At 46.6% G+C, this 141,429-nt stretch overlaps 16 protein-coding genes across 16 annotated transcripts; 6 read left to right on the forward strand and 10 right to left on the reverse strand.

The window, feature by feature from the left end:
- Positions 1 to 1,169: 1,169 nt before the first annotated feature.
- Positions 1,170 to 2,315, reverse strand: PtA15_2A54 (uncharacterized protein; the record flags this gene model as incomplete). The annotated part of the gene is made up of 1 exon (XM_053166580.1): positions 1,170 to 2,315. The coding sequence occupies one exon, from the start codon at positions 2,313 to 2,315 to the stop codon at positions 1,170 to 1,172; it is 1,146 nt and encodes a 381-aa protein (XP_053017298.1).
- Positions 2,316 to 3,010: 695 nt separating this feature from the next.
- PtA15_2A55 (uncharacterized protein) lies at positions 3,011 to 4,103 on the reverse strand (the record flags this gene model as incomplete). Its single annotated transcript, XM_053166591.1, has 8 exons — positions 3,011 to 3,018; positions 3,097 to 3,162; positions 3,211 to 3,262; positions 3,333 to 3,488; positions 3,565 to 3,710; positions 3,785 to 3,896; positions 3,960 to 3,985; positions 4,043 to 4,103. 8 exons carry the CDS (start codon positions 4,101 to 4,103, stop codon positions 3,011 to 3,013), a joined length of 627 nt encoding a protein of 208 aa, XP_053017299.1.
- Positions 4,104 to 13,617: 9,514 nt separating this feature from the next.
- On the reverse strand, positions 13,618 to 14,902 carry PtA15_2A56 (uncharacterized protein; the record flags this gene model as incomplete). Its single annotated transcript, XM_053166602.1, has 5 exons — positions 13,618 to 13,865; positions 13,946 to 13,985; positions 14,097 to 14,118; positions 14,183 to 14,310; positions 14,735 to 14,902. 5 exons carry the CDS (start codon positions 14,900 to 14,902, stop codon positions 13,618 to 13,620), a joined length of 606 nt encoding a protein of 201 aa, XP_053017300.1.
- Positions 14,903 to 38,952: 24,050 nt separating this feature from the next.
- PtA15_2A57 (uncharacterized protein) lies at positions 38,953 to 43,806 on the reverse strand (the record flags this gene model as incomplete). The annotated part of the gene is made up of 16 exons (XM_053166613.1): positions 38,953 to 39,216; positions 39,315 to 39,587; positions 39,669 to 39,995; positions 40,081 to 40,631; positions 40,725 to 40,923; positions 41,002 to 41,157; positions 41,220 to 41,460; positions 41,543 to 41,681; positions 41,744 to 42,131; positions 42,193 to 42,586; positions 42,657 to 42,950; positions 43,020 to 43,088; positions 43,160 to 43,335; positions 43,428 to 43,501; positions 43,567 to 43,708; positions 43,789 to 43,806. 16 exons carry the CDS (start codon positions 43,804 to 43,806, stop codon positions 38,953 to 38,955), a joined length of 3,705 nt encoding a protein of 1,234 aa, XP_053017301.1.
- A 344-nt stretch (positions 43,807 to 44,150) lies between these two features.
- Positions 44,151 to 47,203, forward strand: PtA15_2A58 (uncharacterized protein; the record flags this gene model as incomplete). Its single annotated transcript, XM_053166624.1, has 6 exons — positions 44,151 to 44,197; positions 44,279 to 44,519; positions 44,608 to 44,792; positions 44,879 to 46,523; positions 46,604 to 47,017; positions 47,105 to 47,203. 6 exons carry the CDS (start codon positions 44,151 to 44,153, stop codon positions 47,201 to 47,203), a joined length of 2,631 nt encoding a protein of 876 aa, XP_053017302.1.
- A 1,587-nt stretch (positions 47,204 to 48,790) lies between these two features.
- Positions 48,791 to 49,468, forward strand: PtA15_2A59 (uncharacterized protein; the record flags this gene model as incomplete). Its single annotated transcript, XM_053166635.1, has 1 exon — positions 48,791 to 49,468. One exon carries the CDS (start codon positions 48,791 to 48,793, stop codon positions 49,466 to 49,468), a length of 678 nt encoding a protein of 225 aa, XP_053017303.1.
- Positions 49,469 to 54,140: 4,672 nt separating this feature from the next.
- PtA15_2A60 (uncharacterized protein) lies at positions 54,141 to 56,964 on the forward strand (the record flags this gene model as incomplete). Its single annotated transcript, XM_053166647.1, has 12 exons — positions 54,141 to 54,440; positions 54,505 to 54,662; positions 54,788 to 54,904; positions 54,975 to 55,109; positions 55,175 to 55,297; positions 55,336 to 55,410; positions 55,491 to 55,666; positions 55,749 to 55,859; positions 55,977 to 56,061; positions 56,168 to 56,321; positions 56,422 to 56,496; positions 56,584 to 56,964. The coding sequence occupies 12 exons, from the start codon at positions 54,141 to 54,143 to the stop codon at positions 56,962 to 56,964; spliced, it is 1,890 nt and encodes a 629-aa protein (XP_053017304.1).
- Positions 56,965 to 60,915: 3,951 nt separating this feature from the next.
- On the reverse strand, positions 60,916 to 62,084 carry PtA15_2A61 (uncharacterized protein; the record flags this gene model as incomplete). The annotated part of the gene is made up of 5 exons (XM_053166658.1): positions 60,916 to 61,043; positions 61,122 to 61,199; positions 61,277 to 61,495; positions 61,580 to 61,832; positions 61,911 to 62,084. 5 exons carry the CDS (start codon positions 62,082 to 62,084, stop codon positions 60,916 to 60,918), a joined length of 852 nt encoding a protein of 283 aa, XP_053017305.1.
- A 6,472-nt stretch (positions 62,085 to 68,556) lies between these two features.
- On the reverse strand, positions 68,557 to 69,670 carry PtA15_2A62 (uncharacterized protein; the record flags this gene model as incomplete). Its single annotated transcript, XM_053166669.1, has 6 exons — positions 68,557 to 68,621; positions 68,737 to 68,843; positions 68,927 to 69,054; positions 69,134 to 69,389; positions 69,489 to 69,554; positions 69,657 to 69,670. The coding sequence occupies 6 exons, from the start codon at positions 69,668 to 69,670 to the stop codon at positions 68,557 to 68,559; spliced, it is 636 nt and encodes a 211-aa protein (XP_053017306.1).
- Positions 69,671 to 71,066: 1,396 nt separating this feature from the next.
- PtA15_2A63 (uncharacterized protein) lies at positions 71,067 to 73,895 on the reverse strand (the record flags this gene model as incomplete). The annotated part of the gene is made up of 12 exons (XM_053166680.1): positions 71,067 to 71,444; positions 71,547 to 71,621; positions 71,708 to 71,906; positions 71,979 to 72,063; positions 72,174 to 72,284; positions 72,375 to 72,550; positions 72,648 to 72,727; positions 72,812 to 72,875; positions 72,931 to 73,065; positions 73,155 to 73,250; positions 73,351 to 73,508; positions 73,596 to 73,895. The coding sequence occupies 12 exons, from the start codon at positions 73,893 to 73,895 to the stop codon at positions 71,067 to 71,069; spliced, it is 1,857 nt and encodes a 618-aa protein (XP_053017307.1).
- Positions 73,896 to 74,161: 266 nt separating this feature from the next.
- Positions 74,162 to 74,964, forward strand: PtA15_2A64 (uncharacterized protein; the record flags this gene model as incomplete). The annotated part of the gene is made up of 2 exons (XM_053166691.1): positions 74,162 to 74,420; positions 74,492 to 74,964. 2 exons carry the CDS (start codon positions 74,162 to 74,164, stop codon positions 74,962 to 74,964), a joined length of 732 nt encoding a protein of 243 aa, XP_053017308.1.
- A 246-nt stretch (positions 74,965 to 75,210) lies between these two features.
- Positions 75,211 to 78,588, forward strand: PtA15_2A65 (uncharacterized protein; the record flags this gene model as incomplete). The annotated part of the gene is made up of 15 exons (XM_053166702.1): positions 75,211 to 75,258; positions 75,382 to 75,575; positions 75,640 to 75,924; positions 76,007 to 76,030; positions 76,095 to 76,118; positions 76,183 to 76,272; positions 76,347 to 76,395; positions 76,464 to 76,559; positions 76,722 to 76,802; positions 76,882 to 77,077; positions 77,167 to 77,548; positions 77,633 to 77,782; positions 77,874 to 77,916; positions 78,006 to 78,345; positions 78,494 to 78,588. The coding sequence occupies 15 exons, from the start codon at positions 75,211 to 75,213 to the stop codon at positions 78,586 to 78,588; spliced, it is 2,097 nt and encodes a 698-aa protein (XP_053017309.1).
- Positions 78,589 to 81,515: 2,927 nt separating this feature from the next.
- PtA15_2A66 (uncharacterized protein) lies at positions 81,516 to 83,085 on the reverse strand (the record flags this gene model as incomplete). Its single annotated transcript, XM_053166713.1, has 2 exons — positions 81,516 to 81,538; positions 82,926 to 83,085. The coding sequence occupies 2 exons, from the start codon at positions 83,083 to 83,085 to the stop codon at positions 81,516 to 81,518; spliced, it is 183 nt and encodes a 60-aa protein (XP_053017310.1).
- A 23,533-nt stretch (positions 83,086 to 106,618) lies between these two features.
- PtA15_2A67 (uncharacterized protein) lies at positions 106,619 to 108,387 on the reverse strand (the record flags this gene model as incomplete). Its single annotated transcript, XM_053166724.1, has 3 exons — positions 106,619 to 106,783; positions 107,931 to 108,044; positions 108,373 to 108,387. The coding sequence occupies 3 exons, from the start codon at positions 108,385 to 108,387 to the stop codon at positions 106,619 to 106,621; spliced, it is 294 nt and encodes a 97-aa protein (XP_053017311.1).
- Positions 108,388 to 109,837: 1,450 nt separating this feature from the next.
- PtA15_2A68 (uncharacterized protein) lies at positions 109,838 to 110,083 on the forward strand (the record flags this gene model as incomplete). Its single annotated transcript, XM_053166735.1, has 1 exon — positions 109,838 to 110,083. One exon carries the CDS (start codon positions 109,838 to 109,840, stop codon positions 110,081 to 110,083), a length of 246 nt encoding a protein of 81 aa, XP_053017312.1.
- Positions 110,084 to 118,558: 8,475 nt separating this feature from the next.
- PtA15_2A69 (uncharacterized protein) lies at positions 118,559 to 119,185 on the reverse strand (the record flags this gene model as incomplete). The annotated part of the gene is made up of 3 exons (XM_053166746.1): positions 118,559 to 118,717; positions 118,845 to 118,942; positions 119,017 to 119,185. 3 exons carry the CDS (start codon positions 119,183 to 119,185, stop codon positions 118,559 to 118,561), a joined length of 426 nt encoding a protein of 141 aa, XP_053017313.1.
- Between the last annotated feature and the right edge of the window lie 22,244 nt (positions 119,186 to 141,429).

The raw sequence follows: 141,429 nt of genomic DNA on the forward strand, positions 1-141,429 counted from the left end.
ATGCCAAATAACAGGCAAAATATTTTAAAAAGAAGCCCATTTCTGCCAGCTCACAGTGAAATAACAGAAATACCACTTGGAAAAGTTAAAATTCCAGCTTTGTCAGCTCATCATACCTTGCAAGCAGCTCACTTATCTTGACTACCTTTAAAAAAAATACAGCTCTTTCAGCTCACTTAACAAAAGTAATCACCTCAGTCAACTGTATGCACCTAACTCAAATCAAAACAAGCTCCATCATCTCACCACATGTCACCATATATCTCAGCTCACTCTGCTACAACCAAAGATATAGCTCTGTTTGTTTACTTTGCATCAATAAGATTATTAGATCACCAATTCAGCCCTTCACACTGACAGTTATCATGGTTAACTGGAATTTTCAGCTCACTCAGCTCACCCAACTAAAATGGATTCCAGCTCCTTCAGCTCACTATATTTCCAAAAAAAATCAGCTCACTCAGTTCATCAGTTGCACTCAGAGCCAGATCTGCTACACTCCCCCAAGTTCCAGCTCTATCAGCTCTGTCAGCTCACTCAAGGGTCAGCTCTGTCAGCTCACCCAAGGTTCAGCTCTGTCAGCTCACCCAAGGTTCAGCTCTGCCAGCTCACCTCAGCGGCCAACTTTATGTCAGCTCACTACATCCCACTCATAGCACCAAACTAATCTAACCAATCAACTACAATGAAATCCAGCTCTATCAGCCCTTGTCATTTGAATAGATATGCTAGCACATTCAACTTTGTTTTCTCAGTCAGACATTCACATGTTCACAATGCAACAAATGTATGAAAAAAGCGGATTTGAGGCAGGAGAGAAGTAGGCAAGGAGGTCGGCTTTCATAGCTGTTGAGGAGCATGGTTTGAGCATCTGAGGACGGCCGGCTTGTGGTTGAGGAGATCGAGTTTGTTTCATGATTTGAGGATCAAACTGTCAAAGTGGCTGAGATCGGAAACACTTGAGGACCGAGTACTGGAAGAGAGAAGAAGAGAGGACAGAAGCAGGAGACAGACAGGGAGCAGGGATCAAGGGTAGAGCAGGTTTGTGGAGTGCGCAGGAGTGCGGAGGGCGCAGATGAGAATTCCAACACTAAAGAAACAAATCAGTAATCCAACTTAGCTGATGATCAACATTAGTAAAACTAAAAGAAAGAAGGTGCTGACTGGTTTTATGTGCTACGTTTTCCCATGTAGTTTTGGTGCCCGCCAAAGTAGAGGTTTTTCTTATAACGATAGGTTTTTCTGAGATAGATTATTCCAGTCTTGATTGCACTGCAAATGTTTAGAGCAGTTTGAGTAATTTGTAGCGACATTCCCATACGTGTGAATCCTTTAGGCTCGAATCCAGGAAGAGTACAATGTTCGCAGCTCTTTGCCGCCCATAGTAGCTTAACCACCGTTTGTGGCTGAAATTCAATATAGCATTTGTAATCCGGGAAGACGAATCGACCGCCAGAAGCATTCGATTCAGTTTCAGCATCAGCAAGTGTGCCATCCGATGATTTTGTTGGCACAAAGAGTGCAAAAGCAAATTCAGAAGCATCGCCGGTGTCGCGGTGAGGGCGATTGTAAAATCCGTTGGTTGTGAATGTGATGTGAGGTGAACAGTCGAACTCAGAAAGGCGATCATTGAACTCTCCAGATGCAAGCGATAGAATTCCATGTTCCTCCATCAGCTTCCGATTAGACTCGAATGGGATATCACCCAAACTCTTGAACATTTGTCCAAGAATTCGGGAAACAGATAGCCCTTGGACAGCAAGTTTGAGGTATTCCCCACGCCAGGTGTGCGCAACACGGAGCTTGATGTATCGTCCGAATAATTCAAGTGCTTTCATACACTTACGCCATCCAACACCCCACATTCCACCCCCCCATACTCGACCAGGTGCAATCCTGTTTACAAACTTCTTTGATTTGTGGAGGAACGTCGTAACTCGATTGATGTCGCGTTTCTCTTTGGCTGAGAGTTCTGAAATCGGTATGAACTTGATCACAGCTACAACTTTGGCGTGAGTTTTGTCGATCAATATCACTTTACCATGTGTGAACGGAACAAAGCTGTCGACAATAGATTGAGCGCGAGCTAGCTCCTCGTGTGTAGGCTTGCGCCACGGGCTCTTATTTTCCGCGTGAATTTCCGGATAGATGTGACGTGGTATATAATCTTGTAACGACCATATGATTTTCTCCCCTTTGAAGTGGGAACTGGTGATTTGATTCGAGACTGGCGACTTCCGGTTGTTCAACCGGCGCTTTTTGCGTGCACGAGACTTCATAAAGTTCTTCGGTGGAACCCTCTTATTATCCTCCATTATCAAGTGTCCCAACCTAGTTCTTAATCGGGATCACTTGACAATAGTAAATATCTGTTGAAACTCGACGTCAAATCCCCAACACTTGCATGTAACACTCCGTGAAATCTCAAGCTGCGGACTGCCCAAAACGCAAATTATCATCAACTCAAACCTAGATGATTCAAATCAAAAGCTCAACCGGTAGTCATCTCATCTGGCAGGACTCAGTCATCCCTTCTCTCTCAACCCGCCGACAAAACTCACTTTCCCCTTTCCGTTCCCCTTCCTAAAAAACTTCCTCGACTCTCTCTCAGCGATACTCATTGCCTTAAGACTCCCGTCTTCTTCGACATCGTCGACTCTCTCATCGGTAACTCAAAACCGATCTTTCTTCTCTTGGACGTCTCGTCCTAGCTCCAACTTGGTGAGAAGAAAACATCGACCGGCTTTCGGCAATCTCCTTCTTCCTCCTTTTCATATCAATCACTTGCTAACCCATGTTCCTGTTTATTATCAGTCCACTCTTGCTTCCGTGTCCTGTCCTTTGTCTCTATTGTCTAGTTGTTTGCTGCACCTTAATCCTCATCATCGGGTATGATCTCTCTTCTACATCCTAATTGCTGTCGCTCTTCTCATCACCTATTCTAACCTCTTGTTGTCATTAGATTTGGCTTTTGTTTCTTATCAATAAAAATAATCAGGGTTCTTTAGTATCAATAAGCTGGAACCGTTGAGGATCAATATGAAGCCGTTGGCCTGAACTAGCGAAGACAAGCAAAGACAAATCGGCGGATCGGACTGGCAAAGACAAGCAAAGAATGATTGGTGGGGCCTGTGGGGGCAACAGCGAAGCCGTTGGCCTGATCTAGCAAAGACACACAAAGACCGATCAGCGCATTGGTCTGTCAAAGACGAGCAAAGGGTGGAAGAGTGATCGGTGGGGCCTCTGGGGGCAACTGGCAGGTCTGGAAAGCAAAGAGCAATCGGTGGAGCCTGCGGATGGGCAGGGCTGGTGATGGCAGAGGGGCAACTCACCTGTGAGGAAAGAGGCGACCTAGCGAAGACGGGAAAAGAGCTATCAGCGTATTGGTCTTGCAAAGACGAGCGAAGACTGAACGGCGGGGCCTGTGGGGGCAACTGGTAGGGCTGGAGACGGCAGAGGGGAAACTCAACTGTGAGGAAATAGACGACCTAACAAAGAGGCGCAAAGAGAAATCAGCGTGTTGGCCTGTCAAAAATGAGCGAAGATTGCAGAGGGGCAACTCACCGGTGAGGAAATGAGTGACCTAACAGAGGTGCGCAAGGAGCGATCGGCGTATTGGTCTATCAAAGGCAAGCAAAGAGCGATTGGCAGGGCCTGTGGGGGCAACGGGCAGGGCTGGATAACGTTGAGTGTGGTGGAATTGGTAGGGCCTGTAGAATCGGCCGCAGGTGTGAAAAGTATTGGCCGGTCAAAAACGAGCAAATATCGCAGATGGGCAACTCACTGGGGAGGAAATGGTGACCTAACGAAGACGCGCAAGGAGTAATGGGTGGCGCAAGGAGCGATTGGTGGCGCAGGGAGCAATCAGCGGCGCAAGGAGCGATTGGTGTATTGGTCTGTCAAGGCAAGCAAAGACTGAACGGCGGGGCCTGTGGGGGCAACAGGCAGGGCTGGATAACTTTGAGTGTGGTGGAATTGGTAGGGCCTGTAGAATCGGCCGCAGGTGAGAAAAAAAAATTTGGGGCCGGAACAAACCCCAGACCTTGTTCAGCGTGTAAACCCGAGACGTCAGGTGGGGGGGTCATCAAACAAAATAGGCCCATGGGAAACACATACAACACACATGATCTGGACTATAGAAAATCAAAAAAATAAAACCTTGACAAGAATGTTTTCACACAATTTCTCTACTGCTCCATTGATCCAGAGCCAGGAAATGTTGAGTAATTTTGTTGGAAGTTAGGCACTTCCTAGACAGTATGGCCAAAACTAGTCTGCCTTACAATGAAATTCTTCAATTTGTAACCCAGAAGAAATTACCTCAATCTCATCAAAGCTGATTCACATGTTGAAGTTTAAAATATGATCATCAGAAATCATGCTGAGTTTGAATGCCAGTATTGAGTCTGTGCTGAACCAAGAACTCATGAATGTGCCATTTTTATTAGCAATATTGGCAAAACATCTGTTGTATTTTCAGCCTTAAATAATAAGTGATTCAGATTCCACATAAATCACCTCACATCATTCTCAGAATCTGGACCAGGTACAATGATCTCAAAATTTCTACAATATTCCATGCCAGACTAAGGATTTATAAGATGTTTCATATATCCCCACCACATGAAAACCCCCTGATATTTCTAACAGATAACTTGGAATTGAAGTGCTCTGTTTTTTACCTGCTTGATGGTAGCAGTGGTGAGGAAATGAAAAAATTTGGCATTGCTCATAGAAAAGAATTGGCATGATTTCTTGAAAGATTTCCTGTGTGTGATGTCAAGTATCCAGGTCAGTTCAAAGATCATTTCTAACAAAATTTTGTGATTAGTCTTTGGAGAATGTCAAAATTATAGAACCATAAGCCAGACAGTATCATCACACAAATATGGTAAAAATAATCTTTGAACTGGGCTGCAAATTTCACATCCCAAACAGGAATTCTTTCAAAACATCATGTTCACTCATTTCTATTTCAAACTAAACATTCAAGACATTTTTATCTGTCTCAAATGGTGTGAGCATGTGTCATTGGGAACATCCAGATCAGCTGTCTGAGTCTTCTTTCAAGTTTTGCCTTTTATGCACAGTTTTCATAACATGGAACTTGTTTTTTAGTTCCATGCCATAAGAACATTTTGACCTCAACTGGAAACCTAGGATGTTCTCCTAACTCATGAAATTGTTCCAGTGGGATGAGCCACTTTGGGCCCCGAGGAAGCGGGGGGAAAAACTTCTTGGGGAAGGGGGGAGCGGTGGGAATATGGAGATTCCAAGTTTGACAACTGTGACCTTAAAAGTGTTTTGGGAAATCTCAAGCATTCTTGCAATAGCTGTAAGTTATCTGTTTTTTTGGTGTTACCTTTCCTTCATTGATGAAATTAAATTATAATCCCTGTAGTTAATATGCGAGGATTTGAAGGTGAAGGTGGAAAGCGGCAGCGGAGGCGTAGGAATCCAACAACCACTGAAGGAGTCGCTTTTCTTCAAGAAATTGAACGTGGATCTCAGCAAATTTCTCAAACGCTTCAGCCTTTGTCAGCCCCTGCTTCTCGAAACCACACCCAAATTGATCAGATTCATGGGTTAGAAGATATCAGTTACGAAATGGGTTTAGATGCCCATAATCCACCCGCTCCCGAATCAACAAACCGACGTGTTCAACAATTGATCACATATCTCCAAGGCAAGGACTACATTCAAAGGAAAATACTGGAGGAGGAACATTGGGAAGAAGTATACGAACAGATGTTTTTGCATTTCTACGAGTGTTCCAATAAAACATCGGCACAGGGAAATACTTCCAACTGGAATTACGACTGGAAAGCAGCTTGCGAATGTAATCAGACCCGACAGAGACCTGTGGTCCTGATTGATATCCTGAGTTAGGTGTCTGGTTAATATACATTTCTCCATGAAATTTCTGACATCTCCCTTCTATCCTTCAAGCACGTAAACAGGAAATGGTCACGTTTTGCAATTGCACGAATGACCAAGTCAGGCTCATACAAATGGGTTATATTGGTGGTTCACCCAAGTATCCCCGGACTGCTTTTTCAATTCGACTGCTACGATTTCACCATATCCTCTGGAAACACAGTGCTGTACCAATGTCTCCTTTTTCAAAAGCTATAGACAAATTCCTTGATTCACACAACCCATTGATATTAGTTCCCAACAAATCCAACATTATCAATGGCAATAGTTCCTACACTGTAAGAGATAATTTTTGACATTTGAGCGGCATCAAATTAATGTTAAAGTGTTCTTTTTTTTTTTACCAAAGACACGCGAATGGAGAAAGACATTATCATCTGCTGTCGATGCCTTCCGAGAAATGAACCAACAAGAAAAATTAATAACAGATAAAATGCTCAATGCAAGTGCTATGGATCGTTTGGCTGAAATTTGCCCAAAGAGCTATGGCCCACACGTACCTGGAAAGCGACATGATGAGCCCGATTATATTGTCTGCATGGATGGTAACTTCCAACATCGAAGACACCTGAAAGCAAGTGTTGAGATACCAAACAGCGTCAAAACACCAAGCATATTTGTTGAACCTCATGAGGTTGAGCGTATGGAAAGAAGGTTGAATAGAGAAATGGATCAACAGACGGGTATAGATTCTGTGGTGAGCACCAATTCCAACTACAATACACAATTACTCAAACTAAAATTATTTTAAATATATGCAAATCCAAGGACCGATGCACTCAGCAGCACACAGCTGCCAATGATTCTTGTACTGCAGCCACATGGAGAGAGTGTGACGAAACAGGACTTTTTGGAATGGCATGTCGGCATGACCAAATTTTGAACCTTATCAATATTGTCCAAAGTGGTGAGAAGTGTGTATTTTTTCAATTTGGCCAAATTCAACCCAATCATTCTTAAGCCCAATCAAATCACTCATTTGATTTCACCCAAAGGTACCACTTCCCATTGACTATGATAAATAGGATGTTTGAAAACACAAAAGATGGCGAAAGTTATACAAAAAGCCTCGCCTTTTTGTATGATATTGGATGTAATATTGAAAAAGGTATCATCCGTGTATGTACTTTCCTATTCTAATGTTTATCACACACTCTTTGTATCTAATTCAGCTGTTATTTAAATTTTTTATTCAAGCGAAACCAATTCATGCAGCCCCAAGATAACAATCTTCTCAAGTTTGGTACCAGTGTATTCCATGCATATGTGCATCAGTGGTCCTGTCAACTCCGGTACAACCCCAGATTGAATGAAGGGTGGGGTATGTCAGACGCAACACTGGGTAGTTACGATAATAGTAACGGCATCGTAACGGTACCGTATCGGTTTTTGGTGCGTTACCGTTGCCGTTACTGGTAACGGCTTTGCGCTACCGCTAATTTAATATTTTTACGTTATTTTTTTGGGCACGATACAATATTTTTTTGCGTCAGAGGTTAGAATTTTATTCAATACGATATCGGGAGATGTGTTTATGAATCGTTACTGGTAACGAAATCTATGTACAAAAGAAGGATTTGGCATTCAAGCGCCCACATTCTTCTTGGGTGCAGGAACCAGAGCTGCCAATGCTCTTCCCGCCTCCTCAAAGTCACCGGTGAGAGGGACTTGCTCCCTCAACCACATCAAGCTGCTGACGCAGCGAGACATGGTTGAAGGGAGTAGGCCACCTCGCCTACTGCTGCAAACATCAGAAGCAGCCGAAAATAATCGCTCGACTGCGCATGAACTGCCCAAGCAACCGAGGTATGCGCGGGCCATGCGAGAGAGTGCCGGATAGGTGGTGTAGTTGGCCTTCCACCACCTCAACGGAGTGGATTTGTTGTGTATTTCCTTGCTGGTGAAGGTCAGATCTGCTTTGAGGAATGTCTCGACCTTGTTTTCGTGCGGAGTTGCTGGCTTCTGAGCCATAGAAGATGCCAGGCGAGCCATGAGTGAGGACGGCTCTGTCTCCGAGTCCCGTGGTTCTTCAATGAGGGTGACCTCTGCTTCGGGGGTGTCCAATGTTGAGACTGGTTTTTCCTTGTAATCCTTGAATCTGCAATTGAGGAGTTCAACGCACTCCTTGACCTCGGCACTGTCTGGTCCAAACACAAGTTTGAAGATATGTATCCGGTAGCACGGATGCAGAATAGTCGCCAGTTGGAGTGTCTCACACGCCATGGCTTCGGCCAAGTACTTTTCCACACGCACCAGCATTGAGCAGTACATTGGATACAGCATGTCGGACTCTTTTGACCGGTCCACTTTTCCGGAGAGCTGCTCCTTAAGCTCTAGATATTTCGGTATCACATGCGCGCCGGTCCCCTGATTTCCTTCCATGTGTAAGGTTAGTTTGACAAAGACCTGTGGATGTTTTTTGTGTCAGTATAATAGCAGAGCAATTATGTTTAGCATGAAACCCACATACCTCAAGCTCGCGATTCAAGTCGTCAATCTTTTTCCAATCTCAAGGAGAAAACAGTACATCATTGAATATTCCAGCTTTGTTCTGCTGTTGATCTTCCTTAAGAAGTTGGTCAATTACTTCTCTGGCATCAATGGCTTTGCGGTGGCTTTCGTATTTTATGTTCCATCGGATGCCATAACCGGCAATCAATGGCGCTACCTTTACGCCTAATTTTGCTGCCATACGATCAAAACTGCCTCGCTGAGCGGCAGATTGGGTGATCTGTTTGATCACCGTATCAAGCTTGTTGATGAGTACTTGAATCTCGCTAGTCTTATTGTGCTTTGCCGTAGCTGCTGCAGCGGCAGGTTGATTGCCATTTAGAGCATCGCGAGAGTTGCCGGTATCCGTATCAGAGAGTTCATCATCGGCATTTCCGTAGTCGCTTTCAGAAGCACAATCATCTATGAGGGAAGGTGCGAGGGCCGGTGATTCTGAAGGAGCCGCTAATCCAGCCGCGCCATTGAGATCTTCCTCAGCCTCCTCGGAGATTCTCCCCAGAATGGGGAAGAATCCTAAGACAGACTCCTTCGTTTTTTCTGGAGGAAGAGTTTTTAGTGATAACGCATTGAGGCCGGCATTAACTATTAAGGCCAGCTTGTGACAGAAGCACCGGATGTGCATAGTCATTGGATCCCATGAGTCTGTGTTTGGCGGCTCATTTGCATATAACAAGCTATACATTTCGTCGGCCATGGTGTTGTTGTTGGAGCCAGAGTCGGTAGTCTGCGCCAACATCTTTTGAAACAACTTCTTCTTGTTGAGGAGGCTTGCGATGGGCCGCGCAAGCAAATGACCATAATGTTTCCATGGAATCATTTTCAGAGTCAAATGTTGGACTGTATACTCCCAGTCTGAATTGACGTAAGCCACTGAGGCACCAATGAAGGCAAACCGGTTCCCCTTTGTTGTCCATACATCATGGATCAGGGTGAACTTGGTGTCGAGGTTCTTCATCAAAAAACAACAGTATCAGTTATACACTCATATTCACAAGAAGGAAGTGTAGAAAATTTACATTCAACTCGTCAAAAACTGTCTTCTTGAGCATTGAGTACAACTTTTTGGACTCATCAGCCGACCACCTTCGACCGTATAGAAAAGCCTTTGGATTTGTGTACTGAAAGGCCGCACGAAGTGTTGGGTCTTCAATCCGAGACCATGGCAGTGCCTGTCGGATCTGCCAGATCATTATCAATTGGTTTAGAACCCGATTGACAAAGATCTGCTTGTTCTGAAGAAAACCGCTGATGGCGGGCTGCTTAGGATCACCCCCGCCATTGGCTTGGGCAAGATTGCGCTCAGCCACTGAGAGAGGTAATTTTGCACCTCTCTTCTTTGCTTCATCTCGCCTTGCGCAGCCGTGGCTCTTCTTTTCGGACTGATTGGAACCATCACGATGTACCTTCAAGTTCCCTCTAGAAGTCGCATGCGCACGATAAATTTCTCCGCACCATTTACATTTATAATTTATCGGAGTGTTTATCTTGTCGTTTTTCTTCCGAAACGGCTCTTCAAAGTAATCCAAGATATCGTCATACTCTTTTTCTATTTTTTTTTTAGCTTCCCTCGGACCAATCTCAATCGACGCATCTGTATCCTGACTGAAGTCATGGGCTTCGCCGTTTGAGTTCAACTAACAAACACGCAAGAAATATTGTCAACATAATTTTTAATGTAAGATCACCCTTCTACACGCACCTTGTCCTGCCCCGCTGAGCTCTTTGTGGTTGTCTTCTTCGGCTTTGTTTTTTTTTTGACAATAATAGCAGGGGAGGCTTCCGTCGCAGACGACTCCTCTTCAATTACCCTTTTTTTCTTCGGCCTAACCCTGGGGCCCGGGGCTGTTGAAGCGCCAGATTCCGAAGAAGGGGCCGCCACCTTTCTAGCTGGTTTGGTCAGTTTGAGCCGGGAGTCGGAGCCAGTTGGGACCATGCCTGGTTCGACAGTCACAGAAGAAGCTCGATTGGAGCGACGGAGTTGAGACTGGTCCGTCGCGTATCCGCTGGCATTCGCGTCTTTGGTACTATTAGTTTGATTGTTCGATTTTGGTGGCATTGTTGATGAGTTTGATTATAATGGACAATGGCAACAATGAAGTTTGAACAGCAAATACGAGGCTTCTTGAGAATCAAATGACTACAGACTGCTTTGAGAGATCCTGTCGGGTAATGGACTTTATCCTGGACAGTTATTCACGATGCATTCCATTAAACTGCAGGGGTGACACTGAAACTCAGGGGGGTACAGGGGTCAAACGCGTTACAGGGCGCTACCACGCGTTGCAGCGCGTTTCGTTACCGCATCCTCAGCCCAAAAAAAATTCCGCCCTCGTTACGCTACCCCCCGGCCACAGAAACAGCCGTTACTGCTAACGGTAACGGTCCGTTTAGATAACGGGGATCGATTCAATACGAAATTGGGCTCAATATCGTATCAAATCGTATCGACCCGGTGTTGTCAGACGGAGAAGCAACGGTGGGTAGTTACGATAACCATGAATCCTCTTCTTTGGTCTTCAATTTAAAATTAGGAACCAAATAAAATGTTCTGTCAGCTAGATCAAGAAGTCAGAGCTCTCCTCTAAAAATTGGTGAAAGAATTTTCCATTTTTGTCAAAAGAATAAATTGATATCCCTTATTCCGTGTCAAATTTTGCAGTTACTAGTAACTAAAACCAGTAACTAAAAACTGGAAGTGTAATCAAGGATATCCAGGCAGTCTTTTTACAAAAATGCAAAATTATTTCACCAATTATTAGAGGAGAGCTATGACTTCTTGATCTAGCTGATAAAAATCATTAGGTGGTTTTGAATATTCAATTAAAGGCTGAAGGAGAAAAAAAACTGATAGTAACTGTTATTGTAACTACCCACCGTTGGGAGAAGGAATGGAGCAGATATGGTCTTTCTATTCTCCAGTGATCCGACAATTGCGATATGCAACCAAAAATCACCGTCTCCAGGCATTGGATATTCAATCATCCCACCACAATGATGTGGGTAGGATCTATGCACGTGCGTATTTTTCCAGATAATTTGTATTGAAGCTGCTCATTACTGAGTCAACACCATAATTAAAGTTCATTTAATTTACAAGCAAGGCACCAATATTGAAGAAGTTAAGGACAAATTGGCTGAAGTCCTGCGTCATCTTGAGCAAGAGTTTGGCCATACGTTAGATCTCTTCAAAGAACAATGGGACCGCCAACAAAATTTGCAACTTTCTGTTATTGAAACAAGTAGTGAAAGAGAAATACTTAATCACATTGAATTCCTGATTGAATTGGAGGACAAATACCGCGAGACCAAGTATGTGATCATTAAATCTCTTTTGTAGATATCTTAACTGAGATATATCAACATATTTCAAGCGAGGAGTTGGATGAGATTCAACAAACAAGACAACGAAATCGGACTCCAGCTCAGACCCACCAGCTTCGGATACTCCCTGATACACTACGCTCTCTTGAAGGGGAAATTGAAAGCATTATTTCAGATCTTGGATTGGAAAACTTTTGCAATCTGCCTGGAGCGTCAGGTGCGTACTGTCCTGTCATCTGTACTACTTACGCATTTACTAATGCACTTTAATCTCAGATGCTGAATCAAAAGCATTGATAAAACTGAAAGTCAGCAAATCCAAACTCTATGAAGCAAAAGTCGGTGTAATGGAGATGCAAAAGAAATGGGATCGTGGAGGTTCAGGTCAAGTCACTGTCATCTTGCCATGTCTTTTGTTTATATTTTGTGCATTGATTGAAATGAATATACAGGAACCCGAGTTCAAGAGAGGTACAAAAAGCAAATGACGTTAAAGGTAGCCTTATTAAAGAGAAAATGGAAGGCATATATTGTTTGAGCTGAAGATTATAACTTGGAATTTTCCCCAAGGATTGCTTTATCCACCCCAACTCTGGATGAAGTCAAAGTGTTTGATGTTGAAGACAGTTTTTGGAACATGGGTCAACTGACCCATCCTAATGAACTCTGGGCAATTGATCCAAACATTCAAAAAGGCATTGAGGCGTACCTGACATTAACACACTGCCAAGACGAACTAAACCGAATTGCTTGTGAAGCAAGACAGGCTGTGAAGTGGGCTATAAAACAGGCTGAGAAACTGAATCAGATTTCAACTGCCTTGAGTGTTGGTGAGAGAAAATGGTTCTTTTTGTATAATCAAGCCAATAAATGTTAAATTGTTTCTTCAAATAAAACTAGATCTTCAACCAACCGATGTTCTCACAAAGAGCCAACAAATCATTACCCAAATATGCCAAGAAAACCGTTTGCCAGTTTCTGTTTTGCGGTCAATATTTGGTAACTTAGCCAAAACCCGGTGCCGTATATGGATGGTATGGAATTTGAAGTGCAACGACCTGTTGAGCTGGAGCAGGAAGTATTTTAATCATCAATCTAATCAAAATAATGAAATTCGGCATGAATGGGATGCACTCATCATCAACTGTCAAGAGATGTGGGAGAGGCTTGTAACCGGGCAAACAATTATCATGGATATTGGGGACCAAGCAGACCATGAAGAAGAGCTAATTTTAGATCAAGAAGCCCTTGATCGACATGAGGCAAATCTGGGGTATGAATGCTCCAAATAAGTAGTAACAAACAAAATTCAACTCTAGATTATACTTCTTATCAAACTGTTTCATGTTTCTTATTTGTTTGTTTCTCTGATTTTTGCAAGCACCTCATCACCAAATTTGCATGAGGTAAATGATGCTTGGAAATTGGTGCTAAGTAATAAGCAGGGTCCCCGCTTAGAAGCCCTGTTATGTGTGAAAAATGGGCAAGTTTTAAATTTTAACGCACAACACACGGGGTTTTGAGGCATTGGTAGAGATTAATCACAAGAGGGAACCCATTTTAAATGATTTATGACATATATAAATGCGTTCAAAAGGGCCTAAGCAGAAATGCTTCCTGTCATTGTATATCATGTTGACAACTGTTTCAAGGCAAACAATCAATGTGAAATTGATATCTTGATTAACACATTTCTTTATTCAAACCGAAACGAACCACATGATTATTTTTTCACAACATATAAAAAGGGGGCAGAAGCGTCAATCAAAGAGAGAAGAAGATGATGGGGGTGGGGGAAGGTCACAAGAGGAAAGAGAGCGGATGGGTACAAGAGGCGGGGGAGAGAAACTATTGTATGAGGATGTAACCAGAGACGGCGAAGCCAAGGCCCATGACAACATTCTTTATGGTTGCAGCGCAGTCGTTCCAGAGAGGACCATTGGCGTCGCTCTTGGCAGCAGCCTGAGTAGAGGTAGAGGCACCGGTAGGCATGGCGCCCAATTGGCCAGAGGAATTGGTTGTGTGGGCCGTTGGATTGCGGAATTGGTTGTGTTGGCCGTTGGATTGCGGAATCGGTTGTGTTGGCCGTTGGATTGCTGTGGACATCAGTAGCATTGTGGGGGAAGGTAGCAGACCTCGATCCGAAGCCCAAACAGTCACTCAGTACGAGCCCGACCAAGGATGAGCTGGAAAAGAACAGTCTGGTTATCAAACAGCTGGTCGAAGAAAAATTCAGATCCAATAGTGAGGAGATTGGCCGGATGGTGGAAGAAAAAGTGAAATCAAACAGAGTTTCTCTTGAAGCAAATGCTTCAAGAGCAACTCACCTCTAACTGCACGAAGATTGGTCTAGATTTTGAGGAAAAAATTACAGCGATCAACCAGACGATCGAACAATATCTTGGAGAAAAACTGAGGCCAATTGGTGAGCAGACTGAACGGATTGGTAGCCTGAGTGATCGGACTTAGCCTTTCTTCGATGTGATCTTCAATCTTCTGACTAGCCGATGAAAGCTTCTCCTCGATTGTTCGTTCAGACTCCTTTCGGGGTGATTCAAGTTTTTCTTTGATTTCTTGCTCGCTCTTCTGACTATTTGAGATGAGTTTTTCTTTGACCAGCAAATGGTTCAAGAGAAGCTGCAATTGTATCAGGAAGCACTTGAGAAATAGGCGGTCGAATATCGCAAAGGGATCCGGAGCGACATCATTCAGTGCAGAGAAGAGAACTCGAAGGATTTGGACGATTTGATCAGACAGATACAAAGATTATTCGTGACAGAGAAGCATAAACTGTCACTATTGCAGAAGGCCATTTCTGATTACGATCAAAGGCGGAGAGAGAAGATAGTCAAATGGACAGCCAAATGATCGTACGGAAGCAGGAGGAATAAAAGACGTACTCAACGGTGAAGAAGCTGGCAGCAACCAAGTCACCAAGCCCTCTGCTGGCCACATATTTGCTCACATACCGATGCCCTGGGGCAGTCCCAGCGGCAGAGAGGTTTGCGGGTGTGGCAAACTTTGACGACTGAGCGAACAGCATCCAAGCGTACCTGTGTTTGCTTGTGTTCAGAAGCGGACCCGGGCCAGCGTAGTTGGTCACCACCGTCCCTGAACCCACGTTCATCGCCATCCCGCCATCAGCTCCAGCGTTGCCGAAGGTCGCTCCGTTCTCCAGGAAGTGTCAGTAGTTACCTCTAAATAGTTGAGCAGCATCTCATCAACTCCTTAATTGTGTGATCTTAAGCAAGAAATATTTGGTGCATACTTCTTGTCTGGGTTTCCCAAGGCTTTGGCGTTGGCTAACATCAGTGTAAAGGCGTTGGGAGCTTTGAAGGCAGTAGTGTCAATAGGAACAACGGTGATAGTAGGAAGAGTCTTGACATCTGTTGTTCGGAAACTGGAAAAATGGTTTATGAGTGGCCCAACAACAGCAGAAAAGATCAAATTGTATGTACCTTCTGAGGAGTAGGATTTGCTGAGGGTGATGGGACCGGTGGGGTATGCCACCTGAAGGACTGCTTGTGCCTGAAATCAAGTAAGCCAAGAAATGAGTCGAGGATCAATGTGAGGTCTTCAGAGTACTGAAATTTTGCGCACCTTCAGCGGGATCCCAAAGCCATCGGGACAAGGTGCTGAGAGAAACTAAGCGATGCAGGGATAGCCAGAGGCAAAACAGGGTCAGCGCAAAGTTGGGAAGAAGGCTGATGGGCAAACGTGGAGACTCACGAGATTATCATATTGGGTAACCGGGTTGGATACCTGGTCGGGGGTGGCATAATTTGATCCATTGGCTAGAAGATTATTGATTGGTTGGTCTGTGCCTCTGGGTCGGAGATTTTGGGCTTAAGATTGCTGGATTTGTCCAAGTGAGAGGTTGGAAGCTTACTTTTCCTTGCAGGATGAGTCGGACTGGCCTGACTGGGGGTTGAGCAAGTTGGCCAAACCCAGGTGGTGAGTTCAGAGCTGACTGAGCTGAGGGAGCTGGCCTAACTGGGGTGGTGAGGTTGGAGCTGTATTCGCACAGAGGTGATGGAGCTGGGTTGGAGCTGAAGGAGCTGAGTGGTGGGAGCTGACTGAGCTGAGCGGTGGGAGCTGATGGAGCTGGCTGAAATGAGGGGTTCAGGTCAGCGGTTTGGATTTTTCAAGAGTTTCCCGAGCTGACAGAGCTGGGTAGCCTCACACCCAGCTATCTGTTAGTCAGCTATGGCTATAAGAGCTGGCGCGGCCAGCTCTACATTGTATCGGCTCCTAACCGATGATGAGTACAAATTATCATCGGCCAGGGGCCGCAGAATTATAGGGACACAGGTGTCTTTGTGTTCAGATTGAAATTCATTTTAAACAATAGATGAATCAGGAATTTTGCCAAAGAGTTTCTCTTTTCCAAGCTCACATATCAAGTTTATCTACAGCTTTATTTCTTATGAAATGACTCTCTGTAAGCTTCAAGGATTCATCTTGAGCGTCTTCTAAACCTCAGAAGGGTGAATTTCACTCTTTCACAAGAAGTTGAGGAATATCTCCTGGACATTTGGGAATTCAAGTTGACAAGATCTTCTCATGGAATTTTTTTTTTTTATCCTCACGAGAGCCTTAGAATTCAGTCTCAAGCCAGATTGAACCCATCTCAAACTTGCCTTGAGCTAAATTCAGCATTGATTCAACATTAATTCAGCATTGATTGACCAAAAGTTAATTGAGTGGAAATTGAGTGTAACTTGCTGATAGAGTTTGGTAAGTAAGTTTAAAAGGTTAAAAAAATTATTGAATGATTGGAATTGCATGCAAGTGCTGAGAAAGCTCCCCTGGTATAACCCCATGATTAATCAAAATATATTATTTAGTAGTAATATGAGAAACTATTGTTTCTGCCAAGCAGTTGACAATTACTTGCTGTGTGGTTGTACATATGTTTTTAAAGAGTTAAATTAATGTACACGGTCAAGTTGCAGTTGGTATCAATATGATATCAGACCCTTTCCAACAAACATTCAGCATAACTTCAGCAAAAATTCAGCACAAAATTACACATCACTTGGAGCCAAGTCCTTAAAGAGATATTAAAGGGTTCCTAAAGAGAGGGGTGAACACTTCAAGGATAATTAAATTTCCCAAAAAAAATACTCAAAGTTTGAGGTTGGGAAAATCATTGAAAAAAAATCACTCTGTACTGAAAAAAAATGCAAACTGAGCGTGCTCAGCCAAAAAAATAAAAATGTGTCAGACTGAGTAAAAAACAATGGGGCCCATTTTTGGGTTGATTTGTTGGACAGGCCTGCACAAGGCCCACATGGGCCCCTAACAGGCCCGTTGGGCCCATTGAAAAAGTAGTATTTGTTTGGAATTCCCATGCTCTGCTAAAATGTGAAATGGGTTGAAATGAATGAAAAATGAGGGGGTACATTTTTGGGGAACTGTTTTGGACGGGCCTGAATGAGGCCCACATGGCCCCCACAAAGCCCACTGGGCCCATTGAAAGAGTAGCCTTGGTCAAGAATGCCTATGCTCAGCTAAGAAACAAAAATGTGTCAACCTGAGTAAAAAACATGGGGCCACACTTTTGGGGAGGGCTTATTGACAGACCTGCATCAGGCCCGTCAGGGACCACCCAAAGCTGGTTCGGCCAACCCAGAAGTAGTATTGCTTAAGAATGCCCATATGATGTTTGAGAACAGCACCAATTGACCACTAATCAACAGAAGATATTGAAGGGCTTCTGACATCTGTGCGACATTTGTGCACTCACAGAATGTATGTCCAGGCCCTTTCCTTCCCTTGGAAATCTGTTGGCCCATACGGGCCTGATGCAGGCCCGTCCAAAAAGCCTCCCCAACAATGTGCCCCTAGGGTTTTTACTCAGTCTGACACATTTTTATTTCTTAGCTGAGCATATGCTTTCTTAACCAGGGCTACTCTTTCAATGGGCCCAGTGGGCTTTGTGGGGCCCATGTGGGCCTCATTCAGGCCTGTCCAAAAAATCTCCCCAAAAATGTATCCCCATGTTTTTTATTCAGTTTGACCCATTTCACATTTTAGCAGAGCATTGGAATTCCAAACAATTACTACTTTTCCAATGGGCCCAACAGGCCTGTTAGGGGCCTATGCGGGCCTTGTAAAGGCCCGTCCAACAAATCACCCTAAAAATGTGCCCCATTGTTTTTTACTCAGTCTGACACATTTTTATTTTTTTGGCTGAGCACGCTCAGTTTGCATTTTTTTTCAGTACGGAGTGATTTTTTTTCAATGATTTTCCCAACCTCAAACTTTGAGTATTTTTTTTGGGAAATTTAATTATCCTTGAAGTGGAAGGCACTTGCACGCAAGTGCTGAGCAAACATCCGTGGTGCTTGGCGCTACAGTAGCGGAAAAAACCCTACTTTAGCAATTTTGCGGCGCTACTGTAGTGTCATTGAAAATTGAATCCTCGACATCACAAAGTGATGGAGGATTGCTGATTTATTGCCACTTTTAGCATTTTATACAGAAAAGCGGACTCTCCCGCTACGCTTTTGGCATGATTTTGGGCTCATTCGCTATGCTTTTGGCGCTACAGAGCGCTTATAGCGCTGAAAAGCACCAATTCAGTTGCTACGCTCAGCTTTGGCAAAATTGGTGTGGTAAGCCAATCCTGAATATGGCACCAAAATCAAAGTCTTTTTCCCTCAATATAACCCTCTCTGGAACACTCAAGGCCCCACCTCCTCAAGAATCAATGCCAGGACAACTCATACCCATCAACAGGCCCCCCATCCTCTCTTCACCCTTTTTTCTCCACCTCCTGGATACCCACCTACACCAACTTGACACTCCTCAGGCTCCCAGCTAGGCACAAGTGGGAGAAAGTCACCCATCAGACAGAGCCAGACTATTAGGAAATACCCTGGATATTTATCATCTTTTCCTCCCTTCCCAATCCAGCATAACAACCCCATTTTGGAATTAGCCACACATGCAATAACCATAGAGATCCCATCTTGGTTAAACCCTTGTCTCCTTTGGTTTCAGCCCTTCCCTTTTCAGCCACTCATATGATATGTAATCCCTTTCTTCTCATGTTTCATTGTCTCTCCACATTCCAGCCTCATTCCAGAACTTTCCATCCCCATAGCATTTTTAGCCTCAGCCCCTTGATTGAGAATTTTCACTGTTTCATATTAGCATTTTTAGCCTCAGCCCCTTGATTGAGAATTTTCACTGTTTCATATTTTTTTCCAAACACAACTCAGCCCCATAAAATTTTGTCTATAGTCTGCCCTATTTGGCCCTACCTTTTGTTCCCCATCAGATTCTGTCCCAGCAATCCAGATCACTGGTCACCATTCACTAGCCTAGCTTATGCAATTAAATCAGAGTGGACGAGCATGATAAGTCTATGCCAAATATATCAGGTTGGAAAGACTTGATATTATCCTTGACTCCTACTATTAGATTAGTATACCCATTAAAGTAAACCCTACAGACATACCTCAAGAATCTCCATAGCCACACCTTTCCTTAAGAGTCCATACTCTTATATTCTTTTTCTTGTTCCCCTGAGAGGCAGCCCTTCAAGCAACAAATTCCTCTCAAGCTCTATTCTTCCCTCAGAGTAGTTCCACAGCAGAAAAAACCCCGCTTTGCTACGCAGTTCAGATTTGTAGTAGCGGTGCCAGCGCTTCGCTACCGCTCAGTAGCGGTGCCGGCGCTTCGCTACCGCTCAGTAGCGGTTTTCCGCTATCAATATTGCTAATCTGGATCTAGAGTAGCGGGTTTTGCTTTGCTACGCTGTGGTGGCCCATTTGGTTTACTGCTAGTCAGAAGAATTTTTGCTGCTGCCGCCAGCAAGATCAGCAAGTCTCAGATTCCTTCTCACCTTTCAAAATTTTCAATATTCAAGACTTCACGCCTCAAGATACAAGATCCTCATTCATTCCCCAAGATCCTCAAAGTTTCATCTTCAAGAACCTCAAGATGTCCTCAAAAACCTCAAGCTTCAAGATTCAAGAATCCACACCTCAAGCTTTCAATCATGAAGACCTCAAGATCCTCAGCCTCTCAAGCTCTCAGTTTATTCCTCCCAATCATTCTCATCTTCTTCCCCAGTTTTATTTCCCCCTCTGGTCCACTCCCTTCAAATTCTTGGTCCCAACACAGCATGAGCTGTGGGTTTGTCTCTTGTTTTGTCTGTGGTTTTGATTCTTCTTCTCTCTTTCTTCTCTTTCCACTGGTGGTTGATTGTTTTGTCTATCTGTCTGCCTCGTCTCTCTGGTTTCTCCTTTTTGTCTTGTGTTTTTGTTTTCTTTTCTTTTCCCCCTGTTTTCTGTTTTGTTGTGCGCGCATGTGGCGCGCAAGGAGATGATGAAATGTATGTGACAGGTCACCTCCCTGAGTCCAAGTTCGCCGAAATTGGATGATGGGAGAGGCATGGCATTCTGATCCAAGAAACAAGGCCATCACTTTTTCTGAATCATCATCAAGAGTCCCTTCCAAGAGTTGACCCCCCTCCCATCAAGAATCCCTTCCTAGATCCTTTCCCAAGAAACCAAACTGCTGCCAAGGATCTGAACCCCGGCGAAACAACTCAAAACCACTTCCACAGCTATCGATTTGTTATGAGCCGCGAGGACGCACCATAGCTTACCTCAGGGACATGTTACATTGTACTCACATGTCACAGCTCCCATAATCATAAGGGAGCCGGGGAGAGATCATTTATGGTACTCAAAATTGCATATGCCACTGTTTACATAAAATCATAAAGCCCATTTTGACTGGGAGATGTCAACGTGCATAAAACTTACGGACTTACTTCGCGCACTGCAAGAAACTCTTTGCGCACTGTGGGGGTCGTTGTCTCGACGTCCCGCCCCCAGTGCGCGCTTTCGCCACAGCTCTTTGCGCACTGTGCATTCCCCCCAAAAAACGGCTTGCATTTCTTGAGATATTTTTTGATGAATCAATAGAATGACTTTTTATGATCCCCCTAAAAAATAATCAAGTCATTTAGGGGTCTCCTTGAGCCTAGAGAAAATTGACATGAAAAAATCATATTTTAACGCGGCAGGGACCTGTAATACCGCTTCCTGCGCCCCAGTAGCCCCAAAAATTTCACAGTATCATGGTACATGTGCAAATTCATGACCTGATAATTTTCAGAATTTTCACCAGCTTTCCTTTAGCCCAAATAGGTATTGCGTTTATTATTTTGCGTATATGTATAACTTTTTTGTTACACACAACAAAGGTACAAAATTTTGAGAGCACAGAGAAATATGCTTCAAATTAATTCCCTGAAATTCCTAGCAATATTGTGTCATTATAAAATGAGATATAAGGGGTGCGCAGCAGGCTTAGTAGGAAAATTACTGCTAACTGTATAGCTTTTTTGTTACACACCCAAACAGTTCCAAAATTTCAGAAATGTTTTCATTATGGATATTCTCCGCGCCATAAATTTCTTGGCAATAGTGTGTCATGATAACATGAGATATAAGGGGTGCACGGCGGGCTTAGTAGGAAAATGGCGGCTACATGTATAGATTTTTTGTTACACGCTGAAACAGTCTGAAATTTTCAGGAATGTTTCAATTTTGCATATTCTCCGCGCCATAAAGCTCTTAGCAATAGTGTGTCATTAAAACATGAGATAAGTTAGCAGTCATTTTCCAACTAAGCCCGCCGCACTACATCTCATGTTATCATGACACACTATTGCGAAGAAATTTATGGCGCGGAGAATATCCACAATGAAAACATTTCTGAAATTTTGGGACTGTTTGGGTGTGTAACAAAAAAGCTATACAGTTAGCAGTAATTTTCCTACTAAGCCTGCCGCGCACCCCTTATATCTCTGGGAAAAATTCCGAAAATTATCAGGTCATGAATTTGCACATGTGCCATGATACTGTGAAATTTTTGGGGCTACTGGGGCACAGGAAGCGATATTACAGGTCCCTGCCGCGTTAAAATATGATTTTTTCATGTCAATTTTCTCTAGGCTCAAGGAGACCCCTAAATGACTTGATTATTTTTTAGGGGGATCATAAAAAGCCATTCTATTGATTCATCAAAAAATATCTCAAGAAATGCAAGCCGTTTTTTTGGCGGAAAATGCAGTGCGCAAAGAGCCGTGGCAGAAGCGCGCACTGGGGGCTGGACGTCAAGACGACGACCCCCACAGTGCGCGAAGAGTTTTCCGCAGTGCGCGAAGTAAGTCCAAAAACTTAAAGTGACATCTCCCAGCCAAAATCGCAGTTTATGATTTTATGTAAAAAAATCTTATGCAATTTTGAATACCATAACTAGCCTTTCCCCATTCAGCAATCTACATAATCATTGCACAAGACCCAGACAGCGCCTCCTTCCCCACCACGACCATTACATATTGCTGAATCACTATACAGGGGACAAGGCTAGAACCAAACAGACCAGACAGAATCAGAAACCGATAAACCAACCGAACCAGAACAACACCAATCCCATGGCCGACAAAGTCAAAGCACTACGCCTCAGGGTCGATCAACTTGCGACCACAATCCAAGAAGAAAGAGCTCTGCAACAGCGAGCCAAAGGCGAGCTGGACTAGCCGCCCCCGTCGCCGTACCCATTGTCCCACCTATGGCCCCGGAGCAACAACAAGGCTCACTACCAAACCCAGCCGGAGCCCCAGCAAAAGGACCCAAAGTCGGAGTCCCAGAAAATTTTGACGGCACGCGCGGCGCGAAGGCTGAGTTCTACGTGACGCTATGGAGCTCCGTCCGGTGCTAGGCCGACGGCAGCGCTGGGAGGGGAAAAAGTGCCTGGTGGCTGCCCTCACGGATGGTCCAGTAGAAAAGCCGTAGAGATTCGAATGGATAGCATAGTGGAAGTGGTTTTGAAGTTGTTTCGCCGGGGTTTTGATCCTCGGCGGCGGTTGTGTTGGTTTGCAAAAAGGATTCTGGGAAAGGACTCTGGGGATTCTTTGGACTCGGATTCAGGAAAAGATTGATGAATTGATAACCCCTGACTTGGATCAGAGCAGGTGCTATGGCCTCCTATCCTCCAAGTTTGCTGGGAGCTTGGATTCCTGGAGGCCTGTCACAGACATGTCATCATCTCCTCGCGCGCCGTGCGCGCGCACACACCACAGACAACAACACAAAGAAAGAAAAGAAAACACAAAACAAAAGAGGCACAGGCCAGACACCCAGGTGAAACAAAAGACAATCAACAGATGAGAATAAATAAGACAACAGGAAGAGAACCAAAAAAATAGAGGAAAACATAAGAAAATAAGAATAAACCCACAAAAGCAAGAACTGTGTGTTAGGACCAAGAAATGAGAAGATTGACTTGATAGGAAAGAGAGACTATCAAGAAAAGAAGATGGGGGGAAAAAAAAAGGAAAAGGTGAGGGAACAGAGCAGGAAAGGAGGCTGGGAATAAGAATCTGAAGTCATGGGGATTGAAGCTTGGAGGTCCTGAAACTGAAACTTGACGTCTGATGCCGGTGAGAGCGGAAACTGAGAACTGATATTGACCACCGTATTGGTCACCACAACGCAGGTAGGCCTCTACGTCCTTTCAAACCCTCAAATGTTTCCAGACAATCGTAGCCAGGTCATATTTTCCATATCCTATTTGACCAGCCAAGCGAGTACGTGGGCCCAACCCTTCACAACAAGGATCTTTGCAGGCCAGCCAGTCACTTACATGGAGTTCGCCACGGCCTTCCAAATGATGTTCTACAGCACCAAACAACGGCCAAGGGCGGAGAAGGCGCTACGGGCGTTGAAGCAAACAAAATCCGTGGCCCATTACACGTTTCAATTCAACAAGCACGCTACCAACACAGGGTGGGAGAAGTCGACCTTGATGAGCCAGTATTAAAAGGGGCTCAAGAAGGATATCCGCCTTGCGCTAGTCCTTGCTCGCGTTCAGTTCCGAGAGCTCGTTGACCTCAGTAACCTAGCGTTGAAGATTGATAACGAGATAAACAGCGCCGACCCAACCTACCCCGGCCCATCCACTTCCACAACCGCCAACCCAAACACCATGGATCTCTCAGCGCTGCAGGGACACTTTTTGGGGAAGGATAAGGCTGAGATGATGAGGGCGGGACTATGCTTCCACTGCGGCAAACAAGGCCACATCGCGAGGGAATGCCCGAAGAAAGCAAAGGGAAAAGGCAAAGCGGCGGCCCAAATTGCGGAATTGGAGGAGGAGGTTCGACGTTTGACGGCGGACACGGGAACAAGCGGTAGTGCAGGCCGGGCGGAGGGCTCAAAAAATGGTGCTGCTCAGGAGTGAAGGTTGTGCCTCCCCCGAGCAGCAGGGATCTTGTAGTAGCTGAGTTTGGAACAAGTAGCATTATCACATCTAATACTACCAACCCCCGGATGTTTCTCTCTTTAGTAATCAAACCACTACATTTTCTCCTAGCCACAACCCCCCGCGCCACATTCCTTGTCAACTCAGGAGCCACACACAATGTCGTGAGCAACAACTTCATTTGTAAGACAGAGCTGCAGTGCAGGCCCTCGTCAACCGTGAGAACGATATCGGGGTTTGATGGATCAACCAGCCAAACCTTGCGTGAAATCAATCTGGTCATTGATACCGACCTAACACCGACTACATTTATTGTTGCCAAATTGAAAGACTCATACGATGGAATCCTAGGAATACCCTGGATCCGGCGGTTCGGACACCTCAGCAACTGGAGGGATTGTTGTATCCGCACACCAACCCCAACCACCAAGGGCCTCATCGCAACCGCAGAAGCGGTTTTGTCTTATCCAAAAAACACCTCCACCGACGGGGAGGAGCCCGTAGGGAGGCAAGCGAGGATAATTGACAAGGGGGTGCGCACTACGTGCGGGATAACACCACCGCGATGTGAGTCCACTTCCCTCCACTCTATAATCCCGTTGTTAAGTACAACTGGCAAGCGGATACATATGTTAGAACCCCAGACCAAAGGAACGCCATCCTCTACGCCACCGCCGGGCCTTATCGCGACCGCTGGGCCTCATTGCGACCGCCGACGCGGTTTTTTCTTTTCCAGAAAAATCCTCCAGCGACGGGGAGGAGCCTGTAGGGAGGCAAGCAAGGACAATTGACGAGGGGGTGCGCACTTTGTGCGGTATGACACCCCCACGATGTGAGTCCCCTAACCCCCACCCTCCAGTCGTCTTGTTAAGTACAACTGGAAAGCGGATAAATCTGTTAGAACCCCAGATCAATGGAACGCCAACTCCTACAACACCACCGGGCCTCATCACAACCGCCGACGCGGTTTTGTCTTATCCAAAAAAAACCTCCAACAACGTGGAGGAGCCCGTAGGGAGGCAAGCAAGGATAATTGACGAGGGGGTGCGCACTTTGTGCGGGATAACACCCCCGCAATGTGAGTCCATCACCCTTCCCTACCCATATGAGATGTTAGGGACAACTGGCAAGCGGGTACCTCTCCTAGAACCCCTGAATACGGACGATGTTTGCGCAGCCAAGACTTCCTGGTCCAAATCAGCGCATCTAGCGGCCCAGGCAAAGAAGACGGCAGACAAGCTAGTACCATGCTGTTACCACCGGTACCTTGAGATGTTCCGTAAGAAGGATGCCCAAAGACTCCCACCTCAACGCAAGTACAATTTTAGGGTTGATCTTGTACTGGACGCGGTTCCCCAAGCCAGTCAAATTATCCTGTTATCCCCAGCGGAGAATGAGGCCCTAGACACGTTGATTAGAGAGGGACTAGAGCACGGCACCATTCGGCGGACGACCTTGCCTTGGGCGGCCCCTGTCCTATTTACGGGAAAGAAGGACGGCAACTTACGGCCATGCTTTGACTACAGGAAGTTGAATGCCGTCACCGTGAAAAATAAATATCCACTACCACTCACCATGGACCTAGTTGATAGCCTCCTTGACGCGGATACTTTCACAAAGCTGGCTCTGCGGAAAGCCTACGGGAACTTGAGAGTAGCCAAAGGGGATGAGGATAAACTTGCCTTTATCTGTAAGGCAGGCAAATTTGCACCGCTGACAATGCCTTTTGGCCCGACTGGAGCTCCAGGTTTTTTTCAATATTTTATTCAAGATATACTGCTTGGGCGCATTCGGGTAGACACCGCGGTGTAAAGCTCAAAAGTGTTCCTGAGAACCTTTTGCTGAGTGCGGAAAGGGATGTATGAGGAAACCTCTGCCTTTCCTGGTTCACTAGACACTAAAACAAGCCCACCAATCTCAGATTGGCAGGTTTAATGTAGTGATAGTGGAGTGTTATCAAAAGATAACTGTTTTTATAAAGTGGGTGTGATGAAGTTGCTAAAATGTGTTATGAGTGGGGAGTCTGGATTTAAAACAGGTGATAGATGGTCAAAGAGGACCCCTCAGAGGTTTGTGTTATGTAATGTGAGTGTTGTGTAGAGTTGTTATTTCGTGTGTAAGCGTTTTGTAATGTGTGTAAAACCAAAATATAGGGTGACTGGTATATTGTGGAGTGAGCAGTTGTGTACTTTGTTATAGGGGAAACTGAGTGCAGGTAGTCTGCTGGGGGAAAGTTACAACAGGGGAGGAGAGCCTCCTTTTATAGACAACAGTGAGGGATTTTCAGCTCCAGAGGAGCTCCACATGAGATATTTTAGCTAGGTACATGAGGGTTTTTGGCTAGTACACATACTGAATGGGTGAATGTGATTGGTCAGGACATTACAGGTGATTATGGGTTATGACATGCAGGCTGAATCAGGGGGTGTGATTGGTCAGGACAGGATGTTAGTGTAGTCATGCTGTAACCAGGTCACCTGCTGTTGTTATGCAACAAAAATCCACTAGTGCATGCAGCTAGTGCATGCAGCTATCACATGCAGCTAGCACCTGCATGAGTGCCTGCATGTGTAGACTGTATGTATGTAAGTGATGATGCAGCTATGTGTAAATATGTATGTAGCTATGTATGTAACCGTGTGTGTAACTAAGTGTTGTAAATGTGGATTGTGTAACTGTTTGAGGTTGTAAGGGGTATTGTGAGTGTGTAAGAGTATGTAACTTCTGAGTGAGTGCCCTTATGAGTGTTCTGTAAGGCAAGACTAGGGGTGAATTTGTCCCTAGAAACTGAATCTTGAGGAATATTATCTTGAGGAATATTAAGTGATTGATAAGAGGAAAAGGGAGATTAGGAGTAAAACTAATAGAAATAAGAAAGAAAAGCAGAAAATTTTTATTTTGGTATATGGGATACCATAAAGCATACCACAGCGGCCTATTTGGACAACATTATGATTTACACGCAGAAGGGGTCCGACCACAAGGAAGCAGTCAGTAGTATCCTGGAAATACTGAGCAAGCACACTCTCTGGTTGAAACCAGAAAAATGCAAATTCTCACGGACCGAAGTGGAATATCTGGGGCTGCTGATCTTGTGTAACCGTCTACGTATGGATCCCACAAAGGTCCAAGCCGTGACTGATTTGCCGAGGCCCGTTAATGTGACCAAGATGCAACGCTTCATTGGGTTTGCAAACTTCTATAGGAGGTTCATTGACCACTTCTCAAGCACCACCCAACCCCTCCACGACTTGACCAAGGCAAGAACCCGATTCACGTGGGACAAGAGGTTTCAGATGGTGTTTGACTCACTGGAAACGGCTTTCACCACAGCACCCGTTCTGAAAATCGCCAATCCATACCAACCATTTATACTGGAGTGCAATTGTTCCGACTTCGCACTAGGGGCGGTGCTGTCGCAAGTATGTGACAAAGACCACAAACTTCACCCAGTTGCTTATTTGTCCCAATCCCTCATTCAGGCCAAACGTAATTATGAAATATTTGATAAGGAACTTCTGGCAATAGTGGCTTCATTTAAGGAATGGTGTCATTACCTGGAAGGCAACCCCAACAGACTCAAGGCAATCGTCTACACCAATCACCGCAACTTAGAGAGCTTTATGACGACTAAGAATCTGACGCGCCGGCAAGCACAATGGGCGGAGATAATGGGATGTTTTGATTTCAACATTGTGTTCAGGCCCGGCGGACAAACAACAAAACCTGACGCACTATTGCGCCGACATGGGAGGATAAGCTCACATTTGGGCAGCTGCTCCGGCCGGATAACATCACACTGCAGACATTCGCGGAGGTGGCCAAGATAGACAAGTGGTTCCTCGATGAGGCCATTGAACTGGACAACGCCAGCCGTTGATTTGAGATCAACATCCTGGGAATCTCCGAGGTAGAGGGGGACGGGCATGTCATGTCAGACACAGAGCTGATAAGTCTTATCCGTAAGGCTACACAAACCAACAGGAGACTGACCAAAATGATCGATGCATGTCGACATGAACCGGCCAACCAGAAGCGGGGATCTTCCAGATTGTTGGAGCACAACGGTGTCCTGTATAACAAAGGGGTCGTCCAAGTTCCGGCGGATGACTTCATCAAAACCAAGATTCTACGCAGCCGTCACGACTGTAGGTTGGCAGGCCACCCGGGGAGATTCAAGACCCTATCTCTAGTCCGGCGCTGCTTCAACTGGCCAGGGGCAAAGAAATTTGTTAACAACTACGTCGATGGATGCGAGTCGTGCCAAAGAGTCAAGCCGTTGACGCAGAAGCCTTTTGGAACACTTACACCGTTACCAATACCGGCGGGCCCATGGACCAATATCACATACAATCTGATCACCAACCTACCATTGTCAAACAACTGCAACAGTATACTGACAGTGGTAGACCAACTAACTAAAATGTGCCATTTTGTGGCCTGTCGGAAGGACATGATGGCGGACGGCTTAGCAGATCTAATGCTCAGGAAAATATAGCGGCTACATGGCACACCCAAAACCATCGTATCAGACAGGGGCAGTATTTTTGTTTCACAAGTGACATGGGAGCTGAGCAAACAACTAGGAATCCAACTATGTCCGTTGACTGCGTATCACCCTTGCACTGACGGCCAATCAGAAATTTTTAACAAAGCGTTCAAGCAGTTCTTACAACACTTTGTTGGGTACCAGCAAGACGATTGGGAATCTCTATTGGTGATGGCGGAATTTTCCTACAATAACAACACTCATATTTTGACCGGCATGTCACCTTTCCGGGCGAATTCCGGGTTTGACTTGACTTACGGCAGAATACCTTCAGAGGATCAGTGCGTGCCAATCATGGAGGAGCGGATGAGGAAGTTGAATCAGGTCCAGGAAGAATTGAAGGCAGCCCTTGAGGAAGCGCAGACCACCATGAAAGCCCAGTTCGACAAAGGCGTCAGGGAAACACCGTACTGGAAGCCAGGGGACGCGGTTTGGCTAAACAGCAAGCACATTTCCACAACACGACCCAGCCCAAAATTGTGCCACAAATGGCTAGGACCATTTTCTATTTCTGACCAGATTTCACCGTTGGTGTATAAGCTGAAACTCCCTCTTTCAATGCGGGGAGTACACCCTGTATTCCATGTATCAGTCCTTAGAAAGCATAAACCAGATACAATAACTGGACGTGGCGCGGAAAAGCCAACGCCGGTCATGGTGGAAGGGGAAGAGGAATGGGAGGCGGAAGAAATACTGGATTGCAGGCAGAGGGGGATTAAGACCAAATATCTCATTGCGTGGAAGGGCTACGGTCCGGAGGACAACTCTTGGGAGCCGGAGAGCAATCTTGGCCATTGCAAGGAACTACTCAAGGGATTTTTGCGGAGGTTCCCGGAGGCGGCGCAACAACACAAGAGGAAAAGGAGGTTTAAATGATGGGTCAAGCTTTTTTACCCACGTGGTTTTTTTAATGCTACCCAGGGGAGGACGCAGAGCCGGGGGCTTGGGCGTTAAGGGCGGGGTAATGTTATGAGCCGCGAGGACGCGCCATAGCTTACCTCAGGGACATGTTACATTGTACTCACATGTCACAGCTCCCATAATCATAAGGGAGCCGGGGAGAGATCATTAGCCTTTCCCCATTCAGAAATCTACATAATCATTGCACAAGACCCAGACAGCGCCTCCTTCCCCACCACGACCATTACACAATTCAAATCCATACAACTCTTTCTGGACCAATCTGTGAGGGCAGTAACCCCAACACTTTTTCCCCTCCCAGCGCTGCCACCAGCCTAGCACCAAGCGGAGCTCCATAACACAAAAGCACCGCTTTTTGTAGAGAAGCTTAGCTCTTGCGGTGTTGCCAAGAGGAATCCACTCAGCAAGCTGGATGTGTCCAGCCAGCCAGCTCAATACATATGTATACATGTATCCAGCTCCGCAGGATGACTCTTTCCAGGGAGCTGGATGCATAAAGATGTATTTAGCTTGCAAAGACAAGGGACTGCCCCCAAAGGGCTCCTCTCAGACTAACAGGCCAGCATGATGCCTCCTTCCAAGCTGAATGCATATGCATCCAGCTCACTGAGAGGCGTCATCCCGGCCAGCTGGGCAAATCCAGCTGGCTCACCCCAATAGACTGTGAATTGACTATTCAATAGCCTGCCAAGGGGCCCCCCGGGGGCTATCCAATAGCAGTTTGGCTCGTCTCACTTTTTGTCTCAGTCTTGCTTTTCAATTCCTGGTTTTACATACACATGCAAACCGCACTTGTAAATGTTTTTCAACACCCCTTACCTGAACCGCTCCATCAGCACCCAACCCGACCTGTCCAGCATCCCGTATCAAGCAACAACACCCCAATCTGCTGACACCTAGGCCCCCATCATTGGACTGTAGATGGTGTCCCAGGTCCCCGGCATCCACTCAATTCACCAGGGGAGATTTTGACACACTCTCCAGAGAGTGCCATACTGTACCCTTTTTCCCTAACTGTGCTGGATGCCTTTGATGAAATTAGTGCAAGAATTAATGAAAAATTCTGGAACTGATCCTGGATTCATGCATAAAACATTGAGAAGTCATGCAGAAGTCAACTGGAAAACAACTGAAATGGGTTTGAAAACACTATGACATAATGGCCACAATAAAAGCATAGTTCAATTTGAAGTGTTTGGTAATTAAGATGAATTATTGGGTTTCAATTCATATTATTTATATGCGCATGAAGGTGGTAATTGTTTTCACTTTGCCAATGTAACTGTCATGTGTGCGTGTGCAAGTTTGTTACAAATTGCAGGTTGGGCCTCCTGCAGATCAACAACATGTACATCCCTGTTAGAATTATGTGAAAGGCCCATCTGAATTGGCATATTTCCCTAAAGAAGGCCAGTATCATCTAGAATTGAGCCAAAAAAAGGATAAAAGTAGGGTGAAAATATGAGTCAAGTCAAGCTTGGAGGTGTGTGGTCCCAGATTTCAGATAGACATCTTGGCTTCTTAACATATATAAGCTTGTGAGTTGTTTTTGTGTTTGTTTGTTTTCCAATGTCTCCATGTACATGCATGTGAGTTTTTTTTCACTTTGCCAATTATGGTGTTCAAAGTTGGTTTGCATAATTTTAGGGTCAGCCTAAATGCACTCCAAAAAAATTCCAAAAGCACTCCAAAAGTGAGTGTATGGAGTGTGCACTCCAATGATTGTTGGAGTACAGACTAGAGTACTCCAAGTCAATTGGAGTGCAGAACCAGGGACTCAAGACTCTTTGGAGTGCACCACAAAGAACTCCAGTGGCCAGGAAATGTAATGAGTGCCCATGAGTCTCACTCCATCAGATTGGAGTGCATTCCCCCAGCACTCCATTCCTGATATTTCTCCTCCTCAAAAGGGGAGTGCAGTACTGTGCACTCCAGCCAGAGCTGGAGTGCCTACAACTTCAACTGGGCTATGTACAAACACACCCCACTTGATCCTCCTGATATCCATGACCGGTACAGACCGGCATTGAGCGGATTAACATCTCCTCTCAATGACCAGTCTGTACCGGACCGCCGGTCATTGAGGGAAATCACAGAAATCACACCTCTTGATGACCGGTCTGTGCCGGTCATCAAGGGGAGTAACATCTCCTCTCAATGACCGGTCTCTGCCGGTCACCGAGGGGACTCACACCTCTCGATTACCGGCGCGGACCGGTCACACCTCCCGATGACCGGCACAGACCGGTCATCAAGGGGACTCACACCTCGATAATCGGTCACACCGGTCATTGAGGCTAATAACACCTCCTCTTGATGACCGGTCATCACCGGTCATCGAGGTGAGTCACATCTCTCGATGACCGGTCAGACCGGTCATCGAGGGGAATAACACCTCCTCTGGATGACCGGTGTGTACCAGTCATCGAGGGGAGGTGCTACTCTCAATGACCGGTCGGTCTGACCAGTCATTGAGAGGAGGTGCTGCTCCCCTTGGTGACCGGCACAGACCGGTCATTGAAGGGACTCACACCTCTCGATGCTCCCGATGACCGGTCGGTCATCGAGAGGGCTCACACCGCTGTGGTGCGCCAAATGGTACAGGCGGTGATTCAGATCAAATCAGCAGTGTGCGGAGTGTATCCAGTCCTCAAGGTATTCAGCTTTCATCCTCCAGTCTCAAGAACTCAATTCTCAAGGCGTTTCAGGATCTCCTCCCCCCCTCTTTCCCTTCTTTTTGTCTGTTTTGTCTCTTCCTTCTCTTTCTTGGTTTGTTTTGTTTGTCTTTTCTTTTTTTTCTTATATGCTGGCTTTTGGATGGAGAGCTATGTGGTGGGTTGGTGTGTTGTTTTGTGTTTTCTTTGGTTGTGTTCTGTTCTCTTTTCCTTCTTGTTGTTGCGCGCGCAGAGGCGCGCAGGTGTGTGATGACCTGTCCACAACATTTCACAGCTCCCAGAGTCTGAGTTCAGTTTGAACTCAGATGATGGGGCGGCATGGACTTTGTCTGAACCCTTTTCTTTTGGCTTTTCACACTGCAAGAAAAACTCTAGAAACTGCTTGCAGTTGAGATGCAGCAAGCTTCAACCAAGCTCCAGCTCAAGCTGGAGTCAAGCACACAAATTCCGTGCTGGTGCACCTTGAGTGTGTACCTTGTTCAGCATCTCAATGTTGAACATGCTGTAGTGCTCATGCAGTAGGCTGAGGCAAATGAGCACCCCTGAGCACCCTTTTATTTAATTTTATTAAACAATCCATGCACCATTGAATCCAGCCAGAATGACATAAACAGGGTATGTACACATGAAAGGGATATGTACAGATGAAAGAAATATGTACACATGAAAGGGGAATGTGAGGAGGTGTATTAAAACATAAAAGGGATATGTACACATGATGAAAGGGGTATGTATGCATGAAAGGGGTATTTATGCATGAAAGGGGTATGTGCAGTAAGGGGTATTTGCACACATGAAAGGGGTATGTACAACTGAATGATAAAAGGGAATTGAAAGGGATCTAAAAAACTCAAAGGGGACATGTAAACATGAAAGGGTCATGAACACATGATGAAAGGGGTATGTACACATTTTGAAAGGGATACATGCACAACAAAGGGATATACACACATGAAAGGGGTATGTGTACATAAAGGGCCATGTACACATTATGAAAGGGGTGAATGTATACAAAAGGGATATATGCACATGAAAGGGGTATGTGCACATGAAAGGGGTATGTGCACATGAAAGGGGTATGTGCACATGAAAGGGGTATGTGCACATGAAAGGGGTATGTGCACATGAAAGGGGTATGTGCACATGAAAGGGGAATTTGAACTTGAAAGGGGGATTTGCACAGGTATCAACTCCTGTACTTAGTTTTTTGTACCTTAGACTCACTCTTGCATAAATTAGACAATGTGCATGGAATCAACCAGTGCTTGATTCTTGCATGAGGCACAGCTTGCCTTGAGATCTTGCGTCTCAACTGCAAGCAGTTTCTAGAGTTTTTCTTGCAGTGTCAGATCATCCATCCAGAATCTTAATCTTATTGATCCCTCTCTGAGTCCGTGTGTCTTCTGAGTTCAAACTCTCAGCACCTTGAGTCACATTTCCCCGAATCCCTTCTTTAGATCACATCCTCCGGCCCTCTTCGCCGGACTCCTTTCCTCTTCAGATCCTCAACAACAAACTACCGCCGACGGGAATCTACACCTTGTCGTCTCTCAACAAATCCCCCTCCAACTTCCGCTATCCTCAATTCCTCATCTCTTTTCCGGACCACCGCGAAGGCAGCGCACAGCGCAACTCTCCCTTCCAGTAACTGCCGACGGCCCAGAACCGGTCGGAGTTCCACACCACTCACACCACTCGATGACCGGTCAGACCGGTCATCAAGGGTAATAACACTCGATGACCGGTGATGACCGGTCATCAAGGTGAGTCACATCTCTCGATGACCGGTCTGTGCTGGTCATTGAGGGGAGTAACATCTCCTCTCGATGACCGGTCAGACCAACCGGTCATCGAGAGTAGCACCTCCCCTCGATGACTGGTACACACCGGTCATCGAGAGGTGTTATTACCCTGGATGACCGGTCTGACCGGTCATCGAGAAATGTGACTCACCTCGATGACCGGTCAGACCGATCATCGAGAGGTGTGAGTCCTCTCGATGACCGGTCAGACCAATCATCGAGAGGTGTGAGTCCTCTCGATGACCGGTCTGTGCTGGTCATTGGGAGGTGTGACTGATGACCGGTCCGCGCCGGTCATCGAGAGGTGGAAGTCCCCTCGATGACCGGTAAAGACCGGTCATCGAGAGTAGCACCTCCCCTCGTTGACCGGTACACACCGGTCATCGAGAGGTGTGACTGATGACCGGTCCGCGCCGGTCATCGAGAGGTATGAGTCCTCTGGATGACCGGTCGTGTGAGTCCCCTCAATGCATCGAGAGGTGTGATTGCTGTGGGCACTCCAAAAAAAAGGAGACTTGGAGTGCACCCCAATGCACTCCATTTGGCATTTGCTAGCTGGAGTGCAAAGCCAAAATCCTTCACTGAAAAGGTGGAGTGCTTGGGCTTGCACTCCATTTTTTTTGGAGTGCATCTAGCCGCACTGCCCTATTTTGGTCAATTTTGGAGTACCCAGTTGTGTACTCCAAGAAACATGGAGTGCCCATCTGGGGACTCCATGTTTTGGGAGTACAAAATCAAGGTACTCCAACTTTTTTGGAGTGCTGGCCCCCCAAAGCCAAAAATGTGGAGTGCATGAAGTAAAAGTTTGGAGTGCATTTAGGCTGACCCTAAAATTATGCAATCCAACTTTGAACACCATAAATATCACCTTTGTGTACGCGCGTAAATTAGGGTGACAGATCACTGAAGGCGCCTTTCACAGCTCCATTACAAGTAAAAACTGGTCAGAAAGCCATGAAAGCCCCCGCAGGTCACATTTACATTGTTTGGAACCCCTTTGACATAGAGAAATTGATCAACAGAAATTCGCCATAAATGAGTAATAGTTGGGCATTGATTAACTATGGTTTCATGACAGATTGTAATTAAGTTATACATAGAAAATTAAATGGTTCTCTACAACATTGCACAAGGTCCTGTGATAATTCTGCATCACTTCTGACACACTTCCCATTGACTTCTGAAGAATTTATCAATGATTTCCTAATCCACATCTGACTCACATCAGACCCAGAACAACATAAAATTAGACTCTGGCACTCTCTGGAGAGTGCGTAATGTTGAAGTTTCACTTGAGGACTGAGGGATTGAGAGGCGAGGAGGAGGGGTTGAAAGAGGAGCTTTGCTGAAGGTTGGTGGCTCAGGTGGGGCTAGAGTTGTTTTGGCTCAGACTCAATGCTGTTATTTCATACTCGAGGAGCGGACACGTATACACAACTAGAGAGCCCCCTGCACAAGATCCAGAGGGGGCCTAACAGCATGTAACATACAAGACAAACTAAACTAACATCTGTAAGAAGTCAGTGACAGGGACAGAACAGGAACTGGGACAGAGGACAGGAACAGGAACAGGGAACGGGTACTGGGACTGGGACAGGAACAGGGAACGGGTACTGGGACTGAGACAGGAACAGGGAACTGGAACAGGTACTGGAACAGGAACAGGAACAGGAACAGGAGCAGGAACAGGGAAGATAGAAAGTGAGCGGACTGAAGAGCTCAGATTCTGACACGTAAAAGTCTCCCCTGGTGATTCCAACCCGCACCTGTGCTTGCGGCGTCCACTTGATTCTGACCTGCAGCAACCCCGCCCAAGGCGACACCGCCGGACAAACACTCTCCACCGGACCTTGAACACTGGGACCTCTTGGTGCAGCCGGACCGTAAGGCACAACTCATACCAGGGTGATGTTGAGCGCCGTCATTATGCTCAATCAGTACAGCTGGCAGGAAGAATTCACCATCCTGTTGCAGGCTGAGGACCGTGGTCAACAACTCACCAAAGGAGACAAGAAGAATCACCGCCAAGGGTGGAACCCTTGTTAGGAAGCTTCCCTGATTACAGCCATGGAGACCACAATCACAATGGTGATAACCCAATTGCTGCTCATGCAGAATATTTCTGCCTTCGCCGCTACGCCAAAAGAAAAGAGCGCATAATTCATCAATGGGGTCTGATTGATACCCAAGCTCTGGCCACCTACCTCCTCTGCCAGAAAACCACGCTCAACTGGATGCGCCCCACCATTGACTTTGAAGCACCCCTGCCATCATGCACATGTGAACCGGATCAGATTCACACACACAGAGTTGACTTTGTGGATCTCCTTGGTAAACATTGTCTTATTTTCCATACCATCTGAAGGATCATATTGCTAATTCTCAATTGATACCTCAGCCCTCTATCCAATACAGCTCATCTTGTTCTGCAAATGTACACCATCTAGACCCTATCCAATTGATCCATCACGGCTACTTTGCTTGCTCAGCTGAAATGCCTCAAACAGCCTTTTAAATTTGGCTTGTCCAATAACACCATCTCCTATGGCAAGCCTTGGCAGTATCTGGTTCCGCGTTCATACAATCACTCTCAGCTTTTCTAGATACTCGCTGTGACAGCCTGTTATTCAACCGTGGATCAAATCACAAGCGGAGAGAACTAGTCCCCTTTACTCACTGCATTGATCTGTATCATCGCATCCTGGACGGGCAAAGACAACTTTTTGAAGATGGCCTGCAACTAAAAATTGACAAATGGGAAAGCAAGTGCCCTTGTTACTTTGGGCCAAGCAAAGACGAAACCAAAGAACATGCAGCAGAACCTGATGTGATGATTGCAAATTGCAATGGGCCACTGCACTACACTAACGTTATTGGAAAATAACTGTTAGTGTAGCCATTTTATTGACTCCCAAATTCATGTCATTTGTTATCTCAGATACAAGTATCCATACTAACAATAACAGGAAATAACAGCAATAACAACAATAATAGGCATTTTATTGCTACTAACAGGATACAATAACAGTTATTGCTGTTATCCATCACTATTTCCTGGGCAAGTTCCTGTATTGTTAGCAACACAAAAAACGAGATAACAGAAAATGTTGTTATTGTTAGCTGGTTTTGGCTAGAATACACTACACTAACAAATAATGTTAGTGTATTGGCCCACCGTTGTTGCAATGGATGGTAACTTCCAGCAGTGTCATTACGCATATGCCAGCAAAGATGAGCCTTGCAAAGACCAGTACCCCCATAGTTTTGTTCCACCCTCAAAGATACTTTTGGATATTGTAGCGCTTGAAAAGACTGAACAGTCTGCTTTAGGAATCAATGTGAGAGATTATTGTCTCTTTTTCTTGACAGACAGATTTATACACCACCTGATATGGCACATCCTTTATTTCAACTATTAGCCACCATGCTCTGATCAGCACAAAGCAGCGGATGATAATTGCAACAATTTGACCTGGGATAAGTGTGATGACTACGGACTCTTTGCAAGTACCTGTTGACACAATGTCCCACTGATGAATCTTAACATCCATAAGACTGGTGAGAATTTATACTATCCAATCTCTCTCCTATGGAACATTTTGCTCAACTTTCCAAATCATAAGTTTGGTATCCTGGACGACATCGGATGCCACCTTGAAACTCACATCCAAAAGGTTTGCACCAAATCCAATCTGCTCTGAATCCAAATGCAAGCGGCTTAATCATCCTGATCTGATATTCCCTTTGTCAGCAAGGGCTCTTGAGTAACCAAATCACCAATCTCCGCTTTGGGACCTCAGTGTTTCATGCTTATGTGCATGAATAGTTGTGCCAGGTGAAATATAACCATTGGGTCAACAATTGATGGGGTTTAACTGATGGTGAGGGTCTTGGGAGATACTGGTCCTTCCCGTCACCTCTGATATCAACCCTTTGAGTATCAACCCGGTTATATTGATTTACTTCACTTCAATTTCATTCTGACTACTTTGCTGAAGGATTGCTTGAATCATCAGCAGATTGGCTCCTCAAAAAGCTAGAAAATGCTGAAGAAACTATTCAGCAAGATGATGAAGACCTTTGACAAATCCACGCTTGTCCCAATCCATACTTGCCCGGTACCTGCTACACCAATTCTTTCTTTGAGGCTCCATGGTCACTTGAACAGAAATACAATTAAGGTGTTCAAAGTTGACTTGCATAAAATCATGAAATTCTGAGGTGAAAAAAATATGTACACCCAAACACTCAAATTAGAGCAACATTTCTAAAATGGTGCATATAAAATCATCATTTGAAAGTTTTATGATTTTATGATTTTATGCAATGAAAATTTTATGATTTCAACTTTTATGGTGTTCAAAGTTGGTTTGCATAATTTTATGCATGCATAAATCATAAAATCATAAAATCATTTTTGCAGGCAATATGACTGTCTGATTATGTAATACAAAATTTCCTCACCAAAACATTTTTATGATTTTATGATTTATGCATGCATAAAATTATGCAAACCAACTTTGAACACCATATTTGAACACCTTAAATACAAGCTCTCGTTATGTATGCACGTATATATTTAGATCTAAAATTGATAATCTCCAGACCAAGCCAAACCAAACCAAATAAAAACAACAAAAAAGATGATAGGAGATGGTGATCATGAGGAGTAGAGAGAGCAATAAGGACACAATGAAGTAAGAAAAGGAAATGTTTTGGTTGAAGAATTGAGAGGGACAGCACTAAACAAAGGAAAAAAGAAAACAAAACAAAACTGCGTTCTGTTAGTTGAAGGCAAGAGGAATGAGTATACGAGTATTTAACAATGCAATTCTTGGTAGATTACGTGATAAAACCAGAAGAAAAGAAAATCATCATCTTTTGTTTTTGATCATTTTACTCTAAGAGGGTTCGGATCTCCAACAGCAAAAAACAGATTGGAGAATCAAACCCTAGATCTTAACCCAGCGGCCTTCTTACCGACCTGGGTGACGCCAGAGACCTTACAAACCGAGCCGGCAAACTTGGGCTTATATCTAGCCCCGGTGAACGGGTCCTCGACGAAGCCAGCTCCGCCAGTGCTTCCTTCCTGTTGTCGATAGATCGGCGTAAGCGATCCAGCACAGATATCGAACGACGAGAATTGGTCGTAATCAATCTCGATCGCATCCCTGGGCGTACGATCTCCTGCCGAAAGTACTTGCTTGGCCTGAAGGGTGTTATTATTCGATCAAGTCAGTAGTCAGTTAATTAGAAAGAAGCCACTGCACCCGGACAAAACATTGAAAGAATCTCTCTCGGACTCACCTGAGTAGCAACATTAGCAGCTGGGTTTAATTCTAACAACCGTTTAGCAAACGTGGCCGCAGTGACGAAGTTTTTAGATTTCGAGAAGGTGGTCATAGCCAATCTGAGAGCAAGAACTAAATGAACTGATTGCAATTTGCAATGCGTAAAGTAGGCGGCCAATTCGAGCTGTCGTTTAAGATTTTCAGGCTCGGAACTGGCCACTCGTCGACGCTCAATCTCGAGTGAGAGTCCAATCAGATATTCTCGACAGGTGATTATCAGTTCCGATAACTATCACGATGCAAGAAGATTGTCAGCTAAGGATTTTCAAAACAATTGCCAACCCAATGAATTGGTAAGTGATCTCCATACCTCGTTTTGCTCAGCTTCATCTTTCGTAACGACCAGCAAGAGAGATTGCAAGATTGATCTGAATTTGGCCGAAGCCTCGTTAAATTCAGCTTTTCGGAAATGGGCGTAGGCAGCTTTGAGCTCGGTCTGAGTGATAGATTGCAAACTGCGTGCAATGGCCGGAAGAACGTTTCGTGGGTTGACATCTTCGGGATCTCGACGCAAGTATACTTCCAATGGTGGCAGACATGCACTTGCTGGGAGGTAAGCTCTCGAAGCTTGGTAGGTCGACAGAAACAATGGTTTAAGAGGTGCAAACTCAATTGCTCCCACTTGTCGATTGAGTAGCTAAATAGGGCGAAGAGTATTTTAGGTTAAGCTTGAGAGGTTCGTATTGGTCAGTTAATTGAGGTAAGTCTGGAAACAGGCTTACCTGCATAGCAGTTTCAAACGATCCAGCGGCCACATGATCTGCGGCCAGCGGTGAATTCTTGACCCACAGCTCACTTTCCTGGACACCTTCCTTAACTTCTCCATCAGCCCCATCTTCTTCGACACCCATGGTTTCCGATTCTCCCGCTTCAGCATCAAGCGCTCCCCCAGGGATTTCAGAACCGCCAATGTCCCAAGCTTCTTCCGCCTCCTCGCCTGCATCTCCTTCGACATCCATCCCATCCCCGTCATCAGCTGCCCATTCATCCAATGGATCGCCACGACCGGCACCTCCAAGCGAATCGATCGGGTTGGCGTTGGCATCCATTCCGGAAGCTTGAGTAAGAGCACGGTCAAAGAAGCTTTCACTAGTGCCCACGCATGGCCAGTTGAAATCATGGCTCGCCGTCACGATTCCAGGTGGTGTGAGACGGCTGCTCTTGAGCGGTGGCAATGGGGGAAGCTCCTCTTCAGTCAATCCAGCCACTTCCAAGACTTCGTTAGCTTCATCGTCCAATCCGTTTGATTTGGCAGTCAAGTACGCCAAGGGATCTACCCGAATTATGAAATCATGAATTTTGAGTTAAACTCTTCTTTTTTTGTAAAAAGAAACAAGAGTGAGTAGTCGTCAAATTGGTCACTTACACAGACCAACATCCTTTAGCACTGAGATTCGTGTCTTGACGTTTCCAAGGTACAAAGCGTTGTGAAACCTTGACATATGATCGGCTCTCATTTCGGCAATCTTGGCCATTTTATTCAATTTTTCGGTATTCCCCGTCAAGAGGTAAAGAAACGAGAGGCGGTCGAAATTTTTGGTTCGTTGATAACAGGTTTCAACGATCTGGAGGATGAGTTTTAGGACATTAGGTGAATACGAGTGGCGATTGGTCATCTTGGGGACTCAGATGTTTAGGCTTACTTTTTGGTTGCCTTGCTTTAAGGCTTGTTGGCCCAATCGATTCCAAGAAGCGGGTCGGTCGATGGCTTTGGCGGTTTCCAACGCGACTTCGAGATTTCCACATTCGATAGCCAAATCGAATCTAGTGGTTTTGTCTTGAACAAAGTGGAGAGCAATCTAAGATGAAAGAGATGTCAGGAAATTTAATAAAGAAACAGGTGAGAGCAGTATGAACATACTTCCGGGAATCCTTTCTTTTGCAAGTAAGCGATTATACTTTGCCCGACCAAGTTTGATGTTCGGATGATGTGCAAGACCTCATCATAGTTGTTACGTGTCAAGGCTAGCTTGAATCTATACTCAGTGGGATCGATTGGAATCCCTTTGGGTTTAGCGTTTCGGTCCAAGCAATGTACCATCTTCCCCTTAACTCGTGTCAAATAAACCGGTTGATCGAGCGTCTTAATGATACCGTTGTCCCTGGATAAGAGTGGGCCAATCCTCGTCAGTCCATGTTGACTTAAACAAAAAGAAGTGATTAAAAAAAGGAAGGGAAACGTACCCCTGAGGTAGCGCGTATTTGATATGGTTCAGTGTGGAATATACCAAAATCCCGCAGTCGTCCCAGGCACCAGACTTGATTCGGATGGTTTCGTGAATCAAGCTGTGTTGTCCCAAGGCCTTATTGGCGATGATGATAGCTATATTTTGCATCAGAATTAGCGACTGGATGAGGAAGGTACGAGGAGAAAAAACAGCTCACTATGTTTACTCAGCAAAGCGACCATGGAACCGTCATTGCTCCATACAACATATTTAACCGGTGGTGTGGTGATTTCTGAGACGACTTTCTGCTGTTGGATGTCGAAGAGTATGACGGAAGTATTGGTGCTGAGGAGGAGACTAGCGGTTCCGCCGTAGAAGATATCATTGGTCGGACTAGGACATTTGATTGATTTCGTAATCGAGTTCGAAAGATCTCTGATTTCGATCGTTTGAGAGGTTTTGTCCAGGACGGCAAACCGGTTACGAGCCACAAACAAGGCAGCTTGTCCATTTCCGCGTTTGCCTTCGGAGGATGAATCACGCACTTCACCCGCATTCATGTCTTTGGGCAAGTTGACTAATTCATACATTCCGTTTTCGGCAGGCTACCAATGGGTCATTCTTAGTTCAGAAAGGGAACCTGAAATGGTGAAGAGGGACACATACCGAAGTGACCAATACTGCTCGTTCAGCTGGGTTGTAACTAAGCGTACGCGGCTGGACATATTGACTTCCCAGTTTCTTGACGCTAATCACGCTGACGTCCGAGCCTGTCGACAGATCGTGGACCCGAACATACTTATCGCGAATGTAGAATAAAGTATTGCCATGTAAGCTAAACGCCGGTCGTTCACGGTCGAGCTTGAACACGATCAAACCGGTATCGTGACCAGCAGCAAAGAGATTGAGCTCGGGGTGGGCTGTCAACACCCAGAACCGATCATTCTCTCGTCTGAAGGTTTGAACCGCTGTTCTTTTACTCATGTCCCACACACGAATGGTCTTATCCTCCGAGTCGGAAATGATTAATTCATGTTTTGGATGAAACAAGACGGCAGAACTGATACAGTCAATCTTAGTCAGCTCTCAAATCATTGGCTTGCTGTTCAAAGGATAGAGGAAGCGCGAACATGTTGTTGAAATGCCCGCGGCAAGTGTCCACCTCCCATGCTTTCGTCTCACTCATTCTCCACAGTTTGACTTGTCGGTCGTCACCACAAGAGACAATAAGGGGCAGGGTAGGGTGAAAGGTTGCCCAGTTGACACCCCGATCATGTCCCTCGAGAACATATTTGACGACTGCATCGGTATTACCAAAGAGATCGGCTTGTCCAGAATTAGCCCGCTGAACTTGGTCTTCGAATGACATTGGCTGAGCTGTGGTAGTTTTCTTTCGAAGTCCGGTTATATCCCACACCCGAACACTAGAAACGAAAGGCAACTGAGCTTTGCGACAAAAATAATCAAAGATGTGTAGGCTGTTTTCTTCTTACGTTTGATCCATGGAACATGATACGATGTAGTCATCCTTTGGATGAAACTCGGCATACATGATGTAGTGGCTGTCAAAAAGGGAAAGAAGGGAGGTGGTCAACCTGTGTAAGAAACTTGGAATCAATAAAAAGTAAGTTACTTGTGACCGGTAAGAATCGCAATACATTGTCGCGATTGCCAGTTCCAGATCCTGATCGTCTGGTCATCCGAAGCAGAAAGAATCCAGGGGTGTTCGCGATGAAAAGATACTGATCGGACGTAGTCTAGATGGCCGTGCAGAGTGAATAGACATCGTCGTTGTTTATAATTCCAAACCTAGAATATCCAAGGGAATCACAAAGGCCAGGGGATGAATTGAGACTGCTTGGGCTTAGTCTGCTCGATTGAAGTGATAGTTCTCTACTGACCTTGATCTTGTAGTCATCACCACCCGAGACGAATAGTGGTTGACTGGGATGGAAAGCGATTCCACGAACGGGCCCTGGAAAAATGGCCAATCGTTAGTGTTGGTAGTGAGCAGGATATTGGAGAGAGGAAGGGTGGTACCATCGTGTTCATCGAATCTTTCGACGAGAGTGCCCATCTGAAAGTTCCACATCTGGATGCTACCCGAGTGGAGGGAAGCAGCCAGGAGAGTCAACTTGGGATGGAAGGCTATCCCCTTGACCCGGTTGGACTTGGACTCGAACTGATTTGGGAAGGCGAGGAGGGGGCATGTTGTTAGTTCTCTAATATCACCCGCGCTGGAGGATGGCCAGGTGCACCAACCTTGGTGAGCATCTGCATCGTGGGCGGCTGGAAGGGTTAAGAGATAGAGGTGCGCTGGTTCGGAGCGATCGGCGGATATTTCGAGTATGTTTCCTGTCTTGCGATGTTCGACTGCTCCAGTCTCATCCAATCGATGGCTTCAGCGTGTCGTGAGTAGTTTTCTTGCTGCTGCTGGTGTCGTGGTGGTGGTGTATTGGTCTCCCCGCGAAATCTGGGTTTGGCTGCGTCATCGGGTGGAGGCCCGACACCTGTCACGCATGCACAGCCCGCCCGCTGCGCAGCCCACCCGCACTGCGCACTGCGCTGCCCATCGTCTGTGGTTCCGCCCTTGGCCACCAAAACTTCCGAGCCACCACCAAGCAATGGATCCCTCATCCCGTAGACCAGACCGTGGTCTGCGATTAATCGCGTCAGTAGAAGTCTCTATCCGTTGACCGACTCAGGCTGAACTCTTTCTCCCTGCTTGCGGTCGATCGATCTTCCTACTCAGAAATTTACCAGCCTTACAGAACTTGATCAAGCGAGACCCAGATTCGTATGCGGCCGAGTTTGCTACCCAATGGGATCACTACCAGTCACTCCGGTCGGTCATCCAGCTCGGGCTCAGCGTCGCTGGTGGCGGTGACCTCATCGGTGCCGGTAGCACTACTCAAACCGGCGCCAGTGTTAACAATAAAGGCCGAAGGGAGACCGAAGACAAATTCAAGGATGTAATCGGATTCCTAGCTCAGGTATCTGATCTTCTCCGATTTCACATATACAGATTGTACAGTCTGTTCTCATCAAAGCTCATATCACCTCTCTCTCTTTCCACTTTAGACTGCTCCTTGCTTTGCTGCCAAGCAAAACCCTATCAGACCCGTCAAATCCTTGCCATCAGAGCTATCCAGCCTCTTGTTAGAAAGGCACGACAGGTTACAGCCTGAAACTAGGAAAGCATTGGTCCAAGCCCTAGTGGGCATACGTCGAAAAGACCCCACCAACTGCATGCTCACTAATCTCGAGTAAGCTTTCCCATCAGTACCAGGCTCCTTTGAGATGATTGAATGGACTTATGTTGTCTTCTTTTTTGGCTGAATTGTCCTTGTAGATTATTGCACGTACTCTTTGCGTTGCTACCCCTGACTACATCGCCCACCTTGAGAGCTTCTATCTTGAAGACAATCCTGACTGATATCAAGATGGCAAACAAGAAGGCCAAAAACCAAAAACTGAATCGATCGATCCAAGGCCTTCTATTTAGCATGGTCGAAAGCGGGATCAACTTACCCAGCGGCACCGGTGGATCAGCGCTGGAAGGTACAGGCATCAAAAAGATCAAGGTTAAAGGCCAACATTCCGAGGCTAAAACCAGCGGCCGAGAGGCCATGTGGGCCGTCAAACTTGCATCCGAGCTGTGGCGCAAAGGGATTTGGAACGACTCGAAAACTATTCGAATCCTAGCAGACGCTTGCTTCCATTGTAATACCAAGGTCCAATCAGCCGCCATCCACTTCTTCCTCGCCGATCCCGAGTCTTCGGGTGCCTGTGCAGACGATCAGGATAGCGATAACGACCAGCACGAAGAGATCAACGTCCGTCAAGTCAAACATGTCCAAACTATCAACAAGAAGAGGAAATCAACTGAGAAGAAAACCGAAAAGAAAATTAAAGCCGCTGCCAAACTACAACGAGCCAAGGAAGCCGGTGCCTCACGCGTTGACTCTAACTTCTCTGCGCTACACTTGATTCAAGATCCACAGCACCTCGCAGAAGAGTTATATGAAGCTTTGATGCGAAACGACAAGGTCTATACACTTGAGCACAAGGTTCTTATCCTCCGGCTTTTCTCTAGGATCAGCTCAGCACACAAACTGCAAGTCCTACCGTTCTACTCCTATGTACTCAAGTACATCGTTCACCATCAACTCGAAGTCACTTCGATCCTCGCTTCCCTGGCAGAATCGGTCCATGAGCTCACCCCACCAGATGTGTTAACACCATGCTTACGCAAGCTCGCCAACGAGTTCGTCCACCCTGGAGTTGCCTCGACCGTCATCGCGGCGGGCTTGAACAGTATAGCCCAAATCTGTCGGCGTCAGCCGCTGGCGATGGAGCCTGACTTGCTGGCTGATCTGGTGGAGTATCGGAAGAGTAAGGACAAGGGCGTGATTGCTGCCTCGCGCGGGCTACTCGGCCTGTTCAGAGAGGTCAACCCGACGATCTTGAAGAGCCGGGACCTGGGCAAGAAGGCGGCAATGGAGAAGCAGAAGGCTCGCTCCGGCGCGCCTCCCTCCGAGCTCGTCCCCGGACTGAGTAAACAGGTGGCCAGGTACGGCGAGATCCGAGGTGAAATCTCTTCCATCGCCGGACTGGACTTGCTTGAACAGGCCATCTCCACCGACAATCGGGACCGACAGGATGGCGCCGATGAGGATGGGGACGACTTGGAGGGCTGGGAGGTTGCGTCGAGCGACGGTGACGATTCAGACTCTGATGGCGGCGGTTGGATTGACGTCAGTAGCGACGGAGGCAGTGACCTAGACGTATCTGACTCCAGCGACGAGGACTCGGATGATGAGGCAGAAAGCTCTAGAAACAAGAAAAAGCGCAAAACGTCCAGATCGACCCGCAAACGGAAAACGGAAACTGCAGGATCTGATGATGGTGCCGAATCGGATGAAGAGGGTGATACTGTTAGCCAAGCTGGAAGCAACGCTCCTAAACCGCTTTCTGAGAGTCTAGCAGCTACAAAAGTAAGTGGATCTCCAGACCTAATATCGGGGGTGGGACAAAGCAGGCGGAAAGATACTGATATAAAATCTCCGGTGTACAGATCCTCACCCCTGCAGATTTCGCACGACTAAACGAGCTGAAGATCAATGCGATTGAAGATGCCGCGAAAGCGTCGGGATCGAAGAACGAGAACTCAGTGCACCAAAAGCTGCTGAAAGAGCTCCGCAAGCGGGCCTACCACGACCCACAGGGTCTGACCACGTTCGATGCAGATCTTGCGGGTGGAGGACAGCACCATGTGACTGAGGGAGATATCATCGGCAAGCAGAAGAAGGCTAAACAGGACTACGAGGAACGAATGGCTTCGATCCAGGCTGGTCGGGAGGGGCGCGAAAAATTCGGAAGTAATAAGGTCCGAGGACGGAAAGGATTGAAGAACGGCGCGACTGGTAGTAGCACTAATGAGGCCAAGTCTCGCCAAAAGTCTTTTGCTATGACTCAGAACTCAAATAAAGTAAGCCGCGAAATCGCTCTCTCCCCCACCCAACCCCACTTTGTTTTTCTTTACTAAGATTTTATTTGGCTCTTGTTTACATCTTAGGTGAGGAGTAAGAAAGGCGCCTCGTTGAGAGACCGTCAGAAAGTCTTGCGCGCTCATATTGACCGCAAGAAGCGTGGAGGTCGTCGTGGAAACAAGTGATTCAAAGTTGCTTAGCCCATTCACTGCGCTTTTGCTATTGTCGCTTTTCTTCCTGCCATCATTTCTCTCTCCTGATTACTCGAGATCGGTCTCTCCTCGCCTGTTTGATGCCATTGAAGTTATATGATTGTGCGGAGGATATATATGCACAGCATTGGAACTCGGACCATGACCCCATTAAGAATGTGATGGACTCCGGAATTAATCAAGTTATCGATCGGGTGGTTACAACTGGCTCGGTTCAGGATCTCTTACGATAGAGACTTCGAGTCTTGGGACATACATGTAACAATCCAGTGGCGGTGGAAAATGCTGAAGGGGCAGGAAGTTGGTTTTGATTTTGTTCAGTGAGTTTGCTAAAGTCCCATCGATCAACAAGCAGCCGACCCTGACCGGAAGTGGGCCGGTGGTGACTGCGACACTCGGCAGGCCGGCGTCTCAGGACTGCGGTGGGGTCTGGTTTGAAGAAATCCCTCACAGCTGGTGAACGAACGGCATTCGCACTGCTGTGTCCTGTGGCCCCGACTACCGTGGTCTGCCGCGGTCAGCTCAGAAGCTTTGGAGTCTCCGTCGGCATTGATCCCTTCCCAAAACCTAAATCGATAAGGAAACGATAACAGCCGCTTGTATGCACATCTCAGCCCCGCTGCCGATAGTGGCGCGCTCCAGTCCTTGCCGAGGATTTATGTCTATGTACAATACTTGCACCAGCTTCAGACATCTGCAGGGGGCTGCACCCTCCGTCAAGTTCCATACAAATCACTCTCACCGCAAGTGGATTCAGGGAGGATTTTCGTTTCTTGCGAGACCTTCAATGCCAATTGAACTGTGCCTCTGTGGGAGGCGCCATCCTCCGGTCAAATGTAACAAGTGTGAGGTTTTATCCCTCTGCGCGAGGAGGAAAGGGCTCTGAGTCAATCGAGATCTCCTTACACAGCTGAGATACTCCAGTTCAAAATAAACCCCGCATCATCCTGAGGCACCAATCTGAGTGATAACTTCTTGTTGTAAAACAAAAGCGCGCCTGCTCTCACAGCCAAAAGCTCCTTGTCGATGATAAATATGGCATCACCGACCAACACAAATGCATACAGAGCCTTTTGTTTGCAAGTCATACAGAATTGGCAGGGGTGCCCCAGACCCGCAGCTGGGAGAAAATGTTACAAAAAAGAGAGCACTAGCTTTGATCGATGCCAGAGTCACTTTTTTGCCGCTTCCTAGCCTAGCCCCTAGGGCCATTCACAAACCTCACAGCAATATTTCAAACCAGCTGTTATCCCTATTCGCCTCACAGCAACTAGGGACATGTGAGCGTGTACAATGGCCATCGTCCATGTCTCAGCGCCCGGGATGATAGGGATTAGTCCTGTTAGTTGGGAGTGGGCCGGACTGCGAATTACGGTGCATCTGTGTAGGAGAGGTCAAGCAATACGTGGTCTGTCTTCTATTTAATCGGGCGAGCTTTGGACTTCCAACCACCGGCACTCAACTCAATCAGTCAGTGATTAGATATTAGGCAAAAAAACATACAACGCATCACTCAGACAATTTTCTTTACCTTCCTCAGTTGAAAGACATTCACAAAAAATGAATCCAGTGGTTCTATGCGGATGCTTGTATCTATTAATGATGATACCTGGCGGCAGTTCGGCGTCACCGCAAAACAAAGCAAGGCTCTTCAGCAAACAAAACATGCAGGCCCAGTCTATTTCTGGAGCCAATCACCTTGGGACCAAGTTTACACACGCTTTTGAACCTACTAGCAACTTGGCCGACGGGAAGCACGACTCTAAAAAGCTTTCTAAACGATTCTACAACTGTTTCTGGAAAGGCCAAGCAGCTGATGAGGTCACTAAAACCCGCAATCTGGAGGCAGCGGCGGAAAAAAGTCAATCTTCCGGAAGCATGGCGACTACCAAAACAACGCAGAGGGGTTTTAAAAACCGACTAAAAAATCTAAACCAAATAAAAAACATTAGAAAAAAGTATCGTGGTTCACGCTCCGAACAAGACCAGTCAAGCTCCGAAAATCCCGATGATTCAGGAAATGATGACGAGTTCGTACAGGATGTTAGTTTCAAATTCGCAACCAGTGCGAAATCGATGGCATCGGGACCAGGACAGACTGTGATAAATTGGAGTGAATTGCAAAAACTAGACGCGTTAAGAGATATTCAAGACTCACCGACACATTATCAACATAGAGGAAATATGCGCTTTCATTACCCACCGGTAGATGGCGGATATGGAGGAAATTACTACTAGTATCAGACGACGATCATCTCACATCCAGTTTGGAAACATCAAGTTCAAACAATCAAAGATAAATAAACAGACACCACACCTTGTTACATGACTCTATTTCAGCTTTGCCTCCCCTGATCAACAAAATTTTCAAGTAAAAAAAAGATATATATTTTTGGATTTTTCTGTCTTCTTGCTTTTATGAAACAAGACCAATTAAAATCATGCTCCACTTCAAGTTCTAGCAGTAGGGCAGTCCTTGGATAAATCTTGTCAAAATCAACCTTTGCTAATTTTGAAAGAAGTGTAAGATTGGTCATGGTTTCTCCTTATATGGTGACTGTAGTGTCACTGGGATTAAGCTGAAGTAAAATTCATGCATGGAAACGCATGGGGTTAAAAAAGTGGCCAGGTTTTGGGTGGAATATGGACTCCCCTAGACCCACTACTACAATCCAACTATTAATGTTGGTGTCTAGTAGAGATAGCAGTATCATGTCATAAAAAAGATATGACAAATTTCAAAGGTCAAGTAGGGAACTTTGACCAGTAAAAAAACATAAATAGGCATTATGTGAGCCCATAGTTAAGGGCTTTGCACTACAGCTTGAATCTCAACTTTGGGTTTGTGTTGGCCCGGCTGCGGGGTCAAAGCGCGGTCTGGTTTGACTTGTCTGCGGCGAATCCCACTGCGGAGGCAGGTCAACGCTGGGGAAGGGTCAGAACTACATTGGTCTGGACTCTGATCCATCCGACCCGGATTTCATGCCAACACTGCCAACGCATTAGCACTGTTCACGTAAGAAATCTATGACCATGTGAGAGATATACATCAGCATACTTTCCCAGCCAAATTGGCTGGCAAAATGGGATAAACTTTATTTCAATCTTGCTGATGTTTAGCTTACGTGAACAGTGCTATTGTGTCAATGTGACAGTCACGTCAATTCACTGGCATGGCTTCCTCAGCCAACCAACTTGAGCCCTTCTGAGCAGGCCAACGGGGTATGAAAAGGTTGGGCCTACCTGCTGGCCCCGTCGTCTTGACTGAATGTCAGACACGCGTCCAATACGGCAGACCAGTAAACAAAGGCTTTCCAGCAGCAGCAAGCCAACAACAAAGGATCACGAAATTACGTGATCCCCCGTGCAGACCAAGTATATGTTCTCAAGTCTCTTCTCCCCTAGTCCGGCAGAGACCTTGTCTCTCCCGTCTAGGTGAGTACCCTTCCTCTTCTTTTGCCTATGGTCTTCCTTTCTTCCTTGTAGTGTTCCAAATTGTTGTACTTACAAGAGACCTTGTCTCTCCCGGCTAGCCCCAAGAAATAAAGCCCACAGATTGGACCTAGAAAGATCTTAGGCTTTTAGCCTCGTCCCAAGCCCCTTTCAGCATTGTCTTCAGTGAGGGTCCACCAGACCCTTACACGGACCCGCGTCAAGCATCAGTCATTATTGGCATGCTGTCCGTGTTGGGCAAACTTGAATTGATGAAGATTGCTTTTTTGGATCAAGTGTCCTGTAACTCTTTTTCTGTAAGAAACAGGTTGCAGGAGTTCTGTTTTTTCAAAAAAAAAAAGAAAAACACAGTTTGGAGAATGCTTGATTACAAAAAAAATGGGAATTGATATATGACTGTCCACTGGCAGCCTTCAATGAAGAGTTAACCTACGTGGTAAGTGGAGCATCTATCATTCCAAATTGTTCAGCACAGAGTGCTCAGCCTCCGCGTTTGAGCCTGGCGCTGTGATTGTTTTGAGGTAGGAATGCTAGCTGACCCTCACAGAAGGTCATTGTTGGAAGATCAGCCAATGGCTTCTATTGTGCAGGTTTTGCGCAATGAATTTTGAGATGTGCAAGCCTGGTGCAATGCATTTTGTGTTGGGCAGGGCCTGCGTCAAGGATATGCCGATGCACTTCATTTGCACAGGCCTTGATTCATCAATGTGCTGATGCACTTTTGCTGCACAGGCCTTGCATCAAGGATGTGCCAACGGCGGACCTTGACGTAAGGCCGGCATTGGAAGATATGCTGACTACGGCTCTGACAGCCTCCTGCGTAGAGAAATCAGGTCAGCCACCAAAAAATCCAAAACACTTTGGTGGCGTCTGACATTGATTTGAATTCATTCCAGGAAACAGACCAGAATCTCATTCTGTTTTTTTTCCTAGATTTTCCCCAGAACATTTTTGGATATGACTGATCAAGCCTCACAAATGCAGGCTCATATACACAAATCACTCCATACACTTTACACTGCAAGAAAAAGTCAAGCAACTGCAAGCAGTTGACACACAAGAACTCCAAGAAAGCTTGTGGTATTACACAAGCTCTTGTCAAGCCTTACTGCTGACCAAGCTTCAATGCACAGTGGCTGTGCAGAAAAAGCTTATGTGTGTTTGACTGGGGCTAGAACAGCAGTTCCACAGCAGTCACACGCATGTCAACTGCTAGCAGTTGCTTGAATTTTTCTTGCAGTGGTATGGTCTGTCTAGCATAGTTCTCAAGGAGCTCTGGTGGGGTCAGTAACATGGTGCTGGTTTGAGCCCCCCTTTTGGCTGGGTGATTTACTCAGTCCTCATTTTTGAGCCAATCACAGCCTGCGACGGCCCGGAACCATTCCAAATAGCAATACAAAGCAAATTGGAAGGGGGTTGGCAATCCAAAATATTTTTGGATTGCCCTCCAGTAAATTTTGCCAATTGAAATCATTTTGATGAGCTTGCCTTGTGGTGTACTCTTGAAAATGGCATGAATTGCCCCACCAAAGGGTATCAATTTTGAGCAAAACCTGGAGTTTCAACACCCCCCTCTTGGGCAAACTTAACACAAGTGTACCCTCCTCCTACAGGATTGAGACAAATGGCAGGGGAGATGTCACCTTGCCCTATTTTCCCCAATACCTCCCTCTAGAATTCTGATTCTCACCGCGCCTTTGCAGGCACCATTAGAATCACCAGGATCTCAGTTAAATTTCACCCAATTCAAACTCCTCTTTTTCCCTACCCTCTTGCAAGAAACATCCTGTAAATGTTGTTACATGGTGGATTTCTGTAACCTGCCCCCTTTGAAACCAGTCCACAGTAGGTGGATTGGGCTAGTAATTATGAGGGGCAGTAGGCTAAAAAAAAAGAATGAAAGATGGTAAAGCAGGCTAGTGAGCTACAAGTCTGTCTACTCAGTTTTTTTTTTCAAACCACAAACTATAGTTTTTAAATCATTTACAAATACACTGTTTTTTATAAGAAAGACTCGAGTCTGTAGGGCCAATGATGAGATAGAGGTAAGCCTCTCCTTTGGAGAGCGCTTTGCGCCTCCTCGGAGAGGCTTTGTCAAGCTTGCCTCTTGGGGGGCTTGCCGGGGTCCTATGGAGTTTTGCGTCCGCCGTGTACCTCAAAGTGAACACTGGAAGACTCCCCGTAGGATCTACGCCCCCCGTACAGACTAAAATTTCACAGATCTAAACCTTACTTGCTGGTGAAAAGTGATTGAGATCAAGTTCTCACCAGCCAGTCGAACTTAACACAAGTCCCTCCTTGTGCTCGCGGGGCGCAAGCACCCTCCCGCTTGCGGGAGGGACTTGTGCCTAATGTCCCAAATTTGGCTTGAGGCTGCCCAGCCATTTGTCCAAAATTCCCTTCAAACCCACCTATCACCGTATACCCTTCTGATTTCTTCACAGCCTCGAGTACCATTAGAATCAGCTTTCATTTCTACATAATATCATGTATTCAGCACAATACCTACCCCCATCCCCTCAAAGAGAAATTGATGTAAAAAACCCCACTTTAGAGCCTATCCGGCCTTGTGTAGACCGGATAGCGCGTCCGGCCTAAACACATGAAAATAAGGTTGGACATCTCTACCGCAAGCTGCCTGCATGGGATGGCACTCATTTTTAAGTTAATACCAAACGAACCCGTGAGAGCATGTCCAACGGCAACCTTCGGATGATCCGATGGCTTGTTCACATTGCTCAAGAAGAGCCCTCGCAAGAATGGCCGCTGAGCGGTCAGTGATGAATGGATTTACTTGAAAAAACTTGTACAAGATAGCTAATATCAAGGCCTACAAACTGGCACATGAGGCATGGAAATTGAAGCCAAAAGAGGGGAGTAAAAAGAGATGTAATTTCAAAAAACACAATTTTCTCTGTAAAACCCCGTCAGCCTCAGGCCAAGCATGGGACTTTAGTCATAAGCCTCTCCTTCGGAGACGCTTAGTTAAGCTCTCATCCACTATAAATATTTATGTGTACTCCGAGTAGCTCTCCCACAGAATATTGAAGCGTTGCCAAAAAGGTCCCAAAAACTGTGCCGTGAGAGAAGGAGCATCCAAACGTTTCCAAAACCATTTCAAATGGTTCTGGAGATATTTTTCAAACCAAATTGGTTTCCAAAATATTTTCAAAACCACCTCAGGTGGTTCCAGAAATATTTTAAAAATATCTGAAAATGGTTAGTCCGACTCGTTCTTCAGGACGTCCGGACTCAATTGAAAAAAATATTTTGAAAACCAATCATACTGGTTTTCAAAATATTTTGTTGCACCCGTGGTGTAGCCTACAGGCGGGAGGGGTCGAGGGCCCCCGGCCCAGACTCAGAGACAAGTTGAGCCAAGCGCTCACCAAGATTTTTTTGACATCTGCGATTCCTTCTCTTCGCTTGAGGAGTCTACTACACATAAATAAGTACAATGATAGCACTGCTCCTTCACTTGCTCCAGTTCTTACCGGTTTCACTTCACCCGCGATCACTATGGGATAATGCGGCGACCTTAAAACAGAGGGAACGGACCATCCGGCTGGCCGCAATCCTCAAGCATCAGGACACGTTCTCAAGTAACCTCGATGAATTCGAACTGACCGTTCTCAGCACGCCGGCCCACGAAATCGTCGCTCGGATCGGAGTGCAACGGCCAAATTGGAATGCTAAAAACGTCTTAAAGGCCTTCATAAAGGCTGCAATTCGCGCTCATGTTGAAACCAATTGTTTGGTGAGCCATTTTTTGAATCTCAGAATGAGAGGAAGCCGGCTTTAATTCGCGGCTTTTCCTTTAGACAGAAGTCATGTTTGAAGAAGCGCTAGAGAGAGCAGACCAACTGGATCAGGAATTCGCAGCTACTGGACGGCTAAGGGGAAGGCTACATGGGATTCCGGTTAGCTTGAAGGATCAAGTCAATGTTAAAGGGTTTGATTCAACAATCGGATTGACTGAGTGCGCACAACAACGTTTCTGCACTAATTTTTTAATTCCTCTGATTACAGAGCAACAAAGCCCAGGAAAGATTTATTCTTACGTTCTTGATCATGCGAAATACTATATTTTAAAACCACTGACAGATTTGTGAATCAACCCGCCGAGGAAAATGCCCCAGTGGTCGACCGTCTGATTGAGGAAGGCGCAATCCCTTTCACCAAAACAAATGTTCCACAAGCGTATGTAACTTCGCTTCCTTGGCGAGTGTTGTTCTACTTGAGGGTACAAACTCAATTCTCCAGAACGCAGCTGACCGGCAGAATCCCTTAGGCTGTTTTCACTTGAATGTTCTAACCCAATATTCGGAGCCACTCACAATCCTTACAAACGTGGCTTTAGCTGCGGTGGTAGCTCTGGTGGTGAAGCGGCTTTGCTTGCAAGTGATGGTAGCTGTATGGGTATAGGGTAAGCATGTTAGTCTACTGACATTTCCTTTTTCTTAAATGACCGTGACTCATGCCACATCTCAGCTCCGATATAGCCGGAAGTCTTCGAATCCCGGCCCACTATTCAGGGTGCTACAGCTTAAAGCCGGTAAGGGAAATTCAAGAATCAGCAAATTTAACCTTTGTAACGCATCTTCTGAACAACCTGTTTCATTTCTGTCTGGAATTTGGTACATATACTGTAGTGGGAGATTCGTTCAAGACGGGCTGAGAGACTGTGATGATGGATACACGGAAATCTTAGGAGTGATTGGGCCCATGTTTGTCTACTCTCCTGATCGGTCTAGTAAGATTACTGGGTACCACAATTCTAAAGTTGCAATGCGCGTTCTATTCCAAGGGCTCGCTGTTGGGAAGATCTCGTTCTGTTGAGTCAAGTAATGCTCCACAAACCAGACCCCACGACGTCTCGCAAATTTGGATTGATTCCACTCGAAGATTTTCGATACGAGATATTTGACCCGCTGGTTGCTGGAGATACTCGACCTTCCCTGAAATTTGGCTTCTTCACTTCCGGTTAATTTTTGATTCAAATCCACTCTGACCAAGCCTTATAAGCTAAGAGATCTGACTGCACCAATTTTCAAATTTGCAATAGATGACCTGATCGAGGCCAGTAGCCCTTGTCAAAGAGCTGTACGAGAGACTGTCGAAGCCTTAAAATTGGACGGGTATGATTGCATGGAAATCGATGTAAGTCGTTTAGATGGTGAGTGCTGCGACCATGAAGTAACTTCCGAAACAAAAAGGTTTTCATTTTTTTTATAGAAAATGCTCCGCCTCATGTCTCTAACATGAGTCACTAACATACCGCAACAATCCCTAGTTCTTGAAGGATTAATAATTTATGTTGGGCTGTCTAGTGCAGATGGATATCAGACAGGACTTTCCCATGTGGGCAGTGACCCTATGTAAGTTTGTTATGGCCTGCAATCTCCATTTGCAATCTACTGAATTACACCTCTTCAAAAGAGACAAGTCGATGTTTTTGACGACGATTGGGTGTTTGTTACCCAGTTGGCTTCGCTGGATAGTCTGCGGAGTGACAAGACACCTTCTGCGAGATGAAATCATGGCCAAGTTGATTGAAGCCAGCCGAGCGAAGAACACCACCGAACTTCAGAAGTGGAGAGTGCGGAAGGATGCGTACTGTCTGAAAGTCAGAAGTTATGTAAGTTCACTCAGTACACCGTGATCTTGGGGAAAACATATAATTTTGCCTAAGCTGAAACCTCATGCCTTTCATTCATGTATATCTTGCTCGTATTGAGCTATGGGAAGAACTGGGTTTGGACGCGTTGATTTGTCCCACACAGGCTGTTACTGCTATTCCCATTGGATCTTCGGCAAGTTTGATGCCTTTGATTTATTTAAATGACACTCACCAATAACTGCTGGTTAAAATTTTTCTCGTTTTTGTTCGCACGTGATAGTGGAACAAATCTTTCATCGCGGAATCCACGCTCATTTGGAATTTAGTAGACTCGACAGTGGGCCACATTCCGATCACACGCGTAAACGTCCAGAAAGATCTAGTCAGCAGTGGTGCAGGTTTGAAGAAGAGCTTGCGACAACCGGGGGAGGTATCCCAAGTGAAGGCCCTTTTGCCCAGTGTTGAACAAAGTGAAGGTTTACCAGTGGGTATTCAAATGGTGTGTGGGCTTTGGGAAGAAGAGAAAACATTGGCCTTGATGGGTATTGTTGTTAAAAGTTGGAACAGTCGTCCTATTCAGACCGCCCCCCTCTCAAGACCTGGTGATTTTATTTTGAAGAAACATAGGTTAAACTTAGGTGCCACTAATTCTAATCAATGAAAATATCGGATATCATTATGTTTTAGTTCATCTCTCTTTAGTGGCTTTTAGTCGTCTAAGTATGTAGTGACCGAAGTTGTCTCTTTAGTGGCTTATAGTCGTCTGAGTATGTAGTGACCCAAGTTGTCGTCTGCAGTCGCTTCTTTGATTAGATATTATACTTTCCATCCTATTGGACATTATTTTCTCCAAACATTCAAATTTGTTTCACTCTTATTGCATTCCTACTCTCAGGTTTGAATCCTCCATCAATTCTAAGGAACTGAAATCTCTTGCAGAGAGAGAGCTTGTAACTACAATGCCGTAGCATGGGTCGTAGTTGAGAACTATGCCCCCAAAAAACCTCATAGAGGTTCAGACAAGAATGTCAGCAAGAAGTGGGAACTGAAACTACTGGACAAACTGAAAGCTAAGTGGCAATTATGGTATTCAAAATTGCATATGTCACTGTTTACATAAAATCATAAAGCCAATTTTGGCTGGAAGATCTCAGTGTGCATATGCATGCATAAAATTATGCAAACCAACTTTGAACACCATAAAAGTTGACTTGCATAAAATCATAACACCATGAAATCATAACATCTAGGCTGAAAAAAATATGTACCACCCAAGCATTCAAATTAGAGCAACATTTCTAAAATGGTACATATAAAATCATCATTTGAAAATTTAATGATTTTATGATTTCAACTTTGAACACCTTAAAAGTTGAAATCATAAAATTTTTGAATCATAAAATCATAAAATCATAAAACTTGGGAGTTGAAAAATCGACTCACGGAAATTAAATTATTGACTCCCAAATGGCATTTACGTCGCACGGACCGGATCACGACGTCCACCCCCGGTACGCGGGACCAAAAGTTGACCCACGCGGATTTTGGGAGTCAGAAAATTAATTCCTCCCTTGAGAATGGGAGTCAAAAATTTAATTTTACAAAAATTCCACAAATATACAAATAAATTCATATCTCCTCAGTGGGGCACCCAAACCCCCCAAAAATTTTACAGTGGGCAGAATACCCTCTTAACAGCATATGAGGAGCTTCACGGCATTAGCACACCCCATGATAGGCATGTGCAGTTGGGGGTCAAATTTGGCTGATTTCCTACTAAGGAAATCAACCAAAGCCTTAGATACAGTGCCCCAAAGTGCACCAAACTTTTACAGTGGGAAAAATAACCTCTTGAAAGCATATGATGAGCTTCAAGGAAAACATAACATGAGAGATTTTCCATTTGAAAACATAACTTGCAAAACCATTTGAGGAAAACATCACATGGAAAATTATGGTCATTGTGACGGAGGGACTAACAAATGAGGTGTAGGCACTATTGAATGTGTCAAGGGTACTAAAAGCTGTGGCAAATTTGGCGGAAACACTATTAGCAGTGGCAGTCGCACTATTATCTGTGGCGGCAGAGGGATTCTTAACTGTGGCAGGGGGACTATAACTGTGGCGGGGGGACTATAACTGTGGCGGGGAAACTAATAACTGAGGTGTAGGCACTATTAACTGTGTCAAAGGGAATAAACACTGTGGCAAATTTGTTGGAAGGACTATTAACTGTGGTGGTCGCACTATTATCTGTGGCGGAGGGACTATTGCCTGCGGCGGGGCCAAAAGCCCCAGCTGCCTCTAATTTATTTCATGTGCTTGAGTTACTGCCTTTATGCTAAAAGTTTGGGTGGAGAGTAATAAAATTCATGAGCTAAAATTTTGGTGCACTTTGAGGCACTGTAGCTAAGGTTTTGGTGGATTTCTTGAGCAGGAAATTGGCCAAATTTGACCCCCAACCACACATGCCTATTATGGGGTGTGCTAATGCCGTGAAGCTCATCATATGCTTTCAAGAGGGTATTCTTCCCACTGTAAAAGTTTGGTGCACTTTTGGGCACTGTATCTAAGGCTTTGGTTGATTTCCTTAGTAGGAAATCAGCCAAATTTGACCCCCAACCGCACATGCCTATTATGGGGTATGCTAATGCTGTGAAGCTCGTCATATGCTGTTAAGAGGGTATTCTGCCCACTGTAAAATTTTTGGGGGGTTTGGGTGCCCCACTGAGGAGATATGAATTTATTTGTATATTTGTGGAATTTTTGTAAAATTAATTTTTTGACTCCCATTCTCGAGGGAGGAATTAATTTTCCAACTCCCAAAATCCGCGCGGGTCAACTTTTGGTCCCGTGGACCGGGGGTGGACGTTGTGACCCGGTCCGTGCAACCTAAATGCCATTTGGGAGTCGATAATTTAATTTCCGTGAGTCGATTTTTCAACTCCCTAAAACTTTTGGGTGATAATTTTTTATTTACCATTTTCAAACTATTGCTCTGTTTTGAGTGTTTGGGTGGTACATATTTTTTCTGCTTAAAATTTCGGACTTACTTCGCGCACTGCGAAAAGCTCTTCGCGCACTGTGCAGTGCGCAAAGTTTGCAAACACTTCGCGCACTGCGCGTGAAGGGCGCAACTTTTTCAAATTATTTTTTGACCAATCAATAGACAAGCTTATTATTGTCCTCTGTGAATTTATTTGGAGTTTTTTGAAGCTTCCTTGTATGCTTAAAAATCCCACCAATAAAAAAAACAAGTACAGCCATTTGGGGACCTGGAATTCATATTCCCACAGGCCAAAAAATCCAATTAATTTATTGAATCATATTAAACATGTATTTAAAAGTTTTAGAACTTTTTGGCCACTTTGTACAAGGACAAGGCTTTCAAAAACCAGTAACTGTTTCTCAAGATATGCCAAAATGCGCCAGTAAGTGGTGAACTTTCCTAATTTTTGAAAGCCTTATTCTTGCACAAAGTGGCCAAAAAATTCTAAAAAGTTTGAATTCATATGTATCATTATTCACTAAATTATTTGGATTTTTTGACTGGTGGGAATATGAATTCCAGGTCCCCAAATGGCTGTACTTGTTTTTTTTATTGGTGGGATTTTTAAGCATACAAGGAAGCTTCAAAAAACTCCAAATAAATTCACAGAGGACAATAAGAAGCTTTTCTATTGATTGGTCAAAAAATAATTTGAAAAAGTTGCGCCCTTCACGCGCAGTGCGCGAAGTGTTTGCAAACTTCGCGCACTGCACAGTGCGCGAAGAGCTTTTCGCAGTGCGCGAAGTAAGTCCGTAAAATTTTGTGATTTTATGGTGTTATGATTTTATGCAAGTCAACTTTGAACACCTTAAATACCATAAATGTGTAGTGTATATACACCGCAGCACAGCACTGCAACCAAGCATCCATGTGGCTTGGGTAGCAAGTTAACAACACTGACCAATATTGAGTACCTGGTTGAAAAAAACTACTTGTTAATTTGTGCCAAACAGTAACACTAGTAGCAGGCTTTGGTCAGGCAAACCAATCCAGTGGTTCTGCCCAACCAGTTTTGCGGTGCGCGAACTTGGCTGCCACAACTGAGTTTTTGCAGTGCAAGTATAAATACTCCTGGGCCTATATAATTGTAGATTTGAAGGGGGGATACAATTGTACACATTTATAGATTGCACCCATATCTGTATGCTCCCGTGTTTTATTTTACAGTTACACTGACTTAATCAAATGCAAGAAAGGAATTTATGCTGTTCTACAAAAGTGAAAGATATCATGCTTATTGCTTTGATCAATGGCCCTTGTTCCCGCATTAAGATTGCACATTTAAATTGAAGAATGATACATATCTTTGACTTCGGAAGAAACCAAAATGGGGATGATACTTCTTTGTGCTGAAAGCGGTTGCTGAGGCTAGAGAGCCCATGATCATTCATATCTGAGAGGAGCATAAAATATCAATGAGGTCAAGGGCCGGAAAAATTATAATGAGACAAGATGGGGTGATTAGAACAGGGTATAAAAGGATAGTGTACAAGTGAATTCATTGAGGTACTAATAAATCAAGAATAAGTTCAGCTTCAAGAAGGTCCAAAGAGCATGCTTATGCTATCCGTCTTTTTCCTGTCGATGTGGAATTATGCTATGCCAGCTGACTGAAGAGAGGAGGCTGGAAAATTTGGAATTTTTTGAAAATATAGAAGTGTGCAGCTTGGATGAGGTGCTCTGGGCACTGCCTGTTTTACCGATGAGCGTAGCATAAAGAATCTTGTAAGCTGTTTTGCCACATTTCATCAAAGGAAGTCAGCACTCACCGGTCCGCGTGGTGGCATTGTCGAGAGGGTAAGGGTCGCTGATGGGTAGACGCTGCATTTTCTTTTGGGAAGTATTTTCTGATACCAAAAACATTGGATATGAGGGTTGATTCCAGCTGCATCAACTGATGATACGAATGATAAACAAAGCTCACTGGTTTGATCACAGTTCAGGCCGACTAGTGCGTCTAGGCCTGAAAAGGAGAATGAAGATAAACACTTTGATCGACGTCGATGGCTCGGTGGCATAGTGGAGAGACCAGGATCATTTAACAAGGGCATGCTCCGCGCTGATCGGAGTTTGGGGTGGAGATTTTCCTCCGAAGCAGCATCCGCCTGGGGCTTGACTACGTCCTGGCGTGTTGAACACTTCACTGAAACAAACGGGTGATATGCTTCAACAGTTTTTCGGTGGTGTGTGTTTAGCTCATCGTTGAAGTTAACCCGCAGGCACTTACTTTCCTCGTGAGCCAATGCTTTATCATTGATGTGGGGATCGATGTACTTTTTAGCCCATAGCTTCGTTCGCTGAACTCGTGACCTTCGCTTCAGGTTGGGGCTGGAAGCGGTTGACCGGAAGAGAAGAGATTGGAGGGGCCAACTGCCTGATGGACCGGAGTCAGATGTGATTGCCTCACTGCTTCTTCTCTCTTTCATCAATCGATGCTCATTACAGAGTGTAGCCACAAGCATAGAATCAAAGTGTCTTTCCTGTAAAGATGTTGCTTTAGCTAATAGAGAAGGATAGATTGGTGAGTAGCGTTTAGTAAGGAAATCGAGTTAGCATACACTAATCTTTGGTTCCGAGTTGGTCAGTCCAACCTGCCCCCGTGGCAGTCGTTTGGCGTTGGCGAAATCTAGGGGCTCATCAAGAAGATCATCCGGTTTACCGCAACAGTGAAAGCTCAACCCGGAATCTTTCGATGAATTCTTCAAGCGGAAAAATTTCCTCGTCCGTGCCATAGTTCAAGTAATGGAGTAATCAAAATATCATGTCTGAAACGGATTGAGTGACTGCGTGGCAGAGTTGACAAGAGTCTTGTGCTTAGAGAGTATAGCAAAAAAATTCAAGCATTATGATTGGTTGCTGATGAGTTCAGCTTATGACTGGTCAAAAGAATTTCCTGGAGCGACCATGTTGAATGTTCGCCTAGCTTTGGCTATCACCCCGGCAGAAGTACTGTAGAGAGAAATTCACTGGATTGCTACCGCTTCTGCTGAACCGGCCAGCGGTAAAAAAATGTTGGGTAGGGTTCGAACCCTATTTCCAACAGGGACAGGAAGAGCTACCGAGATCAAGGTGCAAACATGTCACACCTGATTTCAGTACATAAGGAGTTTATCCCCCTTTCGACAAACAAAGACCTCTCTCGGGGTGAACTGAGACGGAACAGATCAAGACCGGTGAAAATACCGAAAGTGGTGTGTCGAGGATGGGAGTGACTCCATCTTCCCTGGGGGAAAAACATACATACCCCGACCCACTGGTGCCCCCAATGGCCCTGGATCTGTTCGGAAAACGCGCTGTATGTATGCGTAACACGAGGTAACCGTAACGAGAGCGCGGATTTTGCCCTTCAAACTTTCACTGGGCTCTATGTATGCGTACCTTCAGTGATTGAGGTTGATGATCAGGTTGGCGCGGGTTGGCGATTTCCGTCTCCTGATCTTGAACTTACTAGAAGCAAAGTTCTGCTAGAGGAAAGAAACTGGACCATGTCTGCGTGGCTCCCAAACAATTATTAACCTGACGGCTCCTACGTATTTATTCATGTAGGTGCGCCCGACTTTGACACTTGGTAATCTGTTTATCAAGTAAAAGTTTGGGGAAAAGGAGAGTCGAAATCTTCGAATAAGTTCAGAGCATCAAGTTATCAACTGCAAAGTTCCTTCGACTGGCAAGCGGAAAACAATCGTCGCCTCGAGCCTGACCAATAAACTCAAAATATCGAAAATCATAAGGACACGTACACTTTTCCCAAACTTGATACCCTTGACTTATATTGTCAAATCGCCTACCCTACTGCCAAATATCCCCTTACAGTTTATTGAATCATTCCCTTTCTGTTTCTCAGGAGCTTCGGTGCCATAGTAGGATACTCAATCCTAGGCAGCAACCCCTCAAACGCTTGAGGTCAAACCCCGACTCGAGCCTGATCAAGGGGAATCGGGACCTCCATCGGGGTCCCGGGATGGAGAGGGACGAAATAGAATCTTGGTTTGTTGCATCTCTTGGGGGGTGTTTATTCTTTTTGAAAATCGCCGGTACATAGGCGACATGCTGAGTGGAGTGAAAAGAAGTTTTCCGATTTTCGTGTCTTTGGGGCGACGATCTAAATGGATGAAGCTTAAGGAAACTAACATCTCGTTGAAAACTCGTCAAATACATACAACTGCGATTGACTCAACATCGGCCTCAAGAATGAAAATAGATACTATTGATGAAAGAAACAGCAAGCGTCATAAGCTACCCAGCAACTTGAAGCCATCAACTATTCTAACTTCTTGGTCAGTGCCGATGTGTTGTGATGTAATTGTCATCGTCGGAGGTGACAGGAGTACATATTCGTGCAAAGCACTTACAAACCAAATTCACCCACATTTGAGGCTTGCTTTGATGGACATGGAAACAAAGATGTGCATCCGGGAAGTTGTGAACGTAACGATGACCACTCCGCGGCGGCTCCCACCGAGAACTAACTTGACACAAGCCCCCCTGGTGGCAGGCAGGCTTGGCTGGCGGCGATATCGAGAGCGCTCCGCGCGGGTTCCCCGGACCACCGTTCAAGTGGCTTTGTTATAACTGAGAGCATTCACATTGGCCGGGTTACAAGGCAAGTTGATCCAATCAAGCATGCTTGAGGACAGGGGGGTTCACAATTGAAATTTGCAAAACTTTAGGACACATTTTTTAAGGTGTTTATCAACATTTTTTTTAAAAAATTGACATGATGTGCTGATTGACCAGTGTGGAACTTCTCACGGTTGGGGAGAAAGAGCTTGGAGAGTTTAGAGTGCTTGAAGGGCTGCTCTCCGGTTACTCTGGGAGAAATAGCACGAAGAAAATAAAGATTTGTGGCTTCTTTTTATCTTTCTAGGCGCTGCTACTATGAAATACTTGTGTCAATCACTTTTAAGGCGCAGAGTAGGGAGTTTTTGGCGAAGTTGAGGTCAAATTTAGGGGTTTTAAATCTCAAGGGCACAATTTATAATGATCAATTTCAATTTACAAGATGTGATGAAAGCTAAATAGTAATGTGGTACTATCTCTCTAATGCTGACATCGGGAAGAAAAAGGCCACAAAATGGGCTTCTTTTATAGACAAAAGAACCAATATCAGACTAGCTTTTAATCTTAGAAGATTTACAACTATGTAATGAAATTGTAGTTACATATGAGCCTTGGCTTTTCTATATGTACATGATTTTTAGTCTGGAATACTTCTCAAAGATGTTAAACAATTCTTAGAAGTGAGTACTAGATTGAAGTGTAAAGAAAATTACTGTAAATCTCTTTTTATACTACTTTTGTATATATAAGTGGCTATTTCAGAAGTATTAGGCCCCGTTTGGATGCCCGGTGTGATATTATAAATCACATAATAATTGTGGTGTTCAAAATTGATTTTCAAACCACTTTCTACATAAAATCATAAGATCTACATGTCCAAACTTTTGATGGGGTGAAAGTTGAGGGTTCTCTTCATTTCAAGCACCTCTCAAAACTTTGATAAATCTTATGATTTTATGTAAAATGATATTCAAAAATCAATTTTGAACACCCTAAATATACATAACACAAAAGTGAAAAGCCAATTGTCATAAAATCAATTATGCAACCAGCACATTTATGACAGGTCTGTTTGGCGCGTCCACTCAATAATCATTTGGTACTCATTTATTACAAGTCTGTTTGGCAAACCAAAATTCACTCGGTGTCATACACACTCATCACCATCCTTCACAATGTCGCCTCCCAGCATGCTTCAAAAAAAACAACAGTACCAGCTCCGACAAAAGAGGATGGCACTTTTCATCATTATCCTGATTGGCCTCCGTCAGTGGTTGAAGACAATCAAACATCCATACAACAATAGCATCTTAACGCGTCATCAATCTTGATGACCCAACCAGTCATCGAGAGGGACTCTACACCCTCTCGACGACCAGACAAGTCATTGAGAGGGATTCTACACCCTCTCCATGACTGGTTGAAACCAGTCATTGAGAGGGACTCTACACCCTCTCGATGTCCGGTCAACCACTCATCGAGAGGGTGAGTCCCTCTTGATGACCGGATGATTCTACACCCTCTTGATGAGTGGTTGACCGGATATCAAGAGGCTGTAGAGTCCCTCTCGGTGACCGGTCAAGCAGTCATCAAGAGGATGTAGAATCCCACTCAATGACTGTGTGACTGCTTGACCGGTCACCAAGAGGGACTCTGCACCCTCTTGATATCCGGTCAACCACTCATCAAGAGGGTGTAGAATCATCCGGTCATTGAGAGGGACTCACCCTCTTGATGAGTGGTTGACCGGACATCGAGAGGGTGTAGAGTCCCTCTCAATGACTGGTTTCAACCAGTCATGGAGAGGGTGTAGAATCCCTCTCAATGACTTGTCCGGTTGTTGAGAGGGTGTAGAGTCCCTCTTGATGACTGGTTGGGTCATCAACAGGTGAAGTCCTCTTTGATGACCGGTTGAACGGTCATCAAGAGGGTGTCCTCTGGATGGCCTGTCAAACTGGCCATCCAGAAGTTGATGCGTGCTCTTCGATGACCGGTTGACCGGTCATCAGGAGGTTGTGTAGTACTCCCTAGATGACTGGCCAGTACACATGTATGTAGCCATGGGCCAGCCATTTATCACCCGGAAATAGAGGTCAGGACCTCTATTTCCGGAATGACTGGGGGAATAAATTTCCCGTTGTGGTGAACAAAAGAGATCACTACGCAGAATTGTCAGGACCTCCGCTGCTCCAAGATGATTCCCGGGTAAAGTCGGGTGATCTGGGAAACTCCGCTCCGCTCCGCAAGTACGTGTAGGGGCATCATGATCCAAGAGAATGAGTCAAGTAACATATAAATAACCTCAAAGATACGTAGAAAAGTCGCAATCCACCGTAAAATCCGCCATAAAGTAAACACAAAACAACTCCGCCATAAGTAAAAATAATATTCCTCCGTAAAGAATCCCGTAACCAAGTAATAATAAGAACAATCCCAGATCCATGGATGGATTGATGGGGAAAAACTCTCCCCCCCCATCTCCGTGCAAAAAGAGAAAACCATCCTCCTCCGCCCGCCTCTCACGCACGCCATCCGCCAAGCCCCGCTCCCACAACCACGCACGTCATCCGCCCATTCCGCTCTCACACGGATCTTCTGTCTACATCACCGCACGTCATCGCCCATCGTTGGACTCCTCTCGCCTTAGCTTCCTCGCCCCTGTCTAGCCTTCAATGCCGGGATCCCACACGCCGCCTCCGCCCCAGCTACGCCCGCTGACGTAGCCCGCTTTGGCTGCCACGGCTTCCCCCGGTCACAGCCTATACTATCCAGTCCGCGCCGGCCTGCTTAAGTTGAGTCCAGCTCCGCCGCCGCCGCACTGCTGACATAACCCCGCGCTCCGCCTCATGAACATTTTACGCACTGTGCCGCTCCGCGCCAGCCTTGCGGAATCCGCAGCCCGCAACCTCCGCAAACCCTTGCGGACAAATCCGGGTCCCCGACCCAGTTTTAGCATCACACCGTTATACTGAGTAATGAATTTTACGATATAACTGGCCGGCCCAAACACATATAAATGAGGTGTTATACCCCAAGCACCCCCGGTTATAAGTCGCGCAATTTATAACCAAAATTGGGGCGTCCAAACAGGGCCTCAAGTTGATACCGGTGCAAATTCCCCTTTCATGTGCACATACCCCTTTCATGTGCACATGTTCCTTTTTGATGCATTCACCCCTTTCATAATGTGTACATACCCCTTTATGTGCACATACCCCTTTCATGTGTTTGTGTCCCTTTCATGTGTCTGTATCCCTTTCATGTGCATGTATCCCTTTCACAATGTGTACATACCCTTTTCATCATGGATTCATGACCCTTTGATGTTTACATGACCCCTTTGATTTTTTTACATCCCTTTCAATACCCCTTTCATCATTCAGGTGATGTTTACATATCCCTTTCATGTGCAAAGACCCCTTACTGCACATACCCCTTTAATCAATTGTGTCTTTTATGTGTTAATACACCTTATCACATTCACCTTTCATGTGTACATATTCCTTTCATATGTAGATATCCCTTTCATGTGTACATACCCCTGTTATGCTATTCTGGCTGGGTTCAATGGCAGATGGAGTGTTTACTAAAAGCAAATAAAAGGTTGCTCAGGGGTATGCTCATTTGCAAGGTTGAACATTTGCCTCAGCCTACTGCATGAGGACTACAGCATGTTCAGCATTGAGATGCTGAACAAGGTACACACTCAAGGTGCACCAGCATGGAATTTGGGTGCTTGACTCCAGCTTGAGCTGAGGCTTGATTCAAGCTTGCTGCATCTCAACTGCAAGCAGTTTCTAGAGGTTTTCTTGCAGTGTACTGTACTTATGCGGCTAGGCTAAACCACAATAGGGAACTGGGGCTTAGCTTTGGGAAATAGGAATTTCTAGCTAGATCCAATGGGGTGCAGAGCATTTTTAGCCCCACACACTACCTTGAGTTTTGCCAAGGGCTAACAGCTTATCATCCCGACTTTCACCAGACTGTGAAATTTTCACCAATATCAACAAGATATACAATTTACCTTCTCATAATTTGTTTAGCATACAGCAGCAACCACACGTAGTGCTGTAAGGCTTAGAACTTAACAAGCAACACACCACAACATAAATCCAGAATTGGAGCTATAGCCAAAAAAAATAGTAAAAGAAGAATTTAAGAGCCCCTTTTGAACCCAAATATTTGAGCCATGACTTAAGCAACTTTTTTTTCCACTACAAATATTTCTTATTCTTGATTTATCTTGTGTAGGAGAGTGAGCCAACTAAGTTCCATGAGAGTAGAAATTTCCAGCTGTCATTCAGATTCTAGATCTAAGGTCATACATACTAATTCCAACTCTGAATTTTAACTCAATGAGACCCCTCCAAAGCAGCAGGGCTTCATAAGTGAGCATACACTTTTGCAGTCAAGATGGTTTGAAATGTGTCTCACATTTTAAGTCTTGAAATTTGAAGCCAGTTCAGGATACATTCCAGAAAGATATTAAAAAAATTGAGGACACAGCTTTTCATTCTGTATAGCCTTCTTGAGACTAGAAGCAGACCAGTAGTAAATGAGCTGATCAATCGATGCCACCCGCACTGCAGAGACAATCGGGAGCCTTCAAGTCATTGGCCTAACACATTTCGACCCTGTTGGGAATCATAACGCCGATAAGTCCTTGTGAACTAGCATTTGAAAATTTTTAGTCGTCTTTGGCTTGCAGACTGTATAAATTAAATAGAAGAAATATAGAATTTTGGAAACTTGTCAGATTAATTTCTAGTGTTGCTGCCAGAAAAAGTTGCGATGTAGAAGTTGGAAAGTGTATACAAATCTCACCTTCATCAAAAAATAGCGCAACGTTGGTCCCATCTTGGATCTTGCAAGGCAGCGGGTTTCCAGGTACCAGTACGTGTGGCTCCGGAGCTAAACCGACAAACCACAATCTTCATAAAAGTGCAGTGCTGAGTCAAAATCAACAAAATGTTTAAATTATCAAGAACATTTAAATTATTTCTCATACACATACCTTCCATCCGAGTCCCGACCGAGTTCTACTGGCCGCCATGATTGGGCATAGATCACGTCTTTCTCTGTGGCCCCGTTCCCCGAGGAAAAGCTGACCCATTGGACCGCGTCGCGCCGGCCACATAAGACCTGAAAAGAGAGTCGTCCGATATACGTCTGTGGTTTCTCAATCATTACAGATATATCATTGAAGGAATTCTAGAGATACCTCATATGTATTGGGATCTTCGTATTCCCTGTGACCGAAATCAATTACGTATTTCGCCAAGTTCCTTGAAGCTGTCACACAAGTGAAGTCGCCTTCGGACCCTGCTCTGGCTATCATGTACGAGCCAGGAGCAGTACAGCCAGTTTCACCCAAGAATAATGCCTTATCGTCAACAAAGGATATCGCATCATGGGGGATGGGGCCTTGGTGATTGACTGGCTTCCAGTGAACAAGTGGTGTTTGTTCTTCAGTCTGACTTCCAGGGGCAAAAAAATAAATAAACAAGAATCAATATAACTGGAAAACGTAAGGAATACACCCCCGTTATCAGTATCCTTAAAACGAAAATTCTAACGCTGGTGAAGTGTGTAAAACCCTTTGGTTGTTGTGAGCATAGACATTCTGCCGCCATTCTTCAACGCTAAGTGGTCCAATCAAAGTTATTTTTAGCTTTTTTTCCCGCTGCATGAGCTGATTGATATAACATTTGTTTGATTTGTAATGATGGCCAGATTGAACTTACCTTGGATAGACCATTTTGTGGGTGAAAGTTTAAGGTGATAGACAAACAAAGTGAAGGAAATAGGGATCCGCATTTTTTGGGCCAGAGTGATTGCTGAGAAGATAATGGTCCCAAAGCCGGCCAGACCGGATTAGGCAATGCACAGCGTCTACTAGCTGAAGTATATAGAGGCCCCCTAAACGCCCGCAAAGATTTGCGAGTCGACTATTCCGGAGCTTGTGCCGGCACGGTCGGCCTGCTATCGCGCCAGATTTACAAAAACGTGCTAGGGTCGGGCGTGTATAGCAGCGCGTCAAAGTTCACAAGCTCGCCCCTGGAAATAGGGCAATTGCTTTATCGGAGCTAGGTAGCTTATCAAATCACGCTACGGATTGCTTGATTCAACTGGTTAGATGTAAACAACTAAATAGTTCAATCATATTTTGAATACCAACTTCTTCTGCCAAGGGAGCTTATTTCCAGTATCAAAACCTCTCGGACGGAGAGGGGACTCGTGCGGAGCGCACTCGGTAGAAGCCGCGCGTCCCTACGGGAGGGGCGGCTTCAACGCCACCAGAGCTACATACACAACGGAAGCAACCTTGCACCAGGGGGAACTGGCTAAGTTGGACTGCGGAGGGTGGCCTGCAATTCCAGAGGTGAGTGCGGACATATTGGAGATCTTCATCAATAGAAACCAGTTTTGCTACCCTAACTTCTACTTTCAAGGCTTTCATCATTGTCTCATTGGCACAAACATGAAAGCAGCAGGATGTTGAAAAAGCTGGGTCAAAATGAATAAATCGTTGGAGAGAACCCAACGGCAAATTGATCCTGCGGGGACAATCAGGATGTGGTTAGTACTAGAGGAGCTAAGTTCCAGCAGGATTGTTTTCCACTCTAACTCTTGGGTGGAGGGGCTTTTTGCCTTTTGATATGAAAGACCCATACATCCAGGCTGAATTAGAGGAACGGAAAAGCTGGTTGCTTGGAGAATATGAGGTCCTAAGGAGGGCTGTAATTCCTTTAACCAACAACGTGTTTTACGTAACTTAAGAAAACCTTTTAGAGTAGCTTGATACATCTTTGTGCACAAACAAGGCTGGTTTTTACCGAAGCCACCAAGACCCGACATCCTCAGTCTGCATCACCCGCGTACATAGAAAACATAACTATTTGGATGTCTTTGCTAAAAAAAAAAAGGAGCTATGGAGCTGAGGCCTTTCAACTCTGACCGGTCACATCGAGTTGTTACATACCTGTTCATCAAGCCATCTTCTTTGTGATAATATGTTTCTACACGATAAATACACGTAAAAAGGACGACGGAATGATGATTCACTGCAAATGTATGTGTGTTTGATATGATAATGGTCGGCCGAGGCCACGGCTTTCACTCTAAACTTGAGTTTTTGTTTGCAGCACATCGCTTCATGAACGGGAATTAGCGATCCCGACTCTCTGTTTCTCGGCAATGAAGTCCCCAGGACGGGAGAGGGGAGCGTTCTGGTTAGGCCTGTTGTTCCAACTCTTCTCGATGACGCCCATCAAGGCCAACGTTTTCTCCTCCTCCCACATCCCGCACACGAGCTGGATGCCGACCGGTAAGCCTTCGCTCTCCTCGATCGTCGGCAGGAGCTTCGTCACTTGGGCCATCGCAGCTGGCCGGCGCGAGACCCGCGTCACCGTTTCCGTGGCTCGCTGGGATTGGTCCTTCTGCACGTTCACCCGTGTGATAGGAAGTTGGCCTACTGTCGAGTCTACCAAATTCCAAATCAGAGTAGATTCCGCCATGAAAGATTTGTTCCACTGGATGAGTACACAAGGAAGTTGATCCAGTATGGTTGGTGAGTCTCGCTGCGCAAATGCATGAAGGGGTGAACCACGCATCACTGAAAATATATAGCTTACCGAGGAACCCATCGGGATAGCAGGAACAGCCTGAGTGGGGCAAATCAGTCCGTCCAATTCCAATTCTTCCCATAGCTGGAGCCCAAAGCACCGTAGATCAGTCAAATAACCAGAGCTTCTTGTGGTGAAGAGCAAGATAAATGCAGCAAGATTGATCTTACATAACTCCGGACTTTGAGGCAATAGGCGTCTCTCCGAACCCTCCACTGCTGGAGCTCCCCGGTGCTTTTGGCGCGACTGGCTTCGACCAACCTGGCCATCATCTCATTCCGTACGAAATACTTCAGCACGCCACAGAGCGTCCACCGGAGCCAGCTCGGTAACTTGCACCCGATCGTTGTTAGAAACATCGACCAGTCTCTTGGGAAAAGGCGGGGTTTCAGCCGATTATATACCAAGTTTATGACCGGGAAGTGGGCCCGCTAAGCTTACATGTGGTCGCTGCCCACATGTGAGAGCATCGTCTGGTATCCATCCGCACTCGACAGTGCGACATAAATGACTAATCCTTCCAGAACTAGGTTTTGATAGCAAATGTTAGAATTTTTTTTGAAAGATACTGTTTGGAAGTTTGGAGTTCTTTCTGGAGTTTTTTTTGTTTTGTTCTCAAGCTCATATTCCACTTACTGTCTAAACGAGTGACATCTATTTCCACGCAATCATACCCAGTCAGCTTCAAGACCTCAACGGTCTCAATGACGGCTCTCTGACAAGGACTGCTTGTCTCGATCAAGTTATCTTCACCACCAAATCAGGAAAACGAAGCAATTGGATGCGTCAGTCCGCAGAGCGCCCGGTTAGGTGGGTGGACTGAAGTGAGGTACACACTGGATGTGAAGAAGCCAAACTTGAGCGAAGGCGGAGTGTTTTCAGCAACCAACGGATCGAAGATCTCGTATCGGAAGTCGTCGGGAGGAATCAATCCGAATTTGCGGGCCGTCGTAGGATCTGGTCTGTGGAGCATGACCTGGCTCAGCAGAACGAGGTCTTCCCAGCATCGAGCCCTTGGAGGCAAACAGGATGTTCTCGTCAAAATTATGACAGCGTTTTTTGAATGGTGAAATGTGGAGTGGCAATGAATAGGGCCACTAGTAGACCCACATTGGCCCGAGCACCCCTGCGATTTCTGCGTATCCGTCGTTGGCTCTTCTTGTCCCGTGTTGAGGGATCCGCCCGCTACACTAGACAGCCAAAGTCCCGGATGAAAATGGAGCCTCTTTGTGAACCATCAGCCTTCCGAGCCGAAATTTCCGATGTCCACTCACCGGCTTGAGACTGTAGCACCCACAGTAGTGAGCGGGGATCCGCAGACTTCCGCCTATGTCGGAGCTGAGAGGGTGGATTGGCCAGGCGCAGGTCTCTGGAACGAAAGCAGCGTGCTTACCCGATACCCAAGCAGCTTCCGTCACTCGCAAGCAAGGCCGCTTCGCCACCCGAGCTACCTCCGCAGGTGAAGCCCCGCTTGTAAGGGTTGTGTGTCGCTCCGAATATCGGGTTGGAGCATTCGAATGAAAATAGTCTATGTGAGTCTGCCCGTCAGCTGTGAAGCTCAATGATGGCACGCATTGGAGCGGAAGAGGGGCGATGGAAGGGAGGAGAGATGCGTACGACTGGGGGACATTCGTCTTGGTAAAGGGGATGGCTCCTTCCTCGATCAGCCGATCGACCACGGGGGCGTTCTCCCCGGCGGGCTGATTTACGAATCTGTCGAGTGTGATATACATCGTCAATATTTCGGCTCAGGGTGGAAGTATGTGTGTATATATATTATATGGTTGCTGGGCTTGCTAATTTGGGCACACACTTCGTAAACCCAATTGTTGAGTCAAACCCTTCGACATTGATCTGGTCCTTCAAGCTCACGGGTATGCCATGTAGTCTTCCTCTCAGCCGTCCGGTGGCTGCAAACTCCTTATCCAGTTGATCTGCCCGTTCCAGCGCATCTTCGAACATGATTTCTGTCTTGAAGATGTAAAAGTCGACAACATGTCAACCCATGCCCATCTTTTTGTTTCAATGTTACACACGAAGGATCAAATGAGCCCTCACGAGACAGTTAGTTTCGACATGAGCGTGAATAGCAGCCTTGATGAACGCCTTGAGGACGTTCTTGGCGTTCCAATTCAGCCGGCGACTGCCGATGCGAGCGACGATCTCATGGGCCGGCGTGCTGAGGATGGTCAGCTCGAAGGCGTTGAGGTTGTTTGAGAACTCGTTGGGGTCGTTGAGGATGCCGACGAGCCGGTTGAGTCGCTCCCGCCTCTTGAGAATCGCCGCATTGTCCCATAGTGATCGGGGGTCGAAGGAGACCGGGAAGAACTTGAGCAGGTGGAGGAGCAGTGCGATCATGGCGCGACCTGGCTGGGATGTTTCCTGGGGTGCACGCTTCCATCAGTACATCGCCCGTCCACGGTTAGGAAGTACACACATACACTGACCGAGTCGCAAGCTGCAAGTCGGTGTCTCTTGGCGGCGTTCAGGGTTTTAAATTTGCACGGGTGAGGTCATCGGGGCGAGTCCCCGCTGCCCGGAGGATCCCCGAGCCCTCCCCCGGCTGGCAGGCTGCAGCTCTTCGTCTTGGCAGACTCGAGTGGGGGAGTTCCCCATCTTTGGCGATGTCATACACCAATGCAGCAGGGACGACGGGCGTGCCGTTCGGGGCCCAGAACGCGCTCCTGACGGCCTCGGTTCGTGAGCGGACGACGGACACGATCAAGCCGTTCGAGGAGACGCTGGTGCGGACCCTCCAGCGGGAGACCCGGGCCTTCGGCGACCAGCTCACCCAGGCCGCCGAGCACTTCAGGAAACAGCAGGAGGCGCTCGACGAGGAGGACATCGAGATGGATCCGGGCACGATCTGTGCGCTCAAGATGTGTGAGTGTCGATCGCCTCCCCCCGGCTGCTTAACAGACCCTGAAACAAGAAGAAAGTATTTTTGTATATAGCTGCTTCGACCGCCCGGCACAACAAGCGAATCTTGCTGGCATATGCGATGCAGCGGCGGAATGCGATCCTGGACTGCTACTGGGCCTGTTCGGCCTCGGTGCCCAACACGCTCGTGGCCCCGTCGACGAACGTGAGCGCAGACAAGAGCGAGGGGGGTTCGGAGCGGGCGGGCGAGCCGATCTCGAAGGTGCTCACGCCGGTCGAGCTCGAGTATCTGCGGGCCCACTCGACGCTCGTCCACGACCTGGCCAAGCCCTACCAGGCCTACACCGTCAATCTGCTCGGCAACCTCGCGCGGGGCCCGGCCCGGGGCCTGTTCATCCAGGTCGAATGCATGCGCGAGTTGGGCGAGGTGGCTGTTGGGGATGGGGGCGGGATGATCAAGTTCGAAGTGGGCAGTCGCTACTTTGTCAAACGGAGCGAAGTCGATCAGCTCATCGAAGGCGGCTGGCTCATGGAAATCCCCCGATAAGGATTACATGTATTCTGCCACCAACTGCCCCAGATTTTGACCTTCTAGCCGGCATAGTTCAAATTATCAAACGGAGGCTTTATGCATTCCCATCAGTATTGGTCCTGAGTGTTGTGATGTAACGATAAGCCGAAGCGGGGATTCTTGCGGCAGTCCGGGGATCCCCCGGGGGAGCAGGCTCCATCCTGGATTCCTGAGCACTGATCAAGGGCAGTTGTTTTTCTGAGCCGAGTGCCGAGGGCAAGGATGTTTCCGATGCTGGGCCCACGCCGGGAGGGCCGCAGGAAGAAAACAGTCAGACTAGTCGAGCCAGCACCCGCCAGCAGCAGCGGAGCATCACACAAGGCAATCCACCAACCCAGCCCACCCCCAACACCACCCCCCAAACCACCACCACCACCACCACCAGCATCCCAGACACTCATCGTCATCTCATTCATCACCCGGCTGCCTCTCAAGAAGAACAACGGACAAGGGTCCGTCCCCCCAACAAAAACTGAGGCCATCCACACCCTGACCATGCCCTTGAATCCCAGCAGAGCCGAAATCTTGTTCTACAAACCCAAGACCACCCTCAACCCTTCCGAGTCCCACCACTGCGCATTCAAATGGTCAGCGCACATCCGAAAACACCTCTGGCTTCATCCTCACCCACACCTTTTATACTTTTGGCAGTGTTCCGAAGCATCCGCAGGGACCAGGATCGAAGTGGACGTTTCTGTTTATCGATGGCGGGCCGGCCGAAGAGCTCACGAGCGACCAGCTGTCCATGCGCTCCATCAAGCGCCACCTCTCCCCCCCAGACGACCGACTCGTCAAGGTCCGGACCAGCAAGCCGCTCAGATGGGACACCGACACCCTGCTCGTCTCGGTGCTCTACCGGCTCAAAGAGATCGACCGCAAGAAGGACGAGGAGTGGATTAAGATGGATGTCGAGTCCCACTACTGGTCCAAGATCTAGTCAGCCAACCCCACATATACCCTCCCTCACAGTCTCTTATCATTAATCCTGATCAATCAATCAATCAATCACATTTCACAGTGGATTCCATTCGGCCATCGAAAAGTCAGTCCTTGTTCAACCAGCACACTCCCCCAACAGATCACGTATTGATCGGCCTTGATTCCAGTCACCTCGTCTCGACCGCCCTGGCGTAAGTGCTGCTCATCCACCATTTCCAAATCCGACGCGTAAAGTGACCTCTCTCCCATCTCTAGGGCCGTGTCTTTTCCAGTGGCCTTCAATGTAGGCTTTGAAGAAATCGCACAACAAGACATCCACACCCGCTCAGACCTCGTCACTCTCAAGTGAGCAAGCCCCTCTTGGTCGTCAGCCCATCCTATCTCGATCCATCCCGGCTCATCTTTGTCCGCTTTCTCAGAGCTCTCGAGACACTCTATCTTTCAGTCCAAGCGGGCTACGCAAGAGACGTCAGTACACTCTCTTTCTCTATCGGCGATCTTCCAGTCTGACCTTGGCGGCGAATCTATCCGCGTAGGGATTCAAATTCTACCCCCAAACAGCCGAGCCGCTGAAGAAAGTCGGAAACTCCGATCGGGATTTCAAACGGCGGATATGGGCATATTGGACTGAAGTAGGTGGTTCCGATCATGCTTCCCCCTTTTTCCTCTCCCCTTTTCTTCTTGTCAAAGTGCACGGAACCAATGTAGGACGTGATCATTGACGAGTCTCAAGTTGGATGAGCGTGAAACAGGTCCTTTGTTGGCATCTAATCTCCTGCAGACCCACTTTCAAGGTCTCGATCAGCTACGCCTTAAACAAAATCCTGGCCATCCTGAAACCAGAAGTCCGGAACGACAAGGTCAATGTGGAAGAAGTAAAGCCATTCTGGATTTCCCAATCTTCTGTCTATCTCTAATCTGATGATCGTTTCCTTGGGGTGTCTTGTTGTGTAGTTAGAGAAACGGATGGTAGACGCCATCGGAAACGAGGCCGATCGGTGTCGACAATCCGTCGAAAATATCGTCAAACACGCCGTCTTTGAAATCCTTCACACCCCCGATCATTTCTCGCTGACCGACTCGGCCACCTCGATCCATCTATTCACCCTGGGCTCATCCAGCGCAACTTATGAGGCGCTATCCCAGCTAGGTATGTCCGATCTTTCCACTCTTTTTTCATCAATCTGTTGTTCTTCAAGGGAATCGGGGCTAATTGGTTGCGAGGATTCGTGTGGATAGTCAAGCATTTCATGACCCAATCCCGATGGAAGCTAGGCTTGGCCAACGAGGGAGCGATCGAAGGGCTGCAGATCACGATCGCCGAAAACCGGCCCCTACACGAGGGTGTCATCCTGGCGAACAAGCTGAGCGAGCTCATCAACGTCTACCAGGCCCCCCGTTCGGCCCCCAAAAAAGAAGATACACTCAAACATGCCCCGTCACTCTTCGCCCTCGACACTCTCCTCGACTCCAAGGAATGGTATCTCGACGCCAATCATCAGAAGGTCTTGGAATCCTTCGAGGACCGCCACTGTCCTTCACTTGCTGGCTTGTTTGCTCATAAGCCTGCCCCCGGCCAAGACGGAGACGACAGGGGCAACCTGGCCGACCTCCTCGAACGGTCAGTTTTCTTTCTTTAGATCTCGCGCGGAAACTCTCATCCCAATCTAATCCTCTGCGCTTTATTTCTATTTTGTTTTCGTAGTGTTGATGTTTCTAACCGTCAATTCGGAATTCATGATCCCGATCCTGGAAATCTTAAGGTCACCGTCGAACTCACAACAGATGTCGGTCTCAGAACCTGTCTCTTGAACGCCGGTCCGGCTGGTGTTCTACTGCTTGCAGCCGATCGAGTGTCAGTTCCTTGACGTGTTTTTCTCCCCTTGGCAAGAAACTTGGTGTTGATTGCCATTTCCAAATCTGGGTCTTTGTTGTTGGTGTTGTAGATTGCCAAATGGGGATGCGTTATGCAAGCTGGGATCCGCCTCGGTAGGTGCACCTACCATGTCGATAACAAGAATGTTCAATTACAATCAATCTGACTTGAGAAGAAAAAAAAAACTGTTGGTGAATGAAAGGCAGCCTACACGGCCCACAAGCTAAGACAAGCAGTGATAATCCTCGTCCGCCACGACCGCTTCCACCCCTCGCACGACCCGCACCCACCTCAGCCCTCCACACCACCGCCGTCTTCGGCGAGTACGAGTGATCAAGTGCTGGTCTCAGGGCTGGTCCAGAGCTGGAAAACGATCTTCAAACACGAGATCATCGACCATCTCTCCCGGAAAGTCCTCGTCGCCGGCTCCTCCCTCTCGGCCATGTCTTCTCCCACCATCTCTGCAACCGACCATACCCATCCCCTCGCGGCGTTCGAGGTCGTCAAGGCCGAGTGGATCTCCTGCTTTATCTCCGATTCAGGTATGCCCCCCCCCCCCCCCCCCCCCCCCCCCCCCCCCCCCCCCCCCTTTTTTCTCCTGCTCTATCCCCTCATCCCGTGACCACCCCCTCCCCCGGGGAGTATGAAGACTGAATCCTTGGGGCTTTTGATCGGTGATGGGCTTTGTAGGTAAGATGGGAATCGAGAGGGTGAAAGAAGTCGCGGATACCCTGTCCTCTCTCCACCATTTACTCTGGGAAGAGAACGACCATAACCAGCCCTGATTTCTCTCCCCCTCCCTCCCCCCTCCTATGATGTATTTGTCCGCCATAATTGTCGTCCTTATCATCATCGTCATCTGTATGTATGTTTGTATTGCAGCCCTAATCGTAAACAGGGCCCTCGTTAGGTGTTTCTCCGAAGTTATGCTCCCTCCCTTCACAGCCGGGGGGGCAGGCCGAACTTAACCCAAGTCCCGGGGCGCGAGCACCCTCCCGCTTGCGGGAGGGACTTTGTCCAACATTTGGCTTGAGGCTGCCCAGCCAAATGTTGAAAAATGCCTTCTAACCCACATATTACCACATACCCCTCTGATTTCTTCATAGCCTCTGGTACCATTAGAATCATCTTTCATTTCTACATACTTTCATCTATTCAAACACCTGCCACCATCCCCTGAAAAATAAATTAATGTAAAAATTCCATCTGAGAGCCTTATCTGGCCTGATGTAAGCCGGACAGCCAGTCCAGCCTAAAAGCATGAAAATGAGGTTAGACATCATCATATGTTGAAGCCCTGTGGGACTCCAGCCTGTGCACTTGAGAGACCTGCCATTCTCAAGTTAATACTGAACAAGCCTGTGAGAGTGTGTCCACCCTTGACCTTTGGATGATCTGATGGCTTCACCTGATTGCTCTCCCTAAATCCCTCCTCAAGACCCCCCCCCGGAGAGGCAATCACCCGGGGTCCTGAGGTCCAGAGTGGTGGGTTTTTTTTGGATATCTGGAACCAGGGGAGTGCCCTTGGCACTTGCACGCAAGTGCCATCTCTGACCTCAGTCATAGATTTGGTTGGATCTCAGTTATATGCGGGTTGAAAGGCAGTTTCATGTCTGCCACAAAGTAAGTTTATATTAACTGGAATCATACCAAATGTGTTGTGCAATGTCTGCCTACAATGGATGGCATACCTGTGCTGAAAACCAGGCCAATTTATTGATCAGGTTTACTTGATCCTCAAGCTGGACCAAAGTTCCTCGTATTTTGTGACTCCCCTTGATGACAGGTGCGTGCTGGTTGTTGGGAGAGCACCCTCAATTAGAGATAGTCATTTGGTACCCGCGGCGGGTACACTGCAAGAAAAACTCTAGAAACTGCTTGCAGTTGAGATGCAAGATAAAGATGGCACTTCATACGCGCGTACTTGCCACGAGTACAAGTACTTGGGCTGAAAATTGCGGATTTCAAACACCCGTACTTGCACCCGCACCCGCAGGGGCAAGTACCCGCGTAAAAGAGGCAAGTACTCGCAAGTACTTGCACTTTTTTCTCTCAAAAAAACATGTATTTCATTGTAAGGGCCTAAGTATAAACTAGTCTATCTCAATCCGTGTCATCTGTGCCTTCTGCTTGTTCTTCCTCTTTAGCTCATTATTTTGTTTTTGCTTCCATTCCCGTAATACACCTCTCTTTATCTTACCATTCTTAGAATAAAAGGCAACCGTCATTCCTCTGGTAACTGATGCCGAGTTGAGACGGTGCCTTTTGAAGGTCACATAGTCACGTCCAAAACTGAAAGCGCGCTCAACATCCACAGTTGTTGCTGTGGGAGAAACAAATGATGTTAGCAACTTAGTTATGACATGATAAAAAGGATAGAAAAACTCACCAGGACAACTGAGCACATCGAGTGCCATCTGGAGAAGACCTCCATGAGTATTACCCTTGCAACGTTGCTGAATCCACCATTTGAGGGCGTTGACCGGCATTCCTTGATCGTCAAGATGCAACCTACCCGTAAGCCAAATGTTCAGGGGATCGGATGTAGTGTTTCCTAAACGAGCCTCAGAAGCGCTTCCCAGACCTGCAAGCACACCCATTGGTGCCTTAATCAAAGAAATAAATTCATCAGTCAAAGTTTAAAAAGTGAAAACACTGGGATACTCACCTTTCGGGGGATAGGTGGCGGTTCGCTGGTGGAAGTCGGCTGTGGTAATAGTTTGTAATGTGTTTCCCACATTTGGCGAGTGAGCCGGATGGATTCAACAATCCATTCAGGTTGCCATTTTGCGAGTTTAAAGTATTCGTCTTTAAACGAAGGGTGTAGAACTAGTAAATTGAGAAAGTCAGCTTCGTTTCATTTCTTGGAGTTGTAGAGAAAAAGACGTACCCATAGCCACTCGGTACAATGGGGAGCAGTCAGTGAGAGTGTAGTACTTATTAGTTAACTGAAGGCCGGCTCGACATGCATTTCTCAAAGCAGGTGGGTAGTCTTGCTGCTTTTTGGAAATGGCTGTTGACAGATGACTGGTTATTTGGTCAATAAACACAACAACATGGGAGATCCGAGCAGCTCCCCGAGTTGAGACTTGGAGTGTGATTTCATAGAAAGGCTGAAGGATATCCGCGAGGTCGCCTGCTAAGTCCAGATCGTGCTTGTGAATATGGAATTTACGTGCCGTTCCGTGTCGCTTGTCTTTCTGCCAATCCAGACTTGAGCATACATGATGTTAGGAATAGAATTTTCCATGTTGAGTGAGATGGAAAAAACTCACATGGCTGCCGAACATTGGATGATACTTTTCAATTGCCCTAAGGTGGAGTTCCACCGAGTCCTCACATCTCGCTCGATGTTATGCGGCTTTGCACAATTGTGCTCCTGACAGTATTCCCTGAAAAGGGCCTTCGAGTTTGGTGATTTGTTCAACTTTTGAGCAATGGCTCGGAACTGTGGTTTTTCAGTAAGGAACAGTTAGTTTTCAGTTGTACTGTAGGTTAGTAACAACAAGCGAGGATCAGTTGCTCACCTTGGCCAGCGCCTGTTTGCATGAATCAGAAGTGTATCGGTCCGATTCGTCTTCATCGCTCAACTCATTAACATCCTTGGTCTCCAATTCAATCTCATTGCTATCAATAAGGTCTTTGGCAAGCATTCCCTCTTCGTCTTCAGAATCGGACTCCCCAGATTCTTGAAGTAAACTATGGCAGGATATCAGTCATTGAGGCATTTTACTCCTATCAAGGGAGTAGACCGAAAGACCTACCTTCCAATCTCCTGATCAGATACCGATTCGTCACCATCGGATTCAGATTCTTCTATGTTAGATAACCTGTTAGTTTTATTTTGTTTGTGGCTCCCAAACGGCCGTAAGATAACCTGAGCGATGAGGTTCAGGATATGGGCAAAACAACGAATCCAATGCGCCGCGCCTTTGAATCGAGGCCATTTGAATTTCTGAATCTCCTCGATCATTGTATTGTTGTTTGAAGCATTGTTGGTTACAATGCCAAAGATCTGTAAGAAAAACAAACGGTCCGAGTTGCAGGCAAACAATAGCAATCACAGGAGAAAAAATGGGAAATTTACCTTGTCCTGAACACCAAACTTTTCCACCACACGCCGGACTGTTTCAGCTAAATAAACCCCGGTGTGACGTTCTTTTAACATAATGAAATTGAGAGGCATTGCCTCTAATTCAAATCTGCTACCATTTTCTTCAACCAAGCGATAGACAACTATTCCTAACACATTGATCCCATTTGGCGACTGCCAAGCATCAAGACCTAGATATAGAGCACCCTTGTGTTCCTAAAGTTGAAGCGATTTCAGGCGATTAAGAAAACGGTCCCCAAAAAACAGTTCAAAAACAAAACTCACTTGGAGTGATTGCTTAAGGGTCTCCTGCACTGCATTATACAACCTTCCTATGTCGCTTGATACCGTCTTTCGAGTGGGTAGGTTGTTGACAACCGTTGGGTGCATGATTGCAAGGTGTGCAGCTTCGCCAAGAGCGTAAAATGGTCGGGCAGCTTCGGCACACCAAATAGCACAAAGCTGGGGAACCTATTGAATGGTCCAGGTCAGTCTTGTCTATGGATTACTAAAAGGGATAGGAAAAGATCAGTATTACCTCTCGTGGATCGACATCGCCAGTGCCAGATACTCCCATTGAGCCTAGTTTGTGATTTTGCTCGGTGGCTTGCTTTTTCAGGCAGCCTGCCACATGCTTGGAGAGATTTGAGGGAGAGGAATCATACATTGGGCGGCTAATGAGACTTCCACACCTGATAATCACTGGATAGTCAGTATTTTTTTAGCTAAGGGGTATCGGGATACCAAGAGTCACTCACTTGATACACGGGTAAGCAAGCATTCGACGTTGGTGTTTGTCGAGTTGATCAGAGAGTTGGGGAGGCTTGAAGTATCCATATGTTGCGCTGAGAGCATTTTTGTGCACTCGCAGTGCCTTTTCTAGATATTGTAAGAGGTGAGTTTGAGTCAGTGCACTGTTTATTTCATCGGCTTGATTTTCCAGAAGTCGATTTCAAAACAACTCACCAAGCTCTTGTTCATCAGTAAGGTATTGAGCCTTTGAACTTTGGGTGTTGTCACGATCAGTACCCTCAGTAGCTGGAAGGTCGTCTTCATCATTAGAGTCGGCAACCATGTTACTATTGGCTGATTTTCCCGTTCGGATTTTCTGGCGAGGTCGTCCTTGGAGTGGTTCAGGAATGCTAGAGGCTGATGACTGAGTGGATGTAAGTCGCTTGCGGCGTCCCATGTCTTATGCTGAGTATGAGTTGGGGTGTTGACAAGGGTACTGAGGAGTCAGAGATCAGGTTACCGATTGGACCTGGGTACCCGCTGCCCTTTGCCCCCACGTGTACCTGCACGCGGGCCGAGCACGCCTCAGCGCTCGTACTGTTGGATTACGTAATCAAACAGTACGAGCGCTGAGGCGTGCTTGGCCCGCGTGCAAGTCCACCAAGCTTGGCAGGTATAGGCAAGTACTTGTACCAAGTACTTGCCAGATTTCTTGGTGAAAAAACCAATACCCGCACCCGCACCCGGCACCCGCCGCCGGGTACTTGTGACCCCAAGCAAGTACTTGCCAACAAGTAGCGGGTACCTGCCAACAAGTACCCAAGTGCCATCATTAATGCAAGAGCTCAAGGAAAGCTGTGCCTCATGCAAGAATCAAGCACTGGGTGATTCCATGCACATTGTCTAATTTATGCAAGAGTGAGTCTAAGGTACAAAAAACTAAGTACAGGAGTTGATACCTGTGCAAATTGCCCTTTCATGTGCACATACCCCTTTCATGTGCATATATCCCTTTTGTATGCATTCACCCCTTTCCTAATGTGTACATAGCCCTTTATGTGCACATACCCCTTTCATGTGTGTATATCCCTTTCATGTGCATGTATCCCTTTCACAATGTGTACATACCCCTTTCATCATGTGTTCATTACCCTTTCATGTTTACATGTCCCCTTTGAGTATTTTAGATCCCTTTTAATACCCCTTTTATCATTCAGTTTTACATACCCCTTTGATGTTTACATATCCCTTTCATGTGCAAATACCCCTTCTGCACAAACCCCTTTCATGCATAAATACCCCTTTCATGCATAAATACCCCTTTCATCATGTGTACATATCCCTTTTATTTGTTGATACACCTCCTCACATTCCCCTTTCATGCATACATATTTATTTCATCTGTACATACCCTTTTTATGTTATTCTGGCTGGTTTCAATGGTTCATGGAGTGTTTAATAGAAGAAAATGAAAGGGTGCTCAGGGGGATGCTCATTTGCCTCAGCCTACTGCATGAGCACTACAGCATGTTCAACATTGAGATGCTGAACAAGGTACACACTCAAGGTGCACCAGCACAGAATTTGGGTGCTTGACTCCAGCTTGAGCTGAAGCTTGGTTGAAGCTTGCTGCATCTCAACTGCAAGCAGTTTCTAGAGTTTTTCTTGCAGTGGTACCTAGTACCGCTTGGCGGGTACCCCCTTTCACCCGCCTCGCACCCGCGCAGCGGTGCCGGGTGCGGTACTAGGTACCGGGTTTTGGCCAGAAAGCAGTGCGGTACCCAATGTAAAGCTCAAAAGTGTTCCTGAGAACCTTTTGCTGAGTGCGGAAAGGGATGAATGAGGTTACCTCTGCCTTTCCTGGGTCACTAGACACTAAAACAAGCCCCCCCAATCTATGATTGGAAGGTTTATGTAGTGATAGTGGAGGTGTATCAAAAGATAGCCTACGTTGAACAAGTGGCTTAGGGGATATGGGTGATGTAGCTGGTGCTGAGTGAGTCGTAAGTTGATATGGTCCGTGTGTTGCCGCAAAAGGGGGTTGTGGAACACCCTGACAGAGAGGTTAACAGTGATTGAGCAATGTAATAGAGTTGTGATATGTATGCAATTGTTATGTAATAACGGTAAAACCACAATATAGTGGGGGCTAATACTGTAGAGTGAGCAAGTGTTGTACTGTTATGGGGTAAGCTGAGTGCAAGTAGTATGCTGAGAGAAATTACAACTGGGGGGAGGAGAGCCTCCTTAAATAGAAAAGGGTGAGGGATTTTAGCTCCAGGGGAACCAGGGAATGAGGGATTTTAGCTGCCCTGAGCTTTCAAATGAGGGTTTTTGGCTGGTGGTAAAGTCTAGATGAGGGAATTTAGCCCAATTGACAGGTCACATGATTTAATGATGAGGGAATTTAGCTGGTGAGAAAGTGGAGGTGAGAGGTTTAAGTTTGGCCTAAGATGTCATTGGGTCACCTGATCATCTGCACTGCCCCTGTCTGTCACCTGCTGTCAAATGATCTCATACGAGGGAATTTAGCTAGCCTGAGCTGTCAACTGATGTCATGTGCAAGCTGCATGAGGGGTTTTTGCTAGCTTGACACCTGCATGAACTGCAGCCCCTATTACACTAGTCTGCATGCACCTGCATAAGCCTGCATAAGACTGCATAAGACTACATAAGCCTGCATCTAGTGTGCATCTAGTGTGCATGACACTGCATGACACTGCATGACACGTGCATAACACAATGTAATGAGTGCAGCTGATGAGGTAAAGCATATGTAAAGGGTAGACAAGTGTCAGAGTGGCCCATGTAACGGATTACATGGTCCTGGGTAAGGGTGGTTCATGTAACGGATTACATGACCTGAGTATGGTGTTTTGTGTGTTTGAAACTGACTGATGGTATCTTGAAGGGGTTGTATCTTCTGATCCAGAGGGGTTTAAGGTGTGTTGTCCATGGTGTCCTGTGTAGTTTTAGCCGTAGAATCCAGTGATGCCGCCGTATTGGTTGATTTGTGAGTGTACATATGAGAAAATGGAAAATTTTGAAATGGGCTAGATGGGTAACCATAAAGCATACCACACCGGGTACCACTTACAATTACCTCCCACCCCCCGGGGGATTGAGAGCCTGGGATTGGTAGATCCAGCTTGGCGAAGGCCTCCCAGTAAGCTGGGATGATTCCTCTTGGCGTATCCAGCTCGCCAAGGGGACTCCTCCTGCGGAGCTGGATACATATATTGTATCCAGCTTGCGGGCGCCAAAGAACCTCTTGATGAGCTGGAGAGGAGTCCCCTAGCCAAGCTGGATACATATGTATCCAGCTCGCCAAGAGGAATCTTTCAAGGGAACTGGATGTGTCCAGCCTGCTGTGAGACCTTGCTAGCCGAGCTGGATATTGTGTATCCATCTTGGCAAGCTGGATACATATTATGTATCCAGCTTGGCAAGAGATGTCCACCGGGCAAGCTGGGCGCATATCCAGCTCACTGGGTGGACTTGCCTCTTTGACCGGAGCCATTCCTCCGGTCGAAGAGGTGTACATGCCTCCAATTGGATGGATCAATTCCTCCGGTCAGAGGTGTGTATTCCTCCTCAACCGGAGGGATTCCTCCGGTCAAAGAGGAGAGCCAGTGCTTGCCGGGAGGAGTCCCTCCCAGCGAACAGTGGTCTTTTTGCCCTCCAGCTTGTTGCAAAGGGCGGCAACAAACTGGATGGAGCAAGCAGGACAGCAGGACGCTGCCACATCAAAAAATATCACGGGTGGTACCCACAGTACCCACCAGCGGTACCCATGGTACCTCCCAGGCAGTGCCGGATGCGGTACTAGGTACCTGAAATTGACCAAAAAGTGGTGCGGTACCCGGGTACCGCTTGGTACCCGGGTCCCAAATGACTATCTCTATGGGCCTCAATGACCATGACTGACCTGTTTGATGACCGGAACAGGTCGGTCTTCACTTTTCTGGTCATTGAGAGGTCCTCCCCTCAATGACCAACCTGTTCCGTCATCAAGGGGAGGACCTCTTGATGACGTGTCCATTCCAGTCATCAAGGAAACCTCTTGGTGACCTTTTTGATGAAAAAAAGCTGGCGGGTAACGCTGGTACCTGTTGAAACTTGCGCTCCTCATCGCGCGTGCTCTGCCTTTTTTAAAACTTGCGCGTCTCTGCTTTCTCATTTCCGCGCCTCGCGGCTCTGCTGCGCATATCACAATCATCAATCTTAACCTAAACCTTCCTCGTACTCCCGGAACGCTAGCCCCTCCGCAACTCATCAGAGTCAATTAAGAACATCAAAAATACCGACTCTCCGATTCTTGTCGATCCGCTGCTCCCTCAAAAGATCAAGATATTCTCGACACCGCTCCTCTCTCTTGTGTGTCGCACAAGTCCGGTGAAGCTTTAACTTGGACCGCCTTCACTAGCTTCCAACTTGGTGAGAAATGCAGCCAGCATTTCCATACATCATTCTCACATCTCGACCCCTCAAATCATCAACACTAACCTCCTTTCCTTCTTCCATCAGTTATATCTCAGATCTCTCAGCGCTCTATTTTATTTCAAATCTTATTTCTCTTGTTTCCTATTGTCACAGGGTTTGTCTATTTCGTGTTTAACATTTCTCAATATCCACAATTAATCCTTCCTTATCCATCACTTCCAGACTCATCAGACTCGTCTCAATTCCCCATCAAATTCCTTATTGTTAGATTTACTGCTTTATATTCAGGGTTGGTTTCATTATTTGCTTTGCTCTTCTTTCTGTTTTTCTTCATTGTTCTCACGTTTATGTTTCTTTCCAGATTCTGGTCTTATTCTTTAGTGAAATACAGTATTAGGTTCTTTAGTACCCGCCTAAAAGACCCATTGTACCTGCCAGGCGGTGCCAGGTGCCTGTTTTTGGCAAAAACTGTGCGGTCACTGGCGGTGTAAATGGTACCCGGGTACGTTTTGACATTCTATAATTGCCGCCATCCCATCCACTAGTTGGCGGATCTGATCCACCATTGCCGCAATCCTGGCATTCCCTTGGCGGTTGCCCTTCTTGGTTGGACAGTCGCAAGAGATATGGCCCTGTACTCCGCATCGGAAACAGAGGCCTTCCTGTATCATCCGGGTCTTCTCAGAGTCAGAGATTTGGCCGTTTAACACCAATAGTTCCATGGCGTTGGGGTCAATCTTCTGTTTGGTTGGCGCCATTCCGGTCTCTGCTCCGCTCATTGCCCTGTCAAGCTCTAGTGCCAAGCTAGCAACCTTGTTAATAGTTGTGAATGTGGTGTGGGAAACAATGAGCACCATCTGGATTTCCTGCTTCAGGCCCTGGCGGTACTGCCTGATCAGGGTGGGGATTTCCCATCCCGCGGCGGAAGCGTGCTGGAAAAAGGAGTGGGTGTAGTCCGCCACAGACCCGGTCTGCTTCAGCGCTTGAAGGGCTTGTTCCGCCTTTGTCTTCTTTTCCGGGTCAAAAAACATGGCCTGGAAGGACGCCGTGAACTCCGCATAGGTCAGGGTGGGCGGGTCCGCTGCCGCCTGGTAGAGGAACGGGGCGGCCCATATGCCCGCAGTTCCGGTCATTTACGAGGACACAAATAGGATTTGTGTTGAGTTGGTTGGGAACAAGGCCTTGTTCAAGGTCATATAGATGCTGACCTGCCGCGCAAACTTCCCCACCGCCGTTCCGTGTTTGCCATTGAACTTGTTGGGTTGGGCAACCTTGGGGGCCTTGGTTGCGGCTACTTCCGCTCTGGCGGTTGGTAGTGGCGCAGGTGGGTTCTGCTTGCGGAGTGCATCCTCCAAATTGGCCTTGGCCTGGCGGCGTTTTTTCTCCTCTTTGTCGGCCTTCTTGGTGATTTTGGCCAGTTGTTGTTTGAGTTTGGCGGCTTAGGAGGTGTCCATTGTATTGCCGATACCAAGGGCTGTGTGGAGCGGGATATTCAAGGTTTCTGAGAGCGGAGTGCGGGATATTCAAGGTTTTGGAATTGGTATATTCAAGGTTTTGGAGGTGGAGAAATCTGGTTCTTGTTGGTCTGTTGGGTTCTTATTCTTTGTCTCCGTGAAGTAGATCCTGCATTATGTTATGGTCTGTTCTATGGAGAGGAAGATAGAGTCTGGGGTTTCTGGATCCAAGATGGTAGATTGCAGGATGAGGAAGAGGCTTGGATCTCCAGCCTCTCAAACCTTGAGTATGGTCCGTGACATGTACATGTAGTCTATGTACATGTGAGTCTGCGCTGCGGAACCCGCGTTACGGCTCATAACACTGAACAGGCCACCAAACAGGCCCTTATCTAACCATTATCAGGTAGATTTGATTTTGATTGAACCAACCAAAGGACTAGAAGATGGGGGAGGAAAGGTATAAGAAATTCATTGTGCATCCACACCAGAAACTATTTGTTGCATTATCCAAGCCGCTTGTAATCCAAGCCAACAGTTCCTTCAATATGATCATCCCCTTGCCAATCCATACACAGTGACAGCACACCCAATCAACTTCTTCATTTACTGTAAATTTCATCTGTTATGTGTGGCATAAGCAGAGTATCTAAGCAGTGTCTGCCATGATTAGGAGATTCAAAGACAAATGCAACTCTCCAATCTGCTTTACTCAAGTTCTGAAAGATTGGGAAATCACCAAACTGATGCAGCTGATCTGCTGTGAAAACAAATTACTACATTTTTCAGTGCAAATATAGTAATATGTGTGTCCTGAAACCAAACTGATGCCTGCGGGACCAAACCATGGTGGGCGGCCAGGCTCAGGGAGAGCTGGTGGTATTGCAATGGATTTTTCTCAAACAGTGGATCCAGTGTACAGGGAGGAGGGGAGTTGAATGGTTTATGAAAGCTGTCTAATGTCCACCCTGACATTTGTGCAAACGTCAGGATGGACATCCATCACGCAGCTGCACGCTGGGTTGTGGGGCCAGTTGCCGTGAGCCCCCCAACCAACTTACTTAAATGTCACCTGTGACATGTCATGACTTGGGCACATAATGTTCCCATTAAGTTTGTCAGGGCTGCCTGCCTACAACAGAGTCACAGATTTCCACACATTGGAGGCGTAAACAGTCTTTGAACAGCAGTGGGTAGTTATGATACGCTACAGTAACCGCCGTTATCTGTGTAGCATAATGCTTGCTGTTACTGCGCTCAGGCGTTAGCGCACTAGTAACAACCAGTTTTAACCCCAGGCCCATATCATAACGGGCCTGATTTTTTTGGTGCATTACTCGCGTTACTAGTAGCGTAACGCGTTAACCACCGGTTAACGGGATAAAGAGGGGCAAATGGCCCCCTCTGGATCATATATAGTCCAATATCTGATGAGCGGGACAGGGTCTAGAGACAGCAGGCACGAGACGCCGGTGAGTGAGGATGATGTGGAAGGATTATATTCACGTCAGACACAAGGAAAGGAGAAAGAACAAAGAGAAAAGAGAAAAGACAAGAAAAGAAAGAATGAAGACTATACCTAGAGACAGCGGGCACAAGGCGCCGGTGAGTGAGGATGATGTGGAAGGATGAGGGAAAATTCCTTCCACACCCGCTGTCTCAGGTGAACTAGCTACAAGCTGTGACATCTGAGTGAAATGAGAGTGATATGTATGTAGCACACGCAACAAAGAAAAATGAAGATGAAAGAGATAAACCTGTAATCTTAACATCCCCCCTTGCTGCATACATACTTGAGAGAGAAAAGAAAAGAATAAAAGCCAAGATAAGGAAGATGAGAGAGTAAATTAAGTGGGAAAAGAAGAAAGAAGAAAAAGAAGGAAAAGAAGAGTGGATATGGGAGAAGATAGGAGGAGATAGAGAAAGAGGAAAGAGGGGGAAGGGGATAGGAGGAGATAGAGAGAGAGGGAAGGGAGTATGAGAATCTACAGGACAATACCAAATAATAGCCGGTGTTTTTCAAGGGCAACCCAAGGCAAAGGTTTGGTAAGCATATCCGCCAGCATTTCCTTGGTGGATACGTGTAGGAGTGTCATGGAGCCGTCCTGAACGCATTCTCGGATGAAATGATAGCGCGCGTGAATGTGCTTGGTGCGCGCGTGGTGCTCCGGGTTTTTCGCCAAGGCTTCTGCCCCTTCGTTATCAACGTGGAGAGGTATGGCGGTGTCGGGGCGTAGGCGAAGTTTGGTGAGGAGATGTTGAAGCCATAGACCCTCTTTGCAGGAGTCGGAGAGTGCCTTATACTCCGCCTCCGTACTGGATAATGAGACCGTTGCCTGTTTCCGAGATTTCCAGGAGATAGCTCCGTCGCCCACGCAGTAGGTGTATGCGGATGTTGAGTGTCTGTAATTTTGGTCTTTGGCCCAGTCCGAGTCCGAGTAGCCAGACAGAGTGAGATGACCACCAAGTTGGAGTTTGAGATCTTTTGTTGAGACTAGGTAGTGTAGGATGCGAAGTGCGGCATGCCAGTGAGCCGCAGACGGGTCACGTAGGTGTTGCGACAGCCTGTTTACCGCAAAGGAAATACCTGGACGGGTGCATTGTGACACCCAGAGAAGGGAGCCAATTAATTGGGGGTAGGGGCCCGGCAACGGCTGATCTTCTGGCTTTCAATGACAGAGGTTTTTGAAGTTGCTATTGGTTGGAGTGGCCACCGAGACGTGGGTCCCGTCTAAGAAACGGCCTGCAATTTTGGTGATGTAGTGGGACTGGTTGAGAAAGACGGCCTTGTTTGGAACGTCTCGAGTAATTTTTAGACAAAGAAAATGATTCAATTCTTTGTCCGCGCCGATTTTGAACCGTTTTCCTATATCTGATATGATGGAGTTCACAAATAACGGCTCGCCCACGATAGCTAGATTGTCAACGTGAGTTGTCAATGCGCCAACCAGCCGCCCGGATTGGATTTTGAAATAGAGGGTTGGATCATACTTGGAGTTCTTGAGTCATAAGTCCAAGAGAGCTTTATGGAGCTCAATGTTCCAATGACGGGGAGATTGTTTCAGCCCGTACAGAGAGCGACTGACCTCACAAACCCAGTCAGGATGTTGAGGGTCTTTGAAGCCGGGAGGTTTCTCCATGAATATGGGTTTGTTGAGGTGTCCGTTTAGAAATGCTGTTTTGAAGTCTACCTGGCGCCCTTGCCAGTTTCAACAGGCAAGGAGAGAGAAGATTAGCCTCAGAGTCGGTGAGAAGAACTGGTCGTAATCCAGCCCTTGCACTTGAGTGTAACCCATTGCCACGAGGCGGGCTTTGAGTTTCTGGATTGACTGGTTGGGGCGGCGCTTCACCTTGAAGACCCATTTGGATTTGATAATCTTTCTTTTGTCCGGTCTTGGGACCAGACGCCACGTCTGCATTCCTAGGAGCGACGAGAACTCTTCATCAGCAGCCTTGAGCCACTTTTTCTTGTTGGGAGACTTGAGGAGTTGTCGCCACGTCTTCGGGGTGTCGATTTCGGAGTTTACAGAGGCGTTTTTCGACCATTGACTGTATCGATCAGGGGCTTTGCGTTCCCTTCCGGAACGGCGGCGAGGAGGGGGAGAATCTGGCTTGGGGGGCTGAGGCGGAGGAGACGGGGGCTTTATTGGTGATGGGTGTGATCGAGAGGGCGCAGGAGAGGATGGTGAGGGAGACGAGGTGGGAGAGATATGCGGGGAAGAAGGGGGAACTGGTGAAGGAGCTGGGGATGACAGGGGCGGCAGGGATATGATTGAGAGATCTGGCGATTGTTGGGAGGTTGACGAGATTTCTTGTGGAAGACGTGCCATGTTTCCTGGTGCGTGGATGGAAGCCGTCAAGCGCCAATCAAATCGCGGTTGGAGTGGTATGTCTAAGAGAGGGAGATCAGGTGTCAGCGTACGGGGAGGGGCTTGTGTGTCTGGGTTTGAGGGAGGGACCTGATTGGGGACAGGAAGTGCGGGATGGAGTAGTGGGTCAGGAGAGGAAGCTGTTGGCGGCTTGTTTGCCTGTAGCTCACACCAGTCGATCTCTACTGCAACGGGGGAAGGTGTTTGGCTAAGCTGCAAACCGTAGGGAAAGGACGCATCGTTGAAGATGACATCCCGTGATTTGATGACTGACCGTTGCTCCAAATCCCCAGTCGGTATCCGTTTCCGTCTGAGAGATAGGACAGGAGGATAGAAGAACGCGCTTTCTTGTCCAGCTTTTTGCGGTTGGCTTCCGGGATTTTGTACCATACCAGGCACCCGAAGGGGTGGAGAGCCTTGCGTCGATTGGCCGTTCGCCGAGAATAGAGAACGGAGGTCGGAAACCTACAGGAGTATTGCACGGGAATGAGTTGTATGCAAAGGAGAAATGCCGGATCGCATCAACCCAGAAGGATTTGGTGTAAGGTCCCTCTGTTGGGAGAGTTGAGGCGGTCTGAAGTGTCTAGCTATAACATAGATTGCTAGATGGGGAAGTAGGATGTTCTCCCCCCCCAGGTCCCTCTAATGCTAGGGACCTGTGACATGTACATACAATAAGTAACATGCCCTCTGGAGTAAGCCAGGCGCGCAAGCGCAGCTCATAACATTACTCCGCCCTTAACGCCCAAGCCCCCGGCTCTGCGCTCTCGTCCCCGGGCGGCATCAAAAAACCCCGTAGGGAAAAAGCCAACCCTCACTTGAATCTCCGTGACCTCCGGTGTCAATCCTCCGCGTTGGGAAATTTTTTGTTGAACTCTTGAAGTAGTTGTTGACAGTGTGTGAGATTTGCGCCCGGTTCCCATGAATTTGCGTCCGGTCCGTAACCCTTCCATCCCACTAGGTACTCCGTCTTCCGCCGTCGCCGCCTACAGTCCAATATCTCTTCCACCTCCCACTCTTCTTCGCCTTCGACTTTGATTGGTCCGGGTTCCGCCGCGGCCCTCCATTTTATGGTGTCGTGATTGGCCCTTCTGAGTACTGAAACATGGAAATTTGGGTGCACCCCTTTCATGGAGGGTGGTAGCGTCAGTGTATACACCGATGGAGAGACTTTATTAGAAATGAAATACGGCCCTAGCAATCTATGCGATAATTTCGGGCTGGGTCGTGTCGTGGAGATGTTCTTGCTGCTAAGCCAAACCGCATCGCCTACGCCCCAAGACGGTGTCTCACGCACGCGCCTATCGAAATGTTTCCTCATGGCTGCTTGCGCCCCTTCCAAGCTCGCCTTCAGCTCTTCTTGTGTATTGATCAGTCCCTCCAGGTGTTTCTCGACCGCTGGGAGGCACTGGGCTGACAAAGGCACTCCGCCTATTGTCGCGTCAAAACCATAATTTGCGTTAAAAGGCGACATGCCCGTCGACGAGTGGTCGTGGTTGTTGTGAGTGAATTCCGCCATAGCGAGCAGCGGCTCCCAATCGTCTTGATGGTAATTGACGAAGTGTCGGAGATATTGTTCAACAGCCTTATTGACTATCTCCGACTGGCCGTCAGTCCTAGGGTGGTATGCCGTGGAGGGGCATAGTCGGATGCCTAAGGATTTGCTGAGTTCTTTGGTGATCTGCGATATAAAGATGCTTCCCCTATTGGAGACTATTGTTTTCGGCGTGCCATGAAGCTTCCACACATGGCGTAGCATCAAGTCCGCCAGCTCCCCGGCTGTCGTCGTCTTCTTGCACGGTATGAAGTGGGCCATCTTAGTTAGACAGTCCACTACCGTCAGGATGCTGTCGGCCCCCTTTGATTCTGGCAAGTCGGTGATTAGGTCGTAGGAGATGTCGGTCCACGGACCCGCTGGTATGGGCAGTGGTTCAAGGGTTCCCATGGGTTTCTGCGTCGATGATTTGACTCTTTGACAAGAGTCGAAGCCGTCGACGTATCTGTTCACGAATTGCTTCATTGACGGCCAGCTGAAACAGCGCTGGATTAGCGCCAACGTCTTGGCTCTTCCCGGGTGCCCCGCCATTCTGCAGTCGTGGCGGCTGTGTGTGATTGCCCTTTTGATTGACTCGTCCGCTGGTACCTCAATCACTCCGTTTCGGTATAACACCCCGTCCACGTGTGCGTATCCGTCCGAACTGGCCCCTTCCATTTGTACCCTCTTTAACAACGCTGTCAGTCGCAGATCATTTTCTGTGGCTGTGCGGATGAGACTTATCAATTCGGTGTCCGTTGGCACCATTTCCGCCTCTGACGAGTCTGGGTGGTCCTCCTCCCTGGTGCCAAGCACATCCACTTCGAAATATCTTTCGGCGTCGTCCAAGTCGACAGTCTCGTCCACGAACCATTCGTCCACCTCGGCCCATTCAAGTTTGGAGACTGCGGCGAAAGTTTCTGGTGTGATGTTCTCCGGTCTTAGTAACTGGCCAAATGATAGTTTGTCCTCCTTGCTAGGTGCCAGGTCTGGGCGTCTCGACAGCGCATCGGGCTTGGTTGCTTGTCTCCCGGGTCGGAATACGATCTCGAAATCAAAGTTGCCCAGGGTCTCTGCCCAACGCGCTTGCCGACGGGATAGACTCTTGCTTGTCATGAAGCTTTCGAGATTTCTGTGGTCTGTATACACGATTGCCTTTAAGCGGTTGGGGTTGCCTTCTAGGTAGTGGCGCCATTCCTTGAAGGCCGCTACGATAGCCAGTAGCTCCTTGTCAAATATCTCGTAATTCCGTTCCGCTTGTATGAGAGATCTCGACAGGTAAGCTACAGGGTGTAATTCGTTATCTTTCTCGCATACTTGAGACAGAACTGCTCCTAGCGCAAAGTCTGAACAATCGCACTCCAGAAGGAACGGTCAGTAGGGGTCCGCAATCTTCAGGATAGGGGCCGTCGTAAACGCAGTTTTGAGTGACTCAAACGCTGCATCGCACCGCGCGTCCCAACTGAAACGTGTGTCCGCTTTTGTAAGGTCATGTAGCGGTCTTGTGGTCCGAGAGAATTGGTCAATAAAGCGCCGGTAGAAGTTAGCAAAACCCACGAATCGTTGTAATTCGGTGACGTTAGTGGGGGCCGGCCAATCCGTAACCGCTTTGACTTTTGCCAGGTCCATCCGCACTCGGTTGCACGATATGAGCAACCCCAGGTACTCGACCTCATCCCGCGAGAACTCGCACTTCTCTGGTTTGAGCCAAAGTTGGTGCTTGCTGAGCGTCTCCAAAATTCCACTGACCGCTTCTTCGTGATCGGTCCCGCGTTGCGTGTACACCATGATATCGTCAAGGTACGCCGCCGTATCCTTCCCTATCCTGCCAAGCAGGATATCCTGTATGAAAAACTGGAAGAAGCCTGGCGCCCCCGTCGGTCCAAACGGCATTGTCAGTGGGGCGAACTGGCCGGCGCGGCACACAAAGGCTAACTTTTCTTTGTCGCCCTCTGCTACCCTAAGGTTGCCGTAGGCGTTTCGCAGATTGAGCTTGGTGAACTTGTCAGCGTCGAGAAGGCTGTCCACTAAATCCATTGTCAAGGGGAGTGGGTACTTATTTTTTACCGTAAGCGCGTTCAGTTTACGATAGTCAAAGCACGGTCGTAGGTTACCGTCTTTCTTCCCAGTGAACAGGACCGGGGCCGCCCATGGGGATGTCGTTCGCCGTATTGTCCCGTTGTCCAGGCCCTCTCTGATGAGCTTGTCCAACGCGTCGTTCTCCGCGGGGGATAGCGGGATCACTCGACTGGCTTGCGGTACTGCTCCCGGGACTAGATCCACCCGAAAGTCGTACTTTCGCCGGGGTGGTAGCCGCTGAGCCTCCGTCTTACGAAACATGTGGAGGTAGGAGTGGTACTTTGTCGGCACCATTTCTTCCAGTGCTTTCGCCGGTTCAGCGCCTTTCGCATCAGCTGCTAGCCTTGCCGATGTGGACCAGGATGCCTTCGCCGCGTAGATTGATCCGGGTGTCTGTTCTGTCAAATCCAGAAGATGTGTCCGCTTGCCAGATGCCCTTAAATCTGCAGGATACATGGGGGATGGGGGTATGGTTGGGGACTCACATCGCAGGGGCGTTGTTCCGCATAAAGCGCGCACCCCCACGTCGTTTAACCTCGCGTACCTCCCTACGGGCTCCTTCCCGTCGGTGGAGGTTGATTTTGGTATAGACGAAGCCGCTGGAGCGGCCGCGATGGTAGCCTTCAGTGTCTCTCTTGAGGTCAATCCGGTTGGAACTTCGTCGGCCGTCGCTTGCTTGTGGAGAGGGGTTATCGTCGGTACCTGTGTGGAAAGTCCTAACGGATGTATCCGCTTGCCAGTTGCTCTTACTTGGGCGACAAAATCAGACGGCTGGTGGGACTCACATCGCGGGGGTGTTGATCGGCATAAAGCACGCACCCCCTCGTCAATTCTCCTCGCTTGCCTCGCCACGGGCTCCTCCCCGTCCTGCGAGGTTTTTTTCGGAGTTGACGACGCTGTTTTGGCAGCGGCGATCCCTATGGAGTTGGGCCTCAGTCGGCGGTTGGACCAGTCAATTCTGTGGCCGTGATTCCTGATCCACGGCATCCCGAGGATCCCGTCGTATGTGTCCTTGAGGGTGGTGACGATAAAAGTGGAGGGGTCTGGGTCATGATCTAGCGCTAAGTCCACCTCCTGGGATGACCGGCTCCTGGATCCGTCGAAGCCGGATATGGTCCTCACGGCGGCTGAATCCGCCAATCTCAGGCCCGCTTTGGCTGCAAACTTTTCACTCATCACATTGTGAGTAGCACCAGAATCTATAAGGAAGGTGGCGAAAAGGGGGGTTGTGGCTTGGGGAGTGTGAAGGGGTTGGAAAGTGAGGCTGACGAACAGCCTAGAATCCATTGCATTTCTAGTGACAATGGTACAGGATCCAACTTTAGCTAACACAGTATCCCTGTTGCTTGGGGGAGGCACAACCGTCACTCCCGAGCATCGCCATTTTTTGACTCATCCGCCCTCCCTGCGCCTCCGCTTGTCCCCTCGCCCGTAGTGAGTCGTCGTACTTGGTCCTCCAGTTCGGCGATCCGCGCGTCCACCCTGCCCTTGCCCTTTCCTTTCTTCGGACATCCTCTCGCAATGTGCCCCTTCTCGCCGCAGTAGAAGCAGAGCCCGGCCTTCATCATGCTGGCTTTGTCCGAGCTTGAGAGTGTCCCCCGTATCGCCGAGATATCCATGGCGTTAGGGTCGACCGATGGGGTGGGGTCCACTGCGTTCGGATCCGCGCCGTTGATCTCATTGTCGATCTTCAGGGCTAGGTTGCAGAGGTCGGTGAGCGCCGTGAATTGAGCCCTCGCTAGTACTAGTGCCAGTTGTATGTCCTTCTTGAGACCTTGTTGGTACTGGCTCATGAGGGTATCGTCTCCCAGCCCGTGTTTGATGCATGTTGATTGAACTGGAAAGTGTAGTGCGCCACCGACTTCGTCTGTTTCAGTTGTCGGAGCGCTTTCTCGGCCCTGGATTTCCGCTCGGTGTCGTAGTACATCATCTGGAAGGAAGTGGCGAAATCGAGGTAGGAGACTGGCTGTCCGGCGAAGAGCTTCGTTGTGAAGGGTTGAGCCCATTCACTAGCCTGGCCGGTCAAGTACGAGATTGAGAAGATCACTTTGCTGCGATCGTCGGGGAACATTCGGGGGTTGGATAGTACGTAGAGACCAATCTGAGTCACGTAGACCTCGGCCTTTGGTCCTCTTGTACCGTCGTACTTGTCGGGGAGGCCCACCTTGGGCCCTTTCGCGGGGGTATCCTCTGGGACTTGGGGTGCGTTCGGAGGCTGTCCTGGGACGACGGGCACGACTGCTGGGGCTACCGCGCCCGCTCGAGCTGCCGCGAGTTCGGCCTCAGCTCGTTGACAAAGGCCTCGTTCTTCTTGGATGGCGGCTGCGAGCTCGTCCACTCGGGCGCGTAGTGCCGCTGCGTCCTCGGCCATCTGGTGTTGGTGGTAGTCTGATTTGGTTCGAGTTGGGTTGTGGTCTGTGTGGTTGTCTCGGATCGGTGTCTGTTGGTCTTCTTGGTTCGGTTCTTTCTTTCCGGTTCTTTCTTTTCGATTTGATTCTTTATGGTTCTTTCTGGGGTCGGCCTCGTCTCCCGTTTAGTGATCTAGCAATATGTAAGGTCCCTCTGTCGGGAGAGTTGAGGCGGTCTGAAGTGTCTAGCTATAACATAGATTGCTAGATGGGGAAGTAGGATGTTCTCCCCCCCCAGGTCCCTCTAATGCTAGGGACCTGTGACATGTACATACAATAAGTAACATGCCCTCTGGAGTAAGCCAGGCGCGCAAGCGCAGCTCATAACATTTGGGTAGGTTGGCGGTCAGTAGGGAGGATCTGACGAAGTTGCTGATTGTTCTGTTGGTCCGTTCTGCCACTCCATTCAGTTCCGGCGAGTGAGGCGGGCCCGGTTCGTGTTTGATACCCGCCTGAGACAGGTAGTCGGAGAATTTGTTTGATATGTGTTCGCCGCCGTTGTCCGTTCTCAAGGATAGGACTGTGTGGGTGCCACTTCTCTCAAAAAGGGCACGAAAAAGCTTGAAACACGCAAAAGAATCGCTCTTTGATTTCATTGGATAAATAGAAAGAGACTTGGAACAATCATCAACAAAAGTAATGAAATACTTGTAACCCTCTCGTGAAACCACCTCGTAGGACCCGACATTGGAATGAATTATTTGGCCGGGTAGGGATGACTGGTGTGAGGATTGTGAGTGGAATGCCTTGCGGGGCATTTTTGTTTGAACACAAATCGGGCACTTTTGAACGTTGATTTCATTCATAACTGTTGGCGTGATGTTGTGAAGTTTGAGGAAAGATTTGAGGGGTTTCAATCCAATGTGCGAGAAACGGAGATGGTATTCCATCAGAGAGTTGTTTGGGATTTTTGGGGAGAGAGTTAAAGACGAATTCGAGCTCACAGGCTTGGAGGGCAAGTAATAAAGGTTGCCCCTTTGGTATCCTCTCCCGGCGAGTTCGCCGGTAATTTGGGCCATTCAAGTAGTAAGGAAGTTGCACGAAGTTTTAGTGAAGACAACTGTCAGTCCCTCGTCGCACAGGGCGGCAACTGATAGGAGATGTTTGTGTAGGGATGGAACCACTAGGGATTTGACAGATCGTTTGCCGGAGAGTGGGAGTTTAAGGAGACCTTTGTGAGACGACTCGACTGTGGAATGGTCGGCTAGTCGAACAGGGGTTCTGTTGGGTTTTGGGAAATCGACCGTAGTGATGTCCGGTGTCATCAACATCAAGCATCCCAAGTCTATATTGGCATCCCCTCCTCGCACTGGATCACAGGGAATGGAGAGAGAGACCACGGCGTTTCCAGCGGTAACTTTGACTTCCAAGCCTGAATAGTCCGAATCGTCGTCTTCGTTGTACTTGTGAGAAGATTGGCCTAACGTGGCCGCTGAGGTTCTGCCCGCCCGAGCCGCAGGTTTGGAGGAAGGAGGACCCTTGTCTTGCTGACTCGCTTCCCAGTGTGCTTTCTGAGCCGCTTTGTGGTCGGCGATGAGTTTCCTCGTGTTGTTGCACAAGTTGAGGTCATGCGAGTCACTGTTGCATAGTGGGCAACGACGGGGTTTCTTTGCGACGTCATTCCGGGGGCCTTTGGAAGAGTTGGTCGGTGGAGGGACCTTGGATGAGTTTGCCTTGGTGGAGGAAACAGAAATGATGTCTCCATGGGATTTGCGGCGGATAGCTTCGTTCTTCAAATGTCAGCCTTAGAGACATGTTTACATGTCCAAAAGTCTTCCTTTTATCCCTTTAAATATTGATATAATAATAGTAATGAATTATTAATAATATTTGATGTTTTTATACTTTATTTTATTTTATTCTATTTTATTACTTTATTATTTATTGTATTCTGAAGCGCAGGAGCGCTATAGAATTGTTCCGCGCACCTGCGCTACGGATTACATAAGTGCTTTTACATATATATATTATATATACATATAAATTAAATGTAATTGAAATGTATTCAATCCATATTCTATTGCGCAATGTAGAGCGCACTATTATTTGAAACTAATAGAAATTTCCGGAAAAATAGAGGAAGTTCCTCAATTTTTCACTTATACCCGCCCCTCCTGACCTGGGCGGACTTTCCCCCACTTCGAAATCAGACCAGAAAAATATTCACCAGTTACATCCAGCGCTTCCATCCGCTAAACTCGAAGGCCTTACTCCCAAATACTCCCACTAAGGTGCACAGTACTTGCAAGTAAGTAACCTTCCTGGTAACTATGAATACCTTTCTCTTCTCTTTCTTAGTCCCCTTCGTGATTTGACCATTCCTTTCCCTCTCCCCCTTTTCCTCCCTTCTCTCCATTATGCGCACTGCGCCTGAATAACTTGAAATTGAATATCCAATCAAACTTGATAAATTATTCTTTTCTCTGTGTTTGGTGGTACAACCTGGAAACCACATAGGTTTCCCAGTAAAAAGCCTTGACTAGTTTCCTTTAGTCTAAAAAACTAGGGCTGATTACAGGTTTACCTGAATCAGACCTTCTTCAGTTTCCTTTGAAGAAGAGGCTAGTGACTCTTTCCTAGCTTATTCACACTCAACTTTAAGTTGAAAGCGCTCAAGGAAAAACTAAAAGCCTAAATAAAAGTCTGAACTTTCATCTTATTCCTCTTCTACACGTTGTAATACCTTTATATTTGAAATTACAACATATTGCCCCTTATTTCCTTCGTGTCCGCACATCACATAAGAGACGCCAGCTCACATCAAAGCTGAGATGATTGTTTCCGCCTTGACCCCCTCCTGATTCATGAGCGCCAATACGCAGTGGAGCCAGTCGGGAGGGATGGAACTGAGAAGAGCGGCCGTATGAACATTGTCCGGGGTGAGAGGTTTGGTAGGAGTGACCAGGGCGTTAAGGCGCTCGTATGAATTCGCAAGAGATTTGATGTGCGAGTGAATGTTGTTACCCTCCATATGGACATTGACTAACTTGCGGATCCAGTACACGCGACCGCCAGTTGAAGAGTCTTGGTGAGCGCAGGACAGGTCGTCCCAGATCTTTGCGGCGTTATCCTTGTCGGCTAGATGACGGAGATTGGTCTCGTCGACGATCTGCACCAGTACAGCACAGACCAAGTCGTTGTCTTCTTCCCACGTAGCCGGTCGACTGTTGGGGGAGACTGGGGTTAGGACATGATTGACCTTCGCGGATTTCAACACGCGAAGGACTACTTTATTCCAGTTTAAGTAGTTGGATTCGGACCCTGGCGCCTTGAGGATTGGGAGCCTCGCCGTGAAGATTTTTGCGGTCGAGGCGGAGGCTTGCGAGCCAAGATTGATGTTGGTATGGGTTGATGGGACCTCTTTGGTGTCATTCGACATCGTTGCTAGAGAGGTGATAGAAGGTGATCCTTATTGAGAAATCCACGGATTGAAGTCACTCAATATGCCGATGTTTTACGTGCTTGGCGATGCTGATTGTAGCTGGAAGCTAGCTGGGACTCATAACCTGATGAGCAGGACAGGGTCTAGAGACAGCGGGCACGAGGCGCCGGTGAGTGAGGATGATGTGGAAGGATTATGTTCACGTCAGACACAAGGAAAGGAGAAAGAACAAAGAGAAAAGAGAAAAGACAAGAAAAGAAAGAATGAAGACTATACCTAGAGACAGCGGGCACGAGGCGCCGGTGAGTGAGGATGATGTGGAAGGATGAGGGAAAAGTCCTTCCACACCCGCTGTCTCAGGTGAACTAGCTACAAGCTGTGACATCTGAGTGAAATGAGAGTGATATGTATGTAGCACACGCAACAAAGAAAAATAAAGATGAAAGAGATAAACCTGTAATCTTAACAATATCTTCCCCTCTGTGCGGGCAGATATTGTAACTGATGTCAAAGATTGAACATCCTGGGTGTGCAATGTCGTAACACACTTCTGTTACAGTTAACGGTAACAGTAACAAGAGAAAAACCGTTATGATATCGGTACGTTACCAATAACCATACCATACCTACCCACCGTTGCTTTGAAGAATCAGTTTGTGGAGAAATGGCCACCTGCATCTGCAGACTTCTAACTAAAAATCTCAAAGCTTAAGTGAGATTTGAGAATAAGCCCTCCAATATTGGTGATGATTTAAACCAACCAACAGCAGAGCCACGTGATTAATAAACACAAGCTGGATTCATCCACAACTTTGCCTAATTCTGCATTCCAGGATTACTTTGGCACAGGAGTTTGTGTGTATTTGCTGGTTCAATCACAAAGCAAGAAGAATTGCCTCTTACACAAGTTGGCCCAGAATTGATCTCATCAATGCTTAGAAAAAGTCATTCTTAAAGGCCAGTGTAAAGCTCAAAAGTGTTCCTGAGTTTGCTGAGTGCGGAAAGGGATGTGTGAGGGAACCTCTGCCTTTCCATTGTAAAGTGAATGTTTTGGTATAACCCCTGAATATCAAATTTGAAATAACAGGCCCTGGCTTGGTGAGTCCCCGCTTGGACCCGCCAGCACCGCAGTTGTACTGTCAAATTACGTGTAATTCAACAGTATAACTGCGGCAATAGCTGCTGGGCGGTGTACCGCACCCGGCACCGCTACACAGGTGCGTGCCAGGTGTGAGGGGTACCCGCCAAGCAGTGCTGATTACCAGTTGAAATTCTCAGGATGAGGTTCAAGCATACTTGTCAGCTAACCTGTCATTCAAGGATGGAAGCCCCCCAATCTTAGATTGGATGGTTTAATGTAGTGATAGTGGAGGTGTATCAAAAGATAGCCTAATTTGAGCAGGTGGCTTAAGGGTTATGGTGATGTAGCTGATGTGTAAGTGTTTGTAATGATGTTTTAATTTGTATGTAAGGGTGTAAAACCACAATATAGAGTGGGGCTAATACTGTAGAGTGAGCAACTATTGCACTGTTATAGGGTAAGCTGAGCGCAAGTAGTTTGCTGAGGGAAATTACAACTGGGGGGAGGAGAGCTTCCTTAAATAGATAAGAGTGAGAGATTTCATCTCCAGGGGAACAACAGAATGAGGGGTTTTAGCTGCCCTGAAAACTACAATGAGGTATTTTGGCTGGTGGTTGACAGGTCACATGAGGGAATTTAGCTAGTGAGAGATATGTTTTAGATGGCCTGGCCTGTCAAATGATGTAATCTGCAAGCTGCATGAGGGGTTTTTGCAACGGTGTATCCGCTGCGCTGCATATAGCGTAGCGAAGCAGTTAGCGCAGCGATTTTTTGGGTCGCTGCGCTACGCGCTATGCGCAGCGGGCAGATCGCTGCGCTACACGCTTTTTTGATTTTCCCGGAAAAAAAATCAAAAAATAGCGCGCTAAAGAAGCAATCACGTAGCGGTCAGCGCCGCTTTTCTCTATGCCATGTGGGATTAAAAAAAAAAAAAAAAAGGAAAAAGGGTTTAACATACATAAAAACACGTTTAGAACATAAAACTGTTCCGCTATCCGCTAATTTAGCGGTTAGCGTAGCGAATTTTCGCTTTTGCTAATGGCCCTGGGAGGGTAGCAGACAATCGCTGCGCGTAGCGAGTAGCGCAGCGGTGTTCTCACTGCGCTATCGCTTTTTGGTCTGGTCACGTAGCGGTCAACCGCTGCGCTACGCTAAAAGGCCGCTTTTTTTAGCATAGCGCAGCGGATACACCGTTGGTTTTTGCTATCTTGACACCTGCATGAACTGCAGCCCCTGTTACACTAGCCTGCATGCACCTGCATAAGACTGCATAAGCCTGCATAAGACTGCATAAGACTGCATAAGCCTGCATAAGACTGCATAAGACTGCATAAGACTGCATAAGACTGCATAAGACTGTATAGGACTGCATAAGCCTGCATAAGCCTGCATCTAGTGTGCATGACACTGCATAACACTGCATGACACTGCATGACATGCATGACATGTGCATAACATGTGCATAGCACAATGTAATGAGTGCAGCTAATGAGGTAAAGCATATGTAAAGGGTAGACAAGTGTCAGAGTGGCCCATGTAATGGATTACATGGTCCTGGGTAAGGGTGGTTCATGTAACGGATTACATGACCTGAGTGTGGTGTTTGGAAGGGGTTGTAAATTGTGATCCAGAGGGGTGTAAGGTGGAACCCAGTGGTGCCGCCATATTGGTTGATTTGAGAGTGTACATATGAGAAAAAAGGAAATTTTGAAATAGGCTAGATGAGTAATCATAACAGCGGGTACCCTTCAACTGATCACTAATTGAATATTTGATCAGCAGAGCAGTTGATCATAGATTAGGCTACAGTCACCCTTGCAATACTGTGGAAAGTTACACAAGAGTTATGGTCAACTCTAGCATCACATTGGTACCTGAGTCTGATGGAATTGCGGTGTGGCACTCTGTAGGAAGTGCAACAATTCCCCCCCTGGTGTGGGTGTATGTAAGCTGAGAATTTTGGCGGTATTATCTGAGATATTCAAAAAACCCCACCACTCTGGACCTTAGGACCCCGGGTGCCTCCGTGGGGGGGGAGTCTTTAGGAGGTTTTTAGGTAGAGCGATCAGGTGGATGGCTTCTTTGTATTGCCCAGGAATAGCCCTCACAAGAATGACCACTATGGGTGTTCAAAGTTGACTTGCATAAAATCATAACACCATAAAATCATAAAATCTAAGCTGAAAAAAATATGTACCACCCAAACACTCAAATTAGAGCCCCATTTCTAAAATGGTACATATAAAATCATCCTTTGAAAATTTTATGATTTTATGTATTGAAAATTTTATGATTTCAACTTTGAACACCTTAACTGAGTGGCCAGTTTTTGAGGGATAAATTTGTACAAGACAGCTCAAATTGGGGGCTAAAACCTGCTACATGGGGCTTGAAATTGAAATTTGAGAGATAGAGGTGATATGGATGTAAATACAAAAGTTCTGATTTTCTGCACAAAAGCCCATCAGCATCAGTGTTGTAACCTAAGTGGTTAGGTTACAGTTAGTGACAGTGACACTTGCCTGTCCGGAGACCATACTATGTCTTCCGGGAATAAGCTACAGAGCTTATTCCTCACTACTCTTATATACACTTTTGGTCATATCAATAAGCCAGAATAAGCCTCTCCTTCGGAGACGCTTTGCGCCTCCTTGGAAAGGCGTAGTTAAGCTCGGGGGCAGGCGGCGCTAAGGTTCCAATCCAGTGCCCCGGAGCCGGATGTTGTCCATCCCGCACCCTGACCCTGGTCTTATCCGGAATCCGGCCGGATTTTCCCGGATCTGAAAGCATGGGGCATTTCCCAAAAAAATTGCCAATTTGATTGGGTATGCCGGGGATTCCCCGGTAGAGTTCCTGATTCATGCGGGTTTGACCGGTATTCCCCGAGAAAAGACACTATTTTTGGGTGTTTTCTGAGGTTTACCCGCATACACCGCGGGGCGAGTGGGGCGTCAAAGTGGCGGCATCCGTGGCGCCCCATGGACCCCGCATGTCAGATGACGCCTCAGTGCCGCGCTATGACCATATCCTCTAGGGGCACCATTGGATACATCCACACCACGCCACAAGGTGACGCCCCATGGGCGGTAGCTCCCCTGAGGGCGTCAAAGTGACGGCCCCCTGGCGCCGGCAGGCTGGTTGTCGGCGGCCCTATGAACGCCCGGGGACCGTGCCAGGTGTGACTGGAGGGGGGGGCCCGGGGTCGACGTGAGGGCGGTGGGGCGTGGTTAAGGGGTTGTGCCCGAGGTGTCAGCGGTGGCGCAGTGGCAGATGGGACGAGGGCGTCACATGTGAGCCATGTGTGGGTCATCCAAGGTTTGTAGGCGTACGTAGCTGCGACCCCAGGAGCTATGAATTGGGCCAATTGCCACCTAAAAGCAGGCCGCCTCGACCAGGCAGCAGTGGGCAATTGGGGATCAGCTCAAACAACACTGGGGATGGTGGTGCGGGGGCAGCCCGCGCGGGCAACATGATGGGTGAAACTAACTCAGGATTTCATTGCATGATCAGTGAAATGACGGGAAATACAAATAGCTGTGGCTGCCTGCGCAGTGAAAAGGGTAAAGTTTGTCTAACTATGTGGTCATGACCACGGCCCGTCGGCCATAAAGAAACAACCAATAACATTTTTTTGATTGTCTGGATTGATCTCGCAAGTTGCAAGATAGAGGAGAAAATTGTTGTTGGAAATGGCGGGGAATAAAAATAGCTGTGGCCGCCTGCGCATAAAAGTTGTCTGATTATGTGGTCATGACCGCGGCCCGACAGCCGTAAAAAGGGTCAGTGGTACCTCTGGGGATGGGGCTGGGTGCGCCACCGTCGTTGTTGTCAAAAGGTGCGGTCACCCACGCCGACCATAATACGCCGGACAAGACCACAACCCTGCATTTTTCTGCCTCTGTAAGCTGGGGGGTAAGGGGAATAGTGATATGAGGATTAAACAAAAGGCATAAAATGGGAGTGAGGGGGGGGATAGGAGCTCACACTCACTGCTTCATAGAGTTGGCACTACAAACATTTATTATTTTGCCCAAAAAAAAATGGAAGTCAACATGAAAAAAATAAAACCAAAATTTCACTCAGGGGAACAAACTGAGCATGCTGAGCCAAAAAAATAAAATGTCCCAAACTGAGTAAAAATCATTGGAAAATGTTTTGGGATGGTTTTTTTTTCATGGGCCTGGCGGGCCTGGAGCGGGCTTGAGCGGGCCTTGAGCGGGCTTGAGACGGGCCTGCCCCAAAAGCACATTGGGTCAGTATTAAAGGAGTTTTGCCTTGCCCTGGGAGCTTCTGGGGCTTTTGATGGGCCCAAAATCTCAACATGGGCTTTTGGTGGTCTAGAAGTATCAACCCGGGCCACTGAATAGCCCATGGGCCTTTGAATTCCCAGAAAGCCCACCATGAGCCCCCACATAGCTAATGGGCTCTTGGTAGCCCATGAAGATCTCCATGGGCCAACAGATACCCTCATGGGCTTTTGGTGGCCCAAGAACATCTACATGGGCCAACAGATATCCTCATGGGCTTTTGGTGGTCCAAAAAGCTCCCCATGGGCTTTTTGTGGCCCAGAAAGGAAGCAAAAAGCCCATGGGATCCCATGATGAAAGTATCTGTTGGCCCATAGGGATCTTCATGGGCCACCAAGATCCCATTAGCTATGTGGGGGCTCTGGTGGGCTTTCTGGGAATTCAAAGGCCCATGGGCTATTCAGCAGCCCGGGTTGATACTTCTAGACCACCAAAAGCCCATGTTGAGATTTTGGTCCCATCAAAAGCCCCAGAAGCTCCCAGGGCAATGCAAAACTCCTTTAATACTGACTCAATGTGCTTTTGGGGCAGGCCCGCTCAAGGCCCGCTCAAGCCCGCTCCAGGCCCGTGAAAAAAAATCATCCTAAAACATTTTCCAATGATTTTTGATCAGTTTGGGACATTTTATTTTTTTGGCTCAGCATGCTCAGTTTGTTCCCCTGAGTGAAATTTTGGTTTTATTTTTTTCATGTTGACTTTTATTTTTTTTTTGGGCAAAATAATAAATGTTTGTAGTGTGGTCCACTTCTTCTGGCGTGGGTGGGATCCCTGAGGCCTTTGTCATCACATGTAGAAAACGGGTCCCGACATAGCCATCCAGCTGCCGGCTGGGTTCGTTGAAGGTTGCTTGGTTTTGACTCTGCGCTTCACAGGGGCAGTCAGTCAGCATGAAGCACAAAAAAAATGGGTTGTGACCTACCAGGACCACTGCCGGGCTCACTGGGGGATCTGGGGCGTCGCCAAAAATTCAGGGAGGGGACCTGAGGCCATTGACTGCGCCAAACATCCTCAGCGGGCGTGGGAGAGTGCGTGATGGCTGGAACAATGAGCCTGCATCCGCGATTTAGTGGTGATTAATGCACCCAGTGATGGTTAGGTTTGTGATTGCTGTGCAATCCGCAGCAATTTCAAATCTCTCCGTCCTCATAGACCTAACCGCTACACATCCGGCCATCCGGATAACTAACCTTGGTCTTGGGCATTGGCCCGTTGGGCTATCCGCCGAGCAACATTAGCTGGTTGCCATCCCCCATGACATGATCAGGCCTTGGTTGTTAATGCAGCCATGTTTTTGCGAGTGAGGCGGGCGTGGCTTGGATCAGATCGCCCCACTGGGCTGGAACACGGAGGATGAGGTCATTGTAACAGGTCCCATGGATAATGTGGCCGAGGTGAACTGTTGGCTTATCAGTCATAACTCTGGAGGGAGGAGCAACTACGGCCGGCATGGCCGGATCCGGGTGAGCCTCTCATTAGCCCAGGCTCTCCAGGGACCAAGCGCAGCATGGTGGCCGCCAGGTGTCGCCTCCAGGCTGCCACGGGCACAGGCAGCCATGATGTCTTGGGGTGTGGCCTGAGCGCATCATGGTGTCCGCCGGGGGTCGCTTCCGGGACGCCGCGGGGGCGGACAGCCATGAATTTCTCCGGGGCGTGATGGTCTCACAGCCGCCTCGGATGGGGGCGCAAGGTGGGCGACCCCGGGGCCACCCCTCGGACGCTGAGTCAATTGATGGTCTCGCCGGCGAATTGGTGCCGCTTTGAGGGCCGTGGCGCCCAGGGGGCCACCGTGGGGGCGCCACCTCGCCATGGGTCACCTGTTCGCCATGGTGGCGCAAATTGTGGTCCATGTGGCGTCTTGGGGGCTGAAGAATACGGCCGCGCGATTGTGGCGCCACAGCCTTTTCGAATTCGCCCCACGGTGTAAATCTCGCTTTTGGAGCGCTTTTCACTATCCGACCGGATTCCGGATCTCTTGAGCTCAATCCCGAACCCTGATCCGGCCTGCGGGTTTTCCGGATTTCTCCGGATCTGCGGGGTCCGGATCGGAACCTTAGCAGGCGCCACTCACGCGAAGCGCGACCCTCCGTCTCTTCGAGACTAGGACCCTCCGGGACCCTGCTCCGCGATGGCTTTCTCAACACGTGTTTCTCTGCCTGCCTGCGCAGCCGCGCCACATCGTCATGGGTCACCTGTACGCCATAGTGGCGCAAATCGTGGTCCATGTGGCGTCTTGGGGGCTGGCCGCGCAATTGTGGCGCCACAGCCTTTTTGAATTCGCCCCACGGTGTAGGCCATGCGCCCCATTTCCGTCTTCTGGCTGCAGTCGCAGGGGTTTGTCCTGTACGGCTGTAGTCGTTTGTCTGCCCCCCTGTATTCAGAGGTTGTTTGTCCTTGTGCTTCTGTTCGAGATGCCGTTATAATGCGTCCTCTCTCGCAGCTATTGCGGCCATTCGACAGTTTCCTCTCACCTTTTGCGCGTGTCTACACTACTCGAGGACATTTCTTAAGAACATCTGCTGTCAAGCATGTGAGTCATCCGTACCAACCAACTTCACTATCAGCAACCTTGCAACAATGTCTAAAGCTTTTGCACACAGCTAGACCCCAGACGACGAAGTAAAAAACATCAATTTCGCCTCTACCTCGAAGAAAATGGTCCATCCAGCAATCGCGATCACTCTGATGATGGTCTCAGTTCTCGTCATCTGCTGCACCGGTCAGCCCTTGGCATCAACTCAGCTTACCAGGCGGAACGACCCGACGACGAATAAAGTCCTCTTAAGACGAAAGATTAAACCTGTCGACATCAGCCGTGGCATCACTGGCGAGGGTAGTGCTACCACTACTGGTACTAAGAGTGATTACACAACTTTTGTATCCCGACCCCAAGCCTTCTAAGCTGGATTTTCTCCCCCTGTCTGATTTTCCTCTACTCAAGACACCAAGCCGATGCTCCGAAGCAGCCAAATTGTGTATCCCTACCACTGTTGTATCGTCTCTCTGCCCTTCACTTTGTGTGCCTCTGTTTCTCCATTCTTTCCACCCGCCTTCGTCTTCGCTTTGACCTTTCCCCAGAAATATTGACATCACTCTCCAAGCCTTTTACACAACAGCAGCGATTCATCTTGTTCTTCTCTTTCCCGCACCCAGGAGGAGGCTGAGTCCCCGGGGGAGTCCTCTTGTCCTCCACTTCCTGTTCTTTTCCTTTCCTTGAGAACATTGGTTTGAGTCAAATAATTTTAGTCAACAGAAATAACGAGATGTAATTATATTTCCTCTGAGCGACCATTCTTCCGGAAGATACCGGCGCTACCGAAGTCCGAAGTGACTTCGCTTGTGTCAGAAAACGTCAGGTTCAAGACACTAGAGGTAGTTTTCCTCCAAGGATTGCAGTCCATTACTCTCTAACTTAGCTAATTCCCTCCTCGGGGGAGCAAAGCGACCACCAAAAGAGTCCAATATGCTGACACTGGTTGCTGAGATGGGCCGTGGGAAAAAATTCCTGCCCGGTCTTTGTATATCTAGAGTGACCCGGGAGTTATTTCTGTAACTCCCCAAGCCTCTCTTGGTATGGGATACTGCAAAAGGAGCTCTCTCGTCTTCTTCTTACCCTAGCTCCTAGCGGAAAAGTCTGAGCCCGAGGGGGGCGAACTGGGTGGGCAGGTGGGGCGAAATATTTCCTGCCGCGGGTCGTGCTTGTCCCAACTGATGCTCAGCTCTGGAACAGTCTTGTCCCAGCTAATGCTCAGCTCTAGCTGATGATCGGCTCTGGACCATGTCCCATAATTATTCAAACCGTGTAAGCATTATTCAAACCGTGTAAGCAAAGAATTCAAAGATTACCCTTTCACCTTCTACTTTTCTCTTCTCCTATACTCTTTGTATCTAGCCTTTTTAGTGATTATACACATATAATTACTGCACTTTTGTCTGGCCTGCCCTTTAGGCAAGAGCACCGGCTGACATCCTCCCCTCAAAGACTCACCTATTCCGGTCATTAAGGAGGAACTCTTGATGAATTATTGATTCTGGTCATTGAGGCCACCTCTCAGTGTCCTCTTTGATGAAAAAAGCCGGCAATACCAGTGGTATCACCTTAAGTACTGCTGGTACCCACCAGGCAGTTCCAGGTGCCAGTTTTTTGGAAACAAACTTTTGGGTACCGGTGGTGCAACCGGTACCCGGGTCCATTTAGGTCCATTTAATTGTCAAAATTCTATATTCAAGGCTGGTCCAGAGATGAGCATCAGCTGGGACAAGGTCCAGAGCTGATCATCAGCTGGGACAAGGTCCTAGTATTAATAGACAGATTGAGCTGCTTAATGTTAAGCTAGCCTCTTCAGATGGAACTCTATTGGAGGTTAGATCTAAGATATCTATTGGATCTTTTGGTTTTTTTTTTTTTTCTTTTTGGCTGATTAGCACAATAGAGATATTGCCAAAAAAACCCAGAGAATAATAGCTTAAACTGTTAAAAAAACTGAAGAAACTTCTGCCAGTTGACATGCAATATTACAAAGGCACTTTTTTCATAGTGTCATATGTATAATTTTTAAATAGTAGGAATAGGATGGTCATGAAATGAAAGGAGATAGATCTGGGATAGGGATTAGAATTTGAGCTTCAATGGAGTCTGAGTGTTTACTTGTTCTCAGAACCAAAATTCCTCAGAATCAAACACCAAGGCAAACACTCAACATGTCCAACACTGACGCTGTGGACAACATTAGCCAACAAAACCTCAAGACAGCACTGCTCTTCTTTGGTTGAAAATCACTGATTGTTACGCTTCCCAATCAATCATCAATCACGGACATGTCTTTATGAAATGGTCTGCCATTAAATATACTGGTGATCTTCAGCTTTTCATCAACACTGTTCGGAAACAACTTCGAGAAATAGAACTGGTTGGAAAGAAAATGCCTGGTGATGTTCTTTCATACAAAATTCTGGGGAAACTCATGGGTAACAAAGAGGTCAACATGATTGTTGATAAAATTGATCTCTCCAAAGAAGCAGTTGCCACCCCATACAGTTGTCTGGATGCCCTTTGATTGTTTAGAACACACACACTTTCAAAAGTGATGCACCAAGATAACGGTAAACAATCAGCTTCCGCACTTTTCACCTCCGCTCCCTCAAAATTCCCTCAGAAGATCGTACACCTCTGTGCTGGTACCAAGCACAATCCCCTCTCAACATCAAATCCAGAAAGCCAATGTTACCACAAATATCCGAATCTTCAAACTCAAAAGCCAAAAAATGCTAGTGCCTCATAATTAGCCCAAGCATCTGCCTTTGTTTCATCCTCCGGAAAGCTTTCCTCAAAGACTCTTGTTATGGACACCGCAGTTACTCACCACATGCTGAGTGACCGATCTTTATTTGACAACCTCATTAATGAAAAGGTTGCAATCACTACTGGAAATCCGAACGACTCCCTCCTTGCTGAAGGACATGGTTTGGCCAAGCTATTCTCCAATGGAAAATTGATTGAATTATTGGATTGTCTCTATGCTCCTTCCATTTCCCAACAACTCATCTCCCTTGGTATTCTTTTTCCTGGAACTCTCATCATTCAGAAGAAGAATAACTTGTTTACTGTTTCCAATGGGATCAATGTGGTGTTCACCGGCCAAATCATCAATGGTCTTCTTCACTCCTTGTATTTGGCTCCCAGTGCCTTCCTTTCTCAATTGTTGTCTGCATCAAATATCTGGCACTATTGACTCGGTCATCCAAGTAACCAAGTGCTCAAAGCAATGCAACTTTTGTCATGTGATTCCATCAATTCTTGTGAAGCAAAATCGGATACGCTGGATTCCCTTGAATCACCCATTGCTTCCGTCAAAAAAATTCAAGATCAAAGAGTAAAGGAAATTGTCTCGGACAATGGAGGGGAGTTTGTTAATCAGGCCTTCGAAGATTACACCCTTGAAAAAGGAATCACTCACGTTCTATCGCCGCCATACACTCCTGAGCTGAAAGGTTTTTCTGAAAGAGCAAATAGGACAATTCTTGACAAAGCTTGATGTCTGTTATCTACCAGCAACTTGCCAAAATCTTACTGGGGAGAAGCGGTCAACACCGCTGCCTTTCTTTCAAATCTTTTAATCACTCCTTCTCGCTCAAATAAGTCACCCTATGAGTTATGGACCAATTCCACTGCGCCACTTTGAAGGATAAAAACCTTTGGTTGTCAAGCAGTTTTCTCCATTCCAAAACACAAACGGGCCTGGAAACTCGCAGACACTGGTGACTTAGGAATTCTTGTTGGTTTTGAAAATGAAGGGACAATATACAGGATTGTGAGAATTAGTGATGGAAAACTCATTTGCACCAGGCATGCACTGTTCAAAGAATCAGTCTTTCCTTCTTTATCTCAATCTAACGAAGTTCATAATTCCAGAAACAACTCTTGTCATTGAAAACATCTCAAATCCCTCATTTGACCCCTTTGACCATGAAGAATTCCACGACTGTCCTGAACATTCAGATACCAGTTCAGAAAGCGACTCCTCCGAAGACTTACAACTGAATTCGCATCCAGACCTTCCGGAAATTCCTTCCCCAGCAAATCCTCCCCCAGAACCATCCCTAGCAACAACGACTAACATCATACGCGGAGATATTACAGCTGACAACATCCTTAATCACCCTTGAAGACCTCGCGCCTTCGTTATGGCGACCAATGATGAGGTGCCAAAACATTTTCATCAAGCCATCAAATGCCGCGAGGCCCAACAATGGATTGCTGCCATCAAAAAGGAACTCAATGCTATGGAAAACCTCAAGTTCTGGTTGGTCGTCAAAATCATCCCTGGGGTAAAACTGGTTGGAACAACCTGGGTCTTTTGCAAGAAAAAAGACGGATCGTGCTCCATCAAATTCAAAGCTTGATTATGCGCTCAAGGATTCTCTCAAACGTACGGCGTCGATTTTCCGAAAACATTTGCACCCACCGGACGCCTAAATTCTCTCCAAATACTCATCTCCTTTGCTGCTGCCATGAATTGGGACATCCAACAACTCAATGTCAAAACGGCTTTCCTCAATGCAGATCTTGAGGAGAGCGTTTATCTCTCAATTCCTCAGGGTGTTTTGGCCAACAAGAAAACTCACTGCCTTCAGCTCCATAAAGCAATATATGGTCTCAAGCAGGCTCCTTTGGCTTGGTTCAATCGCCTGTCATCTTGGCTAATCAGCGCAGGTTTCTCTTGTGCTATTTCAGATCCCTGTGTCTTCTTTTGACTCATTCCTGATCCAATTTACCTATTCATTCACATCGATGACATTGCCGTATCTGGCCCTGATGTCAAAAATTGCTATCAAAAAATAATTCAACATGAAAGATCTCGGAAAAGCCGACTTACTACTCGGAATCAAGATTCTTCATCAACCAACCGCCATTGTATTAACCCAACAACACTACGTCAATTCCATCCTCAATCTTTACGGTATGAAATCCTGTAGACCAGCTTCCACCCCTCTTGTGCCCAACTCACATCTTGGTAAAGCCTCAGAAGATGAGATAAGAGAGTTTCTCTCCCTGGGAGAAAGCTATAGAAGCGCCGTTGGAGCTCTCAGTTATCTAAGCACAGAAACTCGTCCTGACATTGCCTACGCCGTCAGCAATCTCTCTCAATTCTTGGAAAATCCCGGTATACAACATTGGGACGCTTTTAAACATTTGCTTCGCTATCTAAGTGGTACACCAGACTATGGCTTAATCTACACGCGCAAAACGCTCTCATCTCTTTGAGGATTCACCGACGCTGACTGGGGTAACTGTCCAGTTACTCGCCGTTCTGTGACTGGTTTTCTTGCCTTGGTCAATGGTCACCTCACTTGCTGGCAAACCAAGAAATAGCCCGTTGTATCCCTATCATCTTGCAAGGCTGAATACCAAGCTCTCACCAACTTCTCATGTGAACTCTTGTGGCTTTGACAACTATGCATCAAACTTCAATTATTGGATTTCAACAAGCCAACTGTTGTCCATGAAGACAATCAAGGATGTATTGCTGTGGCCAATTTTGAAGCAAATACTAACTCAAAGAAGATGAAGCACGTGGAGATTCAGCTTCACTTCATTCGCGATGTGATCAAATCTTCAAAAATTGTTCTCCAATACACTCCAACCACCGAAATGCTTGCTGACTTCCTCACTAAGTCAGTCCCCCGCCCCACCCTCACAAAATCTCTTCTAGCCATCGGACTTTTGCGACTAGAGGAAAGGGGGGGTGTTGAGATTCAAACCCGCGCCCTGTATTGAGCTTGATCACATAACAGGAACCTCGACTTGCTTTCTTCCTCTAGCCTCCAAGATTCCTCACGCTTGTCCCTCAATCTCGCCGGTCTGGTAAATCTTGATCCAACATGAAAACAGCTCATTCTGCTTGCCCAACTTGGACAACCTGATCTTTTTGACTCAAACTTTATCTCCTGCAAACTCAACACTCTCAGAATATTTAGACTCATCAACTCTTGCTCCTCATCTCTTTTCCTCCGGGGAACTCGCTCGACACATTTTCATTGCATCATCTAACAGTCTCAATTTCTTGACTGTTTGTTCCTCCAGAAGACATCAAAAACTTTTGGTCTTCAAAATCACTCACAAACTCCTCAAGACTTTTGGCACTCCCTTGATAACATCTCATCGGTTGTATGTTGTGTTGTGTTTCTCTTTCCCTTGTTCTCCGATTGACATTTGTTTCCTTCAGTCTGCTCTTCTTTCTTCCTCCCTCATCATCCCAATCTTTGTTGTGCTCTTCCCTTCTGTCGTGTTTGCCTTCAGGTACTTTTCCTTCTTTCTTTCTCTTTGTTTGTGTTCCTTGTTTTTCTTTGTCTGATAAAATCGCAACCTTCAGTTTGATATTCAACATTAATAAGTACAAATTGTGGGTTTTGTTCTGGTATGTTCTTATTGCATACTTATATGAATGGTCAGAGCTTGCCACACCAGCGTTTTGTGCCTACTAAACTATTTTATCTGGGCTCATTGCGCCTGTGCACTGGATCTGTAATACTATTTATCTGACCCTGCTGCACTTCCGCTCAGATTTTATAACACCAATTATTTAATCAATTTGGAACCCTTTTGGACATGTGAGATGTCTCACGGGTTGACAGAGGACCTCTTCATTACAGGAACAGCAATGACCAACCTGTTCTGGTCATCAAAAGGTCAGCCATGGTCATTGAGGGTACTCCCCTCAACAAACAGGACACACTGGTCATTGAGAGGAGTTGTTACTCCCCTCAATGATTGAACCAGGACTGTCCTTGATTACCTGTTGTCAGTCATAAAGGGCATTTCAAATCAGGCCAAGGGCCTAGGGGGGGGGGGGGAACATGTTAGGATTTTAGGACCGGTTTCAGGAGAGTGGGATATGGGTATTTGGGTTTGAGATCTGATGTGTAGATTGAAAGATGGAGAGGAATTGGGCTCCCCTGCACAGCTCTATAGGGATTAGCTGTGATATGTACATGATACTCTAGTACATGTATAGAGCCCCCATGAATCATAACAACGGTGCAACAATTACAATACACATATTGTATAGGCTATACATTGTATTGTATTTTCATGCAGATACACACAAATACAATAGATGTATTTTGTTCTGGTCTCACCAAAAAATTCCAATGATACATGTGTACACTTTTTGGAAAAAAATACAATACAGATACATGTATTTTTAAATTTTTCCAATACAATACAGTCCAATACAATTACATTTATTGTACTTTTTGCACTGTTGCTCATAACATAGGATCAGCTGACTGTGCCACATTGAGTGCTATTGTGTATTCCTGAAAGCTCTACATGTGCTGGTGGAGCAGAATTGGAGCAGACTTGGAGCAGTTCTGGAGCAGAAACCAAAGCTGCATCATGTCACTTGTCACAAGTGAATATTTTTTTCCTGGTGATGGTTTTGAAACTTCCTTTGAACAATCTTCTTAGACACACCAATAATTTGGTCACCTAAGGATTTTCTGGACTTTTCCCTGTCCTGAAAGTCCAATTGGTGCAACAGGAGCCCCAAGGAGGCCCTTGGGCCAACACGCCCCATTGACATCCTGAATAGAAATCACCACAGGGCCCAGGGGGTATTTATTACTCCCCCTCCCCATAAACTTTACAAGGTTTTAGATGCTCTATTCCCAACATAAATCAATTATGAAATATTTTATGTCCTAACAATCATTGGGTGCCCTTTGGGGGGCTGAAAAGCAGGCCTCCTGGATGGCCTCAAGTATTCTCACAGCCAATCATATTGTATTTATGTATCCCAGGACAGGACCCCAGAGAGCCCCTACCAAGCCGCCTCATGTAACACGTATCCGGGGGACATTTTTTTGCAAAATGCTACTCATGTAAATCACGGGATAAGTATTTAAATTGGTTGATTCTTCCAAGATGTTCCTAATGTAGTTGGTATATTTTGGGCTTGCCTGGAAATAAAATCATCTATGCAGGTCTTGGGTTCAATTCCCGGCCAAAAAGAGGCTTTTTTTGTCTAATTTTGCCCTATTGGGGCTTTCTCCCAAAAAATCCTCCTTGTGTACTACATATCCAAACTGGGTTCAATTGGGAAAAACCCGATTTCCCCACGTATCCAAAACCCAGAATTAGCAAAAATTACATGAGGCGGCTTGGTCGGGGCTTTCCGGGGTCCTCCCAGGACCTATTCTTTGGGTACAGAAGCCCCCCGCAAGATTTTTTTGTTACAAACATAATCATTCAAAAATTTGTTTGTGTTGAATGAAAGTCCCTAAGAAAATTTGCAATTGTTGGCTGAATTTTCAGTTCAAGTTAACCTGTGGTTTTATTTCAGGCTAAGGTTAGCTAAATTTAGCTAAACTTAGACTTAAATCCAGCCTGAAGTTGGCTGCCCTGGGGTTTAGCTTGCACCAATTTAATTGCTGGTTGGGTTAGTTTGACAGAAATTGGCAAGTTAACCCAAAAAATGTGAATGCTCTAACACCCTAAAATTTTTATCAATGTGGTAATGAAGAGCCACTGTGATGATTACTAAAAATAAAAATCCAAAAAACTAGCACTTTCTCCAGCGGGATTTGCCGTGCGCAAATGGATCTTCCGGAAGCGCGTACTGTGGTGGAGATACCGTGACGACGAATTCTGCATTGGAAGAAGTGCATTTCACAGTTTGCAAAGGTTAACAAAATGAAAACTGTATAACTTTGCTAATAATGAGTCTTAGGCAAGGAAGTAACAAATTTACAACGTGCTAAATACATAAGTTGTAAAATTGATAAAGACAAGGGGGCATGAAAATTACATTTTGGCCGCGTGAGCTTGCGGCGATATGCTGCAAGTCCCCCCGGACGGTGTCTTGCTTTTCCAATTCAGCCTTTGCGCCCCCCTCGACCGGAGTAGCCCCCTCCCAAGCCCTCTCCACCCCCTCCATAGCCCACTGCTTGGGGTGGTCTCTCCGATGGAAGGACGGAATATGCCGTTTCAGGCACACATACTTCCTTCAGTGCCCCAAAAGTGAGTGATAGGTCCTAGAGATAATAGATACGTGAATATTAATAAACCAATTGAATCAAGGCGCGGATTACACGAAAGCATGTTTGGACCTTGATTCCATCTTGAACCGTAGAACCTAGAGGTAGACATAAAACTGCTAACCTTGACAGCCGGTGGAGCATCTGTTCTGCAGCAGTATCGTGTGCCCATTCGCCCGGGACCATGTGGGTTGCAATGTCCATTAGGAGTTGCTTTGGAAACTTTTGGAAGCAAATAGCTAGAAAGTTAGTATAAATAGATACCCTGCAGACGAGTTTCAAGAATTAAAGCTTACTCCTGGCATCCCCAAACGACACCAACACCCCTTTTTTGATAACAGGTTTATATGTGATGCACCACGTTGTGGGATGCTCTGGTATCTCCGAACATCCATTGCATAAAACTTGGATTGGTCCAAGGGTAGCCGCGAGGAATGTGAGCCCAATTATTTTCAGGAGCTGCATTCTGTGGATCAAATCGCCACCACCAATCTATGTGCCGGTCGGTGTCGGGTAAAAAGAAATATGTGAAGTGGAGGCTAACGGATTTGATCGGGAGTTGTTGAATGGCAGGAGTAGAGGAATGTGAATGGTTGAGGGCTGTAGAGTGTAAGCATTGCCGCTTTTATGTGTAGTGCCTTGAGAGGACAAGCGATGGTTTCAGCTCTAGAGAACGTTTCAGGCGAAGTCATCCAACTCGGACTTGGCTACTACGACGCGGTTGAACAGGATCTAGCCGCGCCGTTGCTGATGATGACGGCCAAGGGTAAGCCCTGAAGTCGGCGAGGGGCTTCATTCAGCCACGCCCAGGAAGGCAGTAGCCACGCATGCTGCAATACAGCATGGTCAGCTTGAGTCCTTGACTGCTCACACCCCCCTCCCCCCAAAGGGATTCAGGGAAGGTTTGCGTCTCACCAACAGTGTAACAGGATGTTCCTGATGGAACAGACTGAGTCTTGGCGCAGGCTCTGATAAGAGAGATCTTGCCGGTACAGATGTATTAAGGGCCCAATTATAAACCAGTTTTGGAATAATTTTGGGATTGTTTTCAAATAAGTTTGAAATCAAAAAAATTATCTTGGTGGTGCAGATACAGGGGCCAAAACTGTTTCCAACCTGTTTCAAACCAAGTGTAAATTATAAACCCACCACCATGCTGGATGAATTTCCGGCGCAACTGAACGTGAGCCTCGCACTACCACAGGTTGCTCCGTCAGCAGTCGTCCGTCTTGCATGCGCCAAGACAATGGCAGCGACGACAGCAGCGTTCCCACGAACTTGGGGGGACAACCTGTTGGAATTCGACTCACCCTCATAAGAGGAGTACCCCTGGTAAGTAGTACTCTAGTACACTCACCAAAGAGTTCATAATGAATATTGATATTCATTATCCTCTGCAAATCTGTGACAGATCCCCTGCACAACCCAGATCGCAAGAAGCCTTGCACTATTGCACCAAGCAGTGACAACAGCAACGTCACCGCTCAAAACTCAGTTGATTTGCTATCGATAAGCTCTTCGTGAGTTGCAGACTTCACAAACTCAGTTGAATGAAAAGCTAATCATCTTTTCATTCTTCTACAGATCAATCAATCCCGAAGTCCAAACCAAAACAAAAGATCGAAGCAGTCAAACGTTCACAAAGATATCGTGAGTCGTCTGACACTTTCTTTCTTCTAAATCTCAATTCAATGAAGAAGTCTCTGACTCTCCAATTGCCTTAAAACAGACACACAAGTCTTGCAGACCGTATTAGCTCATCAATCATCGACGAAGATTAAACAAAAGACTAGATCTTTACAAATATGTAAAGTTCTTTTCATCTTCTTAATAAGAAGTTATCCAGCTAGATTAAAGTACTAATGATCAATGTAATCGTAATGTTTTAGTGCTTTTAACTAGATACATCTCAGCCTTGTTTAGTCACTAGTCACTCGACTAAGTTACGAACACAGACAAGCATCTTCAAGCAGATTAAGCATCTGCCTTCAGGTAAAAACCTTTGTTATTTTAATAGAACATTACTATTATTATACCTTTGTATTTCTTTATTCAGCCATACTTATAAAGAAATACATTCTTCAGCTTTTACAATTCTCTCACAACCTGGGTCGGGACAACTGGCCGCCAATGTCTGCCGACTCTCCCAAGTCAATAGATACCCGTGAATCAGCCTTGAAGGCTGATTCTTGCGCACAACATCCTGGTTCAACTGCGAGAGCCTGTAGCTCGCTCATTCTGCGAGCTACATATGAGGTCCCGGACATTGATAGATGCGCTTGCATCCTGGCTATCCGTCCATGGTTTCCATTTTGCAATTACCAGCAAATCAGCCTTGATGGCTGTATCTTGGGCAAGTACATATGCTATGGCCTTTGGGGGGGGGGGGGGGGGGAAGCACTGGTCAGGTGTATGGAGGGCATCTGCATGCTGAGCTGTAATCACATTCAAAACAGTATTGGTAAACCAGTTTCCTCCAAACCACCTCCCCAAGGTGGTTTGGGTTGTTTTGAGATTTTCAATCCCAAAAAAGTTAGCAAAAAGATATTTCAAACTTATTTGAAACCAATCCTAAAATTATTCCAAAACTAGTTTATAATTGGGCCCTAACAAACGAGAAAGGAAGAGGGGCTTTTTTCCTTAATCCCTCTGTCCTTGACCAGGTGAAGAGATCAGATGCTGAATTGGGTTTCATTTCTTGGCTATGTAGCATCTCAAAAGAGGGGTCTAGGGGTTGAGGTGTAAACCCTCTCTTAACAGCGGGACGAATCGAGAAGGGGCGGTGCGCCCCGCCGGCGTCCCAGCCCCAAAGCGCCACCTGCACGCCACAGCAGCCACCCCAGGAGTTAGCGCTCCCCCAAGGGGCCGGTGGCGACACATGCACGCCCTGACGACCGCTCAGGTACCCGTGCCGGCCAGGGGGCGCCACCGGTCGCTGCCCCGGAGACGCTTTGCGTGTGTCGCCCTCGGGGCCCTACGCCCGCCGAGCCCCCCCCCAGGGCGCCACCGCCCCCCGGGGCGGCTCTACCTCTGACGCCGACCGGTACGGTCCAGAGGGGCGCCTGGGTCGTCACGAACCATCCCACGAGCAAGGATTCCCACCCACGGACACGCGCGGACTTGTCGGGCGGAACACTCACGTCAAACAGGCACCCGACGTCGGAAATCGCCAGCATGGCTCAGGAATCAGGCGATCAGATTTACTCTTGCTGTTTCTTCAAGAACCTGGCCCCTTGGGGCCGCAAGTTGGGTCGCGGCGAAGCCGCGTTTGGCGGCGGAGCCGCCCACTCAGTAGGAGCAGGAATTTTGCGGCGAAGCCGCCCACTCCGTTGGAGCAGCAATTTTGCGGCGAAGCCGCGGGGCGGGGTAGAGCTGATGCTTGGCCCCTCGAGGGCTGGTGCTCGAAGAAGTTTGGGGCTGAGCTGATGCTCTGGGTTCAGACGCCAATGCGCACAAACAAATTTTGATGGCTAGGAAGGCTTACGCTGATGCGCTGCAGCCTTAGCAGACCAAGGGCATTTTGTGGTGAAAAGAAGAGCCCTATTTAAGCTAATCAGAAAGTCCTCGCAGCTACTGTATCCCGGTCCTCCCACAGAATTGTAACATGGGGTCATCTCCGATGAAGTCATGCCACGATCAGCCCCAAGACTTCCAATCTGGGTAGTGACCGCGAGTCCGCTCATTTGCTCGCACTTAGTCACGGGCTGCCGATTCAAGCCCGGCGCTTTTCGCCAAAGGAAACACATGCACCACCTTATGCGGAATATCATTCAAGAAGCGTCTGACACCACGTAGTTTCAACTGTCCCTGGCCAGAGAGCCGGGATGAGCCCATACATTATAGACACCAGCCCTCAGAGCCAAGCGACCGAGCATGATTCTTCACCGGCGTGCCAGTGCATACAACGCAGCTTAGCAGATAAAATCCTGCTTGGCAAGCAGGTGCTGGGTAGCTGCTCTCTGGAAAGGTGTCCTCAACGGCGAGAACATTGCCAAGGAGGAGGCTGCTCCGGCAATCAGGTCTTTTCACTGCTTGCTGGGGAGGAATCTTTGTTGGAATCATCCCTGGCAAGCGGATCCCCACTCACCCGGGAGGATTCCTCCTGTCCGAGGACCTTGCACCTGCTTGCTGAGAAATCTTCCTCAACAAGCAGGTACAAGTCATTGGGGGAATGGAAGAAAATCCATCCCGCCAAGTACAAAGGTGTACCTGTTTGGAAAGCCCCCCCGGAAAGCAGTTACCATTTTTAACTGCTTGGAGGAATCTTCCTTGGAATTGTGCCCAGCGGAACAATCCCCAAGTAATATGTACATGTAACCGCTTGCCCAAGATGATTCCCAGACCTTGGAAAGCAGGTGTAATTTTTATGCCCAAGAGGAAGCCTTCCGGGCAAGCAGGCAAATCCATCACAAGGTCCTGCAACATTCCGCGTCAAAGGTATCAACAGGTTTGAAGCAAGGAAAAGACACAAAAAGGATGGGCCCGGTATATTTTCCCACTGTCAATAAAGGCCAGAAATATTACCTTTGTCTGCTACTGTTACACTGACAAGGTATAACTAGCTTCAAAGACATGGACACAATCAACGGAGGGACCTATGACACTTACTGGAAAACAGCAGAGGTCCTCAGACTTGCATTGCTGCCAATGCTGGCACAAAACCGCAGGCTGGCAGACAGGCAAAGCCCTACATCATTTTTTCTGCATCCTACTTATCCACAGCCCACTCTCAAACCCTCAAGAATTTTTCAACCACATTGCTGTTGAGCTCTTGGATGACCTGCCGCACCAACTCCAAATGGTCTACCGGGTTGAAAACCCCTCAGATCAACTTCACATCTTGCTCTGCTACTACCTACTGGCAAGGAAGCCTCAGAAGAGTGGAAAAGCTCTTGCCGGTGTTGGACTCCATACCCCCGCCGCTGGGGAGGGGGACTTTTGAAAGCACTATGCATGAAGAAGATCTCTGGTAAGCGGAGTGTGCGGACCTATTCCAAAAAATGTGCCAAACCCTGAACCATAAAAAACAGATCATTGTTGACTTAGCTGTGCATTTGGCGGAAGCAAATTCTGCCAGCATGCTATATGTGGATGAGCCCGGTGGGTGTGGCAAAACCTACACAATGAATACTATTATCCATTCCCTGAAAGCCATGTGAATCCCCGCAGTAGTGTTTTCATCCTCAGATGCTGCTTCCCTCATGTCAGTCAATGGCTCCACTGTCCACTCCCGGCTCAAATTTCCAATAGTAATCTACTCAACCAGCACCTTCATGTTTGCCCTTTGATCTCAATGCGCTGAGGTATTGAAAGAGGCAGGTGTGATCACATGAGACAAGGTTTCAATGCAACACTGACATGCTGTTGACGTGGTTGCAGAGACTGCTTTCTTCATGATCTTACGCAAGACGGCCAACCTTTTGGTGGCAAGTTAGTCATATTTGGGAGGGGGGGATTTCCAACAGACACTCTTGGTTGTGCGCAACGGGACTATCTTTGACCTGGAGGCAGCCTTCATGATCACCTCATCTCTATGGGCCCATGTTATCAAGTTCTCCTTGACCAAGAACTTGAGGCTGAGTGGTGGTTCAGACTCTGCACTGACAGAGCTGAATGCTTCATTCTACCGCTGGCTACTGACAATTGGAAACAGTACCAGGCAGCACAAATATCATACCCCCCAGACACTTGACTTTGGAGACGTATATGCAAGCCTGACTGAGACAGCTGTTCCCAATCATTTTATAACCACTGTGTACCCCAGTTCACCTCTGCACTCCTGAGATTGAGCCACCAACATCAAATACTATGGCTCACGTGTGATTTTGGTGTTGCTCAACCATCAATGATGTTTGTTCCCGGTGCCTGCCCGGGAGATTTGTTGAATTCCTCGCAATTGACGCCATGGCCACCAATATGAATGGGATCAATGAAGAGGAAGCAGTGACAGAAGAAGTCTCCCACATCACCAGGAAAAAACAATGATCACTTGCCTACAAGTGACATGAAATAGTAAAAATGCCCCTTTGCACTTTGCTGTGTCACCTGCAGACAAGTGATCATTAATTTTTCCTGGTGTATGTTCTTGATCCCCGGCCTGCCAGAATCAACCCTCCAAATCAAGTTTGCCATACTCATAATCCTGCTCCACAACCTTGACCTGGGAGCGGGACCAGACTATTGATAGATGAGATTGCCCCCTGTGGGTTCAAGTGCAGCATACTTACCAGATTGCATGTCAGCTCTATGTGCACCATCCCCAAGATCAAACTTATCCACGAAGCTAATGCCTCTAATGGTGTATTGTTCAGTTGGTTCCAATTCCTGGTTGCAATAGCATTTCTGCTCACAATCAACAAGTCCCAGGGCCAATCACTTGCGCAAAGGTCATGGTGTACCTCCCATACTCTGTTTTCAGCCATGGCCAACTGTATCTTGCCCTCTCCCAGGTAACATCCATCACCACTCTCTCAATAGGGATTGTCACACAGCCAACACAGACCAATTCAAAAATCAATGTTTTTAACCTTGACGTGATCAGGAGGTGCACAACTCGCCAGCACAAGATTGAGTGAACCAGAGATCAGGATTCTTTGCACATGTATATACAATATGGGCCTTCAATGCTATGTTATACAATTTATTTCTTTGGGGGCCCAAGGATCATCCTGGAGCCAAATTGACCCCAGTTGCTCTCATCCATACCCTTACCCCTTTTCCTATCACTGATTGCGCGGCGTTTGCGCCGCGTTTTCCCCTAGTAGAAACTGGTGGTAAGTGACCCATAATAGAGCCTGACAATGGGAATATATATTTCGAGAGAAGTGAACAACGAGAATGAATAAGAAATACAACAACTGAGGAAACATAAGCTCTAAATATACATGCTATTATGTAGTATGTATGTCATAGAGAAAAGGCTGTCTAGTCGAGGAAACATGGGAAAGTCCCATGTCTATGGTAAGTCATGACATATGACTTACCCTGGACATGTAGGATGTAAACGTAATGACATATTACGTATCATACTACAACACCCCCCCACTCGACAAGACCGCTCCGATAGCCACCCGTACTTGGTATTGGTGAGTCAAAGGCGGCAGGTTTTTTGTGAAAATATCCGCAAACTGGTTCTTAGTGTTGACCCAGGCGAGAGTTACCTGTTTGCAAAAGAGCGCCTGATTCGTAATGTAGAACTCACGATCGGTGTGACGGGTACGTTTGTTAGATGCTTCGTCCAAGCAGATCTTTACAGCTGCCTGATTGTCGCAGAGTAAGTGGCCCATAGGTTCAGATCCAGTCATATCCGTAATTAGATGGCGTATCCAAAGTAATTGTTTCGTACCATGGCCCAGAGCCATATATTCGGCATGTGCCGTCGAAGACGCTATGGTAGCCAGTCGACGCGCCACCCAGTGTATATATGGGGGACCCATGAAACAAAACAAGAATCCCGTAGTTGGAGCGGGAAAATTCTCCCCCCCAATTTGCGTCCGCAAAGCACACAAGACGTGGGCTAGCGGGATTTGGCTTGAGGAACAACTTCTGGTCTCTAGTTGCCGCCACATAATTCACAAGGTGTTGTAGGCATTTCCAGTGCTTGGTACCAGGACACTTGGAGAAACGCGATAAAAAATTCACACCAAAAGTGATATCCGGACGTGACCCAGCGGAGAGATAACTCAAGAATCCAAGAATAGAAAGGTACTTGGATGAGTCTAGTCCCGGGCCGTCCGTGCAAGATAATGGCAAGTTTCCTACTGGGAGAGGTGTCTTGGCGTGACTAGCGCCGTCCCAGTGTAAAGAAAGTAACTTAGACACAAGTTTAGGTTGGCCGAGACTGAATCCAGATGAGTCGCGAGCTACATTGAGCCCGACGATTTCAGAGAGCAAGGAAGACCACTTAATTTCTAAACTATCCAACAGAGCTAGCTCCAGGTCCCGCAGGATCTGAGAGGAAGAACCAGTGACGATCCCATTGTCCACGTGTATCCATACCACAGAGGGGCCATCCCGTTTGCGGAGCACATAGACACTGTTATCAAACTGGGAACTTTCATATCCAAGTCTGCCAAGGGTCGCCGACAAATGCTGCCACCAACAGCGCGCCGCCTGACAAGTACCATAAAGAGCTTTGTGGAGTAGGCAGGCGTGTCCAGCGGCAACGTCGAGACCATCAGGAGGGGCAACCCAAACTTCTTCATCTATAGGAGAGTTTAGGTAGGCAGCCACAAAATCAAAAGTGTGGACAGGCCAACCATTCATGGCCGCAATTGATAACACAAGGCACATAGAAACGAAAGTCGCCGTAGGCGCAAAAGTACTGTTAAAGTGTTCCCCTTCTACCTGCGCAAAACCCTTCGCCACATACCAAGCTTTGAATCGGAGTATGACACCAGTTGCAGAAAGCTTCCTGGCAAATACCCATTTAGCCCGCAGTATCTTAGTCCCCTTCGGAACCGGTTTGATAGACCAGACGCCTAGTCGATGAAGGTTGGACAGCTCTTCTTGGATGGCAGCGAGCCATTTCGTACTGTCGACATCCTTTGTTGCTTGCTTAAATGTAGTAGGAACCGATGCATCTAAGATTTCCGCGACGGAGTTACAAATGAAGTCGACCATGTCGTCTTGTGATTGAACAAGCTCCTTGTCTTCAAATCGACCCAGTTGTAAAACTAGGGTGTCGGTGAATGAAAAACTTGGCGATGACGAGATAGAGCTAGGAAAATCTGGAAAAGTAGCAACCGCCGAATGGCAATAAGTTCCGAGATCAGGAACCCAAAAACCCCACCCTTTTGATTCAGGGAGGTAAAAGACGGCATAACCGCGTAGTGCTTGATCGTCTAGTTTTCGCCGTTTTTCTGCAGGCACGTGGACGAAAGCCAAAGAACCAAACGGACAGAGGCGATCCACGTTCGGTTTTATACCAAAAATACGCTCGAAAGGTGTCATCTCGCCACTGGCCGCGTTAGGAATACGGTTGAGCGTATAACAGGCCCATACAAAAGCCAAGCCCCAGAATTCCTTGGGGAGCGTGCTGTCCAACAGAATGGTGCGGCCCATATCTTGGAGAGTATGATTAAACTGCTCGATGGTGCCGTTCTGGTAATGGTGGTACGCGACAGACCTTTCGGTGGTGATTCCCATTGCTGCCAAGAAATCCCCCAAGAATTTGCTGTTGAATTCACCGCCATTATCGGAACGTAGAATTTTCAAACTACAACCCGTACGGCGCTCAAGGCGTAAGATAGTATCTTGTAGCACTCCGCAAGCTTTGCTTTTCTTGATCAGAACTTTTACTTCTGCGTAACCGGACCCGATATCCCGGATAGTTAAAACATATAAGCCGCCGCCGAGTGCCTGGAGCTCGAACGGGCCAACCAAGTTGACGTTCCACGCATCTATGGGCTGGAAATCTCGACGATCCAAAGTCAACGTATTCCGGTTCACACTTTTAGAGATCATGCAGGAGGGACACTGAATGTCACCTCGGGGGAGTGTCTTAGGGAGGCCTAAGGCCACACCGAGGGCCATCATTCGCTGGATGGTCCTTAGACTTGCATGTCCAAATCGCCTATGGACGTGCAGGAGTAAAGATTTGTCCGCAGTTAAATGTGGCATTTCGAAAGGTCGGGTTGTCGCAACAGGGACAGAATATTCAAAAGGAACAAAACCTTTCTTCACGGTCACAGCAGAGACATTCACAGGCGATACAATTTGCAATGCCGGACAAACTTGCGTACAGACGGTAGATGCGACAGATGAAGAGGGCAAAACAGCGGACGGAGAACAAGCGACACTTTGAGTAACAACAGAATTTGCTTGAGATACAATGGCTTTGGCCGTAGGAACAACAGGGGGGCAGATACAGAAGAATGAGGAGAAACAAAGGAATGTAGCGGAGCCGGGAGATCCCATTTCCGAGAAATGGGGTTAAGGGTCAAGCGAGTCCAAAAATGACGACCACAAGAGATGTAAAAAGAGTCAGCATGAAAAGAGAGGGAAAAGCCGGCCAATCGTAGAGCTGCCGGTGAAATGAGTGTGTGCGCTGCATCAGGGCAGTATAGAACTTCATCAATCAGTGTAGGGATTGAACTTGCCCCCGGGAAAGTTAGCGTTCCCTTTGCTGTAATGAAACGAGGGGGGCCATTAGTGGCTACACGGAGGGGGATAGGTTTACTAAGTAGCGTGAAGTTTGTGAGAGCTAACCTGTCACCGGTCAGGTGATGAGTTGCTCCGGTGTTGAAAATTGCAGGACTGTCTGCGTAGGGAGCCCAGGATGCAGCCGAGAAAGATAAACTGCCAAAAGAAGGCTGAGTAGCGCCAACATCGCAATCCATCTCGAACATTTGGGCCAAGGGTTGGATGTTGTTTGCCACGGGCGCGTCTTGGGGCATGGCGTACATCTGCGGGGCAGGCTGCATGTTGAACATTGCAGTCGGATCTTGAGGCATGGCGTACATTTGTGGTGCCGGTTGCATGACAAACATCTGAGGCACGTCGGGTGGTAGCAGTACCTCTGATGAAGCTTCACGAGCCGCAGGCCGGGGTTGATAGCCCTGTGGGTAAACAGGCCAATAATTATCAGCTGGTTGTTGTGGTGCTCCATTCCAAACCATAAGTAGTATTTTATTGCTTTTCTTTACATATATTCATCATTACATTGCCCATTTCCCCATAACCCTTCACAAATACTTCATTATTATTGCATATTCAGATTCTACGCCAAATTTTACCTATAGTCACTCATACATAGTACCCCCTTATCTTCAATGGTTCAGTAGTTATAAAGGATATAAGACTTACAGACAACCTACATTCTTCATTAGTTACAATACTCATTTCATTAGTAACCTACTTGAATCATTACAGTAAATTCCTTTTACATATTTATTCTCACATACTAAACTCTTTACATACATTTCTTATTATGTACACCTTACATCATTGGATCTGTGCTTACCTCTTTCAGTAGTGCTCATCATTACAAGTAGTTACTATGTTCTCATCACTCTTCCCCATTAGTACATTCTTTTATTCCCATAACCAGCATTCCCCTTTCAGCATTGCTCATCATTACATACTGTTACTATGTTCACATCACTCTTCCTCATTTGTACAACCTTCATTCTCATAGCCAGAACTCCTCATTGTCTGTGCTCATCCTTCCTTCATATAAGAACTGTCTTTCCCCTCTCACTTGTACCTCATGCAGAATTTATAGATAATTTTAGATACAGAAATTATAAGTGCCCATTCTCATCAACCCATTGCCATTGAACCATTGCCCATTGCTCCCCCCCCCCCCTTTCAACCATTGCTCCAACTCTCTTACCCTCAGTAGTCAGTAGTTAAGCTCATAGTACTAGCTCCTAAGATCAAGCAGAAATCAGCCACACCTTTTCTTCTTTTTCTTAGTGTTACTCTCATCCCCTCAGCATTAGTCAGGAAGGAAGCCTCATCAGCACCCTTGCATAGCTTACATTAGTACTAGTGTTGCTATCCATTTCCCTTCCAAGCTCTATTCTCCCCTTTGAGTAGTTCCACAAGTGGTGTCCCAACAGTGGCCTTTCTATACTTCAGATATCTTCAGCTCTAGTAACACTCTTACCATCAGCTACATACTACTTTTACCTACACATCCTCATACTCCTTTCTTTATAAATCAACCTCCTGCTTTTAGAATCAACTTCAACCAACAATAACACTATCAGCATCTCCATTATCAACCTTCAACACTCTTCAGGTTTAGATTCAACTTACCTGCTTCAATCATGTCTGCCCAAGGATCTCCCAACACCAATGTTGCTCCCAGTCTTTACCCTCCAGTGGATCCATCCAGTAATGCTGCAGTTCAGGACTCCACCACTTCCAATGCTGGTCAGACTCAGGTTCCTCCTACTGGTCCAGGTTACCAACCTTCTTCTACTGGTCCAGGTCCACAGGCTTCTTCCAATGCTCCAGATCCTCAGGTTTCTTCTACTCCACAAGTCAACTCCAGTTCTTACAGACCTCCATTTGGACCTCAGACTTCTGGTATCCCTAGATACACAGGATATAGAGATACCAATCAGCCTTCAGAAGATTCAGAAGATTTAGAGGCACCTCCACCCCGTTTTCCCAGGTTCCAGAGCCAAAGGGACGACTCAACACACTCCACCAGGTCCAACACTCACTTTTTAAATAAGGAACCAGCTATGCCTAGGTATCAGGATCCTTTCAGCAGAGGAGTAAAGATCAAACCCATGGACAAGGAGCTCTTCTTTGATGGAACCAACATGCCTGTGGAGAAATTCATTAGAAGGTATGAAAGTGCTGGAAGAGATGATGGTGCTAACTCTAAGGAACTGGCTGGACAAATCATTGCTTTTATCAAAGGGTTGGACCTTAAGGATGAAGTGGAAGACATGTCAGGCCATGAAAACTTGGATTGGGAAACCCTGAAGAAACAGTTACTCACCAGATTTGGAACCTCTCAGCCATTGGTCAGATATACCAGGGAGGATCTCAGGAAACTAGTCTACAAATCAGCTCAGGATGGAGGAATCAGAACCTTGGAAACCTTCAACACATTCAGAAACAAGTTTGAAACCATCACTCACTACTTGGTAAGAATGGGGTACAGTACCAGCCTGGAGGAATTCAGACACCTTCTTTTGGAAACTCTTCACAAGGATCTGGATCAAAGGGTTACTAGGAGCTTGATGAAGGACAATCAAATGCTAGCCTCAAAGGATGGAGGTGATATCTTGCCAGACACTGAAACTCTTCTTACCTACATTCACCAGGAAGTTTACTCAAGATCAGTGGTCAACAGAAGGACTGAATGGAGGGCAGAAGAGAAATTCACTTTGGACAACTCACCTAGGACCTCCAAACCCACACCTGCTACTCAGGGAGCTGCCCCTACTGCTTCTACTTCTCTGGACAAACAAGTGGAACTCCTTACCAAACAACTTGCATCTCTCACTGCTGGCAAAGGACTACCTCCCCACACGGACAAACCTGCTAGGACCTGGCCATTCAAATGCTATTATTGTCATCAGGAAACCCATGGAACCAACAGCTGCTCTCAACTTGCCCAGGACATGTCTAGTGGTGCTGTTATCAAGGATGGAAGAGATTACAGACTTCCAGACAAATCAGTTATTCCCTGGATTCCAAGCAGACCAATCAGAACCCCAGGGGAAGAGTACTCTAAAACTAAGCTCACATATTCTTTTGGCCAACTAGAGGAGGACCCAGTCTATTATCAAACCCATAGTTATGAAGCAGACCTTGGAAAGAGGACTAGAAACAACTCTAAGGATCAGGATGAAGAGGAATCAGCCAAGGCAGACAAAAGGATCAGGAAGGAGAAACAGGACCTAATGGACATGGATACAGAGGACTTACTTCACATGACACAGCCCCCTACTCCTAGTGCTTCCAAATCCCCTACTTCAAAAGGCTCCCCTCAGGTCGGATTCCAGGATAAGGACAAGGATTCAACCACTGCACCTAAGGACAAACCAGTTAAGAAAACCTATTTGGAAAAGACTTTGGCCAAGGAGTACCCAGGAATTGAAGAGGAAGTGGCTAGTAGGATGTTGACTGCAGGAAAGATGGAGTTGGCCTTTGGAGAAATCTTTGCTATATCACCAGGAGTTACTGACTGTATTAGGAAGAAGATAACCAACAGAAGGGTCCCATTGGATGGTGTCAAATCAGCAAACTTCACAGACATGGAGGATGGAGAAGAACCAGCACAGGAGCAACCCACTACTCACTACTCCTGCCCCCTTGGATACATCACCATCACTATTGGAGGAGAGAAACATCAAGCACTCTTGGATACTGGCTCTATGGTCAACATTATTCCTGAAACTCTTGCACATAAACTTGGATTAGTACTCACTGCTAAATCTATGAAGCTCAAAGGAATTGGAGGTCACCTTACTGATATACCTGGAATTGCTGAAGATGTGGAGGTAACCATTGGGAAAGTAGTCAGGACAGTTCATTTCTGGGTAGCCAAAGGACCAGTTCAGATGATTATTGGAAAGCCTTTCTTGATGGATGTCTCAGCTAACATCAACTACAATGGAGCCAGAGGAGAAGCACTTTCAATCATGGATTCAGCTGGTCAGACTTTTTTGGTTCCAATCATACTCCCCAGTAATCAGAAGTGGGAAACCAGCATACCTTCCAATTCTGGACTGTTAAATTTTTTAGATGGAGACCAGGTTTTCAGTTCCCTTCCCTTACAACTGCAACCCTGGAAAACAACCAAAAGCAACAAACTGTAGACACTCATTCAGCAAAATATAAATCAACTCTAAAAAAAAATAAAACCAGTAAACCAACCAATGCCATTATCTCTCAATCCCCCATTATCAAGACCACCACTCTCCAGAGATCCTTACCTCACTCCTTTGAGCCCATTTCCTCCACCATTCACTCCTACCTCTAAGATTACTCAAGAAAGGCTGGACCTCATCAACTTTGGACCTCCTGGATGGCTCTCTCCTCAAGAATATCTCCTGCTGGTATGGGTAATTGTGATTAGACAAGGAGCTTTGGCTTTTGTGGAAACAGAAAGAGGCCTTCTTAAACACACCTATGGACAGCCTTATATTATTCCAGTCATTCCCCATGAACCTTGGCAACAGAAACCAATTCCAATTCCTGCACCCATCAAGGACCAGGTTATAAAATTGGTAAGGGAAAGACTCAGCACTGGCCTCTATGAACAATCCTTTTCCAGTTATTCCAGCCCTATATTTTGTGTAAAGAAGCAGGATGGTAAGCTTAGAATTGTACATGACCTTCAGAAACTCAACAAAGTCACCATTAAGGACGCTGGACTACCACCAAAGACAGAGGAACTCATTGAATCATTCACTGGAAGGGCTTGCTATGGACTAGGTGATATTATGGGAGGATATGATGAAAGAGAATTAGCTCCAGAATCCAGACCTTTGACCACCTTTGAAACACCCCTTGGAAGATTTCAACTTACCAGATTACCCCAAGGAGCCACCAATTCAGTTGCAGTTTACCAGGCCCAAATGATGTGGATACTCCAGGATGAACTACCTCAACATATGGGAATCTTTGTGGATGATGGAGGTATAAAAGGACCAACCTCTGACTACAATGAAGAAACTCTAAAGGACAACCCCCAGATTAGAAGATTTATCTATGAATATGCCATTACTCTGGAAAGGATTCTTTTCAGGATTGAAGAAGCTGGACTCACCATCTCTGGGAAGAAATTTGCTTGCTGTGTACCTGCTCTGGATCTGGTTGGCCATGTGGTTTGTAAGGAAGGCAGAAGGATATCCATCAAGAAGCTCAACAAAATTGAAACCTGGCCAATTCCCACCACTCCTTCAGATGTCAGAGGATTCCTAGGTATCTGTGTATATGTTAGAATGTTCATTAAAAATTACTCAACCCTCACTGCTCCACTCAGAAGACTCACCAGGAAGGACTCCTCTTGGGATTGGACTGAAGATTTCCAGGATGCCTTTGAGGACCTTAAAAGGATTGTTGGAACTGATATCACCCTAAAGAAATTGGACTATGGACCTGATGCTGGCTTAATCAAACTCTCAGTGGACTCCAGTGTTATTGCTGCAGGTACTGTTCTTACTCAACAGGATTCTGACGGATTGGATAGGCCTGTGTTATATGAGTCAGTAGTCTTTTCACCCAGGGAATCAAAGTACTCACAATCCAAATTAGAACTCTGTGGTGTTGCCAAGATCCTCAAGAAACTTCAAACCAAACTGTGGGGCCAACATTTTCAACTCAGAGTGGATGCCCAGTGCCTTATTGGAATGATCAAAAACCCTTCACTTCCCAATGCCCCTATGAACAGATGGATTGGATTTATTCAGTTATTCTCCTATGACCTTGTTCACACTCCTGGAAAAACTTTCACCTTACCTGATGGACTTTCAAGAAGACCCCCTAATTCTGATGAAGATGATTGTCCTAGCTTTGATGAAGATGAAACCTGGATCAAACCTCACCCTGGATTTGGAACTAAACATTCTTCTTTTGGCCTGCTTCTGGGGACATCAGCTAAGTTGGGGGAGGGGGTAAGTAACTTGCAGCAAGGAATTTGGAAGCACCTCCAGGAATACCTTTCAACCATGAACAGACCTCCAGGATGCAGCAGCCTGGAATTCAAGCAAATTTTGCATAAATCAGCCAACTTCTTCCTTTCCAATGGAGTCTTGCACAGGATCAACAAACCATTCTCCCAGATAGTAGTCACCTCTCCTTCAGCTCAGAAATCCATCCTCAATTCCCTTCATGAATCCTTAGGCCACAGAGGTATTGCTGAAACCTACAGAAGGATTAAACTCAGATTTTGGTGGCCAGGTCTCAAGAGAGGTGTTACCAAGTGGGTCCAGTCTTGTGAAACTTGCCAGAAGAGGAGTTCAAAATTGCCAATGGAACCCAAGAAACCTACAGGAGCAGCAACCATCTTTGGAAGAGTCAGTTTGGATACAGTTCACATCAAAGCTGGCAAATGGAAGTACCTGGTAATTGAAAGAGATGACCTTTCTGGATGGGTAGAGGCAGTTGGACTAGAAAAGATTCAGGCAAAGAAAATCTCTCAGTGGTTCTTGGAAAACTGGATCTACAGATATGGAGCCCCTTGGTCAGTCACAGTGGATGGAGGCTCTGAATTTGGACAACAATTTCAAAAATCCCTTCTGGAATCTGGAATCAAAATCAAAGTCACCACTCCTTATTATCCTGAAGCAAATGGTATGGTAGAAAGAGGACATCAGGCAATTAAGGATACCTTGGTCAAGCTCTGTGGAAAGGAAGGCAAGAAATGGAGGAATTATTTACCTTTGGTTTTATTTGCAGACAGAATTTCCACCAAAAGATCAACTGGATACTCACCTTATGAACTAGTTCTTGGACAGCCCCCCATCTTACCCATTGACTTAGAATTGGAAACCTTCTTTGGAGTGGATTGGTCAAAGGTAGAATCAGCTCAGGATCTTTTATTGGCTAGGACTCAGCAGCTTGAAAAATGGGATACCATCTTGCAGCAAGCACACCAGCAGCTTATGGATTCCAGGAAGAACTCTGTGGACTATTGGAACAGAAAGAAAACATCAAGGCAGCCACTAAAGAAAGGTCAATTAGTAGTAGTGTATAATAAATCTTTGGACTCTCAGTTTGGCAAGCTCTTTGAAAATAAATGGAATGGCCCTTACAGAATCAAGGCTCAAAACCCAGGAGGATCTTATATCTTGGAAGAATTAGATGGCACAGAACTGGCCAGAAGGTTTGCTGCAACTCATGTCAAGGAATACCACTCCAGGTAAAAACAATAAATAAGGAATAATCAATTCATTTCTCTTCTCTTTTCTCTTTCTCATCTTCTTACACAATAACATAAAAACAAAATAAAATCAAATCTATAAACAAATCAGAAATAAATCAATAAAAATCAGTTTCAAACACTCTCAAATAAAATAACTAAATATAAAAATCAAAAAGCTCACCTCTTCTTCTTTTATCACTACATCACCTTCTTCCATTTCACTTTCCTCCCTCTCCTTCTCCTTCTCTTTTCCCTTCTCCTTATCTAAAAATAAAAATCAAAAGACAAACAAAGAAAATTTAAGCATAACCTTAGTAGAATAAAAAAAAAAAAATAGAACTTACCCTCAGCTCTTATCCTCTCCATTTCTGCTTCTACCCTCCAACCATCTTCCTCCTCTTCCACTTGGTCCCTCACCCTTAATAACTCCAGGGCATTCCTTTCTTCAGTTTCCGCTATCATGGCATCTATGATTGAATGGGTATCCATCTATAGAAACAGAAAAAAAAAAAATATCAGTATTATAATCAATCTTCTTTCTTTTCAAATTCTTATTCATATACATACAGAATCCATTCGACATACATGTGTAAAAGCGTTGTGGAACCGGCTATACAATTTAAGGCGTGCGTTTCGTGCGGCAACCGGGTCGTCGAGGTCCTCACGAGCAAAGGCGAGGAGTCCTTGTTGGATATAGTGGCGCAAGGCATCGACTTCTTTGGGCTTAAAAGAGTCTCTCATACCGGCGTTGTACGCGTGAACATTGTCGACGAACGAGTGCGCTCTGCGAATGGAGAATGGGATTTCGTAGGAAGGCCTAATAGCGGCCTCTTCGTCAAGTTGAGATGAAGTTATGGATGTGTTTGACGAATAATCTAATGAGTTATCAAGGTTCTCTTTCGGTGACGAGGGCGTGGAAGTAGCGCTGGAGGAAAACATTACGGATAACAAACGGCGATAACGGGAACTTTTCCGTTGACCAATGACCTAGGCCTTATAGAAAATTATTCCTTACTCACTTCATGACGTCACTATGGACGCATTCACCTTTCAGAATTGGTTGGCGCGGTTATTCTTTCATTTCGTTAATATTGACTCTGGTGTTCAACCCAGTTTAATTAATTCTTGGAACGCTTTCACGTCATTCTTTCCGCCTGAAACCTTTTTCAATCGATTGGCCAGCGTCAGGAGTCTAATTGGATAGCTCTCTGGCGCTACCTTAAAGTTATTTCATTATGTATTCATCTTCTTTCAACTCTTATACGATGAAAACCGCGGAAAATTATAATGATGCTTTGAACAGCTCCAACAACCATTCGGCCGGCCACAAAATTGACATTACCGGTTTCAGGTTTGATCTTTCCGATCTTGCCTTTCATCTGAACTCGGTTCTAGACGATTCTATCGAGCTGTTTAGAAGATATAACCCTTCAAAGTTTCCCAAGGATTTACGCGGCCCCGCGGGTGCCATTCATTAAACGTTTACGGCGACCTATCGGCCGAAAGGAATCTCAATATTGATCTATTCTAGTTTCATCTCCTCGACCCTGCCTTTCAAACAAGACCGTAATTAGAGAATTTCATCGACGGGTTTTGGAGTTATATGCGAAGGAAGATGGTCTCTTAAACTGCACGGCATTCCTACTACGCGCGCCCGCGGATTTCACTTGGATCTTTAACCGGCCCTACACAATCGATACTCAACCCTTAAAAATAACCAGTATATACCATTTTAATCTGCAGAATCGGCTCTTTCGAATGAACTCGGTCTCGAAGATTTTCATCAAGCCGTTCCGAAGATACAGGTCGACCGTTTCCTTCTTTTTTTCCGACGTTCCGCACGCGCGCCTCCCGCATGGAGCCCCCGCTCAGACAACAGGACCCCTCTTTCGACAGCACATGCGTATGGACACATGTTCCATTCCCCAACTAGACAAAATTAAGGCATCATCATCTTCACCCTGTATTTGAGGAATTATTCAACCATCAATCCAATCACTCATTCATTCACCATTATAATCAATTTCTTCCAACACATTGCAGCTCAGAAACCACCTCAATATTGGAATTTCTTCATCATCTTCACCCTGTATTCGAGGAATTATTCAACCATCAATCCAATCACTCATTCATTCACCATTATAATCAATTTCTTCCAACACATTGCAGCTCAGAAACCACCCAATTGGATCAGTAACATTCTCTGGACAGCTTATCAACCTGGACTTCAAATTCTCTTCACAGAACTCTACATTATATACTCAGATACTCAGAAATTCAGCCATTAAACCTCAAATAATTCACAACCTTCAGAAACTACAATTATCAACCCCATCAATCATCATCATCATTGCATTGCTTTACCTTAGCCTCAGTTAGGCGGGAAAAATTATTGTATTCTTCAGAGTGGAAATTAGTCTAATATGTGTCTGTCTCAAGGATATTGCCTTCAGCAGAGTTAGATCTTCTTATACATTCAACCCTCATTGATAATTGGACCTTCTTTTGGATACTGGACTCTTTGGATTGGATACTGGACTATGGATACTCTGGATACATAGGACTATAGGACTTTGGATTGGACTTGGATACCTTGGACTCAGATATACTGGACTTGGCTTATACTTGGATTCTATTGGCTTTGGACACTGGACTCTGCATTTGGACTGCTACTCAGGACTTTGGATTTCACCTTTTGGAGGAAGAACACTGGACTTTGGACTTTGGACTCTTGGACTCAACATTCTTCAACTCTTTCTGGATCACTCTTATCTTTGGTGCATTGCCTGGGGACAGACAATAAGTTGGAGGAGGATGTGGTGCTCCATTCCAAACCATAAGTAGTATTTTATTGCTTTTCTTTACATATATTCATCATTACATTGCCCATTTCCCCATAACCCTTCACAAATACTTCATTATTATTGCATATTCAGATTCTACGCCAAATTTTACCTATAGTCACTCATACATAGTACCCCCTTATCTTCAATGGTTCAGTAGTTATAAAGGATATAAGACTTACAGACAACCTACATTCTTCATTAGTTACAATACTCATTTCATTAGTAACCTACTTGAATCATTACAGTAAATTCCTTTTACATATTTATTCTCACATACTAAACTCTTTACATACATTTCTTATTATGTACACCTTACATCATTGGATCTGTGCTTACCTCTTTCAGTAGTGCTCATCATTACAAGTAGTTACTATGTTCTCATCACTCTTCCCCATTAGTACATTCTTTTATTCCCATAACCAGCATTCCCCTTTCAGCATTGCTCATCATTACATACTGTTACTATGTTCACATCACTCTTCCTCATTTGTACAACCTTCATTCTCATAGCCAGAACTCCTCATTGTCTGTGCTCATCCTTCCTTCATATAAGAACTGTCTTTCCCCTCTCACTTGTACCTCATGCAGAATTTATAGATAATTTTAGATACAGAAATTATAAGTGCCCATTCTCATCAACCCATTGCCATTGAACCATTGCCCATTGCTCCCCCCCCCCCTTTCAACCATTGCTCCAACTCTCTTACCCTCAGTAGTCAGTAGTTAAGCTCATAGTACTAGCTCCTAAGATCAAGCAGAAATCAGCCACACCTTTTCTTCTTTTTCTTAGTGTTACTCTCATCCCCTCAGCATTAGTCAGGAAGGAAGCCTCATCAGCACCCTTGCATAGCTTACATTAGTACTAGTGTTGCTATCCATTTCCCTTCCAAGCTCTATTCTCCCCTTTGAGTAGTTCCACATCGTCCTGAGTTGGCCGGGCTATTACCAGTATGAACTATTGGCTGGTAGAATTGTTGAAAGCCATAACCGGGAACCGGCGGGGCTAGGATTGGGTAGTATGCCTGGTACTGAGGCGATTGCAGACGGTTCTGAGACGGATGATTGGCTGCCACAGGCTTCAAAGCTGTTTCCAGAGGGACAGGACAGTTACTAATCAGATGACTTCTGGAACCGCAGCAAAAGCAGTTTTGGACTTGAGAGGGCGAATTCTTGAACTTTGCAGGACAAGTGGCCATTGTGTAGACATTGTCCGGGTGACTCTCTATGGAATTGTTGCAAAACCCCGTCGGATTCGATTCAGCCTCAAAAGTCGAAGGGGGTACCGATCCTCGATGAGCTGCTTCCCAACCACAAACTTTTTCCTGACAGTCGTTCAATAGATCAATCATTTCCACAAAAAGCAGCGGGATTTGACGGCGTGCGGCTAGCTCTTGATCAACTCTGTAGTCGAATTCCTGCCGTAAAGGTGAGCCCTGGGCAATGGAGTCTTGAAGCATCATGCTGAAAATGGAATCCTGAGTTAAAGAGGCACCTGACTCCTTGAGGTCCAGTAATTGTCAACGGTAATTTGCTGCAACGGTTGTGGCTGGAATCCCTTGATCACACTTGATAGATCTCAATGCAGCCCATCTGTTGATTTGAGCCGCATGGCTGAAAGTTGTAAAGCGTTGACGAATAGAGATCATTATGGTGTAACAGGAATCCGCATGGTTGATATCTTCCTTGATCTTGTCAGATAAGGCAATCCGAAAAATGACACGCGCCAAGTGATCAACCGGATGACGAGAGAAATCCTCGTAGTAGTAGTTGCAGTAGTCAAGCGCGAAATCGGCGAGCTCTTCCATTTTGGTAAGCCAGGTACAAAAATTTGTGCCGGACGGTAAGAGCTTCTTTGCGTCCGGAAACAGATGGTATGCGTGTTTGATGATGTGATCCTTGTTCTTTGGGTTGCATGCATACGCAAAATCCGGTCGGGGAGGGAGAGCCTCATCCTCTGGTAGGTTGATACGAGGACCTGGTTGACGGGGTTCGTCCCAAGGGGCCCTAACGGTATCGATATCATCATCTGAGGAATTTTCGAACGCGACTCGTTTGCCGGCTGCATTGCTGCTGGAAGCCGCCGCTGCCGCGTTGGAGGATCGAGTGGCAATGGAACTTGGGGATTGGTTAACAGGAGCCATAATGCTGGAAAAAAATTGTCGAATATAGGAGGGAGAAAAAACTTTCGGGATAAAAACTGGGTAACACTAAGACAGAATAAACACGACACACAGAATATCCACACTAGGATCTACACTATAACACTATCACACTGGTACACACGATACTGAACACTAATTCAAACTATAACTATGATTTGTAAGACTCTGTATAACTTTCTAACTGTTTATAAGATGCGAGAAAAAATGCTCATAACCTAATAGAGCCTGACAATGAGAATATATATTTTGAGAGAAGTGAACAACGAGAATGAATAAGAAATACAACAACTGAGGAAACATAAGCTCTATATATACATGCTATTATGTAGTATGTATGTAATAGAGAAAAGGCTGTCTAGTCGA

The sequence above is a fragment of the Puccinia triticina genome, chromosome 2A, assembly GCF_026914185.1.
Source record: "Puccinia triticina chromosome 2A, complete sequence".
Taxonomy (NCBI): Eukaryota; Fungi; Basidiomycota; class Pucciniomycetes; order Pucciniales; family Pucciniaceae; genus Puccinia; species Puccinia triticina.